Source organism: Patagioenas fasciata, chromosome 6 (genome assembly GCF_037038585.1).
Source record: "Patagioenas fasciata isolate bPatFas1 chromosome 6, bPatFas1.hap1, whole genome shotgun sequence".
NCBI classification, from domain to species: domain Eukaryota; kingdom Metazoa; phylum Chordata; class Aves; order Columbiformes; family Columbidae; genus Patagioenas; species Patagioenas fasciata.
The window spans coordinates 9,798,462-9,916,649 of NC_092525.1; the positions used below are offsets into that span (position 1 = coordinate 9,798,462).

Here is a 118,188-nt window from a genome sequence, read left to right on the forward strand (position 1 = left end):
TCAGGTATAAACTTTACAAAGCTTAAAACTACTCTGTCCCGGCAAGGCTCAGGCTTTACATGACACTTTAATCCTACTCATTTGCTAGATTCACCCTGACTGTAAACAAAGCTTTGAAATGAAAGCTTAAAAGCCTGGTTGGGATACATTAAGTTAACCAAGACGACACTGTTAAGGCATTAGTTTAATGACAATCACAATACAAGTTGCCAGAGGTTTGTGCATGTGAAGACTGATATCTGCAGGAAAAAGAAGAAAAGGGGCCTGTTCCCTGTCCTTTCCAGCTTGTTTGCAGCATAAGGCCCACGGTGAGGGTGGCTTATTGCCCCTTGTAGGGGGCTCTGGGCTGGGGCTGGCTGGCAGATGGGGAGATGCAGGGCCCTGGGAAGATGTGCAACCCAACGCTGCTCACCAGTTTGTCCTGACACCCTTGGGTGGGCTTGTCTGCTCTCTCCGAGCCAGGTTTTTGGGGATCCAGCCCACTGTGGTGACTCTTGCTCCACACCAGAGCCCCCTTGGCTGAAGACACCCCTCTTGCACAGGGCTCTCCTGCAGACCCCCAGATCTGGAATGGGGTGCTGCTCTCCAAAGAGTGCTATGGCAGGAGGGTGCGGGTGACTGGGTATCAGGAGCATGTCACAGCCCAGCCCATCAGGCACCCCTGGCTTCACCAGCACTTGAGTTAACACCCAAAAATGTCAGGAACTTGGAAAGCCCTTTCTGACACCAGCTCCTGCTGCTGCAGGGCTCCCAGGTGTGTGGGGAGGAGTGGGCTCAGCCCGCTCTGAGATGTTCCATCTCAACCACCTCTTCCTGGTGTGTCCCACTCAGGTAGAACCACAGTATCTCCTGCCCGCTCTCTCCACCCAAACCCATTTATCTGTTATGTCAGTACGTGGTTTTCCCTCACCTGGGACACTCTCCTGCTCGCAGTGCAAACCCGGCAGAGTCCCAGCCTGGCACTCGGCGATGCTGGAGGGACGCCAGCAGACCCAGCACTTTGGATGTGTCTGGCTCTGACCCCCTGGATATTTAGGCAAGACTTCAAAAGTGCTTTTGCTTGTGAAACATTGCAGGATGAGGCCCTGGGAATGAATGTGAGCTATGACAAGTGTCCTTGCTACTGGCTGTCCTTGCAAGCAATTATTTCAGCATCCTCCCAGTCCATCTATACAGACAGCATGCTACATATAGGAACGGCACTTTGCAGACTTTCATTAGATAGAAGATCACTGTCTATAGATACCTTCTGTAGAGAGTCAAATTATTTTAAGGGTTTTTTTCACAACACCCTTTCTGAGCAGGGTATTACGCAGGGAAATGCACAGGAGCTGTTGCTAGAAGCAGTATGAACGCACTATGAAAGCTAAAAAGGTGAAGCTGGAGAGACCAGAGAGGAGACCCAGAGGCCAGCGGCTCAGCTGAAGGCAGCAGACCAGGTTTTAGAGACAGATGAAGCCCCAGTGTTAAGGAGGCCAAGAGGAATGAAAAGCATTTTCTTCCCTCACCTCTCATACTGACCACACTCTCAGTTTCTACAGAGCACATGCGATAAAGCAATGGAAAGCTACAAGCTATCAAGCTGTGGGCAAAATCCAGCCCCTTGGGTACCCACCTGTATGCCCCGCATTTGGTCATGACCATCAGCTGTGAAACAAGACGCTCAGTTTTACATTAAAGCTCAACCGACCTCCAGCTCCTCCTTAAGCAGGAGGAAGGTGCAATAGCGACTACGAGAAACCACTCTGCTTCAGAGGACACGCTTGGAAAACAGGAGAGATATCCTGGCTTGTCATTTTTACCCAGAGGACGTTTAAATTTAAAAAAAGCTAAATCTAGGGATGGGGAATTCTGCCTTCAAACCTGGTGAGACTGTTTGGCTGGTTTTGCTGTAAATAAAGAGCAGCAGCCCAGCCAGTGAACAGCTTGGAATTTGAAATGATTTTGTTGCTACAAAGGAAAGCTACAATCTCCTAATTTGATGTGCTAACCAGAATTCCACCTGCAAGGGATTCCTCAGAGGGAAGACGCGTTCCCTGCTACACAAATGGAAACCATTGAGTCCGGCAAGAGCTGTGTGAGCAAACTTTGCAGGTGATGGAAAGCTTATTGCAGGCTTCGTGTGGCTGAGTTACCATTCGCTTAAAAATATATCATAATAAAACAGACAGATTTAGAAAGTGTCACTAAAAATGTAAGATGTGAAAGTGTCACAACAGCAGCACGAGTCTGTCTCCCACAAGTTACAAGACTGGTAATTTCTTCCCACCACGGTCTGGCCAGAGCCAGAGGAACGGTGGCACCGAATATGTTGGAAGGAAAAGTTTTATTTAAAAAAAGCCCTTTCTAACAATAAAGGTTATTTTTAAAAATAGTAAAAAGAAGCAGTTGGGGTGTTTCATTGTTTGTTTGTTTTCCTACATGGGAAGGAAATAATAAACATCATAAATATTCGTTTAAAATCCAGTGAATTGCTTTAGTGGTTTGTTTTCTTCTTTTTTTTAGTAACTTTCATTCCAGTTGCTCAGGAGGCACTCGGGGAAGAGAGGAGAAAGCCCATTTGTGAGCCAGTTCCTGAACATTACACCATGCACCCACCTCCTGGGTGTGCTCCTCCTCACCCCAGGGATGCCCCGGGGTGCCCTTCCACAGACAGCATCCCCAGGGCCGGGCTGTGTGGAAGGGACAGCCCGGGCATGGTGAGCCATGCTGGGCAGATGTAGCCAGACAACACCTTTTCCAGTGGGGGATAGGGCAGAAAAATAGATCACCTTGCCTCCAGTTAAAAATAAGCTGAGAAAGAGAGGAGTTAGGTTCTACCACAGGTGTGTGTCTGCATGCAGCCAGAGGCTGGGGACCCCCAACCCCACCCCAGCCTATCCCCACAGCTGGGGGAAGTCTGTGTGTCCAGAGATGCTTGTAAGAGCTGTGGGATGTCCAGCCAAGCCCCCTCCCGACCCCATCACATGTACCGCTCGAGGCCGGTGGGGAAATTGGGCTGCCTCATGTAGGTGTTGCTGGAGCCGAACTGGCTGAGGGGCGAAGCGGAGAGCCCCAGGAGCTGCTCGCCATGTTCGGCACAGGCTGGGGGCCGCATGGCTGGCAGGGCCAGTCTGTTGGGAGCCCCATAGAGCTGTGGGCTGCCAGGCGAGTAGCTGCCCTGTGCCACAGGCAGGTGGGGGGGTGAGGCAGTGTAGGGGTAAGCCAGGGTGTTGGGGCCAGCACGGCCCAGCAAGCCAGGGCTTACAGGCTGTGGCTGGAAGCAAGGAGGCTCAGAGCTGCTGGTGGAGCAGGCGGGAGCCAGCTCAGCTCCAGGCAAGCCCAGCGATGGATGGCCCAACTCAGCAGGCGGTGAGGGCTGCAGGGCCTGCTGCCCGCTGATGAGGCTGTCGATGCTGAACATCCTGGGGTGCTGCGCCGCTGGTGCTGCCCCGGCTCCATAGGGGTGGAAGACGGTGCTGGAAAGCTGGGGGCCATAGCCGGGCGAGCAGAGCGCGTTGGGGTAGGGTGCTGTTGGTGCTGCAGGGCGGCCGGCGGGTGAAGGCGTGAAGGCACTGGAGTTTTGCATGTAGCCAGGGTAGGTGGTGATGTCGGTACGCTTAAAACGTTTCCTTCGGCGCAGGAAACTCCCGTTGTCGAACATGTCCTCTGCGGCCGGGTCCAGCGTCCAGTAATTGCCCTTGCCAGGATGGCCGGGTTCCCGAGGGATCTTGACAAAGCAGTCGTTGAGGGTGAGGTTGTGGCGGATGCTGTTCTGCCACTTCTTGGGGTTTTCTCGGTAGAAGGGGAAGCGCTCGGTGATGAATTTGTAGATGCCGCCCAAGGTGAGCTTCCTCTCAGCAGCGTTGGCGATGGCCATGGCGATGAGGGCGATGTAGGAGTAGGGGGGTTTGCCCCGCTGCACCGGTCGCTTCCTCCGGCGGCCCCCGGCGGGGGGCGGCGGTTCCTCGGGGGGCGGGGGCGGCGGGGGAGAGCTGCCCACACCGCCCCGCGGCTCCGGCTTCACCGGCGGCGCCTGCCCGGCGGACGGAGACCCCCGGGGCGGCCCGGGGGAGTCGGGGCTGGCCGCGGCGGCGGGGCTGGGCGCCGGCAGCGTGCACATGCCTGGCAGGCAGGGAAATCCGGCAGCGTTCATATACGGCCCTCACCTTCCTCCTCCTCCTCCTCGGATAGGGGGGCGCGGCGGCAGCGGGAGAAAGAGCCCCCCCGACGGGAGGGGAAGGGGGGCGGGCAGGCGCCGCGGCGGCTCCCGGCGATGGGGAGGTCGGTCCTGAGTTGCTTTGCAATATATAGGGCGGCTGCCCCCCCGGAGGGGACTGCGGCGCCCGGCCCGCCCCGGCCGCTCTCCCCCGGCCGGAGGAGGAGGCCCCTGGGGAGGGGTCCTGGCTCCCATGGCTAAATCCCACAGCCTCTCCACAGGGCTGGATTTCGCAGCCATGCCCCTGAGCGATCCCTCCCCCGGGGTCCCGGGTGCCAGCGCGGCGGTCGGTTCCACTCCCGGGCCGTTCTCCGGGACGCTTCTCTTTCTTTTTGACTGAAGTTTCATGCCAGGAGAAAAACTAAACTAAACGAGTCCCGACCACCAAAGCAGGGCGAGTTTGGTGCCGCAGCAGCAGAGCAGGTAACCTCCCGCCGGGAGCGCCCCGCCGCTTGCATTTCGTTCTCTTTTATTTTGCCCTGGGAAAACCGCTCAGAGGCGGACCCGGGACCCAGCGGCGGCAGCAGCCGGGGGTTTCTGCCCGAAGTCAACTCCCTCGGTTTAGTTACTTTGCAAACTAATAAGACCTCTCGGGTAAAGAAATCCTTAGAGAAGGTTTTTTTCTTTTCCCCTGAGAGGAAGTAAAACGACCTGCAGAGCTCGGGGCTGCCTTCAGGTACCTGCTACTGCATGGGCAAGGGATGCGGAACAGGGATGGCATTTGGGGGCAAACGGGGGAAGCAAGAGTCCTATCATTGCAGAGGGGTTGATCACACGGTTGAAGCTATAGGAAGCCACCAGACTCAGAAAGCCCAGCTGAGTTTCAGGGAAAACCTCTCCGGATCTCATCCTGCTCTCCCGATCTGCAGAACCGCATTCTGCTCCAGCCACAGCATATGCAGATACCAGAGGCGAGGGGCTGCTGGCTGTTTTATCAGCACCAAAAAAGCTTGCACACTGTCTTCAGCCGTTGCTGCTGAGCATCACCTCTAAGTCGGATGCTCACCCATAGAGAGCCTGTCCCGGAGCAGGTAAGGGAGTCACTGTGTGAGGGTGGGCTGGACAAGATGGGAGGACTTTTATAGCCAGATCACAGCTTTACACATACCTACGTGTCTGTGTCCTGAGAAAACTGGTGGAAATATCTACACCATTAACACACCAGCAGATCCCTCCATATGTCCTGTATGGAGTAAAAATCGCAGCCTCCAACTTCATCACTTGGTTGAAAGCATTTCCAACAGCAGAGTAGGACGAAAGCCTTTTTTCCACAGAGGCAAGCAGGTGATCTTGACCAGGTCATATAATCCTCCTCGCTTCCTTTTTAGTTTAAAAAGCAATCTAGCCTGTTGGAAAATATTCTTCCACCCTTTCCTTTAAGCATTTCCTAGTGGTTTTAAATCCACCAACCAGATTGTTTCCCACCATTGCTCATTCTCCTGCTTGCATCTATCTGTGTATTTGTTCTTGCTTTATTTTCCCTGCAGGTATCTGTGACCCTTCTTCCACACTCCAGGGCTCAGTCAAGGAATGGTGGGTCTGACAGAGCCATGTCAGGTCCAGATGTGGGATACCACAGGCCAGCTCCTGGGTAAACTGCCTCAGTTTCCCTTCTGCCAAATGAGGATAATGACAGGAGTGTAGGTGTTGGCTGGAGGACAGCAAACAGGTGAGAAAGGGTGAAACACAACCTGTGAGAAAGGCACCTTTCTCCACAGAAAATGTAGATCTTCAGGGAGGAAAGCAAATCAAGGGCACAACAGGGAATATTCATTCACCTTGGGAGAGCCGAGAGAAAAAGGATGGAAGATTCATATTTCTCCCAGAGCATGCATTTAAACTGAGCACGTATCTGAATGCAGCCAGTTAATTTCAGCCAAACAATCTGACTTTTCCAGTCACTGGGCAAACCCCCAAACAAGGGAGTGACTAAAGATCACCCCAGGATGCACAAAGAAAGTTACCCCCCTGGGGAAGATGGAAACAGTCAGCCCTTCAGACACCAGCTGCTGAGATTTTCATGTGGATGGAAGGATTTTCACGTGTTCTGATCTAGCAAGAATAGGCTTGGGAGGGAAAAGGGTTACAGGGTAAAAAGAAGGAAGAGCTTTTCTCATTGAATCATATCAAACAGGCCTTGCTTGTCATTCATCTTATCTTCCTCTTTTTTTAAAAAATAGATTTAAATGTCAGAAAAGGAGTTGGAAATGAAAACCCAGCAGTATGGCTGATTCTGGAGCTGCCTGCACCCAAGATCACACCTAGCAAAGGAAGAGACATCCCATCTGGGCAACAGGATACGAAGACCCAGCAGCATGAAATGATTATAGTCCCAGGTCCTGATCTCATGTCGTTTTACACATGGCGGGAGAAGCCCTGGACCCCTCCAGGGCTGCAACCTCGCTGAGACTCCAACTGGTGAGTAGTTACTTTAAAGCTGGTGGGACCCTTCAAATTGCTCTCAACTTCACTGAGTTAGGACCCAGATGTCGAACTAGTTTTGACAGACAGATAAACCAGCGGTACAGAGATGAGCAGGAGCACACAGGCAGGAACAAACTGTAGTTTGCCGTCAAATAAGGAAAGCCAAACCAGACAGTCTCTAGTTCACACATATGCTTTGTTACTCAGGGTGCTCTTCTCACCCTAGATCTTTTACTAAAACGTGGAAGACTATAATAAAGACAGCTACCAGACAAACATGATCTGGATTCTCTTGTTAAGATGAGGTGATGATGAGGGCATGAAGCACACTTATTAAATAAGTATAAGTTATGTCAGCATCTGCTGCTTTCTGCTTCAGTTCACCCTGAGTACACAGGGTGATTTCAGCAGCTTCTTTACCTCCAGTCTCTGCCTTGTTTTGCACTAGAGCTGCCACCTCCTTTAGAAACGTTACACACAAATCACTTTACAACATGGGTGGAATTTGCTTCACTGCAGAGGAGCAGGGCTGCTGTTGCACCCCAGAGAGCTGCTGTTTCAATGACCCCATGCACCCAGGCAGGTATTGCATCAGTGGTACCCAGGTCGCATTTCTCTTTGCAACCGCACGGATTAAACTAAAGATCTGCACTGGGCAGGTTTGTGTTTGGAGCATCCCTGTTTGCACAGCCCTCCCCTTAGTCATGAAGTAGAGGCACCTGTATCTCAGCCACCTCTGGGATGTGCAAGGGAGAAAAGCAGGTGGGTGCCCTGGGAGTGAGGATTCTCTGGTTCCTCTCCCAAGGATTGCCACAGGGAGCACATCAAAGCATCCTCCAGCCTCAGAGCCAGCGGTTGCCTCTGGAGGATGCTTCAGTGATACACAACCTGCTGATGGTGCTCTCAGCATCACCCTGAAGTACCCCATCACTTCCTAAAAACCAAACATTGGGGACTTCCTTAGCTGAAAGCTGTATGAGCACTGCTCCTTTGAAATAAGAGCAGTCAGCAGTCACCCTCAGCACATCCTTCTCTGAATCCATCTGTGCTCTGAACTCCCAGATGGAGACCCTCAAAAGAAGCTTGAGAGACCCTCCTACTGCAGTTACTCTGTGTGATGGAACAGCCTTGCCAACAAAAGGTGAATCATGTTGCTCACATAAGAGTTCCATACATTAGGATGAGGTGACTACAGGTCAGGGGCTGGAGGGAAATCCTTTCCTCCTGGAAGGGTTCCCTCGTGAGATGCCACCTCTCAGGGGAGGAACAGGTGATGGAGAACAGCAGCAAGAGCAAAACAAGAGACCTGAAGGATCAGCTGTGTGGCTTGTGACCAGAACTAGCGCACGTCCAGGGGTCAAGGCACCACGTTGTTTGGCTACAGGACCAGCAGCCACCCCAAAAACCAGCCCAGTACACCAGGCAATGGCAGCCTGGGGTCAAAGGAGCCATAATTTAACACCCTTTCTGAGCTATTGCATCTCTTCCAGATGCAGGAAGTGCATAACCAAAGCAAATAAATCCTTCCTGAGAACTTAATCTAAGTTCCTAATGTATTCATAGGTAATTGTGCAGCAAGGTCCAGGCAAAGTGATTTCCTCCCAAAGAGTATTGGTAAAGCATTTGTTGAACTGGGGAACACCAAGGAAAAATTCCTGAAGAAAGAAACTTGCAAACCATTCTTCACCATCATACACAAGTTTTTTGTTTGTTTCGGTTGGTTTGGGGTTTTGTTTGGTTGGTTATTGTTGGTTTTCCTCCACTACAACCAATCCAGATTTTCTGCTTCAAATGGATTTTGATATTAAAATGGTGAAGTTTTCTTTTATTCCTATGGAAATAAAGGGGTTGGGAGAAAAACAAACCCCAAACAACAAAAAAACAGTCAAACAAAAAAACCCCCTCAAACACACAAAACCCCCTTTCTTTTACAACAAAATAATATTCTTAATAGAGGCACCTATCTGTTTAAATTTGAAAGAAAACACAAAAGACTCTGAGGGACTTGAGTTATTGAAAACCATGACTCAGGTGCAAAATTTGGTTTGGAGTTTTAGAGTCATAGTTTCTATAAACTTTGGTGGGTTTTTTTGTTCAAGACAAACCTCAATATTTGAGATGAATAAACATTTAATTTTCCCCTTTCCTGGAACAAAATAAACCCAAAATTCTTACCCCATGTCTGTACCCTATGGTCAAAACCCAAGCCTAAGAAAAGGCCAAGCTGAGCTGGTCCCTCAACTGTCCTGCCTGATGGTTTCAACACACTGAGAAGAGCAAAGCGTGGGTCATACATGTGGTTAGTAAGGAACATTTACGCATTTTGTTTTAGAAAACAATATTAAATACTCTAGAAATCCCAAGGGTCTGTTACAATCATTGTAATACAACCACAACACATGTCAGAAAATCTCCTTTTGGTGAACCTACCCTACTGACCGGCTGCTCTGAGCAGGGCACAGCCTCAACTGTTCTCTAACAGCCTTGACTATCCTCTGACCTTCCTTCTGTCCTGGGAGGGTTCAGGATACACAGACCCAGAGGCAATGGAAGAAATCATCACGCACAAATCACTGAGCACAAGTCCCTGCAAGAGCAGAATTTCACAAGAAACTGTGGTCTCCTGCTTCTCGAGTACCTCCAACTCTCCTTAGAAAATTATCCCTTCCCAACAAAACGCTGATGCACACTGACCAGGTTTTGTTCAGAGGATGCCGGGTAGGTAGCTAAAGCTCAGTGCCCTGCAGGGTCATTCTACAAGGCTCATTCATGGCCCCTTCCCAGAAATTTTGATGCTTTCACCATATAAATAGGCAGCCACGTCCACAGGAGAATCTGGCCACTTGGGCCTGCCAAAAGCCTCTGCAAATCCATCCGAGGATCACAAGAACGGGAGAGGAACAGGCAGGAAAACTTAGCCTGGACACGAGCACAGCAGCAGGAGCGTCCCATGCATTCCCACGCTATTTCCCTCTCCCTGATCCCACACATCAGCCTGAGCCCTCCCTGAGCCGGGAAGCTCTCCCTCTATCCCAAGGCTTTCTCACTGCCATACAGAGACATTTCTACTGCACAGACCCTGTCCACACCACAGCTCCAGCAAATCCCCCAAACCTGCCGAGGTTCGGGCTTTTCAATGAAATCAAGGAACTGATGCCCAAGTGCCCCAGATGCTGCACACCAGGGCTCCCAGGCAAGGACTTCACTGCAAAATTTTCCCTCTTCCTTGTCCATTTAATACTTCCTTACAACTACCAGACCAATTAGCCCCAAGCCCAGGCAGACGGTTAAAATCCCACCTTGGTAACTCACTATCCACTCTCTTTTTCCTCTGCTTAATGCTCCTGCCAGCAGTGATTTCATTCACTCCAACCCTAATAGCCTTTTCCCTCCCCTTAGGCCAGGAGCTCACCTCTGTCATGGAAAATTTCCCTCTGTCTTGTACCTTCAGCCGTATCTTCCTGCAGCCAGGCTGGCAGCTTGGGGTTTTTTCTCACCACTTAAAATGCTTTTGAAACAAAGGTTCTTTAATCCCTCTGGCAATCCTCTCCTGGTAGTGAAGGGGAAGCACGAACCTCAGCAGGAGGTAGGGGACACCCCATGAGCTGGTGGGACCAGGTGGATGGAGGCTGGGCAGGATATAGGGTCTTCTGAAGCAGTGGGAATGGAGCAGGGCTGGGGGGTGGAAAAGCATCCCAATCAGGGCATGAAGGTGAAGCTAGGAGATGATGATGATGGTCTGGGGAGAAGAAGAGCAGAGAGCATCCCACCCAGTCCATACGCTCGCTTACTAGCCTGGAGAGCCAGGGGCTGGCAGCCACACACAATGTCTCTGCTGGGCATCCTGAAGCCTGGCAAGAGAAGAGGCAAGTGCAGGAGCAAGACACAAAGCTTCATGTTCCCCAGGCACAGAACATGGGGCCTCACCATTGCCCAGGTCCTTCTACCCCAAGTGGGGCTATCTCACCACATGTCTCTGTTGTTGGAGAAGCTGGCTGTCTAGATGGGAGACAACTTGGCTAAGGTTGTGAAGACCTCACCTACCTTTGAAACCACTCCACAAATGATCAATAACTAACATTTAGTGTAAAGACCTCAAAGTTCATGTGGTGCAGGAAAAGGGTCTTCAGCCACGCCAGGCCAGTGTTCATCATATCATTTCCTCGTGAGAAGGCAAGAGAGATGATTCAGACTCAAATCAGACCGGACAAGTATGAATCACAGTGTTTGTCTCACATTCCTCCCAGCCAAAACCATCCCTGCCTGGTGCTACTTGAGGCTGGGAGAATCAACCCAGACATTTCATTATTTTGGAGTTCCACAGAGATCCAGTTAATTAATTTTCATCTACCACTTCAGGCAGCGGGGTCCTCCAGCTGAGATGGGAATCTCCATACCACAGCAGTGTTTGATGAAGGTAGGAAGCTGGCACCAGCATTCAGATCCTGGATAGTTTCTGTCAGAGCTGCAGAGAGCATTTGTGGTTCATCCATCACCATCCATCCCTCTGGAGTAGCTGTTCTGGAGGACCACACCATGTCACTTCTGTTTCTGCAGTGGTGCTCCAGCTGTGTCCTGGCTACTCAGGATGTGGGCTTCAGTGAATTGCTTCTGTTTGGATCAGAAACAGCTGATGCCAGTCAGCAGCATATTTAAGCCAGCTCTGTGACCTAGGGAAGCTGGTTCCCCCAAAAGCAGCACTCATACCCACCCAGCCCCTCCAAGCAGTGTGAGCTATGGGGACCCTGGTTTCTCTGCTGGGTCTCCAGGCACCTCTAACACCTCTTTCTGTTGGCTTTCTGTCTTCATGTCTGCAGCTGCCAGCACTGTCCTGCAACTCACAGGTCACTGCTTTGTTCATCTTGTGGCAGGAAACCCTGCTGGTCCACACAGGGGTGGACTGATGTCCAAAGCACCATTGGCTCCTGGTCCTACCTCTTCTCTGTTCATGTTACCATCTCAAAGCCACATTGTAGCCTGGACCAGAAGTGTCAATATAGTGCTTAAGAGGAACCACAGTTATTGGTATCAGCAGGCTGAGGAGGTCTCGTGATCCATCTAGTAGGTTGACAAGAAGGCCAACTCCATCTGGTAGTGCCACCTTGAATATAAATAATGAGAGAGATTGATTTGGACTTGAAACATGGCTTAGATCCTGCTTACCCAAGAGGATAGGTGCAAGAAAGGACATTGATCTCAAGGAGGGCCCATGAGCATGGACCAGAGACCGCATGATGTCAACCTCAAACACCTTTCTTTAAAAGCATCTGACACAGTATGTCCTTGGAGAAAGTTTGGAAATTATTTTTCCCATTTCTAAACATGAATAGAAAGTAGGGCAGAAAAGGCTGACTCATCTGGAGTAAAGCAGCAAGCAGTGGCATCAGGGCCGCAGTCCAAATACTCTCTGATGGAACCAAGAATCTTATTCATATTAAATTTGCAGACATCTAATTAGCATCTCTGGAAGCTTTTCCCACATTCTTTGTATTGTTTGAGTTACACTGCATATGTTGCATGCATTTAGTTTTTGTTTGAATTAAATACTTTTTTACCATGACTCTCTAGAATGGAGCTGATGGCTTAACCATACTGGTTATGTTTCCTCTGAACCTTCATAGTTGAGCTTTTCGATAGGAATGGGTGAATAAGCGTACTCAGTGATGGAGTCTCGTGAATGAAAAACGTGGTAAAAAAAACCCTCAAGACCCTTCTTTTTCCACTGCAACCAGAACTTCAGTATTTGTCCCACCTTTTCCCCCACCTGCTCCATCTGGTGTGCTTGAGAGGAGAGGGGTCAGTGGTAAGGAAGCCGGTTGTGAAGCGTGGCAGGGCTGCTGAAATGCCAGGGGAAGGAAGGGATTTATCTCCCAGGGGTGACCAAGAGGATGCTTTGTTCTTGCAGAAGAAATGCTGAGTGAAATACTTCAGTTGAGCTTTGCAATAGAGCCAGGCTGGGAGGGAGGTGGCATCCCTTGGTGCCATGGGAAGAAAACCTCTTCCCAATGGCATTAAATGATTAACTAGAAAACATCAGTTGAAGGTCTCCAGGAGGTAACAGGAGCATCCCTCATGCAGATTCTTGCACAGCCAGGAGACAAAACTGAGCATCAACTGCTTGTTTCCCCTTTCTTAGTTTGCTGTACTATATACCCTACTTTGGAAGATGCTCCAATTATTCATTCTCTTTCCATAAACTCTCCTGCCTTGTGCCTCTCCCAGTAGGGATGCCATATCCCCAAAGATCAAAAATGAACAGCTTGCTCCCACCACACAAGGAGGGAAACTGAGGCAGGGAGGAGACACACAGAAAACTTAGAGCAAGATTGAGATTGAATCAGAAGAGAGAGTCAGGATCTGGTCATCATTTCTCCAGTATAAAGAGACTGGGAGAGGTTTGTAAGAGCAATTTAGGAGCCAAACTCCCATCCACACCAGTGAGAGCTGGGTACAAACATGCTCAGGCAGAGTGGAAGCCAGAACGGTCTCAAATCCCAGATGAACAGCACACTGACACCAAGAAGTTCAAGACTGGTGCTTAACCACAGGGCTGAAAGGGTTAAGAAGAGCCCTGGCAGCAGTGGGCAGGGAGCCAGCACCCACCAGAGAGCTCAGCAGCTTCCACGCAGAATTAGCTGGTTGCAAACAGGTCCTCAGGGCTTTGCCTTGTAGATCCACAAAATCCAGAGGCTGGCAGCTGCCCTGGGTTTGTCCTCCCACTGCTTAGTCACCCCCTAAGGAAAAAGTGGCCAGACACAGCCTCTGGCAGTCAATAAAATCCCAGAAGATAAAAGATGAGGAAAGGAGGATAGAAAACTCTTAACTGTCAGGTGTCCTTGCTGCAAGCATCCTGTGGGACTGAGACTGGACTCCTTCCCAGGGCTGCCAACCCTTGTGTTTTCATCACACGTTTCTCAGAGCGGGAAGGATTTATTCACATTTCATTGTGTTTTTTTCATTACACCACAGCCGAGGAGACCAAATTGCAAAGGACAACGTGAAAACCGTGGCCGTTTCTGCACACCCCCAGAGGACAAAGAAAGATCCAGTATTGCTGTTGGTGGTGAAAGCAGACAGACAGGAAAAAATGCCATTGTTCTTTTTAAGTCAGTCTCAAGAATTTCACTGGCCTAAGCACCGAGCCCAAGGTGCTTTAAGTCCTCCATCATCAGCTTCCAGGAACACATCCCACTGCTGACCAGACCCCACAGAGGGGATGTCAACACCGGCTGGGCAATGGTCCTTGGCCTCTGGAGACAGGTAGTCACTTCACCAAAGCCAAGACCGACTGAGGACCACTCCAGGGAGCAAATCACAGCACATGCCCCCTGTCAGCAGGAGCCATTGCCAGTGGCTCTCATGGGGCCCCACAAGCCAAGAGCTGGGCTTGGGTTAATTGTATCAAAATTCATTAACATAATTACCATTTGTGTTCCTAAGTAGGTGGAGAGGGACTTCAGCAAGCAGAATAAGCGTGCCACGATAGCAGTACCTCTGCAGTGCCAGGACTTGCCAGGAGGCTCTGCCTCTTTCTTCGCTGTTTCCCCTACAAACACTTAAATTACTAACTTGGCAACCTCAGGCTCAGCAAGTGCCTCATTCTGCAAACAGAGACTCGATTCAGGCTGATGCTTGTGAAAAACCCCCCTATTCCTACCCGTCCTAGTAGAAAAACAGTGACAATAGTGGCCCCAGGCTAAGCCTGCCATAGGATGCTTTATGCAGGATCCAGACCAAAACCCTGCACACCACAAATGTCACCGGGACAGAAGCAGAGCAGCCCCGTATAACCTGGTGTCCTTGGCCGCCTTCAGAGCACTGCTGCACAAATGTCCCTGCAAAGGAGGAGCTGACAGCGATTTCTCCCCTCTTGCAGCTGCCTCCATTGAATGTCCAAACAGCAGATGATGTGGTCCTCACAGCCAGAGTGAGTCGCATGGACCTGACGAGAGCAGACTACATCCCACCTTTCACCTGAGCCAGACCAAAATTCCTCCAGATCTTCCACAGAGCAACCAAAAACCTGAGCAGAAAGGCAGGACATGATGGAATAACCCTATACAACAGCATGCCTGTGTATAGTGAGCATGGAACGGGCTAGTTTCATCTTTCTGGTTGGGGTGGAGAAGATTTCAAGTGGATTTAACAGCTCTCAGCAGCAATTTGATCTCTTGACTTGAAGAGGAACAGAAGCACACTGGTGCCAAACATGCCCAACATCCATCTTCCCAGGGTTAGACCCAACCAGCACACAAAGTCATAATTCCCTTTATGTATCTGGGGAGCTCCCCCAGAAATCACTTGGAGAGCAGGACAGAAACGATTCTTGGGATGTAAGAAACCAACAGAGGGTAATTTTTGAGGTGGGACATCTTTGCTCTGCTACAAAGAAGCAGCACGCTACCAGCCCTGGTGCTGTGTTGACAGCTGCTGACCATTGCTCAGCAGAGTCACTTGGAGAGGAAGAATCAGAAACACAAGAGGAGAGTTTGGATTATGCCTGGTGCTCCAGCAGTGTGAAGTGCTTGCCCTCACCACCCTACTGTAGTCTCTCCATATTGAAAATGGAGATAATTGTCATCACCTGCCTCAGAGGTGTGTTGCAAAGGTTAACTCCTTAATCTACCCATCCAAAACATCACAGACTATGAAGAGCTTTGGTGCCTGATGTCAGCACCATTTTCTGAATCACACCCAAACTCCTGGGCCAGGCCTTTGGGAATCAACATCAAAAACACGGCGAGGTACCACTGCCAGCCTACAGCACCAGCAACAGAGCAGAGAGCAGCAGCCACATCACCACTGGCCCGGGCTTCACGTGTCACTGATTGACTCAAGTTTTAATTATGCCCCAATATCTCCCCATCTCCCAAAACAAAGCTTTCAGCCAGGCAGTTCCTGCCAGCCAAAATTTCATAAAGAGCAGCTAGTGACTAAGGCAGCCCAACCTTCAAGTGAGATGTTAACAGCTTTGGACAAGTGTGGGATTTTTACACCCCTATCTGCAGGAAAATCTGATGTTTAGTGCCCTGGCTGTGAGCAGGTCACTCTTAAACCCCTGAACATCCCATGCAAAAAAATAAAAAAGAAAAAAAAAAGGAAAAAAAGCATGCCGGAGGGGAATTGTACTGGCTCTAATCCCTTCTGCCATTCTGCATATTCATGGAACATTGTCATAACACATCAGCGGGACAAAAGGTCTGTCGGCACCTCCTCCTCATTCCTTTGATAAACCACGAGACAAATGCTGAGTAAACACTTGGAATCCATTCACTGCACTATTCTCATCGGGATGAGAAAGGGCTCCTCTTTCTTGCAGGCCCAGAGCTGCTCAGCCTAATAAAGTACGGCCCACGGCCCGTGAAAAGAGAGGCCTATGGATGATGAAAACATGGATTATCTCATTTCACCCTCCTTGTATCAGACCCTGCTCACATTCTGAGTGCACTTGGTCTGACACGCAATTACACACACCAAAAAAAAATTATAATAAAATTTAAAAAAATAAAAAGCCGGGGAAAGGGGTGTTTAGCAAACAGAGGAACTGTCCATAAAATTTCACAGATGACCTTTCCTTAGTGGGAAAGTAATTTGTTTCTGCCCCAGCCATCGTTAGGAGTGTTCTCATTAATATCAGCATTACCCCGAATATTGCAGTTATAGCACTTAATACAAAGCTTTGCAGGGTCACTTTAGTAGCCTCATTCAAGTTGGTGATGAACCCCTGAAAAGTCAATGGGGTGTTACTGAGCACCCCATCAATGTGTCCCCGGCCATGCCGCCGCCTCAGCTCTTTGCTGCCTGCATGGCAGCCAATGTAGGCAAAGCTGCTTCTCCTCATATGGCTCTAAATCAGGAGTCCTGAAGTTGACCAAGTACCCAAAGAAGGACAAGTGACTTCTGTGCCCACAGAGGGATGTGGGCACCTCGGTGGTTTGAGATCTCTGGTTACCGGGGGGAAAGCACAACACAAGCCCAGCAGGTCAGGGCATGAGATTTTTCATGCTGGAGGTCAATGAGCCCCAGTATAGAGATGAAACCATCCAGCCCCATCAATCTGGCTTGGAGCCCATCAGAGCACAGAGTAGGCTGGTGAGGCTGGGAGAAACACAGCTCCTTCAGCCTTTATTCACATCCCCCAGACAGGCAGAGAGACCAGAAACACATTGTCAGGTAACCAATAACCCCCAAAACAATCAGCATAAAAGTTCTCCTTACCATTAGGTGTTCAGTGACTTCACCAGGGTTACACAGGACATCGATCACCAAAGTTATCCCCATGTGTTTCCCAACGCCTACAGCAGCCTCTTCCATTGCCCAGTTTTCTGGAGGCTGAACTAAAAATGCCTGCAATAAAAACAAACAAATCCCAAACTTTAATAAGCCCAAACAGGGCAAAGAACTGTTCTTTTGAAAACAATCATCTGAAAGAAATATTTTCCATTGAAATATTATATTTTTTTTCTGGAACAATATGAGCAATTTTCAAAGTGAAAATTAATTTCAGAGGTAGTACATGGGAATGATCACACTTAATGCAATTGTTCCCATGATAGAAAACAAGACGCATTATGGATTCACAGTATCACAGTATGTTTGGGATTGGAAGGGACCTCAAAAGCTCATCCAGTCCAATCCCCCTGCTGGAGCAGGAACGCCTAGGTGAGGTTGCACAGGAAGGTGTCCAGGCGGGCTTTGAATGTCTCCAGGGAAGGAGACTCCACAACCTCCCTGGGCAGCCTGGGCCAGTGCTCTGTTACCCTCACTGAGAAGAAGTTCTTTCTCAAATTTAAGTGGAACCTCTTGTGTTCCAGCTTGATCCCATTGCCCCTTGTCCTATCATTGTTTGCCACTGAGAAGAGCCTGGCTTCATCCTCGTGGCACTCACCCTTTATATATTTATAAATATTAATAAGGTCACCCCTCAGTCTCCTCCAAACTAAAGAGCCCCAGCTCCCTCAGCCTTTCTTCATAAGGGAGATGCTCCACTCCCTTAATCATCTTTGTTGCCCTACGCTGGACCCTCTCCAGCAGTTCCCTGTCCTTCTTGAACTGAGGGGCCCAGAACTGGACACAATATTCCAGATGGGGTCTCACCAGGGCAGAGTAGAGGGGAAGGAGGACCTCTCTCGTTCTACTGACCACCCCCCTTGTAATACACCCAAGGATGCCATTGGCCTTCCTGGCCACAAGGGAACAGTGCTGGCTCATGGTCATCCTGTTGTCCACCAGGACCCCCAGGTCCCTTTCCCCTACACTGCTGCCAAATGATTAAGAAACAATAAATAGACCGCTGATTAACTAGAGTCTCTTCTCTTTTAAATAAACGGCTCATAAACCTGCCCACTAACTGAGGGATGAGTGTATTGGTTGTAAACAGTGTATTCAGTGCTTTTGTTTCTAGAAAATCTTTAAGCATCCAACAACTGGCCAAAAAAAAGTCAGCAGTTGTTCCTTGGCCTAGCACATTACTTGTGAACATTGCTGTTCAAATATTTGCATTTTACAAGGTGTTTGTTACAAAAGCTCCGCAAGGACTCAGGTCAGGCTCACAGCAGCTCCAGTCACTCACTGAGCTGGAGTAAAACCCACGTGAGCCCCCAGCCAAGCAAGTGATGCTGGATGATTGTTTTCCCCAGGCAGGCGACTCCTCTCCCTAAGAAACCGAGACGCAAAAGCAAGTGTGAAACTCGCAGGGCTTCCAAGAGCCTGTTTGTTTTGCTGCCCAAAAGCAATTTCTAGGCTAGACTGTATTTGCACATGTAACAGCTGCACTTTGGTGCCACAGGACAGGTGACGAGCAGGCTGCTGCCTGCCACCTGCTAACAGCAACGTCTAATTCACACAGCAATGCAGCACAGCACTTCATTAAAATCTTAGACTAGTGTAGTGAATTTCTTGCTTAGATGATGCTTTTTTTAAATAATGCTGCAACTGGGAAATAAAATTAAAATCAGCAATGTTAAGCTCAGATCCTCTAAGAGGACTTAGGCACATAATTCCCATTCATGTCCAAATGTTCCTAACCATCTTTGGGATACAAGCCTCAGAGAGCTCATCGCTCAATATTTCTTGCAGACACAAGTCTCTGTGCAGTTTCTCCATGTGCACAGCAGCACCTCCAGCCTACAAAGCTTTGGGACTCTGAATTCAGCCCCACGGGTGATAAACATTGGTTTTGAGCATGCAAAGATGCAGAGCAATGTCTCTACTGCAGCCACTGGCACTAGATGCCCTAGGACCCATCTGGGAGACTCATCAGTTTTTGAAGGGAAACAGGAATAAATCTCAGCCTGTTCTGGGTGGTTTTCCAAGGTGAGACCACACCTGGAATATTGTGTCCAGTTGTGGCCCCTCAGTTCCAGAAGGACAGGGAACTGCTGGAGAGAGTCCAGCGCAGCCACCAAGATGCTGAAGGGAGTGGAGCATCTCCCGTGTGAGGAAAGGCTGAGGGAGCTGGGGCTCTGGAGCTGGAGAAGAGGAGACTGCGGGGGGACTCATTCATGGGGATCAATATGGAAAGGGGGAGTGTTAGGAGGATGGAGCCAGGCTCTTCTCAGTGACAAGCAATGGTAGGACAAGGGGTAATGGGTACAAACTGGAACACAGGAGGTTCCAGTTAAATACGGGAAAAAAACTTCTTCATGGTGAGGGTGGCAGAGCCTGGCCCAGGCTGCCCAGGGAGGCTGTGGAGTCTCCTTCTGTGCAGACATTCAAACCCGCCTGGACACCTTCCTGTGGAACCTCAGCTGGGTGTTCCTGCTCCATGGGGGGATTGACCTGGATGAGCTTTCCAGGTCCCTTCAACCCCTGACATTCTGGGATTCGGTGACTGCCCCATGCTTTGCTTCAGGTCCCAGTGCTCCTTCAACTTTCCCCAGTGTCAGGATATGGGCAACTGCCCTACAAACACATCACCTGGGCTTTAAGTCCAAAGTAAGGCTGCTCAGTGCTTTGCAGGGTAGGAGGCTCCATATAATTTGCTCCTGTCTATTGCTCTGCAGGACTGACTCTGACACCCTTGAGAGCTGCTGGGTCCTGGAGAAGGGTCAGAATTTGTTCCCAAAGATTGACAGGGAGTTTTTCCATCGATTCCTGCAGAAGAAGATTGGTACCCACTGCATCCTGTCAGCAGCGCTCAGGTTTGCACACCCAGCCTTAAATTGACAGCATTCTTCTCAAAACCCAATAAGGAATTGGAGGATCTGCTAATAGGGCTTGTCAAAATCAATTGGGGTTAAACACCTTTAGCTACAATAACAGTCATCTGACCCCAGGTTCCAGAAACTGCCGGGCTCAGAGGAACCTCGGGGGGTTATTCCTGGCTTCCCACTGCTTTGAGGCAGATAAAAGAGCAGACGATGCAGAGCTGGGTAATCCGTTCAACCCATCCCAACCATGCACTGAAGTGACAGCTCCCAGAGTTTCTACAGAGCTGGCTCCTCCTGGGAATTGTGTGCAGAGGGGCCAATTTGTTCATCAAAACCTGGGCAACCAGAGTTTTCTTAAATTCAATTGCCTGAAGGAGAAGGCAAATAGCATTTAAGCAGAGGAAAGTGCATTAAAACCACATCTTTGATACAATGGCTGATACACCCCACGCTGCCAACGCCTGAAATGATAATATTTTTTTTCTTAAATAAATAGCTCAGCAGCAGGATTCCAGCCCCCTCTACCCCCCCAGCACTGGGACATTTCACGCTACAGCGGCTGCATTTCCAGCCCTCCAGGCCAAATCAGTTCATGCTTCCCCCTCTTTGCTGGGCTCATCACCAAGGGTGGACCAGCTCTGGAGAGACCAGCAGCAGTGCCCACACTGTGCTGAGGATCCACAACATCCAGAGGGCACTTTCAGCTGATGTTTCCCAGCAGCTCTGAGGATGGAGGTGTAGAAACACCAGTTAGCATCACCAACCTTCCTGGGTTGGTGCAAAGGGCTTGTCCAGCCCTTGGGAAATTATTGCCTCTAGAGACCTGCCAGGCCTTGACACAGAGGAAGGCAACGCAGGGTGGCTTGGGAAACAAAACACTCCAGATTTGGGGCACCTGCACAACCCAAAGGGACTCTTGGTGTTCCTCCACCTGTGGGATGCAGCACCACCTCCTCCTCCTCCCCAGCAGCTTTTCCTCGGTGCCTTCCTCCCCCCTCCATCCGGGCAGTGTCTGTGACTGTGGGGGCATTGGGGACCTCAGAAGAGGATCCATGGGTATCTCAGGGAGGCTCCTTGGGGTCCTGAAACCCTAAGCTAGACAGAAATGAGGCAACCTAACAAGGTTACCTCTTCCACACCAGTTGGGCATTTCAATTTCCCACCTTGGCTGGGGCCCAAAAATCCAGTACCAGGGTGAAAATGAACAATACAGAGAATGAACAATCATCCCAGCATTTCCAAATGGGCGCCCGTGAGGGCAGAGGGAGAACAGTGGTGAAACCTGAGCAGAAAAGGAGATGAAGGGAAAGATGCTAAGGAACACTAACAGGAGAAAATGGGAAGGAAGTAACTAAAAATCAGGGAAGGGGTTCTACCTTTGAGGGATGTCACACCATGGACACCTACATTGTCACCAAGAGTCTGCTCCAGATTTCCTCTAAGTCACTCCCCCCCTCTCTCCTGTGAGTCCAGCCCCACCTGGTGAAGACCAGACACCCACAGGTAGGATCTCAGCATGTGAAACCTTCACTCCCAAAAAGTGATTATGGTCCCAGTGGAGGAAAAAGAGCTTTTCAGGGGGATCATCACAAATTCAACACAAAGAGGTGCTGAGGAATACCTGGGGAAGACCAGCAGCAAAGGTGCCTGCCTGACCCTGGGGGACAGCAATACTTGATCCTCCTTGAGGATGGGGTGCAGCCAGGACCAACCATGCAGTTACACACACATGGAGGGCTGTTAGTTATCTTAAATCCCAAAGAAACAATTAAAAAATAAAATTGCAAGGTCTCTCTGCATCCAGAATCATCTCCCCTGGAGGCCAGAGATGCTGGAGGGGGGTCACCTACACCATGTGCATGCTGATGTAAATCAGAGGCACCCAAACAGGAGGTAAAATTGTTCTGCTGTGATTACTTTGTTCCCCAGGTAACATCCGAGGGGATCAGGCTTCAGGCAGCATCCCTTGGATGGTCCTGGCTGTGTAGATATGGACAGACAGGGCGAGTGCTGGATGCTCGTCTTCGTCCATCCTCAGGCATGGGAGGAGGGCAGCTCTCAGGTTTGATCCTCTTGTTCTGGGCTCACACAAGCGATGGGAAGAACCACTGGTCCCCAGACCTCTCCTGAATCGCTGTGGCAGGGGAAGCACATCCCCCTGTGCAGGAAGGAAGGGTTGGGTGGGCATCAGGGAAAGGGGACACCAGCCACACCACTGCTTGGGACATAAGGCAGCTCACATGTGTTGCATTTTATAGAACAAAAGTGGATCCACCTGGTCCAATGCACTTCTGGTGCCGGCAGCAAGACCCCTCTGCTAACCTGCACCTTCACCTGGCCCCCGCTTCACCAAAACCCCAACAATAGTAACTGTGAAGGGAAATTCAAAACAAGTGGAAGGGCTCTGTATGGCCCCACTCAAAGGAGACTCCTATTTCTAAAGAAAGTCTAAATCAACTGTCATCGGCCAAGGGGTGCATTGTCCCTCAGAGCAGCGGCTGGTGCCACATAGGAGGTATTCAGTCTAAATTAACTCTCCCCCTAATACCTGAGCAAACATTTTCAGCTTGAGACTTAATATCCCTGGACATGTCTGCTGTCTCCCAGGTGAATCCCCAGATAAACAAGGTCAGTTCAGCTCTAATGCAGCTGTAAAAAGCTGTCAGTCAGCCCAGGAGGTCTGGCTGCAAGGTCAAACCAGTTCTGAAGGTTGCTGGGGCCAAACCTGGCCTGTCATTCATTCTAAGTGCATGAAGGTTTGTTTTCTTATCACAATGTCAGGTATCCCAAATTTAGGATTAGCTGTCAGCCGTCACAACACTGCTCTTTTTAAAAACAACACAACACCCACACACAACAATCCCTGAAAAAGCCTAAACATACATGCATGCTTCCCCATCCCCAAATAAATCTGTGTGCTGAGCCTGCCTGCAGCTGGAAGGTGAAAAGAAACTTGCCCTTCAAGAAGAGAGAAAAAGGACATTTCCAAACATTGTGTGACAGTTCCTGGCACAAAAGAACCCCCAAAAGCACAGAGTAATATCCTTTAGTTAAAATACACACTTGAATTATATCTCCACCTGAATAATCTGCTTCTGAGAAGCCTCTTTGTCCAGAGGAATGGGAGCAAGGCAGGACAGCCTCCATCTCGAGGGGAACAAGTGGAAGCTGTCCTGAGCCAGCTGTGTGCAGAACAGCTTTGCGTGGGATGAATCCTTGGTGCCACGTGTGAAAGGAATGCACAGTCTCTCCCAGACCCCACCAGCTGTGTAAGCATGGGGACCAGTTTGTCTCTCTGCATCCTTTCTCCCAGCTACACATCACATGTGACCAGATGATGCTTTGGGAACAAGGACCAAACCAAACAACCTTGGCTTGGTCCTCCCACCACCCTTCTAGTAACAGCAGCACAGCACAGAGGTAACATCCACAATCTGAGGGATGAAGGAGAACATGCAGATGTGGTCCTCAGGAAAAAAAGACCTCTGTGATGCTTCTCTAACCACAAGACTGTTTAAGAAGAAACCCTGCCTGGGGTGGTTACTGTGGGAATAAGTCCACAGTGAAGGAGGTTAAAGGGTCTCTTAGGGCAGTTCATCCCTTCCAGAAGTACATCAACATCTATCATAAAACTCACTTGAGCTTTTACCTCTCACCATCTCCTATGTCAACTGGGTTCAACACTTCACCTTCCACTGCTAAAAGCAACACAACTCAACCTGTTTATTCTTTTTTTGGGGTATCCACATTGTTTCTCATCTTCTCCCTTGGTGTTTAGCCACAGCATTGATCCTGCTGATGCTTGGATGTGGTGTTTCTGCTGGTGCAGGGACCATCCAGGGCAGCCCAAGGCATGTACCAGGGACCCTGCCTGCTGCTGAAGAGTAGGAGGATTTTCTCAGGAGGGATGGATGAGGAGCAGGGAGCTGCCCCAGCTCCTCAGAACAAAAATGGCAAAAAAGCTCCTCGGAGGAGGAACTATCAGACTGTGCGCTAAGAGGCGAACCTGAAGAGACTTGTGCCAGGAGTGCTTGGAGTGAGACGGGCTCATGACCAACAGCATCACCCTTCCTCCACAGCAGGTGTTGTTGCAAAGAGCAGGATAAGTGCCTTCACCTTGGCCTCTTGTGTCTTCACACATCAGTGGAGGTTTGGTGTCCCAGTCCTCAGCTTGTGTCGTCGTGCTGCAGCCATCTATGGAGACTAGCAGATCAGGCGGACTTTGCTGCGACACGTCAAAGAGGTATTGACCTCCGCTCCCATCACTAAGCAGATTCAGAGGTGCCCCAAACTCCACCAAGGACCCAGCCAGTGTTCCCAGGACAGGAGAGAGGGCAGGCAACCATTGCCTCTTTGGGGAACAAGTCTTTGCTCTCCAAGGTTGTCAAAAGACTCTCTTCACCCACAGTGCGTCTCTAGGTTTTGCTAGTAAGCAGCTATTTCAGCGTGTACGTGACTAAGGAAAGCATCTCAGCCACCAGGATGATTCATGAGGAGAGATCATCTGAATGGTGGAATATTCATGTGCAGCTATATAAAGCCTTGGCTCCCAAAGAAATAACAAATTAAGAAATTGTCATCCTTGGTGCCCACAGCTCCATGCTACACCTCATTGCCATACCCCCCAAAAAAGGATTAGTTTTTAAGCAGGACCATTTGATTCTCCATCTAACTGAATAGCACAAGAGATGATCCATGGTAGAGCTGGGAGAGCAGTTAGGCCAGGAAAGGCTCCTTTGATTTTTTTTTCAGCCAAAGTAAGTGAATTAATTATCTATGGACTTAAACAAAATTCAGTTGACACCATCTACTGCCCATCCTGGAGCAAACTTCGCAAATTATTACCTCATGGTGAAAGAAAGCTCCGGAAAGCAAATAGACAACAAAACCCTGTAGAATGCCAAGGGCAACCATCATCATCTGCAGTATTTCCCCAGAAAGATTCTCCTCCATGCTGCCCACCACAAGAACATCCCACAGCCAGTTCACAATATATAAAATTGTCATTTTTTTTGTTGTTCTTTCAATTTTCAAGGCATGTTAATAATTCCAAAACAAAGAAGCAAGATCCCATCCTTAAACATCCCAAATATTTCAAACTCAGTTTTGTTTCCCCAGAACTGTGTTTTTTCAACAATTAAATCAGTAATTTTTTTCAGATCCATGCAGGACCTTATCAAGATACAACATTTATCTTCCTGATCTCAAAGCCAACGAGAAAATAGCCATTTTTTAAAAATTTTGCTCCTACAAGACAATGCTGTCACGAGATTCGCCACTGCTTCCAACCCAGGCTATCAATGCATTCGGGTATCGGGTTTTCCTCATATGGCAGCTCAGCTTAAAAGATCTGCTTCTGTTTCACCCCATTACATCACGTTCTCAGCATCCTAAAAAACCAAACAAATCAAGCAACTCCCACACCACAAACAGCCACTTCACCAAAAACCCACTTCTTGCTGAGAGCTGTAGGAAACTCTCCCAGGTTGTTCCAGAGAGGTCTCAGGAGCTGCAGTCACCAGCTCCTTGCTCTGCTGGAGATCGTTGCATCCACTGAAGAAGGGGAATGATCCACCCAGCCACCTACTTCTTAGCTTAACTCATCACCACTTGACCATCAGAGCCCTTACTCACTCCTACAGCAGCTTATGTGTAGGTGCCACTCCATCTTCTCACCTCTCCACTTAACATGAATTTCAGCTGAATACAGATCCACTCTCCAGCAAAGGCACTGGAGCTGCAGTGGTGGAGAAGTCTTGGCCAAAGACCAGTTCTCTTTCCCAAAAGATGTCATTCTCCGTCCTGGAGTGTAGCTTGACGGATGTTTTCACCACCATCAACAAACACAACGCTCAGAGCAACACAAAGGCACTCACGGTTTACAAAGCATGTTCCTCACCTCTCCTCCTGCCTTGCCTGCTTGAATTCAGAGATGGCCAACAACTATTAAACACATTTAAGTAAATGTTAGTAGATTGCTTCTAATGGGAAACAAAAATGTTTTGAGCAAAGCTAATTGCCGGGAAATCAGGTCATTCCAATATTTCAGCAGGGGGTTATAAATCTCTAGGTTCCTGCCTCCTTCCAGCATTAAGGTTTTACAGATGTTGCTGTCAGAAGGAGAAGAATTATTTCAGATGGTTGTTTCCACTTTACATTAAAAAAAGGCAGATACTGCTGAGTTTTCTTTCTACAAGGAAAACACACAAATCTCAACAAACCAAATAAAGAAAATCTGCACTGGGACTCCTAAAATCTTATAAAGGTACAAACTACTCAACACACTGACAACTGGCAAACTTTAAAATGTAATTCCACTTGGCCAATTGCATTGACTGCCAAAATGCTGCTTCCAGTCCTCTGCTTCTTTTTACCCTTCTCTGTCACCAAATGTTCACTGTACGTGGAGAGGGACCCTCCAGCATCACAAGGAGGTCAGGAAACAGCCCAGTCCTTCCAGGGCTGAAAGAGGAGGAGGAGAAGGGGTTAAGCAGCCATGGAGGAAAGCGCTGTTCTCTACAAAACCTAGACCTAGACACAAATACAACCACCAAGAGGTCTGGGAGAGGGAAGGAAGCATCTATTAAGCACAAGAGGAAGCTTAGGCAAGAGAATAAGTCGTGGTGGCTGCCTCTGAGTTGGCTGTACAGGGGAGTTAACTATTTGCATGGGAAATACCCATCAAAGGGGCTGGCTCAGGTCCATTCTCCTCACACAGAATGTGTGACGAGCTCTTGGGAGTCCCCAGACACCTCCAGTATTAGGGTGAAGCTCCCCTCCTGCCCCATGCTGACAGCCCACAGTGCATACTGTACATGGACACAGGGTGTGCTGATCGCTTTGGAAACCATTTCTCAAGCAGGAAAAAATCTTGTTAAAAAAAATAAAAGCAAGGTCTATCAAATTGAAGTGCTCAGCTGCATGAAGAACTCTCCCCCTGGGAAAAACAGGAGAAGCATGGAGAAGACCAAAGGCAGACAGACCTTCCAGGAAGGTGCCCACTGAGTTTCTCATCACTTTGTTAATTGAGGTAAAATAGGCATCAGGAAGGAGGATTACGCTATGGTTCCTGCTTAGCAGCACTACAAGGTCTCCATCACCTCTCCAGCCGAGCTGGTGTCCACACTGCCAGCAGAGTCTGCGCCAGGAACCGGTCACACGAGGACTCAAGCAGGCTTCAGATGCCCATGTCCAAAACTGCCACTACAAAAGGCGAGGTGGCTCGAAGTGTGATGGGGATACATGCACAAAAGCATCCCAGTTTTCTCAGCTTTAACTCAATGAGCTGATTTAAGATTCATGGGTATCAGCGTCGCATATTGCAGCATGTCAATGTGACCTGTTTCTCCAAAAAAAGCATTATCCACTCATTCTCCTTCAGCTTTACTTACTTTTAACTCCTTGACGTGATCTAAAAGGGGGGGACACACACTTTGCTCCCCCCATGCCTATTACCCTCAGTGACCTCCTTGGGGCTCAGTGGCATCTCTCCTAAGGCACCAGCCTTGCTCCAAACACGCCTGATACAAGCCAAGGGGCCAGAACCTCTCACAAGAGGCATTTTGGCTGCCTTATTTTTCCCATCCAGCAGAAGCTGTGCCTCTCCTGCTGAGAAGCCTGGAGCCAGCTCTGAAGACTATGAGTCTGTTCCAGATTTACACTATTTTTCCTTAAGCTCCGAGATCGCCACTGGGCTGTCTCTCATCCTGCTTTTGGCACCTTCTTGCATTTTAAACTGCAATTATACCCGCCTCCAAAAAAACACATCCAGGCAAGGGAGCGTCCAGTTCAGCTCTTCTTACATTCCCAGGACACCAGTATGATTTCTCCAACCACGGTGGGGTTATAACTCTGGATCTGATTTCCACAAGACCCAAGTGGCACCCCTAAAAAATAAGCCACGCCAGAAATAATCCACCAGGACAGAAGAGCTGAAGCCCAATATATCTCTAATTCAAGTAGAGGGACTCATGTCTATCTTGGAAACCAGACAGCCACCAGGTATGAGGAAGGAGGTACGTGTCCGTCTTAAATCTCCTGATACTCACACATGGCTGGACCCCAGCAAGAAGGAGGATGTACAGGGCTGTATTCATGAAACCCACATGGCTGTTCTTCTCATTTCTCACCACATGGGATGCTTTGCAGGACCCATGGGTGGTGATTTTATTTAGGATAGCTGGACCACAGCCCCATACTTGTATTTGGAGAAGATAAAGGTGCTGGGATGGCCCATTCAGCCTGTTCAAGCGCAGAGGCCAGCGTGGCATCCCCAGGCATCCCTGCGTGCCAGGTCAGCACCTCCCAAGCCACGGGCTCAGCAAACCCACCAGCAAGGACAACCCTCACCATCTCCCTGCAGGGGATCGCACCAGCTCCTTGCAGGTGGGGTAGTTTGAGTGCCAGGTGTGCACCCTGGGGTGCCCATTTCAGGAAGGTTCCTCCCCCCAAATATAAATACCAGCCCCAACTGCAGGTTCCTCCGCAGCTCGCCACGTTCTTCCAGCACAAGTGCCAAGACAAGCCCACGTGAGGCTCTGTAATCGGTGGTTTGTTGGTCTCCCAGGGCCAGTGAAAGCCCAGATTAGACTTTACAGCTGACTTGAATGCACAAGCAACCGAGCTCTGTTAGGGCCACAAGCAACTGTGGAATGATTTAGGAGATAGGCTCTTGAAGTTGCCAATTATTTATCTCGTTGATGACTCAGACAAGCAGCTTTACTGTCCAAACCTTGGGGGGAAACATGTGGAACTAATCAGGCTACACTTAAAATGAAAAAAAATTAATATAAAATAAATAGCACGATGCACACAATACCAAACATGATTTTTCCTTCCAAATAGGCACTGTATCTAAGTGAGATGCGTTCTGTTGCTTATTTATTATTCTTTTGCTTTTAAAGGGCAATGAATGGCAGCAGAAGATGTTTCTGCAAGCACGACAAACCAATCTATTCACAAAGAAAGGCAATGGCTGTTTATTCAGCAGGTCCCTTCTATTCATAGCGTTGCCATCTGAAAACCAGAATGTCGCTAGAAATAATAACAAACCAATACATTTTTGTGATTACCCTAGAAATACACCAATTTAGGTGTTAAACCAACCAATATAAACAAGATTTATGCTAATAGGTACCTTGCATTTGTTGCCTGTTAGACTAAAAAGGGAGACAAGGTGCTTTGGTAGTTTAATGTTGGCTGGGAGACTTGGGGTCCTCTATGATTTGTGCCCCAGCACCCTTGGGAGACTCACTTTAGCTCAGCCCATCAGAAGCTGGATGCTTAACTCTCACAGAGATGTGCATTTTGGGATCTTGTGGGATTTGGAACCACTGCACCACACAGCGATGTCCAGAGCCCTCACGCTCGCCCAGCCAGGATCTGTGCCATGGTAATCTTTAGTTTCAAAGGTCTGCATATGGATAAAAACTGAAACTTTCCTTAAAAATTACTAATATTTGCTGGAATTCCATTCTAGAGGAGGGCGACTCAAGTACCAACTACATTAAAACAACGTGTGTAGAAACAGGTTTGGAAACTGTTGCACCCAGCATCAGAGAGGACATAGACTTGAGTCAGCTTAAGTCAGACTCAGCTAAACCAGCACTCAGCTTCACACCAGCTCCGCTCCAAGCTCTCGTATCTCTCCCCAGCACCAGGGCAGCACATCCCCTGTCCCACCAGCCACCACCACCCCTTGGGACCCCAGGGCTTGACTCTGAGCCAGAGGCTCCTGCTTGCCCGCCCGTTCAGCTGCCTCCTCCTTGACGCACAGCCCCTCAGTTAACATCAGGCCAAGGCAACTAAGTCCCCCCAGGCCCAGCAAACCAGATTTTCTGAATGACCTGCCCAGATCACTTCTCATCAGCCTCACACACTGGTTGGTTCCAGGCATCTTCCTCTGCAAAAGTCACCAGGTATTGTCTAGGAGCCAGACAGTTCCTCCTTCCTCATGTTCACCAAAAGACTGACGGTGTCATTTCTGGAGCCATTCATTTCACGCATGCTCCAGCAATTCACATCCCCACACCAGCATCAGGTCACTCAGAGATTCACCCTTCCTGTTTGCCTTCTCTTTAGGATTTACCTTCTTTGACCAGGCGAATACTAAAGAGCGAGAGAAAACACACCTTAAAACAGAGCAACCACCTCATGCAGCATCCAACAGACTTCTTTTTATTGAAGTGGGACAACCAGTATTCAGGTTGACTTAAAAAGTCAGTGGAGAAAGACAGAGGGAGAGGGGATTTGGATTCAAACTAAACCCTCGCAGTGGGTAGCCATCAACACGCACCCCAAGGTCACACAAGGGAGGGAGGTCCTTTCAAAGTAACAGAACAGTTTGGGGCTTTATTTACCTTCAGAAAGGCTTTTTCACTCTGCTGACTGCGGCATCCCCACGGATGCCCACCTGATTAACCCATCCCCAGACAGGCTCCCACCCCTACAACACACAGCCCTGTACTGACACTGCACTGGTGTCCTGTCCCCCGTGTACATGACCTACTAGGGATCAGGCTCACGCAGCCTCTCATCCCTCAGCAGCACAACCCATCCTTTTCACCTCCATGTACCTGTGAACACCCAATTTTAAGCCATATAAACCCATATAGACATCCAATTTGCTTTGTTCACACCATTACGTGTTTCAAAGCATCGCAGATCAAGCCTGGGATGACAAGTTTGCTGCTGGGGAGCAGTGGGTCTGTCCCCATGGCTGGACACAACAGCAGTAGAGCCACCAGGTCCCGCTGCAGCAGCTCAGTGATGCGGCAGAGAGTTCTCACTTCTGTCACCCCTCTAAGAGGTTAAAAAAACCCACCTTTTTGAGGCAGAAAAGCCATAACGGCACCTCTTGTACATGAGACTGAGAGCAGGGCTGGTGCTGCTGTGGGTGGGGACAATATGGGGTCATGGTCTTTCTGTCACAGATCCGCTCTGCATCCCTGAGCCCCGCAGGGGAAGGGACAGGGTTTACTCCTGCAGGTCACTTGCACATTCTTTAGAGCTTGCTCCAACTTAAAACTGAGCTCAAAAAAGACAAAGTAACATGGCTCCTCCTCAGAGCATGCACAGATACACAGACAACGCTGAGCCCCAGCAGACAGAGCTTGCCACCAGCCCCATAAACCAAGGCAGCTCCTCCAGTGAGGTTCACCAGCTTGCTGCAGGCTTGCTGGCAACTCATTTAACCTTCAGCATCTCTCTTCCACCTCTCATCCTTTTCTCATTTTCTTAGTTTAATCACAGAATCCCAGAATGTCAGGGGTTGAAGGGACCTGGAAAGCTCATCCAGTGCAATCCCCCCATGGAGCAGGAACACCCAGCTGAGGTTCCACAGGAAGGTGTCCAGGCGGGTTTGAATGTCTGCAGAGAATGAGACTCCACAAACCCCCTGGGCAGCCTGGGCCAGGCTCTGCCACCCTCACCAGGAAGAGGTTTCTTCTCATATTTAAGTGGAACCTCTTGTGTTCCAGTTTGAACCCATTGCCCCTTGTCCTGTCACTGGTTGTCACTGAGAAGAGCCTGGCTCCATCCTCCTGACACTCACCCTTTATGTATTGATAACCATTAAACAGGTCACCCCTCAGTCTCCTCTCCTCCAGCTCCAGAGCCCCAGCTCCCTCAGCCTTTCCTCACACGGGAGATGCTCCACTCCCTTCAGCATCTTGGTGGCTGCGCTGGACTCTCTGCAGCAGTTCCCTGTCCTTCTGGAACTGAGGGGCCACAACTGGACACAATATTCCAGATGCGAGTCTGAGTCCGCTTCAAAAGACAAAAACAACCTTCCCACTCCTTGTGGTTATGGGACAAAAACAAACCAAAAGAAAAAAAAAAAAAATGGGTGGAGAAACCAGAAAGCAAACTGAAAACTACAAGCTTCAAATGACTTCTAACCAAATTTCATGCTCTCTGAGTGCCTAGCAGGTTTTCCAGTCACACAGGCTTTGTGCCACCTAGGTTCCTTGGGTAAAATCAAACTCCTCAATAACTTGGGAGCTTTGGGGCATTTACTGATAGTGAAGGGGACCAACAGGCAGCACAACAAAGCCACACAACTGATGGGGATCTCTGCCCAAGGGATCTCAAGGTTTTGTGCTCTGCCTCCCGTGACACTCAAAGAAAAACAAGGAAACTACTCAGGCACAGGTCCTCAGCACCACCTAAAAACACCCCCAACACATTCCCCACTCACACAGCCCAAAGCAGCAGCTTTGCCCCAAACAACACAGAAATAACTAAAACCAGAGCGCTCACCTCTGCTCCTTCCTTGGATCCCAAAGCAGGGGCTGCAAGACCAGCTCTTCTCTCCCTGGGTGTGAGTCCCTAAACACCAGTTTGCAGGTCTGCACCAATTTCTAGAGACGCCCAGTTAGCAACTGCCCCTCTGTCCTCACCCAGCTGGGCTGAGTTCCCTGCTGGAACCAATTAGACCAATTAGCAGCACACCAGGATTACCATTCATTTGTACCAAGGACTGTCACCTGGTGGTTTTTGCCATTGCCCTTATCCATTTCTGTGCCCTTCAGCACCTCCTTGCCTGTTTGTAGGGGGTCTTCACTCCCCACTTTTATCCTTTCCCCCCAAAGCTCATGTTTTTATGGGGCTGTGCAGGTGAGAGGGGGAATGGCAGGGTAGATAATGCAGGAATTCATGAATTGCTCATGAGGAAAAATAACAACAAAGCTAAATTAAAGTGCTTCATATGTCTCCTGTCATTAAGTGCTGTGGTGACCCTTTGCCTGCTCAGACAGCAAAAACCTGCTCTCCCAAAGGACTCACAATCTCCCTTCTCCAGAGGAATCCCTATTGTAGCATCAGTTAAGGGATGAGCAATTTTTTCACCCATTTCCAAAATTAAGGTTATCCCCTTTTATTGTTCTTATTATTATCAGAGTCCCTTGGGCCTTCTCATTTTAATTAACTGATGCTCTCATTAACTTCTGAAAACACACATTATTTGAAGCTTAATTTTCTAGTCTTCTATTCTGCAGCAGAGCTGGACATAAGCAGGTTGGACATGACCGCTGAGAGGTGTCACAACCCTCAAGGGCAACTGGACTCCCAGGCTGGTTTTGGTTCTCACACTCTGCCCACATTGTGTTAACTGGTTTGTGAGGCATTTCTCTTCCAGCATGAGCCTTAAAAAATGGCATTGATGAATTTCCCTGGAGAAAAAATGGCTGCTTTAAATACTTTGGAAAACAGAACTTGTTCAACATCCTGACCTAAACACCTGGAAAGACTTTGAGTGTAAATGACTCTCAGCTCATTGAACTGATGCAGTGAAGTTCTCCTAAACCGCAGTAAGCCTGTCCTTGCAAAGCGACTGAATGCATCTGCTGCTCCTCAGAGCCTGTCCAGCAGCCAAAAATACCTGTTTCTTTCTGGGGATTTTTTAAAAGTTATACAAAAAAGAAAACAAAAGGATTTTTTTCTGACAAGTTAGGTCTTTCGATATATGGGAAATACTGTACAGCTTATGAATGACGCTTTCAAGCTGCATCCTCTTCTCCGTGAGACTTGCACCCCTCCTTGTGGTAGATTGAAGCAACTGTGTGAGCAAAACCCTCTCTGCTGGGCTTTGGCTTCCAAAAAGAGCTCAACTAACCACCCGAGGCAGGCGTTCAGCTCTGGCATTGAGCATCGTCTTCTCCATGTTGTTCAGCTCTGGCATTAAGCATCATCTTCTCCGGGTTGTTCAGCTCTGGCATTGAGCATCGTCTTCTCCATGTTGTTCAGCTCTGGCATTGAGCATCGTCTTCTCCATGTTGTTCAGCTCTGGCATTGAGCATCATCTTCTTCGGGTTGTTCAGCTCTGGCATTGAGCATCATCTTCTCCAGGTTGTTCAGCTCTGGTATTGAGCGTCATCTTCTCCGGGTTGTTCAGCTCTGGCATTGAGCGTCATCTTCTCCGGGTTGTTCAGCTCTGGCATTGAGCGTCATCTTCTCCGGGTTGTTCAGCTCTGGCATTGAGCATCGTCTTCTCCAGGTTGTTCAGCTCTGGCATTGAGCATTGTCTTCTCCATGTTGTTCAGCTCTGGCACTGAGCATCATCTTCTCCAGGTTGAGAACATCTCTAAGTTAGAGATACAAACAACTTCTCCTTCTCACTAAAAGTCAACTATAAGCATGCGTTTCAAACATAATTAAACTGGAGGGTGTAGATTTGTGTGACACATTGGAAGAGTTAAAATACCCAATCTTAATGTTTGTTTAAAGGTTACTTCTGGATGAAAGCTGGTTAGAGAATACATAACAGATGCTGAAGGCATCCATTATGTATTTTTGCAATTAGCAGAAAATCTTAGTACTTTCCTTAAAGAACATACATAATTTTGTGGGATGTTTATTGCTGGAAGCAATCTGCTTTCGCTGGCAAGAACAACATCCAAGAGCCCAGAGAAGCTTCACAAGAAGTCACACATGGTGAGCCAAATGCCATCCTTGCTTCAGGAACAGCACTTAAAATCCTCAGCTCCCTGTCACAAGGAAGCGGTCAAATGCACTTTCGTTCCGCAGAAAATTTTAAATTAGAAAGAACATGGTAAAATTATCCCTGTTTCTATTTTCCATTGACATTTTGATTACCCAGCAAAAACGTGGCTGCTGATTATACTTCCATTTGAGAAATGCATTCAGGATGTTCCGTGCCATTGTTGTCTTCTATGCCCAAGGGTTTCTCGCATGGTTTGGCTAACAGCTCCCCTATTGCGGTAGGGAGATACTACCATACCTTGGGAAACCTTGTCCATCCAGGATGGAAAGGAAAGTAAGGAAGCCACTACAGCTCTCAGAGAGCATCCACATCTCATAGAAGTTTGTGTCTTTGGAGTACGAGGTGGGGCAGCAGCTTAACTTGAGACTCTGACAGCCCTGTCCCTGAAATAAAAGCACTGGTGATTTCCACCATATCCAAACAAAACCACAGGAGGTGTTCAGACCAAGACAGAGGTATTTGGATTGGAACACAGCGTGGAGCTCAGGATACTTGGTGTCTGCAGCTGAGCACTTCAGCTGGTTCTAGTTTAATCAGACAAAAGGAATAATACCCCAAACAGCAACCTAAAGAGAGAAATCTGTGCTCAGTCAGGAAAGAGGAGCACTGCAATTGCATCTGCCAAATATCTTGATAGATCACGGAAGTCAGGGGTTGGAAGGGACCTGGAAAGCTCATCCAGCGCAATCCCCCCATGGAGTAGGAACACCCAGCTGAGGTTCCACAGGAAGGTGTCCAGGCGGGTTGGAATGTCTGCAGAGAAGGAGACTCCACAACCTCCCTGGGCAGCCTGGGCCAGGCTCTGACACCCTCACCAGGAAGAAGTTTCTTCTCAAATTTAAGTGGAACCTCTTGTGTTCCAGTTTGAACCCATTGCCCCTTGTCCTGTCACTGGTTGTCACTGAGAAGAGCCTGGCTCCATCCTCCTGACACTCACCCTTTCCATATTGATCCCCATGAATGAGTCCCCCCTCAGTCTCCTCTCCTCCAGCTCCAGAGCCCCAGCTCCCTCAGCCTTTCCTCACACGGGAGATGCTCCACTCCCTTCAGCATCTTGGTGGCTGCGCTGGACTCTCTCCAGCAGTTCCCTGTCCTTCTGGAGCTGAGGGGCCACAACTGGACACTGATAGTCCATGAAGAGCTTCATCATAGATTCAGCTCCACTCCTAAGACTTGATCCCAGTGAGAAGCTACCCTGAAATCTCTTCTCACATCTCATGGCACTAAATACAAGTCCCTGTTGAGCACGAAGTTGAGGTTTGTGCAAGCAGAGCTGCCGAACGAGATTACCGCTTCCACGTACTATCCGCACATCATTACGCTTTGGCAGTCACGCAGCAACCCGTGCCATTTCTTACCATGAAGAAACTGCATTGTGCTAAAAAGCCCTGCAGAATAAAGCAGATACCATCTTTTGGGATGGTGCCTTGTATTTTCCAAGAGCTGTCTCGCTGCAGCAGCTATTACAAACTAAACCAAACCCTCCTGTTTGTAAATCAGAAAGAAAAAGCACAACGCAAACTGGTATTTGGTTTAGGACTGTATGGTTCACACAGCGCTTAAGAAGCATTTCAGACAAAAGCAAGCTTTCTGCCAAAAATTTAAGGGGAAAAAGAACATTTCTGCTCTGCTGTCTGAATGCAGTTAGAAACCAAGATGACAAAATAGCCTGGCATTGCTGCCCACTGTGAAATAAGCCGTGCATCTCGTCCTTTAAAAACACAGCTCAAATTGTCTTCATCCTGCCCAGTTTAGCTTTTGCAGCTTTACCCTAAGGAGAAATTCCTGTCCCCACAACCCCTCCTTTTGCTTTAATTTCTACCCAATATAGAGCAAAACAAGCACTGCTGCTGTGTGGAACAGATCTGTACCTAAAGCTGAAATCTGAGTAGTGACACCAAAATCATTTAACCTCTTTAAGCATCTTTCCTTTGGTTCTCGATCACCTCACTTGCTCCCATCGAAGCCTAACAGGTCATTGCTAGTTTCATGTCTAGTGATCAAGGGGGTTTTTATGCAATTGCTGCTAAGTACTGTGTTGAAGATGGACACATCTGGTCTCACTCGTATAAAAGAGCATGGATACTACACAGAGATTTTCTGTAGTCGGAAAAAAATAGCTTTGTCAGTTTTGGAACAGAAGATGCCCAATGGCAGAAACAGTAGTAGGTTCTGAATGCTCCAGCTGAAGGTACTCAAAGATTTCTGCAAGGAACAGAGATTGGGAAGAGCATCCCCCTCCCCATCCCAAAGAGCATCTGCAATTCAGAAAGGTCAGAAAAAGGCATGAAAATGCAGAAATAAGGAGGACGGAGAACACATGAGCTGAAGTTAGAAGACTCAGTACTGTTACTAACAAAAATACAGACCACAGGCTGAAAATGACTCTCTTAAACTAAGCAATATATGAAAAACAAAGGAGAGCAGCAAGATTAAACACATCTATGCCCCCCGTCTCCATTGTAAGATTTATAAAGGCCTGCAGACCAGAAGAGTGTGAGAACCACTGCTGTAAGAATCTACAAGTCTTAATATTCTTGTTACTGTCCTCTTTTGTTACCCGATGAGCTCAATCCTCTTTGCATCACCTTGCAGTTTTCATTATTAGCTGTTAAGGGCAGGATGCTGGGACTCTGGCACAGCCCCAGTTGCCCAGTCTGCAAGTCCTGCTGTTCTTGAAGAAACAACCTGGTCCTGCCAAGGGGCCAAGTGTTGTCCTCCTGGAGCAGGCGGCCAGCTGAGCAGACACAGATCAGAGCTTCAGAAACATCTGTACCGCAACAGGGACCAAACTGGTACTGAACTTCAGACTAAACAGGAAAGTAACCCCCTAAACTGCAGCTAGAAACTGCCAACCAGGAACAGCAATCGGCAGCTCCAGTGTGAACTGAGGCGTTTTGCTGTTTAACTCTCCCATTCTCCCCAGTCCAGGCATCCCCGCTGCTGGAGGACACGGCACTTTGCACAAGACCTTGGAACTCCCTCATGAACCATCTCTTCTTACTTGGAACATGTGTTGCTAATGGGGAATATCTTATATGAGGCAATTCTGAACAGCACGGCTATGGTCTTCTCCCCAAGTGTCTCCTTCACTTGCCACCACCCCAAAAACTTGGCATCTTTTGGGAAGGGATCTTCAGTTCAAGTGTCCCACTTGTGTGAGTGGGATGTCCCCAAGGAGACTCTACCGCCTCAGGACAAGCTTTGAGAAGTTTTTTTAAGAAAAACATTCAGTCTAACATAGTTTTACCAGCAGATAGAGACCTAAATTGCTGCAACCCCCCTGCTTTTCTCATCCCTTCACAGACCGGTTCTGTTAAGTCTTTCCAGAGGAAGGTTTCAAGTTCAACGTGATGCTTCCCGAAAACCTGCATGTGAATAATGTGAGGATGTATTTTAAGATAAGCCCAGCAACCAAACACATAACTATACAAATAGAGTAATTTGACAAACATATCAAGAAGAGGTACCAGTTCCACAGGCATTGATTGATCTTATCCTGTGCCTAACAGGCTCTTCAGCTCAGTTTTGATATAGAAAGCTGAAGTTTTATACATGTACCTGGTTTATACAGGCTCACAAAATAGATAACACTAATAAATACACACTTTATATATATATATATATATATAAAAAATATCCCTTGTGATAGATAATCATAAGCCAAACACCCATATTAAGCCACAGAACAAAGTTTATTGTATCTTCTCAAATTCTTTGTACAGTTTTGCTGCTAAACAGACACAACACAGCGGGACGTTGCCTTTAATCTTTATTTCAATCCTAAGTCCAACTTGAAAGAATTGGTAACACATTTAATGGCATCTTCAATAAATAAAATGACCAAAAAATATCTAGTCTTCGCACAGACACATTACAATCCACTCCAAATTCAATATTGCCAAAGCATTTTGTTCTAAAAACTTGCTCCGAAGGCGATTTTTTGTTTGTTTCAGCGCTTAAATACACAGAAAAGTATATGATGAGAGAAAACAGATACTCTATTCTGAACAGAACTTGTAAAAAGCAGTAACTTAGAAACAAAAGATAATTAAGTCTCTCTAATTAGATTAAAGAATCCAGTTTGAGGTCTTTTTGGAAAAAATCCTGATTTTAACCTTCATATCAAAACACGTAGTTTTGCCAGCTCCTATCCTATGTCAGCACACTTATACAATAAGAATTCAATGCCATGATTTCATTTTTAAGGGGAAATTCGTACAGCGCAAGCATTGACCTCCCACACTCACTAAAGTAGCCGTGGTCCGTATATTCTGCAGCGGTAAGAGGCGATTTGTGCTCGGTCCATCATTTGAGCTCCTACCATAGCGGAAAAGAGCCTGTAGTTCACCCTTTGTTTCTGCATCTCAGTGCAGGAACCTCAGCGAGCTGAGAATTCCTGCAAACACAAACCTTCCCGCACAGATCACGTTGCAGGATGAGGACCAACGCGTCTGATTCTCATTAGAAGCCAGGCTTTATTTAAAGCTTTTCTCAAAGAAAACCACCACTGAAGAAAAGCTGACCCCCAAAAAAGCTCCAAATTGCAATTCCCTGTGATTTCCGACATCTATTAGTATATCACAAACCAATTACAGTGTCAGTTCATGTAGGAAGAACCATTCTATCACTAAAATTAGTTAAAACACTCATCTTCAAGCCTTCTGGAGCCTTCTTCAGTGAGGGCTTAGGGCATGCAAGGAATGCACGGTTGGGCCCCCCCAGACCTATGCATAGTATATAGGGGACAGAAAAGGTTAATTTAAACAAAAGGCAGAATTGCACCACATCTGTGCAAACATTTAAACCAGTTTGTTTCATCTGGTCGCTTATCCCAACCACTTGTCTTGACCGTACTTGGCTAATTCAAGAGAACGTGATGAAGCACAACCCAATTTATTTAAGGGAATGGAACATTTTCCTGCAGGTGTCTTCCCCTCAGCTGACCCCATCGTCACAAAAGTGCAATAATTTACAATCTTTTCAAACAAACAGCTATTAAAAGAACACAACTTCAGGGAAACAAATTCACTAGTTTAACCATAAAAATATTTGCCCAGGTAACAAACCTTAAAGCATTCGGTAACACAGTATTTCAATAATAACACAGAGAATCCCTTCCACTTGTTAAAAAAGACAGAACTGTTACAAGATTTTGCTTATTTTACACTATTTAAGAGTTTTGCGATCTTGTGAAGACCGTGCTGTAATTAAGAATCTAACTGTCATTTTAAATACGTGAGTATGGAAATACTGGCCTGACTGAAATGATATTCTCAAGCCTTTGCAAATAAAGACGAGGTAAGGCCAGGGCCATGTCAGCCAGGTACTCAAGAACTTACAGGACAGTTTATATCCGGAGTCATCCGAAAGCACCACTTCTCATACTTCGTCTACCTGTTGCTGAACAGCGTATTAAATGGTTTTGTGAGAACTGCTAAACCAGATTCTCATACTAACAGTAGCTTGACTTAGAGAATTCAGGTTTGGGGACAACAGGGAACTTATTGACAAAATCATAGTCTGGAAAATTTCTGCTAAATTTGGTCCAAGCATCCAAAAAACAACCAAGGGCATGCACGTCCCTCATTGCTTAATGATGATCTTTAGTTATCCTTAAAAAAAAGTGTATGGCAATAAGGAATAAGGGCTGCCCATGATAGGCACAGAATAAATAGTCTCTTCAGAGAGATGTTTCAAGTGTGGTTTTGCCATGTGAGAAACTGAGCTTGTACTAATCAAGAACCCTGAAATTTGTACATCGTAGCCACAAGAAATTTCCTATTTAAGAACCAGATCCATTTGTAATTAACTGCTTTCCCAATCCTCATTAGATATGTGAAAACCAATTAAAAAATCTTTTAAAACGATTACAAAGAGTGGACTGCAGCAGCAGCTATTCAAGCGAGATTCAAGCACGAGTTGAAATGAACGTTCAAGCTGGGCGTTAGCCTTCTTTGTCGAAAATTTGTACGACTTTTTCGAAAACCTAAAAAGAGAGAGAACAATGTTAATTTTACGAAGTGTCAATCAACCAGTTACTTCAAACCAGCACACACAATAATTGATAGTATTTTTAAAATATAGTTTTTTCTTAGAACATTCACAATAATTCTTTAACAGTGAAATTGGCAGAAGAGCAATACTAATGTGGAAAGGCAAAAGCTCATGAAAGTCAATAAGACAAGACACTGCTAAACACACAAACACTGAAAATGTGTTTAGCCCAGCTCATGTTCATGCAGAACTAATTGATTTCTGGAAGTTATTCACATCTTAATCAATCCTCCAAGAGTCAAAATGAGAGTTCCACAGGCTCCCCCAGTAACACACATCAGTGCTGAATTAGCACACTAACCACACATCTCAGAAAAATGCCAAAAATACGTACCGCTGTCATCCCCATGGTTTTTTTGGCTGATATACTTACTTCATCAACAGATTTTGAGGCATCCACTTTTCTGACTTTTCCCATTCTCTCATACAAATCTATTATAGGTCTGGTAGACTGCAGATATGTATGAATTCTAGGAGAAAGCATGGGGGGAAAAGCATTACACAGCAGAATATTAACAGAAGGGAACTGAAATGTTTTGGAGATAGTACCTCTTTTCCAGACTCTCCCGGTTATCATCACTCCTACCACTGCTCTTGCCTCTTTCAAGACAGCGGCCAATACATATCTACAAAAAAAACATCAAAAAGATGATCACAACCAAGAACACAAGGTGCTATTTCAAAAGCAGGAACAGAACAAAAATCCAGAAAATCTAAATAGGCTTGACACACAAAATAGTGTCCAGATGTGGTAGGCGTAACCAGAATTCATGTGGCAAGTTAAGATTCTTCCAGAGAAAAAGGATGCTAGCTTTAGATAGCTTTAGTGAGGTGGACTGCAAACTGGCTGAAGTGAAGAAGCCAGAGAGCCGTGGTCAATGAGACAGAGTCCAGTTGAGGCCTGGATCCAGTGCAGTGCCTCAGGGGCCAGTATTATTCAATATATTCATCAATGATTTGGATGAGGGAATAGAGTGACTGTCAGCAAGTTTGCTGGTGACACCAAGCTGGGAGGAGTGGGTGACACTGGAAGCTGTGCTGCCATCCAGAGACCTGGACAGGCTGGAGAGTTGGGCGGGGAAAAATGTAATGAAATAGAACAAGGGCAAGTGTAGAGCCTTGAATCTGGGCAGGAACAACCCCAGGTTCCAGTCTAAGTTGGGGAATGAGCTATTAGAGAGCAGTGTAGGGGAAAGGGACCTGGGGGTCCTGGGGACAGCAGGGTGACCATGAGCCAGCACTGGGCCCTTGTGGCCAGGAAGGCCAATGGTACCTGGGGTGGGTTAGAAGGGGGTGGTCAGTAGGTCAGAGAGGTTCTCCTGCCCCTCTGCTCTGCCCTGGGGAGACCACACCTGGAATATTGTGTCCAGTTGTGGCCCCTCAGCTCCAGAAGGACAGGGAACTGCTGGAGAGAGTCCAGCGCAGCCACCGAGATGCTGAAGGGAGTGGAGCATCTCCCGTGTGAGGAAAGGCTGAGGGAGCTGGGGCTCTGGAGCTGGAGAAGAGGAGACTGAGGGGGGACTTATTCCTGGGGATCAATATGGAAAGGGGGAGTGTCAGGAGGATGGAGCCAGGCTCTTCTCAGTGACAACCAATGATAAGACAAGGGGCAATGGGTTCAAACTGGAACACAAGAGGTTCCACTTAAATTTGAGAAGAAACTTGTTCATGGTGAGGGTGGCAGAGCCTGGCCCAGGCTGCCCAGGGAGGTTGTGGAGTCTCCTTCTCTGCAGACATTCAAACCCGCCTGGACACCTTCCTGTGGAACCTCAGCTGGGTGTTCCTGCTCCATGGGGGGATTGCACTGGATGAGCTTTCGAGGCCCCTTCCAACCCCTGACATTCTGTGACTCCATCAGTTTATTAAAATGGGGGCTCTTAAAATGGCATTGGGGTCAGTGGAAACAAAAGCAACATGAAGTTTCTGGTTCGACTGCGTGTCCAACTTGAGGCATTTAAAGAAAAGAATTATCTGCTTTTCAAGGATGCATTGAGACTTTCTGCAAAGCAGCCCGGCAAATTCAACCACCACTCTGCGCCTGCACTGAAAGTCACGGTGGCCTCTCCCAATCATTTGCTAAGGCTACACACCAAGCTAAAACGTTCTTACTTGACACTGCTATAACGAAGACTTAAAAATCAAATTATTTTTCCTACAAAGTACACCCATAGCAAAACAAAATAACCCAGAGGATCATGAAGGCATTGTTATTTATTTTTAGCTCTAGTAACAAAATTAGAACCCTCAAATTAACACCCTACCAAGTGAAAATCTAAACTTATTTAAGTTTTTAAATAGAAAAAAAATAACCCCTCACTTGTTCTTTGAGATTTTAAAAAAATAATAAATAAAAAATGTAAAAACAAAATTCTCAGGAAATTGGGAAAAAGGGTAAAAGGATGAAAATCAGCTCAAGGTGTTGGGATCCTCAGATCAGTTTTTATGCCTCAATGGCACTGACATATTAAAGAGACAGCGTATCATGGGACTTGTCAAATTAATGTAATGTATCACTGTCAAAATGCCCTTGTGATCTAATGACTGAAAACGTTGATTACTGGCTCTCTTATAGCACAGCTCGTAACTAGAAAATAAAGATGATTGCTGCTACCAGCACTTCAGAATTAAAACAGGCATTGCACTCTAGTACATTTTGGACTAAACAACAGTTAGAAGTAAACCGAGTAATGTTTTTTGAAAATTAACTACATTTTGTATCATCTATTTCAAGTTTTTATCAATTTTGCTTAAGGATGCAATTGCCTGAAGTACTTCTTCAATATAAGGTATTTGTACATGATTATACCAAGCGTCCGTCTGCTGTTTCAAAGACATCCAGGTTTTTATCTGCAAAGACAAATTGCTGAAAAATCCTTGAAACTCACAGACCAAGTTTTCCTTCTGTTCTTACATTAGCACATAGACTACCTGACAGTTTTATTGTTCTTCCTGAAGGATTCTCCCAATACAGCCAGAAAGGAAGTTACAGGATGACACACTTCATTACCTCATTGTCACAATCAAAAAAGAGAACAAAAGAAACATCCGCCTTTCCATCCATGGTCTTATTCCAACCTTGAAGATTATCTTCATTCCTGGGAAAGCCATCAATTAAGAACTTGTTCTTCTGGGAATTGGCAGCCATTGTTTGATCCATAGCCTGATAAAAGAATTCAATTCATGATCTCCTGTACATACAACCATTTATCTACTTACTAAATTACCCCCAAAACGTTGACGTGGTAAATTGAGCAGCTTTTATCTTCAATTTACTGCAGATTTACAAGATGTATTTTTGTTTCACCTTCAACGCATGCTAATTAACCCCCTGATGCATCCATACATTCTTCTTTCAAACTGAATTGGCTATTTCATAAAGCTCAAAATCTTGTAACACACAATCCCAGCTTTAAAAGTTGATTTTCTACAAGATACTGGAAAGCGCTGTTACACAACAAGATGCCAAAACATGACCTAGAATTAATTCTAATAGAAAAACTCCACATAAACTTAGTGCCATGAGCAACAGAAGCCTTTTTTGCCTTAAAGGAAATACTCTGGTTGTTTTCCTGGGCGTCTAATAAGGATAAAGGCTGGAGCTTTTCCTTCCACAGGAACATTAGCAGGTGCTCTTCTCTTTCACCTGGCTATCTATTTTGATAAAACTGACACAAATTTACTACCTCTAAGGCCTCTACCCTCCCGTTCAATACAACTGAGCTGACCAAGAGCTCCAAAAGCTAGTCAAGGGAAATAAGAAATCCAGAGTTGCACTGATTCCCTTAGAGCTACTAAAAAATACAGTAAAATATGTGCACTTACGTGTCCACTGTTTCATACTATTCACACCAGAGGAAAGGCAGCTCTTCCAGAATGAGGCCACTGCCTTTTTGCTTAAGTCTGTAAGAGTGAACCAGCAAGGAAACAGCCCTTTCCTTACCCTCTTCAGCAAGCTGATGGTTATTTCAACCGGTACAATTTCCCCCTCCTTAATGTAGTTCTCGATGAGCTCTCCATACTGTGAGCCTGGCCTTTTGCGTTCATCTCGAAGGAGGTCACCGGCAGAAAGGTGCGTGTAGCCGTATTTCTGAAACGTGCAGAACAAACAGGCATAAATTCTCTTAAATTAATACACTTGCAAAGTTAAATGTGGTTGATACTGTTGACATTATCTTCACACTACAACAGAAAAATACAGGGAACAGCACCTTGCTAGTGACAGATCTATTCCACCATCAGTATGTAATCCATAGCATACTCAGTATGCGCAGAAAGCACAGCGGTACAGAGATTCTTGAATAAAACGCTCAACAGGCTTTCATTCAGACAGTCATGTCCAGTTTTCAAAGGTAATTTTGCCATGTTTGGAAACTAGACTGGCTCAAAGTCCCTCCTGAAATGTTACAATGAGGCTTTTCACAATCACCAGATCTGATACAAGCAGTTCAACTGCTTAAAAATTCGAAGTGGTTATCAGTCACTGGGGCAAGTCTTGATTTACAAAGTGAAAAAGTCAAGACTCTCCTTGCTATATTTATGCAACAGGTTGGCAATTCTAAATAATTACCTACTTAAAAAAAGCACATGAAGTGGTTGCAGGTTCTTTGGATCTGGAAGGAGCAGTGTAGGGGAAAGGGACCTGGGGGTCCTGGGGACAGCAGGGTGACCATGAGCCAGCACTGGGCCCTTGTGACCAGGAAGGCCAATGGTACCTGGGGTGGGTTAGAAGGGGGTGGTCAGTAGGTCAGAGAGGTTCTCCTGCCCCTCTGCTCTGCCCTGGGGAGACCACACCTGGAATATTGTGTCCAGTTGTGGCCCCTCAGTTCCAGAAGGACAGGGAACTGCTGCAGAGAGTCCAGCGCAGCCACCAAGATGCTGAAGGGAGTGGTGCTGTGAGCTACTGGAGAGCAGGCTTGGGCATGCAGGAGGGTGGCAATGGATGTCACCATCCTTGGGGAACTGCTGGAGAGAGTCCAGCGCAGCCACCAAGATGCTGAAGGGAGTGGAGCATCTCCCGTGTGAGGAAAGGCTGAGGGAGCTGGGGCTCTGGAGCTGGAGGAGACTGAGGGGGGGACTCATTCATGGGGATCAATATGGAAAGGGGGACTGTCAGGAGGATGGAGCCAGGCTCTTGTCAGTGACAACCAATGGCAGGACAAGGGGTAATGGGTTCAAACTGGAACACAAGAGGTTCCACTTAAATATGAGAAGAAACCTCTTCCTGGTGAGGGTGGCAGAGCCTGGCCCAGGCTGCCCAGGGAGGTTGTGGAGTCTCCTTCTCTGCAGACATTCAAACCCGCCTGGACACCTTCCTGTGGAACCTCAGCTGGGTGTTCCTGCTCCATGGGGGGATTGCACTGGATGAGCTTTCCAGGTCCCTTCCAATCCCTGACATTCTGTGATATCCCAAGCACAGCGCAAGTCAGAAATCCTTATGTTCCCGTTGTGGTTCCAACACCAACCTCCTCCTCCAGCTGGGTCAAACCACTTACAACTCTGCAGCCACACAACCCATCCTGCACAGGCGCTCCCCAAACCGCACCCCCGTCCCTGCCGCCTCCTCCCCCACGAGGAACAGGACAAACCGGGAGGGCAGCCCTGGTAGACACCGGTACCTTCTGATGATGATGTGGCAGATGAAGGTGAACAATTCCACCGGTACCACCCTGTGCCACGCCACGTACAGTCAACAGAGCGCAGTGAGATCAGGTCCAAGTCTATCCATTTGGTGCCAGCAAACAGCGGTACTCTTTTCTTTCACCTCCTTGATGTTTACCTGAGCTAGGTATACATCCAAAACAGATCACACCCGTACACACTCATCCTAAAGCTTTTACACAAAAAGAGTGGCAGCAAAAAAACCTTCAGGGCTATCAGCTTGGCTGCAGCAACATCCAAAGCAAATTTCAGAAAAGGTGCCTGAGCAGCATAATAACGTGACTACACACACTTTGTAAGGCTGTGAACTTGGGATTTATAAACTTGGCTACTGGACTAAGCACAACAGAACTATTACACAAGCCACTAAATGACTTTCGAAATATTCCAGTTGCTTTCCAATTTCGCCCACAAAAGCGTGGCAAGTTAGTTCTGCCATAGTCATAATTTAAGGAGGGATATAATTACCTAAATCTCCAAAACTCTACACAGCTGGTGGAAAAAGGAAGCAAGATTTTGCTCTAAATAACTGTGAAGGAAAAGCTCCACAGACATCCTCTATAAGCTCACTGTACTTTAATGTGCACCACATTTGGATATGCCTATTTCATTGCAAATCTAAATATTAACTATGAACTACAGAAGCCATAAACCAGAATAAATCTTTCCTTATAAGCAAGAAACCTTACTCTACTGAACCCTAAATTAACATGTAGCTCTTCTTGCTGAAGTTAAAGAATTATATTTTTAACATTACATTTCTACAAAGGAGAAAACGGGAGGAAAATATAATCCTTTTGGTTTTAGAGGATTACCAAACCATTTAATTTTCCTTGGCATTTCCCTTTTCATGCATGAAAATGAAATCAAGTCAGGCAATTTTTGGAATTCTCTGTCCCAAACTAAAATAGGTTTTAATGGCTGAATGGGAAAGTAGAAGATAGAAGTGTGCTAAAGTGCTGTGGCATAAACAGACTTGTTTTAAATAATAGTAAATTGTATTCTAGAGTAACCTTGAGAACGGATTAACCAGGCAACAAGAAAAACAAGCCTCTCCTTTGGGGGCAAAACATCTATTTGTTAACTGTACTGAGTCCAGAGCCAAAGACAACACATTGGTTTAAACAATGCAAACAAGGCCAGAGAATGGCTTGGCTGCTGCTCCGTGCACAGAAGGTTCTGAGATGTGGTGCTCACGCTGCTCTCGCCCATTTAAATCAATTAATACAGGGCACAAAGTTTTCTTTGATCTTCAGAGAGATAAACCCTCAGCAAGCGTCCTGAATCGGACAAAATTGTCACATCCCCAAGAGCTCGCAAAAGAGACCGTGATGTAACTGCACAAAAAATGGGGCGAAACGGCATCTTGCTGAAGTTTGCGTTGTGCCAGCAGAGCCTCCAGCGGTGCCAAGCACATCGATGCAATCCCTAGAACGTGGCTACTGCATAATCCTCCTCCTCCAAAATCACAAAGGGAGCAGGACTGCGGCTGCCAAACTATGGAAGAGCTTTTCCTCCAGTTCTTGAAGGACGCATATATGTTACATTCGTAATGTCAGACTGAAAGGAAGATTCAGAATAGAAACTAGGTTAAAAAAATATGCCAAGCACCTAAAATCTGGATTTTTAGATTACAGAGATTTAAAAAAAGAAAATATAGAATTAACTATTCTATAACTTATTTCGGCGCTAATGTTTTCTGCTATGCTTAGCTCTGGGGGACTACGGTGGGTCTGCGGATTCCCTGATGGAGGGCATGGGAACAGAAATTAGCTTTGAAGATATTAAGGCCTACCCGTGAGAAAGATGGGAGTAAAGGAGTATCTGGAGATGTTAAGGATGTACCTGTGAGAGAGAAGGGAGTAAAAGAGGAACATTGATGACAGCAAAAATAGGCTATGAGATGCTACTGCTGTAACTTGTAACCAATGGTGAAGACACACATGAATTGGTACAACCGTATAAAAATGCACTTGTGGCAATAAACGGCATCTGCTACTTTCATCCTGGAAGAACTTGGTCCATGTCATTTGTCTGTCTCAACCGGGACACTTAGACTGCTGTGCTGTTCTATAAGAAGAAAAAAATATTAAATTGCTGTTACATAAGTTCTTGTTATTTCTAAACCTATTTTTATATTTGGAACACCATAATCCAAATATCTTACAAAAATTAGCTGTGAATGAATGAAAGAGATGAAAATCAGCTGTCTTCAGCACCACTGGAGTCACCTTCTTCCTTTGCTTAAAAAATATCAATCACAGTGCCATGGAAAGGCAAGCTCAATTTTCCATTGATCCCAGCACAGAGGGTTCGTCAGCACACACTTAGTACCGTGTAGAGCAGGGCAAAACACGGCTCGCTTGTTGGAATCACAGTGGCCTGGGAAATCAGTCCCCATGCAGCAGGACAAGCTGGGCCAAGCAAGATGGATGCTCCACGTCTCCAAATCACAACCCGAGACCGCAGCCTCCCTGGGACGCCCTGTTCTCCCCTGGCCTACAGCCACTTGCAGCTTTCTTCTGTCAGTCGGGATTTACAACGTCCACTGCCCAGACAGAGCATTCTTTGCTTTCAGAAAACACACTAAATATACTGATATAACAGAAAATACTTGAGTTGTCTCTGTGCTGTGCTTGACTCAAGGAAGAGATCACCGTAGCAATGTTCTCCGGGCAGTAAGAAAGGATCAGGAGCGTGCAGCTGCTGCTGCTGGGACTCCTCACCCAACCGGCTTTGGGGGGGATCTGGGTTTATTTCTGCTTCAGCCCTGTCTGGTCCAGCAATACATCCCTCCACTAAATGCACAGCTTGAGACTTCCCTAAGTGAGCAGAAGCCAAGAAAAAGCAAGAGAGACACAAATTACTACTTTGACCTTGACTCCTATCTTGGCTTATCATTGTTACTCCAAAAATGAAAGTCACAGGGCTTAAGATCTAAACACATAAAATACAAACATTTATTGCCCTTCTTCTGACCTGTCATATCTTGAGCAACCTTAATAAACAACTGAAGTTTGCTACATGTTCTCCGACAAACCATTCAAGAAGCAGTTAAAATAAAAACAGAGCTGGGTAAAGCCTGCAGCCTTCGTGGGTTTCTTTTCTTTAAGCCTAAAAAGCTTTTGTCTGTCTTATTAGCAATTAACACATGGAATTCTAACTTTGGGGCATAGAGTATAATGCAGTAATAGACCTTCTGTCTGCTTATTCCAAAAGGCGACATTTTCTTAGCTTGAAATACGTTCTTGTCTCTGGGGGAGGAAAAACAAACCCAAAACCACATTAACAAAACTAAACACACAAAGGAGATTCCCACGGACATCGCCCCCAGGGAAGCGGGTGGATAGACCCAGCACCCCAGGGCTTCAGAACACTCAGATCAACCAAGGCAACCAGTGGAATTGGGAAAGCCCCAAATTCAACACCCAGTGAGTGAGTCTGTGTCCTGCAAAACTGAAGCACAGTGATAAATCTTCAGGGGGTGGGTGTGAATTGATATGATCACCCACCACGTTTGTAACAAAGCTCCAAAGTTCAGAAATATAAACTTATATTCCAAAATAAACCCACCACACACTATGAGAACTTCAGGCTAAGTGGACCACTAATACTTGGCACTCTCAGAAGAGATTTCAGAAATTGAGTTTAAAGCAAATAATTTTAATAACATTTTTATTTCAAGGAAGTTAACGCCGTCTTGAACTTCCAAAGGACATTTAACACATGACAGCCAAGCCTAAATCCACTGCTACTTTCAGAGGATTGTTCTGATACAATAAGTTCTTCTTTGCATTGTTTCTTTCACCCTAGGAAATCTCCTTATCATATATCCCAAAGCAACTTAACAGCTTTTTCCACTTGGCTATTAACTTATGCTCTTATAAAACGAGAAGGCTCAGCATCCCACCTTGTGGGATTAATTTTAGATTTAACCACAACCACACAGGATAAGGCTGTGGTGGAGGTGAATGATATTTTGGGTAGGCAGAGAGAGGTGTCTTGCACACCCCACATCCCTACAGAATCACGTTGCCAAAACAAACAAACAAAAATACAACTCAGATCTTGCTTGGAATAAAGACAAATGACTTAGTTATTATTCCTTCTTCCAACCAAAGAGCTTTGCATTTCAGGCAGAGGTTGTAAGGAGTTAAATTTTAAATACATGAAAGCATAGTATGTGCAGATTTAAAGAACGTATTTCTTTCCCTTGACTTTTATAACCATTTGATAAGCAAAGTTCAGAAGTCAGCAATAAAACACATTCAGCTTGCCCTGCATTCAAATTACATCATTCGACTACCTGCTCAAATATTTTGCCTCACACTACAAGCTACACAACAGTAGGAGGTGATGGTAAACTCCACCTCACACGGCTGTGGAAGGTTTTGGGAGTTTATTGGCAGAGCTGGAAGGGAGAGGACAAGAACTTAACAGGGAATTCTGCTTCATCCCTCCCTAAAAAGAACAAACTGATCTAGAGCAGCAGTTCTGCCACATCTGCATTCCAGCGACAATTCTGTGAGTTTGTGCAGTGTACACACGAACCTTCCCTTCATATCAGAGAAAACCAGCCTGGTTCAGCTGTCTCCTCCAACCTTATCTGTGAAGATAAAGAAACCTAATCGCTTACCTGCTGTTCCCTTTCGCACACTGTGTCAATACCCATTTCCGCTTGTTATTATGTCATCTTCCCTCGAATCATTTCTCCATTGGGTCCAAATTTGACATGAATACCTGCCTTTCCAGAATGAAGGACTCCAGCACACACACATTGAGCAGTTGTGATTTAGGCTAGTACTTCAACACATATTTCGCTCAAAACATGTGATAGCCATTTCCCTTTTCTTGGAATGTAAACTACAGTCAGCAAAACAATTACAGTACTTGGAGAAATTGTTCTCAGGTAGTACGTAATCCCCCCCTTTCTCTACAAAACATAGCTACCCTTGGTTTTGTAATAAAATAATGTTAAAATCATACAAGATAGCAGCTTTCCAGTACCTAAAGGGGACCTACAAGAAAGCTGGAGAAGGAATATTACAAGAGCATGTAGTGATAGGACCAGGGGTGATGGCTTTAAACTGAAACAGGGTAGATTTAGATTAGATATAAGGAAGAAACTTTTCACCACAAGGGTGGTGAGGTGCTGGAACAGGCCAGAGAAGTTGTGGATGCCCCATCCTTGGAAATGTTCAAGGCCAGGTTGGTTTGGGCTTCGAACAACCTGGTCTAGTGGAAGGCGTTCCCGCCCATGGCAGGGGTTGGAACTATAAGAGATGATCTTTAAGGTCCCTTCCAACCCAAACCATTCCATGATTCTATCTTACCTCAGCAAAGTCAGACTTCTCCCACATGTGATGTGCTCTGTCTCAGATCTCTAGTATGAAGAGAAACTGAGAAACATTTATAGCTCATACTGGACTTTTTGTTCAGCACAAACTTCAGATTTACAGCAAGATACTGGGTCAGATTCATTCCAAATGTAAACCAGCATTATGCAGTTCATTTACAAGGATGAATAAGGTTTATTATCACGCAGTTACAATCTTTCTTCTCTGTGGCAAGCTGCCAATAGGGTTTAAAATCTGAACAAAAATACACTTTAAAGCTAAAGACAGCACTGACTGCATACAGGCTGTTGAGCAGGGCTCTCTGAGGGGCTGCCAGGGGCCTGGCCAAGGCTGTGTGCTTACAAGACAAGTTGCTCTCCAGTACCTCAGCTGCGTTTCATCCACACTTCCCTGTTCATGTCTCCTTTTTCTAGTTTTCCACCAGACCGCCATCAGTCCAGCTCTCCCTTCAAGCCTCTCTCCCTCTAAGCTCACCCAGTGGCTCCTGTAGAAAGGTCCAAGAGAGTCAGAACACCATCCCTCGCAGTCTGCACATGCCTTCTATTGGCAGCCCGCTGACTTCAATTTACTTCTTTCCATGCAGTGAACAGGATTAGCAGAATTTAAGCAAATGTGCATTTCTTAGTACTTGGACTTCCCTTTCCATGCTTAGAAAAGAAAATAAATACAGTACAAGCAAAGTTAACTTTCTTCTGTCATTTTGAGCTGCAAATACAACTTGAGTAGCAATGACTCATTTGAAGTTCTCCTAATAAAGTGGTCTTTATCCAATTATATTAGCATATCAAGCCAAAGGCAATTAAATTTCTAAACACAGGCCAGCAGCCACACAAGGTACTTTAGCCCTGAGGCTACACAAATGGTTTGGTGAAAGCCATTAACGACAGCCTACAACATTCCCCTACAGTTTAAGCTCATTTGTGCCAGGGGCAAAATCTGACACTACCAAAAAGCTTTTAAGAGCACTAGGAACCTTCCATCCCACAATTTAATTTAATGAGTAAGTTGGTTTGAATGAGAGTCCATAATTTGAGGTTAAAATCCTTCAGAACTAAAGTCATAACGGCATTTTTCAGTCTGGACCAAATTCGCCTAACATAGTTATACAACACTGACGACTGGGATATAATGGCAGCGTGGATAAACTGTAACAGCACTGCATCACCAAAATAGATGACACACAAAATGCGCCTGTACCAGGAGTTGTGGAGTTTTTTCCCAACAAGAGTTTCAGAAACATGGCCATTGCTACAGTTCTTAGTCATTTCTTTCAGTACAAGTATGGATGAGCTTTGATCCTAAATGGTTTTCAATAGGAAAAATATATTAAACTGCTCAGAGGAGAAAAAGTGTTTCAAATCTGGCATACACACACTTGGAAGCATCCAGCATTAACTGCTTCTGTAACTATCCACCTGAACACAGTGCAATTGTCTCATTGGGTTTTCAGTTTTTAAAAGAACAATACTACATGCCATAGCATTTGCTGTTCTTTCTTAAATACTTGTTCTATCTCAAAGGGATGTAAAAATATATTTGGAAAACTGAAAATGTGAAAATTACAGCATAACGTGTTCTCAGCCTGCAATGTCAGTTTTAAGCTCTTTTAAAAGAGAGAACAAGATTAACCATCCCTGGAGTCAGAGCATCCTTTGACTTCTATGATATTCTGTCACAAAATTTTGGTTCTATTTTTTAACATTTTACGTAAGCTGGCACCGGGTCAGAAAGCCAACACCCTACAGTGTCTACTGTACCGGTTTAACATTTATGGGACGGGCTTCAGAAGACACGGACCTTGACCCCATGCATTCGAATTCAACCCATTGCCAACCCCTGTAAACCACCTCGCCTCCCCTGCCACGCCAGCAGCACACGGGTGGCACCCCCGCAGTCACCTACGTGGCCACGCAGACGTGTACAGAGCCACCCACGGGGGCCGGGCTGCGAGACACCCAGCACCGCCCGGCCGGCAGCGGCTCCTCGGGGCCGGGGTTTGCCACCCCCCGGCAAGGCGCAGCAGGACATCGATGCTCCCACCCGAACCACTGCCCGTAACGCCACGCAGGGGAGTCCTCCAAGCCCCAAGCGGGTGTCCCCCTGCCCAGGGTGGGTGTCACTACAGGGAGACCCACCGTGGAGCAGGATGCCGTGGGAAGAAAAGGCAGCAGAAGGGAAAAGGCCAGCCCCTGGCTAAACCACCTGGCAAAGGCTGGAGCGGGGGGCTGCCCCCGCCGCTTTACCGGCTAACGGGCAGACGTGTGGCTGGTGGTTTTATTTTATCGCTTCCAAGTGGCGGGGAGAGCCCAGAGCACAGGGGGGATGCGGAGCCGCCGTCGGGTGAAGGAGAACGCGCTCCCCCAAGGAGCGGAACAGACCCTTGGGGGAAAGGGGGGGCTACAGCTCTCAGCAGAGCCCGCAGACCCCCCACAGCCGGAGCCCCCCGCCCCCACCAGCCGTCCTCACCTCCACGATGCGAGCGCACTGCGTCCCCTTGCCCGCCCCGGGCCCGCCGAGGACGAAAACGACGACGGGCTTCATGAGGAGTTGGAGACGGCGGCGGAGCAGCAGCAGGACAGCGACAACTCGGGGGCGGCCAGGGGGAGGCCGCGGAGCGGGCGAGGAGCGGCGGGCACCGGGGCCCGGGCTGGGGCTGAGGCAGAACCGCCGCCGCGCACCCGCTGCTGAGCTGTCCCCACCGAGGGAAAGTGCTTCCGGGTCCCCGGCGGCGCGCGCCGACCGGGAGGGGCGGGGCGGGCACGTGCGCGCAGGGCCGGCAGCGGCGGCTCCGCCATCCGGTGCGCAACGGGCAATGCGCCGCGCTCCGGTGAACGCCCGCCCTGAGCGCCGTGCGACCGCTAGGATCGGGGCGAGGCGGCCGGGCCCTGGCGCTGCTCCTCACCCCCGACGCGCCACCGGGCCCCGACCGGTTGTCACAAGCGCGCAAGGGTGCAGGCCCTCACTGACCCGCGGTCGCTGTGGGTGGCGCACGGCCCGGGACACCCGGCTGGGAGAGGCCGAGGCCGGAGCGGCGCTCACAGGAGGAGCGGGCAGGCGGGACGGTTGTGTCGGTTTAGCTTGAAAGCGACGTCAGCAGCCACAGTCCCTCCCGGCGGCGCCCCGCGCTGCCATGACAACCGCACTGCGCCTGCGCGCTCCGCGCTCTCCCGTTGACCGTTTATGAGGCCGCCGGCCTTTTTAAATCCCCGGCGCGCGCGCTGGCGGTTGGTTCCCCGGGGTGCGCTTTGATTGGTCGAGCGAACCGTTTCTCTCACAGCGCCTCGATTGGGTGGAAGCGCGCAGTGGGGGCGGGACGCGGCCCATCGTGCCTTCTGATTGGCCTGTGTCTGTTGGCGGCGGGGAACGAGGGGTCGGCCGTGGGCTGAGGAACGCGCCGCAGCGGGGCTGGCCGGGTTGAGTCAGGTCCGGTTCTACCGCAGCGGCGGGAGCCGAGGCGGTTCCTGGTGCCTCTCCGCAGGGAGTGCGGTGCTAGTTAGGCCTTGGGGAGGGGGTGTCACTGGCCGCTCCCCTTTCTCTGGGAACGCTGGCAGGGCCCCTCTGGCGCCCGGCTGAGGGAGGGGCTGCGGCGGGCAGGCCCCGCACCCGAGAGCTGCCCCACACCGGTGCCCCGCGGCGGGGACAAGAGGAGGGGACGAAGCTGCGACCGCCCTACATGGACCCCGTTCTGCCCGGGCCGGACCCGAGGTACCCGCTTCGCGTCGAGGAAGGTGCCCTGGGAGGGTCCGCTCTACCTCCGAGAGCGAGGGGCGGGAGGTGCAGCGGGGCCCCAGCCCCTTGGGGACACGGTGGGCCCCGCGCGGCTCTGGTTATGAAGAGCTATAAAGGGGGTGGGGTGTGTTTGTAATCCGTGCTTGCCAAAAACTAGTGAAAACAATGAGGCTTTAAAAAAGCTTCACCTTTTACAAGCTTAAAGGAGGGACCTTCATAGACATTAGGCTCTTAATGAGAATCAATTAACTTTCGCTGGAAACATGAGAGGTCGGTGAGCTGCTTAGAGGGACGCCTTAAAAACAAAGTTATTTCCTGAGAACTTAAGGAAATGCGAAGAAAGAACCTTGGCAAAGTTTAACGCTTCAGATACCTACAAAGGAAGTTCTTCTTTGTTAGAAAATGTTGAGATATTTGCCAAATGATGTGGACTGTCAGTGGTTTTGTGTTTTACTTAACATGCTTGGTTCAGGCAACGGTTGTAATCCTGTTTGTGTAAGTTTACATGATTACATACTAATTTCATCAGGCCTCTTTGAAGTCTGATTGAAAATTTTGCAGTGTATTATTTGAGTCCAGCCAATGCTTTATCTCAGAAGTCTTCAAAGCGTAGGTGAATTTAATGCTGACTTTAAAAAGTGACTAAACCAGGGCTTTTGGAAGCTGATCTGATGTTAATTTTGCTAAATCAAGATTTTCTGGATGCCACGGGAGTTTCTAATGATTTACAACATTTTTCTTTTCTACAAGGTATTCAGAGCTGTTTTTTCTTGAGCTTTATGTGCAAACTTGTATTTTTGATCTACACATCTTCCAAAGTTACATGAAGGAACTGTCAGGTGGAGAATGAAGTTTGTGTTGACTATGTAGTTCATATCCTTGACAACTCCACAGGACAAAGTGTCTGCTTTATTGGCCTAGGCTTGAAACACAAAAAAGTACCAACAGCTTATGTATGTTATTTGTTGGTTTTGTTACAGTGCTACTCCTTTGTTCTTATAAATGCTGCTTTAAAGTACTAAGCTTAATGCATTTTCCTTCATATCTCTGTGATCTCCATAGATTTTTTGCTGAGAGAATGGTCCCTTTCAGTTTCCCTCTGTCCAAGTGTGCACTTTGGGACCCAGTCCCTATGGGTGATGTCATTGGCTCGCATATTGCCTATTACAGGTAGGAATAACCTTTTTCTAAGCTACTAAAGGTTAACATAAATCATGAATTGTGTGATTCAAAGCCTCATTTTATCTTTTGAGTCTAGTGTATGATAAGGCACAAAGGAAAATAAAACAACTGGTGTGTTCATTATAAGGGTAAAGGGATTTTCATTAGAAAGATTTGAGAGTTTCCCTTTGTGTGCTGTATCCCAGCCAAGCAGATTGGACTTGCCTCAGTCTAGAGTAACTTACAGTTTCTTTCAGTTTCCTTCTCGAGTGGAAAGGTGTAAAAATAACTGTGCACCTGTAATTTTCTTTAACATGTTTTTCCTTGTCTCTAAATATTTACAGAGGGAAAAAATATTTTTGACAAACATAGCGTAATTCAAGTAAAACTTCAAACATTTTGCTTGCTTCAGGAATCTGGATGAAAATGCTGGGAGCTCTGATGTGTTTTTGTTTAGAATGGGTCTGGAGGCAAATCTGAAGCACCTGTGAATTTCTAGGACAATATGGTCCAGAGCTGACTTGTAAAACAAATGGAGATTAAAATGATCCTTATTACTTAACTGGTTAATTTTTATATAGATGTTATGAAAATCTTACTGTAGTTATTAAAGCAAGTATATGAGCAAGTATATGCACATATGTGCATAGAAGGTTGAACAGCCTTTACATGCAGGTCAGAGGAGCCTCTATTTGTTCTTGCCACATAACGCTCTTTAGGTTAAAATTAAAACCTTCAAGTTTTAGTCAAGTTTAAAAGCAATTACTTTTATTTTGATGAGGGCACTTCACTTAGTTAATCTTGAGCAGGTAGGGTATGAGCCATCATCGCAGTATTCACATAAACCACCAGCTTCACTTTTAACTTTGACCTCTTTCCAAATCAGAATCATATAAGCTATCTCAAGCTAAAATAATATTGATGTATTGACTGCCCTAGACTCCAAACGGACTAGCTTTTTTTTACTAAATACTGATTTTATAATTACCTAATCTTTCTCTGTACCTGCCTTCCTGTAGCATTGAGCCCACTCTGCTGCTGCTTTAAGCATCCACATTAAATGAGAGCACTAACTGTGCTAAAATGAGAGAGCAATGTGTCAAAGTTAGTTAAGCTTTTTGGCCTATAATTCTCTTTAAACTTAGGAGCCTTTTTAATGTTCTGCATTTTGGTTTTAGTGTTTCTAACTTTTCCCACCTTCTATTAAAATAATTCACTCATGTTCAACCCTGGCCCTTGTGATGATGTTGACCTTCAGATGGAAAAACTTTTCTCTCCTTTTTACTTACTCTCCATAGAAAAAGGCTCTTTTCTCTCCTTGTTATTTATTCTCCACAGGAAAAACTGTTTTCCCTCTGATGCTGGTTTGTTAGACTAGTCAAGCCAAAATATTCTTGTTGGGATGATAATACAGAGCATTCTGTGAAGCTGTTCTAGTTAAAATACGGCATTCTTGAATACAAATAGTTGGGGCAATGCTCAGAACATGAGCTAAAATTCCAGTGACATTTTATACCATGTTGTTAATTCTTACCTTATTCTTGGTTAGGGCTTTGGGCTGTTTCTGTGTATTTTCTTTTTAAATGACAAAAAAGTATTGTGGAAGCTATTCCAATATTATAAATACTTTAAAAAAAAACATTAAACTTAAACTTGCTTATTGTCTCTTTAGAAACCCGAAGCTATCTATGACAGAGAAGACCTTGCGACTTGCCTATCGCCATGCCAAGCAGAATGAAAAGAAATTCTTTTCCTGTTTTTTGCTTGGGACTCTTGCAGTAGATGAAGGTAACTTTGAACATCAGGTTGACAGACAATGTTGGTTGGTCGAGTAGGCTCTTATCAAGGAGCCTGAGTTATTGCTCTTGGACTCTAACTTCATGTATTTATTTCAAAGATGGGGAAAGTGTAATGCTGGCAATAGACCGCTTTGATCCTGGTCGAGAAGTTGCTGGTGGATCAGGCAAAATTCCGACAGCGTTTCTTCCTGGAGACTTTTTGATTCCATGTACAGTCAATGCCTGGGGACCTGCTGATAATATTGTAGTGCACACTGCTGAAGATATCAGCTTGGCTTTCGAGGTAGGTTCTTGGCAACTTTGGAGTCTCTTAATAAATTGTCTTCTAGGAAGGATGCTGGACTATGCACAGGGCTTGATTTCCAACCGCCATCAATTTCAAACACAGCAAAGTTGTGGCTGTGGCAAAACTATTTAGTTGGTTATATGAAATGTGCCACTCAAGTGTCATTGAAAAGTATCAGAAACTATTATAGTTAGCTTTTGCAAGTGTTTGAGGATCACGTAGTCTTTATTCTTGGACTAAAATCTTGCTGTCTGACCAAAGTTGTTCAGCTGGTCTGACCACCAAAACCAGCAAGACAACAGTGATTGCAGCAAACTTATTTAAATGAGAAAAAGCTTTATCTTTCAAATCTGTCATGAATGAGTTGCAATATTTCCATGGTTGTTGATTAAAAATAAAAGGTATTGTTAGGCAAGTGACTTGCAAGAAAGCGTGTCAAGTCTATATATGTTAGTTGTAGCTGAAATGTGTGCTGAAAATGTGTGCTCTGCTGTAGATACATAATCTAGTAAACACACCTGTTTGCCCATAGATATGTGTATTTGTGTATATATACAAATAATGCTTACTTTGCATTTAAACTTTCTCATAATGGTACCTCCACTTGTTAAAATATAAATTTCCTGAATGCAAGTAAAAAAAAGTTGACAGATCACCTTGAACCTTCTAGTTGCGTGTTGTTTTATTGATTTTTATAGAATTTAAGTAATCTCAGCTTTTTTAATATAAAGCAATGCTAAGATATGCATAGCTTAATTTCAGGTGTGTTTTACATTATTCATTGTATTCAGTATAACCATAAGCTTTAGAGACCTGGGTTCACAGCTTTTTATACAGGGCCTACTGCAGCAGTAGCTGTGATAATGATTTGAGTTTCTAGTGTAATGCAACTCGAATCACGGTAGTCATATGAAGACAATATTGTGTATTTGAACCTTCTCTTTTCCCAACTTCCAGGGTCTGCAGCGCAGTCTGTGCAGTAAAGAATCACTGGATCTTTCTAAGCTGCTCACTGTTAGAGCTCACGTTGTATTCACAGAAAACCTGGATAATCTACATTTCAGTTTTCACTGGGCTTCTATTACTGCAGCAAATATCTTGGAATACACCCCTGTGAAGTCTGTCCCAATTATTCCCACAGCCCTAGCAAGAAATTTGAACAGTCCTATGAATATTGCACAGGTTCAAGGAACTTATAAATGTGGGTGAGTAAGGGTGATGCTAAAACTACAGGAGTTACCGGGCAGTTTGTTGTATTTCCTAAAGCAGGTAGGTGGGCAAGATCTCACCCAGTGCTTTGCTTTTTAGTAAAATAACTGGCATAAAAATAACATAGCTTCTTAGACTTGGAAAAATTTAAAACGTCATAAACAAGAAACATGAAATGGGATGGAGCAAAACTCTGAACTAATTCAGGAGGTGTTCTTGATTTTAACTTGAGCAGAAGGATGTTCCACTGGGATAGGGGGACACACCTCTAGTGAACATAATGACTATAAAGAGCATTTAGCATTTTAAACAATGTCAGCGCTTGCTCTAGAATGAAAATCAGATGAATGCAAGTCAAAGCTTTTTCTGTTAATCGTCCTCATAAGATGCTATTGGGGAATCATCATACTGACTGATAACGAAGTTAATAGGATGAACTAAGGGTAGATCAAAGCAATAATTTGAAGCAACTGAATGTCATGTTATTTGGACCTTGTGAATGCCTCTCAAAGTTACTCTTCAAATTTAACATGACTTGCAATTCTGGATTTGTTGTGACTACCATGATACTAAGCAAATATGGTCCTTGGTAATTCTTTGATACACAGGGAATGGATGAAAAGCTGATTAATTGCTATAACATGAAGGAAGAATGGGTTCAATTTTTTTTTCTGAATTTCTTACAGTATTTTCTAGACTTATATTTGTGTCTTTGTGATTATTCTGAAAGACTAACTTCCAAAATAATAAAAACCAAAAAACTTCTGCTTTGTTTCAGCTACCTTACTATGGACCAGACACGGAAATTGCTTTTGCTGCTCGAGTCTGATCCCAAGGCTTATGCTCTGCCGTTAGTTGGAGTGTAAGTGTTTGTCTCTGTTTGTACAGATTAATACATATTGATCTGGGATGTATTTGGGGGATTATATAGTGGAAACCAAACTGTCTCTAACTGAATGTTTCTTCTTACTTTCAGCTGGCTGAGTGGAGTTACTCATATCTGTAGTCCTCAAGTCTGGGCCTGTTGCTTGCGATATTTATTCAGTTCTTCAATTCAAGAAAGGCAAGTCACGTTTATCTACGAAACATAGAAGCTCTTGGCTGCTTAAAAATGTATTCCACAGAAACGTATAGCAACATGGTCTCCTTTTAAACATATTTGAGGAAATTCTGTGATTCACGTAGGAGATGGGGCTATCTCTTTTAATTGTTCTTTCTGGTTTTAACTTCTGCCTCACCGTTTTTCTATGACTGAAGTGTAGAAAGCTGGGCTGATATCTCAAAGACAGAAGAGGATAAACATTAATATTATTAAGGTCACTGCATTTTAGTTTAAAGAAGGGCAAGCAAGCAGAAAACACTAGTTTAAACAGTGGTGGGGTTTTGAACTTTTCCTATGGGTGTTTTATTTGACATAGGCTTTCTCCCTGATTGTATCTGACCAACATATTGAAGCATATTGATTTGCAGCTAATACTCTCTTGTTGTGACTTCCTGCTACATGTGCTGGTGGTATAGTTTTTTGCGTTCTGATTTAATTGCTGGGTTAGTAGATACTCATTGCTCATTCTCTACATCTTTCCACTTGTAGGATTTGCTAAGTTCTACTTATAGGGAAGGTGGGATGGAGTTTATAGTTTAAAACTGCTCTTCAGGTAGATTAAACTTTAAAATATACTGGAGGCATCTGCTCGACCACACTTGCTTTTAAATTATGAAATAAAACCACATTTGATGATTACAGAATAGACTGTTTTCCCTTAACAAGTTAAATGTGCCCAAATACAGATAAGAGCCCAATTAGATTATTAGATAGGCAAGTTAGATGCTTGACTCTCATTAACTTTTGCTGATTCCATCTTGGAAATGGATTAGACAGATTTGATGAACCGTGCAAACAGAATTAACCTCTGCAGACTGACTGCTTAATCTGCGTATCAAACATTTTTAACTCCTAAGTTGTTAGGATAATTTTGAAGTCGTGTGTGTGTGTGTGTTTTTCAGACACCTTGTTCCTCCTGCTTGCTTTATCGTGTGTGTTACTCAACAAAACCCCAACCAAATACACACAAACCTCCCTTCCCAACAAGTGCTTTACAAGTGCTATCAAATGGAAAATTGTTCTGAAAGCAGTACTACCTTTTCCTGGAATGCACACTATTTTCATTATCCTTGGTCTTTTGTGTTACATGTAGACAGTTTTTTCTTACTGTGCTTTGCCTGTAGGCAAAACTTCAACGTAATTTTTCTTAAAAAATAAAAGTCTTCACTAATGAGCATTTTTGGAATATTTAGTGATAACTGAAACACTGTCTTTAGGATGTGGCTTCAATTTTTACAGCTTTTTTTCCTTCTGAAGCCTTCCTGGAATTCAAAGTACCGAGTGATCCTAAAGGTCTAAACTAGTGAAGAGATGAATTGCTCCCATTTCTTTGTTTTGATGCTTTCATGTGGCATCAGCCCTAAGTCCCATCTGTTGAGCACCACTCAAAATGCACTGATTCACCAATTTGCTAAACCGTGTGACAGTTTGCTCTATATATTGAGAAACTAAGGGCTTTCTTCCTGTTTCTTTGGTTGGTTTTTTGTTTTGTTTTTTTTAAGATGTGTTTTGTTTCTATTTTAGGGTTTTTTCAGAATCTGGGAGTTTTCTTATTGTACTTTATTCATTGACACACAAGGAACCGGAGTTTTATGAGTGTGTCCCATGCAGCGGACAGACTGAACTAGGATTTCAGATCTTAACTTGCAATGCAACAGTACACCTCTACAAAGTAGGTACCTTGGTTTCCTACTGCATCACGGTACTTTAAGATTTGACTTTTAGTCTAAGTACGTAAACGAGACATCACTATAATGTGACCCAAACTGAACTGCAGTGTTTGAAAATGATGTGGTTCTATAAAGCAACCTTTTTGCAGTGATTACTGCAAATTCAGAGTTTGTATCTTGAATTGAGAGATGACTTCCAAAGTCAGCAACTGCTCACTTTTCTAAGAACATTAAGAATCTGTCTCTTAAAATGTAGCGTGCTGTGCTGGACCTGCTTAATGCTCCTTCTTACTACTGACCCTTTGGCTTTATGAGCAGAGATTCTGATTTCCTATAGTGTTTGTTAATCTGGTGTTCTATGTGCGTGCTGGACATGTCAAACAACTGCTATGGGTTATGCATATCGGTGCTTTCTGGAGAGCAAAGCTGGGTAACTTGTGCTTTGCCTGAAGTTAAATGCAATAGGGAATTCAGTGGTTACTAATCTGCAGATCTCTTGCTGCATTACAGTAACAAAGCAGAAACAGTTTTACCTCTGTGCAAAGTAACTCCTTGAAAGAATTCGATGACACAGTGTCTGGAAGATAACTAATAAGGTTTGAGGAAATTCTAGGAAATCTCAGTTCCTTATGTGTTTTCCTAAGTTTGTGCAGAACCTAAAGTTGAACTGTTAATGCATGCTCTGGTAGAGAAGCAGCTAATGTAACTTTTGTCCTGTGCTGTTCTCTTTCCAATTGAATTTCCCTATTCGGGGCAGCCTTCCGCCTTTGGCCTGGACACAGCTTATTTTTCTCAAGATGCCAAGTCTCTTAACACAGGCTCACTCCTGTTGTCTCCAGGACTTGCCCCGCTGTGGTGTGTGAAACACTAGAGGAACAGTTGCTGTTTCCTATGGTGGTGAAGGCTTGTGGAAAAGTATCTAAGCAGTTACAGCAAGGAAGCATCTGCTTGTGGCTATAATTAGCCCAATTACTTTACAGAGTAATAGGGGGAACAGTGTTAAACAGGAAGGGAAGTTGCCTGCCTCCTTGTAGTGGTGAAAGAATTGAGAATTGAAAGTGGAGGACAAGCAGCAAATAGTCAGATACAAATGTCTTTAAAACTGCTTCTTTGTGAGTAGTGCCTCAGTGATTAAAAGTTGGAAGTTTTAATATACAGAAGTTTTAATATACAGAATATTTCATTCCAGAATGTTGAACCTTCAGACAAGAGCCCTATCCAGTTTGAGTTGAATGCAGAAAACCAAAATGCAGAAACGGAGTTCTTCAGCAGAGTTTGCGAGAAGCTTCCTATCAGAAGGTAAAGCTTTCAGATCTCATTCGTGTGCAAAGTGAAATGTTTATTAGATGAGGGGTTTTGGCCTCTGCCGTGCCAGGTGTCAGTTTAACTGTGCATACAGTGATCTTATTGCATTAAAATCTGCATATGTGCTTTTGTTTATTCCTAACATTAATATTCTTCAAATTAGATGGTCAAGCTGACCAAACTCCAAGAGAAACTACTCATAGTTCTACTCTTGATACTGCAAGTTGTAATTTATACAGTTCATCATTCTAAAAAGGCTTCATTGCTGATGGAGCTTGGTTCCCTGTATGAAGCTTTATGTGAGATCTGCCTTTTGAAGCAAATCTCTCACTGAAATCTACTGAAATTGATCGAAATTCCTTTTTCCTTCTGACTTTTCAGAGCTGTGAGACCTGGATAGGTTGAAACTTGGGGATTTTTAAGAACCTGCGTTATCAATCAAATTATCTATGAATGACCTTTGTTTTCTGTTAAACAACATTGCAGTCTTTACTGTAGCATTCCTTATCTTTCGAATATAAATCAGTGCTTGACTGTTAGAATTTCACTTAAAAGGTGTGTATGTTTGAGAGAAGGTTACTGTCTTTTTGCCCAAAAGCAGCATTTGAATTTTCACTGTTTGAACTTAAGAACTGTTTGCTGTATGAGCTCCCTGACTAATAAGGGAGATGTATAGCAACTGCTTCTTGAAAAAATGATGCTCGTATTGCACTGTAGATGGCACAGCGAAAACTATGAAGATTCATGTTACTGTGAACAAATCTGACAAGCAAACATTTTTAGTTTGATTGTTTTGTTGGTTTTAGTCCTTCCCAAGGCTGTTCACCCAGCAAGTTGTCAGCAAGTGATCATGACTCTGGTGTCGAAGATGAGGATTTATCCCCCAGACCAATTCCAAGTCCTCACCCAGTAAGCCAAGAGGTAACTAAGTAAATAATGTGACACTTAGAGCACCAAAACTCATTGTAACGGGAGTAGAGACTATAAAGCTCCTGTCTTAAAATGCTAGCAGGGGAAAACAGGACTGAAGAAATGGACCACGAGTCCTAACTCTTGCTGTAGTTAACCTACCTTTTTTTCCAGGATTGTAGACACTTTAATTCCTGTGTACGGTAGGATTTGGGAACAGAGAGAATAGGTTCTACTTTGGAATCTTGCTGCTATTAAATGGAAGAGTTGTACTGTCTGAGGCAAAAATAGATGCAGCAAACTCTTTATTGTGTATTTGTGTATAAATGAAATAAAGATCTGCTGGTGTGTCCTTTTTTATTGCAGCATATACAAATATAATAAAATAGCAGCCCTCACACAGTACAAGTCTAGAAGAATGTGGCAGTTGTGGATGATAAAATCTGATCTGTTGCACCTACCTTGTGGGTCTAAGGAAAGTAAGAGGGAACATGTGATCCACTTCTTGAGGGGGAAAGATCCATACTGTGAAATGTGCTCCTGGATGACATGGAGCATTCATTTGATAGACATGACTGTTATGCATTATGAAAGCAATTTTGTCTTTTAAGAAGGATACTAGAGATCTTGCTGCTTTCTCTGTATCCCGATTTGCCAGTCTTTAGAAAAGTGGTCAATGTGTAGTTGGTTCAGAACTCACAATGGTCTATATTGATTTTAAATGAAAACATTTTCTTTGATGAAATTCTGCACGTGAAGAGCTGAAGGACAACATTATAAAATTGTCTTAAACTTGTTTGTGTAATTGTCCCTTCAGGTTACCAGGATCTTTCCTTCGGTTCCTGAACTGTCACTTGTTATGGATGGGAGTTTCATAGAATCAGGACAACCATCTAAGCCTATGGGGACTTCAAATGCTAAAAGTCTACCCTCAGTGCTACATCAGCCTGTTCTAAAGAAATGGTGCTTGGGATCGACCTATTACCCCACACAGCACTCTGAAGACAAGCAAAACTTTTCTGCTAATACAGGAGATCCCTCTTTGAGGCAATTACCAAATAATTTAAGCCAGAAAATTCCAACTTCGCGGCCTTCCAGAGGAAAGCAAGCTCTACCACAACAACAGTTGCACTGTAAGAAAGCTTGCCTGCAATCGAGAAAAAGTTCTGGATCTTCTCCTTCAACCCCTTGTAGTGGTTCTTCCCCAGATACCTCTGTACATCACCCCAGGAAGCCATCAGAAAAACTTGTATTAAATCCCAACGGAGTCACACAGCAGGGAGAGCCTCCAATTAGAAGAACATTGATATCCAGTTCCAAGCAGCTTCCTGCTGTTGCTCAACCAGTCCTCCACACCTCTGCTTTTTCACCACAGAGCTGCAGAAGACCCCCAGAACTGCAGGTGCCGGTTCAGGTGCCGCCATGTTGTCCAGCCAGGGCATGCAACTGTCAGTATCCTGCTTCGGTCCAATATAATCCCATAAACTCATGGCAAGGAATTGGTCAAATGAGCCCCAAACATGGAGCGGAAATCCAATCAGAGCTGGCTCAACAGAATCCATGTACGCTGCTCCATCAAAATATCATTTGCCCAAATATTTGCTGCAATCCAGGATATACCACAAGCAGCCCTGTAAGCGTGAGATATCATGGGCAAACAGGGAACTGTTCTCTCGACAATAGCTTATCGCCTACAATAAGACTGCCTTCAAGTGCAAGCCCCTCTAGTCCGCAGTTCTGTGCAGCCCACTCACCGTGCCTGCACGTCCCCGCTTCTAAAGCGGGATCAGATAACGGAATGATGGGATTATCTCCAGATGCGTACCGGGTTCTTACCGAACAAGACAGACAACTCAAATTACTCCAAGCTCAGGTCTGTGGAAATGGCAGCTTTCTCCTCTGCCCTCATAGTGATTATGCTTTGATAGTTCCCCTGCCAAAGGAATTAAATTAACTGTTGTCTGTCCTTGTTAGAACAAGAGCCTGTTGTGCCAGCTGCAGTTTGAGGATAGAGAGAGGTCCTGATTACTTCTGCTAATTGGTGCCTCTTAAATGAAAACTATTTGACTCTTGCCTAATTCAATTTTGCATTTCTTTTTATTGTATTTCCATAACATGAAGGTTTCCCTTTTTGCAGACTGTTTTATAATGCAAGCCAATATAACTTCTGTATAAATACTTTCCCATATGTATTCTTGTCTATGTAAAAAAACTTACTGCATAGGCTACAGACTTTGGAATTACTGTAAGTGTACAGGTGAAGCACAGCATGTCTTGCGTTGCTTTGCCAACCTTCAAGCCTGCAGCTTCCTGACCTGTTGAGGCTGTTGCTTTTTAAGATTCCATTGCCTGCAGCAGACTGGTGGTGTTCATCAGGTGTTTGTTGCTGCACTGGACAATTAGGCTTTGGTGGTCTTGCAAAGATCTGTTTTGATACCAAATTAAGTTTCTTCAAAATATCGGCCTCTTGACTTATCCTGCTGGCCCTGTGTTTTGCAGGGTATGATTTAGGGCTGAAGAGCCAGAGTTTCGATTTTGCTGCTGGGGATGAATAATAGGAATAGGAAAGTTGCTCACAATACATATTTTTCCCACTGAAATATATTTTAGATATAGTTCAAATCAAACTCTCAAAGCGTGGATGGCGCATGAGAGGCAGAAACCTTCCCTTATAGTGTTAATGCTGACTTCACTGTTATGATATTTCTCCAAGGAGCTGTGAACTAATTGGTGAACAAGGTAGATGCAAATACTACAGTGAAGATTGCCTGGGCAACCGTAATGTTATCATTTAAGTGCTTTGGTTTGTAATTAACATAAAGTTGGTTTAGCATGGTGTAGGGACAGTTGGCATATAAATGCTTGGCTGGTAAGTCGGTAATAGGCTTTGTATATGAATGAAAGGAACAGAGAATACTTCCAACAAGTGTACCACAAATAGGCTTTACTCAAGTTGTCTTGGTGTAGTTCTGCCAGCATGCTTAAAAGCTCTTCTTTCCTAGCTCTGCCAACATCAAAATTGATGTTTTGATTTATGCCGCATGCACCGCTGAGAACTGGAAGGTTATCAGACTTCTGTGGCAATGCAACCTTGATTTGAATCCAGATCTCGGAGGAGCCTCATTTAATGATTCACTTCTGCCTGTTATACTTTCTATTTTATTGTACGAATTCTAACTTTTTGATAACCGTTACAGATCCAACGCTTATTGGAAGCTCAGGCTTGTCAGGCGGGTTCCTCTGGCCCAGCTACAAATGCTCTGCAGCCTGGGGAGCAAGGGGACCTTGTTTCTATGGAAACACAGTCCTCACCGGGTTCGCACACAAGGAGAAGCGTGAGCATTGCAGTGAGCACAGGTAACGCTTTATTCTTTAAAAATAGACTGACATCACTTTTTCTGGAGGTTTCTGTGATTTGTTTGGGCACGGAGGGAATATTTTGCGGAAACGCTGAACACACACAAGCGTGCACTCAGATACAATAAACAGCCAGGTTCTCTAGGTGTTATTTGGAAGTTTAGGCTGGAGCTGGTTTTGTCTTTGGGCTGCAATGGCAGTGATTGCCATCACTGGAAGGATTATTTTTCCAGTAGCTTTAGCAAGATCTTCTATTTTAAATCGTGCCTTATTGCAAGAAAAAATCCACATCTTTTCTTGAATGAATGTGTTGTTTTGAAAAGCAATAGCTTCTGTTAAATACGTTATTGATGCTTTTGTAAGTCATGCATTTACATGCATGGAGAGGAGACTGTATTTGCTTTAATTTTAGCAAGTTAGGCAGCTGTGTCTGTAAGGTTACATATTACCGTATTGGTTTCTGTTAAATCCATGGAAATACTGTGGTTAGTCTGGAGGAAATTTTGCAACTGGCTCAAGGTCAATGCATTGAAATGCTTTAATACAACCATTTATTTTCACCAAGTATGCTTTGGCAGAAATTAGGATTTGAGTGGTGTTTTGGCAACTCTTAGCTGTTTGAAATCATCAATAACTTTTAAAATGATGAAAAAATATGAATGTAAGGAAATGACTCCTAGGTTTAAAACGCTAAAGGGTCTCAGAAGATAGTAATGACTTTCCTTAAATGGGTAAATCTCTCATTCTCTTCTAGGTGCTAGCTTATTTTGGAATACAGCCGCAGAAAAACAAGACGACTCCGTATCGCACGGAAAAAAAGAGGATGAAGAGATTTCTAAGGAAGACATAAGCATTTCGATTAACACCGAACAAGATGCAAGTAATACAAGTATCGCTTCTTCCTTAAAGGTGGTTGACATGCCCAGCTTTGTAGACAGTGTTCATCTTGTGGAAGAAGGAACTAACCAGAACACTCTCCAGTAAGTAACCAGAATATCTTGTGTTCACGTGATATGCTGAACTACCTTTCATAAGTCACTACTTTCATACTTCATTTTTTTTTTTCGGGAATTATAAATAGCCACCTGACTTCAGTTATTGTGTTCTTTCCCTTCTTTGTTTTTAATTATGCATCGAACTGTACAGCTCACCAAAACACAGTTGCCTTTAGTCTGCGCTTATCAGTGTTGCACGTTTAGCTAGTCTACCTGTCAGCAGTAGCTGATGGCAAAAGCCTTTTACTTGGAAAAACAAGTGCAGTGTTGGCAACATTCCCTTTCTTACCTTAAATCCAGAGGGGAAAAGGGGATGCTTCTGGAGCCAGTTGTTTTCCTACAGTGGCTTTTCCCTGTGAGCCTTCAGAACCCTTTCAATTCTGAGGGGCTTAGGACAAGGGGTTTATGATTATATGACTGTTCCGTGAATCTGTGTGTTTTACACCTGATTACTTTGTGTGTAGTGAATGCAGGTATCAGTTTCACTGCTGTTAATTATTTTTAAGATCATATTTTTTATAGTGCAACAACAAAACTCAGACCAAGTTTGGGAAGCGATTTTAAAATATTTTTAATTATCTATGTGGATGTTATTTTTACACAGTGATTTCTCTAAGTATAAAAAGCCAAAGGAGGGGGAATACCCTTCCGGTTAAATTAGGTTTCTAAATTGGGAAAGATGATGATAATTGAGCTATAACTTAAATATTCATTGTCCTTGATAAAAGTGTTATCTGCAAACATATTCTGCTACCATAAGTGTTACTGATTCAAATCAGTCATTTGAACATTATGTTTTAGAGAGATGCCATCTTAGGATTCTCCACAACTTAGATTCATAAACCTACAGGATAGCTGTATAAGTATCTTACAGTAAGAATGTAAAGCACCACCCAGATCTCTTGGAGGAGGAAGGGAACATTTTTGGGAATGAAGAATAATTGCTAGTGGAACAGTAACTGATAACCTACATCGTCTATCTGGTGTGTCATGTGATTGAAATCTTATCGCTTTCAACACAGGCGATTGATCAGTCGAGTTCTGAAATTCCTTTATCCTACACTTGTCTCCTGAGCAGGGACAGGAGGGGAGGGCGGCCACTTAGGGATCACCTCGGGCTGGTAGTGCTATCAATAGGTCTGGTCTCAAAAGATTTACACAATGCACACACCAGCTCGCTGAAGGGGACGCAGAGCATTGCGTTGTAACTCATTCTAGAATATGTACCCCCTTTTATCTGGAGACTTCAGGAGAGATTGTTCTTCATTCAGCTATTCATTCTACTATTGAGAAATACTTCACCAAGGTGTTTGTTCTCAGTTCATGATACACAGTGTGCATTGTGTATGCGTGTGCTTGTGACAGTGTCTTTAAGAAGTTTTTAACGAGATTCCTATGGCAGTTTAAAAATGCTTCATCACTTACCTTGGTAGAAATGGCTTTTAGAATAAGTCATGTTTCAAAACATATGGAAGACACTTACTCCTAAAGGCTTTTCAGTGACCATATGAATGCTGGAAACATAAGACAAACTCCGAGTTGTTAATAACTTTAATTTAATCTGCTTTAAGATTAAGTCAGAGTGTCATTGAGTTTTGTCTGGTCCGGAGAAGCCAGCACCACAGTCAAATCATATTTTGAAAACATAGGCTGTTGTAGTTCCATGCTGCAAGTTGTATTTCCTCAGTCCTCAAGTGCCTTTTGAAAGAAAACGACTGCAGAAAGGAGCAAAGTGTCAAGTCGTAGACGAACCAAGAAATATTGGGAACTGTTCCCAGTACTCATTTTTTCTCCTCTCCTAGTGTTCATGAAAAGTTCAGTTACACATAGTGATACTTGTGCTTTTTCTGTTCCGAGGCAGTATCTAACTATCTCAGTGTTCTCTTTCAGAAATGGAAATGTTTCCCAAGCACTTGTTCGTAGTTCATCCTCGGAAGAAAGTCCTAGTGTGTCTTTACAGAAAGACCCAACAGAGGGAGCCAGCAACCGTGTGGTGGTAACAAGTGAGCAAAACTCAGAGCCACCCACCTCATTGCTGCCTCGGCACCCATCAGAGGATCAGAAGCTTTACCAGGACTTACTGGTAATTGGTGTACATTTGATTGTCTTCACTGAATACGACAGTCAAAGCAGCGCACTGCTGAAGCTGTGATGTGGTATTGGCATGAATGAAAGTTGCATGTGGTTTTCAAGTTCATGTTGTGTTCTACAGAAAAGTTCCTAGTTTGTGGTGGTTCTTAAGTGGGTATTCTATTCTTCACTCTTCCGTGCATACACAAACTACTGTCTGCTGTCTAATAAAGAATAATTATTTAGTTCAAAGATAAATGTCAGTTGGTAGCTTCCCAAATTAGTGCCCTTTAAAATAGCACAGCATTTTACCTCCAAATCCCTTAAAGTGCAAGTACTTTAATCTTGAAGAATATCAGTTTGTCATGTGTTTAAATTCAGAACAGACTCTTACAAAAGGCTGGAGATGTAAGATATTCCGGTGTTTGACTACACTGCTGTGAATTTACATGACTGTATCTGAACTGAATCTGACTTCTTTGTAAGAATAAGCTGTTAACCTATCTAGTGATAGATCAATTAAATTGTACAAGAATAAACCAGGATTTTGGGTTTTGTCACCTCTTGCATGTCATGATGGCTTTGTCTATGTGCTCTCTCCCCTGCTCCCTTTTTCTGCAGGGCCAAGTAAACCAACTCTTAAAGTCCTCAGAAGAGCAAGATCACTTGCCTGTAGAATCAAGATTCGCTAATGATGATTGTCCTGAGCATCAGGATATTGATGATACAACAGAAACGGCTTCAGAGACTGACACGGGAGTGGTGGATAAAGAGAGTGTGATTAGTGCCACACTCAAACAGCTGAAGAGTCTTGGAGTGGCGATTGACTCACCTGGCAAAATGAAGAAGGATACACACAAAGTGGAGAATGCCAGGTAAATAGTGGTGGTTTTGAGTGGCGATTTGTAGATCCAACCAAAAATTAAGATTGGCTCAATGAACAAAGAGAAGGAGCTGTGTTCAATGCCACTGGGGATTTGTTTGGCAACTTGACCCACATTTCCTGCAAAGATGAAACACTGGCTCATGCTATGGGTATTTCAGATAGGTTTAAGAGCTCTGCTAGCATAACTCAGATTATTTAAATATAACACAAATAGCTCTAGCTGGTCGAGCATCTGGTGATTCTTAAAGCATTGTGCATGCAGTAGCACAAAATTCCCTAGAATAATAATGAAGCTGCTTGAGTAATTTCAATCCTTTGGGCTACATCAAAGTATTCCAGAGAAACGCTGGACTTGAGGCTGAACATTAAGCAGCTATATATTTTGTCACTGCTTCTTAGCCCTTGTCTTGCGCTTCACCACTTAAAGTGAAATTGTTATCGTGGTTTTGATGCATAATCAAGACTTGGTTCTATTGTAATCGCTTGTTATTGTGAGTGCTTTGGCCTGAAACAGGGAGGCTTCAGTGGTTGGGGAGGGAAGCAGCCTTGATTAAACAGAAGAAGGAGCAGAAGTAATTTCTGAATAAGGTGTTTGAGGCACAGGAATTTACTTATGTAGCTGCTTAGCCATAGCCTGACTGCCTGGTACAACTTCACTGCCATCCTTATTGGCTTCTTGATACTGGTGTATAACTGTTAGATGGTTAATTTATCTATCTCCTAATTTGTCTTCAGCTATTTATCAAAAGCTGTTTCCAGTCATACAGTTCCTAAGCTCTTTTCTCTCCTCTTCATTTGATTTCATTAGGTATTTTTCTGGAATTTCTAGGCTGCCTTCCTGGCTGGAGAGTCTGTCAGTGTTCTTCTAATGTCAATAATAAACTAACAAGTGAACACATAAGACAAAACTGGAATTCTTGGGGTTTTTTCTTCAAACTCGGAGAGCAGGGTGGGATTCTTCCTTCTGCCACCTTCATGACTGATAAACAATTCTGAGAAAAGATCTCCAGCTCAGCAGAGAAGTAAACAACAGTGCAGCTCCACAGCGTAATCAGTGGGGCTTCATCTGAACCGGGAGTTCACTCTCCCTAAGAAAACTTCAGAGTCTGTGCTCACGTTGAAATAGAACAACTCTTTACTCTCAACATGAGGAGTTTGAAGTTTAAACGTGAGGTTTATGAACTAGTATATGACACATATACTAAGTGCACTGGTTTATAACCACTACCAGTGTACCAGAGCTTGTCCTTTCAGTCTTGAAATACCTAATATATACCTAATGTATACAAGAAGTCAGTGTAGTAAGCAACAGAATGAATGACGGATGCCTTCGAAAACTAGAACCTTGCAGGCTTCTGGAAACAAAGTTTCTGTAAAAATCCAGGAATTGGCATGCGTTGGGAAAGAGGAAATGTTCTGGCATTGGGCTTGTATCATCTATCTAGATGTAAATTTGGGGTTGGATGCATCTAGAGTCTTAGGATCCGAGACACATAATGTCACATTTGCTAGTGAGAACAGACCAAGAGCTCAAACCTGCTTAAAATCAAAACCAGCTCCAAAACCTGCTAGAGGTGGGTTCTTCTTCATTGGAGGGTTGTGGTTGGTATTGAACCAGAAGGCAATATCAGCAATTCTCTAACACGGTGTTTGAACACTGTTGGAGTGAGTAACTGGAGAGCTGCTTTTTACTCTGTGCAGAATGTATGTGGCACTGACAGCCTGATTGAGCTGTGGTGTTCGGAAGGAAGGAAAAATGGGACAGCGAGCAAAATGAAATGATCAGATTCTATTGTGAAATGCATACTTTGCCTGTAATGCTAAACTGACTTTTTGATGCTTTCTTTCAGCATCTTAGCCTGCATAAATCCTGAAGCAGTGGTTCCTGGACTAAATTATATGTCATTTGCCAACGTCAGCATGTGTGGCTTAACTCCTAATGTTGTTGATCTGAGCATGGAAGCAAACGCTATAGCACTCAAGTATCTCAGTGAAAATCAGTTATCTCGACTCTCTCTCAGTCACTCAGGCCGAAATCCTCCTGGGGATTTCTCTTTCCAAGACGTTTTGCATACAAATATGGACAAGAGCATGGTGGGTCTTAGCTTAATTTCACCAAACAATATGTCTTTTGCAACCAAGAAGTACATGAAGCGCTATGGGCTGATACAGGGTGACGACAGTAGTGAAGATGAAGAGGAACCACAGGTCCAAGATGGAAATTCTGACGCTATCAAAAATGAAAGCGTGCTGGACAGAAACTGCACCCCTGTGTCAGATGGATTGAACCACCGGACTGAATTAGCCAAAAGAATTGATGGAAGACTTCCCATTCATCTAAAAAATCACAGCAGAGAGCTGACTACTAATGCTTCTCCACCAGAACTGAACAGCCCTGTATTAAAAAACATTACAAATGAAATTTTTCCTCCCAGAGCAGATCAAACAGATGAAAACTCGGTTCAGGTTTTAAAGGATTTAAAATCAAAACTGAAATTGTTACCTGGGAGGGTTGAATTCACTGAACAACCTGGCAGGAAAGATGAAGGAGATATTCAGGTCTTCCCTGGCCATCTGCACACTCCAGCCCTGGAAACATTAAACCAGTCCAACAGCATTAATTCTGTTGGCACCATTCTTGATGTGAAACAGCTCAGGCAGTTGCCAAAGTTGTTCTGAGTGTCCCCTGAGATGGTTGGCAACCACTATTTCACCTCTGAGAGGGACCCGTGAGTAAAGCACTACAGGGAAGCAAGGATTAAGCTGTCTTTGAAGAGGTCACTCTGTTTTAGCAACATAAAACTGAGTTTTCAGCCCAGGTTGGGGACAGGCCCCGCTAAATGCCTGCTTGAGTCGGTGCTGAGTAGCACTGAAGTACGTGTGCACTTTTGTTTACAGTTTGGCGTGATTTTAAAGTATCTAAAAGGTGAATCAACTTGAACCCAAGACTTGCTCTTAATATCCTTTTAACAATGACGCTTATTTAAACGTTTTTCTGTTTCCTTTTTGAAAACACTGACTTTTATGTGTTTGTGCCAGCTGTGAGCCATCGATACTGTGTGCGCCAGAGCAGGGTAACAGAGCTAAAGCACTAATTTCTAGAAATCTGCTGAAATGGTTGAATTACTGTGTGGGGGGTTGTGTCTGATGGGAAGGGAAGTAGAACTGTGGCCTTACTTTGCATAACATTATTTGGAATTCAGCCCAAATGACACATGTAACTTTGTGTATCATGAAATCTTGGAAGGAAATTGGAAGAATTAGCACTTTTAAAACCTTATTTTTTTAATGTTTTCTATTTATTTGAGAAGTACATATTGCTTATAAAGGTCAAAGTTTCCATTAAAAACAAAACCAAACACAATAAACTTCAGTTGCCTGCTGTAGCCTTTATTTAAGACATGCCAGTCATGGTGTAGAATGGTTAACTGGAAGTGTCAAGGTGTTGCTTGCTACTGAACTCTTCAAGAATTCCAATACTGTGTGGTAGGTGCGCAAAAATAATTAGTTTCCTTTGTTCTGTATTAACAAACAAGTATTTGGTGATGAAACGCTATAGTCTATTAGTGAAACGGCCTTTTCCATAACCCTGTGAGGATAGTGTTCCACACGTGGAGGAATTTAGCGATTCCATTTCGAAGACTTCGACTTTTGGTCCGTTTTTGGGTGTTGCGGTGGTTTTTGTGGTTACGATGTGTTGTAGAACCCACTGGTGCCCGTTCTGCTCGCCCACGGCCCGTGGGTGTGAGGCCAGGGCTGGGCGAGCGGGCTGTGCCTAACACACCTCTGTCCTGACCTCTTGCTCTTGGGAATGAGACAGCAGCTCTGGAACTGTCAACTCATCCCCCTTCCCACCGTTCCTGACGGGAGGACAGTGCAGGATGATGGCCGAGCCATCTGTTTTCTCACCAGCTATAGCACTTCAGCGGCTGTTGGAACGAACTTTGCTTTAATGATGGCATTGTCTCAAACAGAAGTTCAGCCTACAGCGCTGACCTTGTCTTTCCTGCTCCATGAGTGTTAAATTGGAGTTTAAAATGCCCCATGCTGAAGTCCTGCACCTTTCCCGTTCAAATCCACTGTCAGCTCATGGTATGTTTGAATAGGGACTAATTGCTTATTATTAAAATGATGCCGGAGTGTTTTCCATCTTGTATCCTTGTGGGCCTTTGTGCATTAAGAATTGGGGGTGAAAGAAGCCATTTGCTGTTTCAGAGCCAGACCGGAGAGAGGAAGGCAGCAGCTCCCTCCAAGCTGTGTCACAATTTCTCTCACAGCCTCTTCCATCAACAAGAATATTTGCTTCCTTTCAGGAAAGGTGCTGCTTTGATGTGCTGAAAAAATAAAGCCTTTCTCAGTCGCCAAATCTCCCCTGGATCAGGCACAAGCTTATTATCTGGCAAGCACGTTTTCTGCTGAATCAGTCAAAAAATAGTTAATGTTTTTGAACATTCCAGTGAGATGAATGAGGCAATTCATACCTCTGAGCTATTGTTGTGGGGTTTTGTTCCTTGTTTCCTATTGTAAAATGTCTGGAAACACAGGAAGATGTCAGTTGTATTGGTTAATATTTTAAAGACTTTCTTCAAATGCACAAGGGCTAGAAACAATTTGGAAACAAAAGCCAAGCTACTTGCACACAGCTCAGGACAAGGGTGTGGTGTTGTATGAAGTTACACAAATCATACACTCCTGGACAGCAACCTCTGAGCAAGTGAAGCATTCATTTACTTGACCAAAACAACCACCCAAAAACCCACCCTTCCCTGAAGCAGCTTTTCCTTTCACAGTGTAGTGCTGAGTAATCTCAAGGTTCCTGGATTTTCTTTCCTGAAACATCTACTGTAGCTTGGAGTCAAAAATACATGGAAAGCTAGGCCTGGCTTAGTTAACCCTGAGCAATAGGAACACAGCTCAAGCGCTGGCTCAATCGCCTGTTCAGGCAATGCTGTGTGTGGAGGGGCAGCATGCTTTAAGGTAGAAACATAAACTGCTATGTATACAATAAATTTAACCACTCCTACATTTATACAGTCCTAAAACTACATTTGGCCCTTTGAAGGCAACTGCAAGGCTGAGGTGGCCCCCGATGAAAATGAGCTTGACGCCCATGGTTTAAGGCTTTGTTGTTGGAATTATTTATTATTTTGCTTCTGTTATTTCTAGCTGTTCTTTATTAAAGGAAATACAGTGCTCACTTAACAGGTTTGGGGCCTTCAGAGCATCACTGATGCTCTTTAGCCTGTAGAATTTTGGTGCTCCCTACCACAGGACTTGCTACCACTTCGCCTTGTGGAAGCGTGGGGAGGGGGTGAACCCCGTGTCGCTCGGTGTGACCACAAAGCCCACCCGTGGCAGGACAGTGGGGGACAAAGGGCCACATCACCTGCCACACTAGGGTCCCTGATAGGCTCGGGGTGGGGGGACCACGGCCACGGCTCCCACCCCACCGCGGGCAGGCGCGGGTGGGAGCGGCCCCGCAGCGGCTCTGGGTGCACAGAAGATGCTCGGCTTCCTAATCTCCCCCGCCCAGCCCCGGCTGTTCTATCTTTAACGCTTCCTGTTGGTTAGAGGAGCCGGCTTGAAAATGGTCGTGTTTCCTGGCGGGAGGCACGGCGGGCTCTCCAGCGCGTCGTGACCGTCCCTTCCCCGCCGCCCCACGCACGCTGCCGGCATCGTGCGGGCTCCTGCCTGCCGGGACCCGACCCCAGGCGTGCCCGGGAGGACGGGGGAAGGGTTTGTGGAAACCTCTCCCACGGCCGCGTCCAGAGCGGGAGGTTGAGGGGAAGGAGTGAAAGGAAGAATAACAGCTCCGGCATTTCCCCTTGCGGGAGGGCGTGCAGGTGGCGGGGAGACAATAGCGACCCCCGCAGCCCCAGCTCCCTCGTCCCCCCGACACGGGCCGCCCGGCAGGTGCGGCCGGTCCCCATCACCCGGCGGCGGCCGCCCCTTCTCCCGCTCACCCGGGCTCCGCGCTCCGCCGGGGGTCACAGCCTCGTCTCAACCCCGCAGCAGGGACCGAGGGGCGTCCCTGGAGGTGCTCAGCCTCGTCCCCCTCCTTCCCGACGGGTTTCAGTAGAGATTTCGTTGATTTTCGGTTGCCCGGGCAGGCCGATCCCCGATCTACCGAAAACCGCTCCCCGCCTCTGTCTTTAGGACCGCTTTACCTGTGGGTTTAGGGGGACACGGACCCAGGACCCTCCAGCGATTCTCGCTTCTCCCCCCGTCCTCTACAGGGACCCTCTGGCAATTTGGCGAGGGTTTCAGAGACCCTTTGCAAGCGCCACGTAGGGCATCCGACCCCCGAACCCGCCCGTCTCCCCGTCCCCCAGCAACCACTCCGTTTGCACGGCAGCTTTGGCGAAGCCCATGGGTGTCCCCGTCCCCCCGCGTCCGGAGGCCGCCGTGGCCGGGCTGAGCTCCAGCCCCGACGGGGCGCGCAGCTGATCCCGAGCGCCGCTGGCTGCCCCGCGCTTCTTCGGGGTGGTCAAGGGCTCTTTCTCCCCTTCCCCAGGCCTTTCTCCTCTAGGCTTGGCCCTACCCTCGGCGCCGAGCTCTCCCATCCGCTCACATCCCGAATTTCCCAAGGGCAAGGGATACCCACTCCGCTCCCCATCCCCCGGGCTCCCTCCGCCCCAACACGGCAGATGAGACAGGGGGTTCGCCCCAATTTAGCCCTTCAGCGACAACACACAGTGCGGGGAGGAAGCCTGGGGATGGGGCCACTTGTCTCCAAAACATCACCTCTCAATGTGCTTTATTTACCTCCTCTTGTCCCAAAGCAACCCACACCCCTTCCCTCTCTCTCAGCATCTCCAACAATTTATTTTGGCTCATTAAATTTAATTAAGAACGGAGTAGGTGTTCCATATTTAATTAAAAAAAAAAAAAAAAAAAAGGCAGAGGGGAAAAAAAAAAACAGGGGCATAATAACCTCCAAGAGGACTAAAATAAAGAATTGCTATTCAGATGCAGGCAGCCACAGTGCAATTTTTTATTACTCTTTCTCTCTCTTTTTTTTTTTTTCAGTGTCTTTTTAAGAGCATCTAAGCACACACACATAAAAAGCTAGAAGGCATGCATTCCGGAGTTATTCCTATGCATATCCCTGCAATAATTTTCCGCTTTCCTTCGATAAAATTGCCAAATAATAATGAATCATTTCATAAATAATGGGTTTAGAAGCTTATCAGGGCAGGCGGGCCACTGCTGGGGTTTTATCTCTCTCGGCCACATTGCAGTAGTGTTCCGCTCTCCATACTAAATAGGAAACTGGACGTGATGTGGAATTAGAGCCTCCCCAGCTGAAGCCACCCAACACTTACTACAAATATACCCGTGATGCGTAGGCCACAAAATGGCTCCACTCACTTTTCCCAATGAAAAGCAAATGGTGAGTAGCGAGGAATCCGGCCCTGCAGCCGCTTGGGGTGGGGGGTGCGGCGGCCCGGGGTTTTGGGGTGCAGCGAGGGGTGCTTGGGGGGTTTCTGCCCCATGTAAGAGACAGGCAAGAGGGGAAACGACCCAAAGTCTTTTCCGCGGTTGGGCTTTTTGTTGTTTTTTCTTTGATGCGGGGTGGGTCGGAAGATTCTTTTCTTTTTAAAACGTGGGGTGCGCTTTTCTCCCGGGAGCCCCGGGGGGCGGCAGCGCGGAGTGGGGTGGGAGCGGCCCTGGAGGAACGGGGGGCGAAGCGTCCGCCGGGCCCGGCTCCCTCAGCCTCTCCCGGGGGGGGACACCAGGACCTGGTCCGGCCGACGACCGGGGCCTGTTTGCTTGTTCCCGGGTGGGGGGGTCCCTCATACACGGCTCCCTCCCACCCCTCCGCTCTGGGGCAATTTCCCTACAAAGGGCAGGCGGGAAAGGTGCGTTTCTGGACTGGAAATTTCCTGCCGATCCGCGGCTGGAAAACAAAAGGATTTTACGGAGCAGAAAACAGCGGGCGGGGATTTAATGCTCCCCCCTATTTTTCTAAACGAAATTACCCCCAATTAAACGCAAAACACTGCGGGGATTTTTGCGGCTTTGTGTATTTCGTTTTTAACGAAAGCGGGAGGCGACGCTATCGGGATTGTTTCTCTTTTTTACGAAGAGGAAAACCTTATTTTTCTTGATTTCATTGGCGGGGGGGGTGGGAGACCGTCCTCGCCTTCCTGTTGATCCGCGGCGAGGAGCGGGCTCACCCTGCCAGCGGCCGGGCCGCGGCACCTCGGGCCGGAGCGCTGCCGGTAACCGGCCCCTTTAGAAATCCAATTTAACCCATTAGGAATTACACTTTCCACCTGGGCGTGGGAGAAACGCCGCCGCCGCTCTTTGCGAGCCGAACGGGAGAAAAACAACTCCATCTCCGGGCCCGTCTGGGATTTCCTCCCGGGGAGACCGGGCTTGCAATGTGTCCAAAAAAACCCTCCCAATTCAGCCCGAACATAGGGCTTGGGGATTTTTTGTGTCTCTTTTTTGTTTGTTTTATTAATTTTTGCTATGCCAGGCCGTGCCCGCAGCGCGTTGCGGCCCCGTGTGCGAGGCGGCGGCTCCCGTTGCGGCGGCGGGGGGAGGACCCAGGGGTGTCCGGCTGTCCCCTATAACAGGGGCCGCCCCGGGGTGCCGTCCCCTCCTTCCTTCTCCCCTGCACCCCTCTCTCCAACGATCTCCGGCAATCCAGGCCCACAAGATCCACCCTCTTGTCTTTTTCTCCCCCCTCTTCTCTTCCTCTCAGGATTTAGCAGTTTTATCCCGATGCGGGTGTCCTTCCTCTCTGTAAAGTCGTAAGTACCTTGAGGTGGGAGGAGTAAATTCATCCTGACACTGAGAGCGCTTTTGTTGAAACAGGAGAGACTTGCGGTGTCCCTACTTAAATATGACACATGTGAGTAATCTCTTCCTATACAATATCGGAATAAGCAATTAGATTTTTCTTTCTAGAGAGATAGTGGGGCTGGAGGGAAGGCAGAGAGCTTGTGCTTTAGGTTGGGTGGTTGTGTTTTGTTTTGTTCCAAGAGAGATGATGAGATATGGCCAAAAAAAAGGGGGGGGGGGTGTTTATCTCGTAACTCTGCCCAGCAGAAACAGGAAAAATATTACCCAAGGCAAAGGAGTGAGAAGGATGGGGAAGGAGGGCCGGTGTGTGGTAGCTCTCTGCTCTGAGAAGCCCTTTATTTATGGCGGGGGGGTGGGGGGGGAACAAACAAAAATTACCACGAACGAGGGGAGCTGTGAGAGAAACAGCACGGCAATAATAGCGATATCGCTGCCTGCCCTCGGTGCGAGGTGCCGTGTCGCGACAGTGTTCGTTCTATGGGAGAAGGGGGACAATGATGGTGTGCGGCCGCGGATGAAGGGCTGCTCGGCGCCGGGCCCCTTCCTCCTTCCTGCGGTACTGAACGCGCGGGGGCATTGGCTCCGTTATAGGCTGCTTTAACCCCCTCTCCCCCAAAAAGTGGCTTCAGGTATAATTCGCTGTTTTAAAAATAATGCTAAAAAAAAAAGAGGGAGGAGAAGTGGTCACCCGTGAGGCTGAGGTTGCTGCCGGCAGGCCGGGCCGCGATGGGCCTGGCTCCGCGGGACGGCAAACACCGCCGGCTCCCCAAAACGGGGAGAAATCCCCCAAACGGAGCTTGGTGGGGGAGAGCTGAGCCTCCTCCCACCAGGCCGTAATTTGGCCGCATAATTTAGCACCCAACACCGCGGTGCGCCGGGTGCTGCCCGAGCCCCTCCCGCTGCGTGAGCCGCCGTGGTCGTGTCAGCCCCCCGCGTGTAGTGGCGGAAATGACCGTGGCTGCGGAGTGGGGTGGCGGGGGTCCGGCCCGGTCGCCCCCTGCGCGATGCGTCGTGCGAAGCCGTGGAGATGCGTGACGTCACGGCGCCGCACCGTTCCGCGGGGGTTCGTGACGTCACGCAGGGCCAGAGCGCTTCATGACGTCACAGGGTGGCCCCGCGAACCCCCGGCCCCTCTCGCAGCGCTGCCGGGCCCCGTCCCGCCGGCAAACTCCAATTGATTCGGGGTGATTGGTGCCTTTCCTGCCCTCCCCCCGCTTTACTCCACTTCTCGCCGGCGAAGCCCGAGTCCCGAAGCGCCCCCCTGCCTTTCGGGCGGTGTCTGGGGCGGGATACCCCCCCGCAGCCTGACCGCCCCTCACCGCTGCCTCTCTCCACAGGACGATGGACAGGCCGCCCGCCCCGCCGCCCCCCAGTGACCCCCGCGATGCCCGCCCTCCCCGGCGGCACGACTCGGAACCGGAGACCACGAGCGAGCCGGAGAGCAGCCGCGGGGGCATGGATGCGCCGGCCGACCCCCAGCTGCTGCTCAACGGGGCGGCCAAGGAGGCGGGCCGGCCCTCCCCCGGGCCCCCCGCCGCCCCCGTGCCCGTCATCGAGCTGGTGCGCCGGGGGGGCTCTCTGGACATAAAAAGCCGGGAGGCGGCGGGGGAAACGATGCAGAGAGCGCCGGGCGCTGATCCGTGCCGCGCCGCCGAGGCCGCCTGCGAGGCCCGCATGGTGCAGCTGAGCCCCCCCGCGCTCCCGCTGCAGCCCCCCGGCAGGGCCATGCTCTACAACCTGGGCCAGCCTCTGGCCACCATCAACAGGTCCGTGTCTCTCCCACCCCTGCGGGGGTCCCTCGGAGGGGTCCCCGCTCGGCTGTGGGACTCGGTGACGGGGAGGGAAAGGGAAGGGGGCGGCAGCAGCATCCTTTCCTCCGGGCTTAGGGCTTAGTCATCGCGGGTTTGCATGCAACTTTGCAAAGGAAGAAAGGGGGGAAAAATAACCCGAAACGAAAAACTGCCGTTCCTAGGAAAAAAAAAAAAAAATACAAGTCAGGGTATAAATGCTTCGGGCAGAACAGATACTGGGGCGGTGATCCCGTACTGAGGGGCAGCAAAGGGTCCGCCAGCAAACGTGCTGCTTGTCCAGAGCTGGGTTAGACCCTCGAAGTTCGCTAGGACTCTCTGTCCTCCGACGAGTCCTGCAAATAAGCGCAAGGGGCAAAAAATGCTTTCGCAGGGAGAGAGCGCAGCCGCTTGTGCGGGGACGGAGCCCCCGCTGCCTGAGGGCAGAAAGCCGTGGGGAGGGGGTGTTTTTTGCCTAGGAACCGCTAGTTTGAGCGCCCCACGCCTTTCGCAGGGCTGGCTCACGCTGCATGTCCCCGAGGCGGCGGCGTGTCCGGTCGCCTCACGACCCTCGTCTCGGCTTCGTGAGTCGTGAGCTCCCTCCGGGGTCACGAAGCTGCTCGGCTCCCCCCCGGAAGTTTCCCCTGCCCCCCGTGGGGGCCGTGCCGTGCAGGGGGGGCTGCCGGTGTGTCCTCACCACCTCTCTGCCTTTCGTTTGCAGCGGGTTTTTCGGCGAACCGGACTCTTTCTCCATGTACGGCAGCAACCGAGTGAAGAGGAGACCCTCTCCCTACGAGATGGAGATCACTGACGGTGAGAGTTTCTATCCTGCGCTGCTTTTTGGGGGGGTTCCCATCTGCTGAAGGGGGCAAGTTACTGCACGGTGCCACATGGTGGGATTAAAAACCCCAAATCGTAAAGGGGAAATAGGATGCCTGCCGTGACAGGGTAGCTCCCCCCGGTAAGGCTCTGTACAGCAGAGCTCTGATCTGTCCCGAATAATGCCCAGCAGCCTGCTCGGCGGATTTGCTTTCTCGCAGCAAAGCAGTCCGGCGTATGGTTAATTATATCCCTGTTCTGCAAATTGCTTAGAGATTAAATTCGAAGGAAGCCATTAAATTTAAGTCCTTGTTGAAGTGCAAAGGCTGGATCATGGCCATCGCAGTGACGTGCTGTGTTTGCAAACCCTTTCAGCCAGGAGACATTTATAACGCAGACCACAGCCTAGGGCAGAAAGATCCAACCCGCCCAGAAGCGAAGAGCTAAACCTGGGATAAGGTCTGCGGGCTCGCAAGGGGATTGTGGCTGAGCCATCTTACCTGCAGCTTGATTCAGTACATATCCACACCGTGCTGCAGTCTGCCGTGGAGAAATACCCCGTGCCCGCCCTTGTGGCAGATCCCGGGAGCAGCCGTGGAGGGTGACAGGCTGGTGTCCGAGCTGAGATCCCTGTCGGACCGGCAGGATGATTTCCAAACCAGGCAGGCAGGGCGGGATCCCGCTCCCCGCAGCCGGCGTGGATTGCGGGAGGATGCCCACGCAAAGGGGTGTTTGCAGGGACCATTCACACGCGGAAGGCTGACACGTTTATCTGCAGAGCTAACAGCCCGTACAAATGAGATCCGTTGAAATGTGTTTTCTCTTTAGCAATAGTAAACAGTGCTTTTCAATCGCCGCACAATTAATTTTTCCTTCTTTCTAGTTGACTGTCCCTTTCCTTCCACTTGGCTGATCTAAAATCGGATCAAATAATAATCCACGCCACTCTAGAATAATACAGTACGAAATGATGGGCTCAGGGCATTATCTGCGTTCATCAGTCCCGCTCGCCCCGGTCGGTTCAGACCGCAGCCCCGTGGGACAGGGGTTGTCTCAGCCCCCCGACTCAATAAGGTCTTTTTGTCTGCGATTCGATTCAGAGGCTTAGCGGCTGTGCTGAAAGTCCATCAAATCACAGTGTCTGGCTAAAGCCTTCGAATTACTGTTAAACCAGATATTAAGGATTACCGAGATATTTGGTTGTAACCAAATTTTTGGATATGTGCTTGTCAGGTAAAGTAGGTGTAGACATTTGACTGAATCCTGCATGTTCTGGCTCATGTGAATTTCCAAGACTAGGCTTTGAATTTTTTTTGAGGGGGGAAAAATAGGTAGTGGATGATAGTGTCTAAACTGGAGCAATTTGTAGGGGTGTGTGTCCTGTGCTGAGGCATCGGTGCTGTCTGCTGTGCTTTGCTTGTTGCTCTGGTGGTCACCTGCTGGGTGGCATCTTTGACACCCTGGACCGTCGTTCCTATGCCTCAGCCCTTGGGAGAAGGGCAGGAGAGTCTTGCTGGGTGTTTGGTGTTTGGTTTCCTTTGCAAGGAAATGAGTGGTGGGTTTTTTGCAACTATTAATTCATTCGTTTTGGGGAAAGTCTGATGCGCTTAATATCTATTAAAATAGATATAAACAGGGATAAAAATGTAAAAAAAAAAATATATGCAATGATATTCTGTAAGTTTGGAAGCTCATCTTTTTACTAGTTTTCCTCAGATCTCTGGTTACAATTAAAAAAGCATGAGTCAATCAATTGCAACAAAATCCTAGCAAAAGAATTCTCAATTGATTGCTCAAATTAATTATAAGGCAAATTTCTTTATGGGAAATAGATCTATTATAACACAGCGATTGGGCATTTTGAATTTCTCCTTTGCTTGACACATTGTGTCCAAATCCCCATCTTTCTAAAATCTAGGTTTAATTTGATTGATGCAAGAATCAAAAATGTAAGCAGTGTCAGAATTTGTGTTATATAGTGGACCTTGATTTGGGTGCCATCAGATGAAAATGAACAGGTTGAGATTTTTTGGAAAACACGTAGCAGCCAAGTTATATTTGTTTGCTTTTTTGTCTCATACCCTTATAGGAGTAAAAAGATTTTAAGCTCCACCTCCTTCTTGATTCAGCGCTGGTTGCTTTGTTTGGGAAGAGCATCTAAGTGTCAAAACCGTGGTTTTATTGTAGCAGGTTGCAGCACGTTCTTCACTGCTCTGTTAAGAGTGCTGGGCAGCCACGTGTTGTTGGGGTTCCCTCAGTTCCCACCACCTTCCCCACAACCCCATGGTGCACATCAGGGAGGAGAAACCTTCCCTTTCCATGAGCTCTTGCACATTTAGTGCATACAAAGGGCATTTATGTGCTGTTTGGAAGTGGAAAATTTTATTCATTAAAGCATCAAATTGGGATCTTAGAGGTCAGGGATGAGTTCCTCCTCATATAGCCCAGTTTAGCCCAGGACCTCTTTGCAGTTTTGGGGGGCTCCCTGCTCCTGAGCACACTGTGAAGAGAAGTGAGGTGCGTGGTTCCTCACATGCTGAAGAATGTGGTGACTTTAATCTGGCTGCTTGGGAGTGCAAACCCTGTGATGGGGGATGTTTCGTGTGATGTGCTGGACCAAAGGGGCTCAGTTTCCCCTGAACAGGGGGATGAGTGATGGTGTTTAATCAACTGGAGCATGGGATTCCTCTTCTTGCACCATCACAGGTGGGACCTGTCAAGGTGCAGCCTGACTAGGATGCCTCCAAAATCACATCTGTTCGGCTGCTCTACCACAGTCAAAGCAGCCAAGAGTTTAGCTGTATATGAATAATGATGTTTAAGTGCCCCTCAGGATGCTGGTTTCACTGGATGATGGGACAACTATGGCTTAAACTGCTCACCATGGCCAGGGGTTTGGTCCCACCAGGAGCGATAGCATGGATGGGGATATCTGCAGCCTGTCCTTTGGGGTACAACTCACCAATGTGTTATCTGCACCTCTTTACTTCACACTTTATGATGATTTTCATTGCATATGGTGCTTTCCAACCTATGGGAGCTCTGCTGTAGTCCTTCTCCTAGAGTTTCATGAGATTGCTATGTCCTTGTACTGTTGGTGTGTCCTGGAGATGAGGATGGCAAGGGCGCGATAATAAAAGCATCTTATGGTAGTATCTCCTTACATGAACTGATTGTCGTGTACCCAAGGACCTGAAGTTCTCATTTGCAACATTGCTATTCCTGTAGCACATTTGGGTAGACATGCTTTTGGGTCTTCTCTAGCAGAGAGACAATGTATTGCTTGTGCCAACAGGAGTTAGTTAGCCTGATAATCTAAAAAGAGAATTAGTGCATTTTGTGCATCCACCCTGCATAACATGCCCTGGCAGAAGTATGGCTGTAAAATCACAGGGGTTTAACTGGAGTTCACATATAACTGGGCCAAATGGACACCTCCAGCAATTCAGAGCGCCTTCTCCAATTAGTGTCAGGTAGGAAGTCTTTGCCTTGTGGCACTAATGTCAGGTCAGCTGTGAAACCGCTTCATCCCCCGCCTGTGATCACCCTTCCAGCCACGACACTGCCTTACTCTGTGGGTCACATTGCTGCTTGGCCCCATTGCTACAGGTGAACCCTGACACCTCATTTCATACAAGCCACCCAGAGGGCTGGTGGTAATCCTGTGGTCACTGTCAGCTCTGGATCCTGCCCATAGCAGGGAAGACCTCTGGATCTTAGACTTGTCAAAGCTTCTGCTCAAGCTAATTTCCTTCTGTCCTAACCGTATGTCCTCAATCTATTTTTTGGGGATAGAAAATAAAGCTATCTAGTTAGACAAACTTTTAATAGGACCTTCATTGCTGATATACTCTTGTTGATGAGCTGAGAAACCCTAAAAATACAGCAGCCTTCTGTGCATGTGTCATGGCATAAGCCTTTCTCCTTGGAGATGTAAATTTAGGCATTTTAGGAGCCATCTAAAAAGCCACAATTCAATTTCTCCTTTTCACTGGATTGAATGGAAAATATGACTATCTTGGATCAGGTTAGCTTCTAGTTAGGTGGAAACTCCTGTTTCATTGCCTTGCTGGCATCACTAAACTAAATCAGTTAATTTGTGAAGCTGTGACCTATTCAGCGAAGCAATAAACAACCTGTTATGCCCTGCTCCTAATGCTGCGTGGTTGCAATTGCAGGTCCTCATACGAAAGTGGTTCGTCGCATTTTTACCAATAGCCGGGAGAGATGGAGACAGCAGAATGTCAACGGAGCCTTCGCGGAGCTTCGCAAGCTCATCCCCACCCACCCGCCCGACAAAAAGCTGAGCAAGAACGAGATTCTACGCCTGGCTATGAAATACATCAACTTCCTGGCCAAGCTGCTCAACGACCAGGAGGAAGAAGGAAACCAAAGGGGTAAAGTGAACAAAGACTCTGGGCTAGTCCAGGAAGACCTGCTGCAGGACATGTTGTCTCCCAACTCTAGCTGTGGAAGCTCTTTAGATGGAGCGGCGAGCCCGGACAGCTTCACAGAGGAGCACGAAACACTAGATTCGAAGCACACACGGAGCCTGCACCACGCGATTCTCCCCGTCGAAGGCAACGCGCAGCGGTGATGACCTCCCGCATCGCTCCCGGAGCACCGAGGTGGGGAGGTGAGACCCAAGCGTGCAGACACTGGAACTTGTGCTCCTGGGATTCGTGACTCTGCCTTTCCCAGGGGCTCGGGCTCCCCGTCCTCCCCAGCTGGGGATGGAGCAGCCTGTGTGTTGGCCGAGGATAAGACCAAACCAGATGGATGTTCAGCATTTAGGTACGTGATCGTACAAAGAAGAAAAGCATTGAAGTCCTCTTCATTGTACATACTGCTCGTGATGGGACTCTGCGGAGGGGCAGGAGACACGGCCAGCACCTCTCCACCATTTAGAGGGTTTTCAGACCATTTGGCGACCGTTGCTTTTTAAACAGTTGCCTGGCCGAGACATGAAACTCCTCTCTCCCTGCCGATGGAGGCCACTGATGCTTTCCAGCTCCATGTGGCGCTGGAAACTGCTGAAACCTGCCAGCACTGTGACATTTCTCCAGCCTGTGGCACACACGACTGGTCTGAGCAGGAGCTGGGGCCATGCGTTCCTGTTGTCCCAGAGCTTTTGACTGTATCTTTTTAAAGAGGTGAAAAAAATACCCTCAGCGAAAGAACAATTAAAAGGATTAAGACTTTTTCTTTCTCTCTTTTTTTTTTTTATTTTTCTTTCTTTCTTCCTTTCCTTTCCACCTAACTTTGGATTGTTTGGGGGTTGTTGTATTTATGACATAGGATTACTTCTGTTTAATGCTGTCATGCAGTATCCACTGAATGCAAAGGTACATAGGTGATTTCTGCCACCCTCCCAGTCCCCGATTCTTCTGCTGGTAACGTTCAGTGGGTGAGCTTCAAGCCTGTTGTGGTCTCCTAGAGTTTACCCAACAGTTTCTGTAGGGCCAGAGCTTCTCTCAAGGAAAATGAGTTTCAGGATCGATAAGGAAAAGCAAAAATTTGGTAGCAAAGCATCCCCTTGGATTGGGGGATTTTTAAATTCCAAAAGCAACAAAAAGGCAAAAGGAGTCAATGATGCATCAACAACGAGTGTGTACATAGGGTTATAAAAGGGTTTTAACGATACACTTTGAATTATTTTGTTTTATTGTGTGAAAATGGTGGTGGCTCAGCTGTGCCAACACCCACAGGCTGGACTACAATGCTGGATTTATTCTGGCGTTAGGAGCATCCTTACCTACCTGATGCTGGTAGGAAGCCACAGCCTCTCCAAATCTTGGGGGAAGTGCTAAAAGCAGTGGTGGGATTAGACTCCATTCCTCACATTGCTGCAAAACTGATGTCTGGTGGCTGAGCTGATCTTCTGATCCCTGCTGCCCCCTCGGGAAGGTGTTTGGCAAACAGAAGGAGTAGGGAGCAAGAGGGTGCTGCTGCAGTGGCTGGGAGCTGAGGACCACATCACGCCATCACCACGGCTTCAAGCCCATCTCTCACCCACCACCTGATGTCTGAGGGAGCAATTGCCCCAAACCCATCCTCTCCCTCTGCTGAGATGTCAAGGCATAGACACCTCTACCAGGTTACAGTAAAAAACAAAACCAAACCACCCACAAACATCCTTTGGAAGGGAAATAGTCCTCTGAGCAGGGACACCTTCCATGGCACTCATTCCTTTTCATGGATGCTGAGGTACAAGGAAATACAGAGGATTTGGTCGGGTGTCTGCAAGCCGGTCCAGGCTTAATTCAGAGCCCTGTCATTTCCATCCCCACTTGGTTTTGATGCCTCTTTGTAAATAATAGTTGGGAGGCTGGCGCATGGGTTGGCATGTTAGGTGGAATTAGCCGCTTAGGAAGGGGTGCCAGCCCAAGCGAGGGTTTCCAGCACAGACCACAAATCCTCTGAAACCACGAACCTCCCCCATCTAAAATCGGGAAAAAGAAGGAAAACTCCTTCCTGGCTCTGGGTGTCCCCGTGCATGGGGTTTTTTACTAACAGGGGTTTCCCACAGGGCTGGAGTGGGGGAGAGGTGCTGGTGGGTGATGGAGCGATGCTGGGGAAGAGGTTTGGGAAGCAGGGGTAGGAGAGGCGGGTGGTGAGGGCTGGCAGGCAGGGGAATGCGGTCACAGCTAAAGCCGCTCTTGGTTTCCAGTGTTTGAAATAACCATGGGGAGGGTGGGGGAGTTACACCCTTTTATTAAACTATTGCAAGAAAAAATCACACTCAGAAATTCCTTATTCCCCACTTTTTGGTTTTTTTTAATCTTTTTGGTAGCTGAACAGTTGGGAAAATGGTACAACCTCGGCGGCACCCCCTCAACACCCCCACACATGCGTGCGCCTGCTCGTAGCCCTTAGCAGAGCGCGCCGTAGGTCTCCTGGGGTATGTACAGTTGTACTTTAATTGTGATTTGAATGGTACATTTCCTCTGTCCACCTCTCCCGCTGCCTGCTTCATCTCTCACTGTGTGGACCATCGCCCCCCGTTTCTGTTGCAAACAGCACTTTGGGGCAATGTTGTACTGTGTGAGTGAATTCCTGCCTTACAATTTTGGGGTTTTTCAGTCCTGTCCCTTTCTCTGCCACCCTCCCCGTGGATTTCTGCATTTTTTCTGCAGAAGCAAAGTAACCAGACCTGGTACCCTGAGTCTCAACCCACTGTGGATGTGCTATTTGGAAAACACATTTGTTGTAATGTGTGTGTATATATAAATATATATATATAATGAATATATCAAGAACATTTCTAAATAAAGTTTTACAAAGCAACCTCCACTTTCTGTCTGCCTCCCACCCACCTCGTCGCTCGGACCCATCACTGCATCAGTATTTCATCCCTAGGCATTACGGGGCAAGGATGCCGGGATGATCCATTCCCAGCCATCGAAAGTTAGAAACAGGCAGCAAAATCTTGCAAAAAGATCTGCTAATTTCGTCCTTGCGTGGCTCACGCCATCCAGCCTGGGCTGGGCTTCTGCAGAGAGAAGGAGCGGGAGGAAGAGCACGCAGGGCCAGCAGGAAGGAAGGCGGGCAGTGAAGCAATCCCCCCGCCGCAGGCCGCTGCTGCTTCACCCCCAGGACGTTGGTTGCAGGTCCCCCAAGGGCTCTGACAGCCTTTTCCCCTCTTGCAGGGAGGGGGACAGTGCAGTGAGGGGGCTGCTGGGGGCAACGTTGCTTCCCTTCAAGCATTTGACCACGATTTCATTGGCAATGACAGTAATTCCTCTTTTTTGTTTTGTTTTTAAAAAAAAAAGTCGTTATCACAGCCATGTGCACAAATACTTCAAAAGCCAATTGAGTTGATGTACATTATGGTTTACAGGCTGTGATCCGCTGAGCATGTGTTTATATCGATATTTATTTATATAACCATAGCACTGTGCTGCCGACCATGGCCAACACCATACCCACAGCACAGAGCAGGTGAACAGGAGTGACACCACAGGTGTTTTCTTTAATTTCTATGATTTTTAAGAGTTATTACCTATGTAAACAGGGTCTTTTAGAGCATCCCTTGCTTTTTTAAAGCATCCCCCCAAAAACTTAGCTGATAAATAACCCCATACCCAGCAGCCTGGTAGCCAACACTTATTTTTAAAGATTTGAGTGGTATATCCCCCTGGGTGAAAGAATGGGTCCCTTTCTCAGGCTCTAACCTGGGGGGTGTATGAGCCTATCCTGGGCACTGGGACAAGGTATGGGGCAGGCTGTGGCTGCTGGGTGTTTATCTGGGGTTGGGTGATCATGGTTGCACAGCTGGTTTAACCCCTGTCCCCTGTCCTGCTGCCATCGTGGCAAGAGCTGATAGCTCACCCATTGCTTATCTCTCTTCGTCACCTCCCAACCCTCTCCCTCTCTTCTTCATCACTGGGACAATTCTCCTTTCACCTCCCCCTTCTGTTTTTTGTTTCCTTTCTTCAGTTAAAACATCTTTCATGGCCATGTGGCCATCCTCAACGTGAAGGTTTCAAACCCCTGCCTACACATATATTTAATATATAACTCTATAGTCTGTAGCAAGGCCTGGGTGAGTGCCAATGCCACCTGTTCTGCAGTGGAATGGCCAACAGACGTCACTCCTGATGGACCCTGGGAGCTGCTGTGCTGGGACAGGCTCCAGGGTCCTGTTCCCACCTGGGTCACTCCATGGAGCTGGTGCATCCTCCTTCCAGCACCTTCCTCTCCCGAGCATCTGGACTTCGCTGCTGTTCGACCACCAAGATGCAAATGTTACAGAAGGTAGCAGATATCATCTGGTTTTGGTTTTGTTTTTGTTTTCTTTTTTGAAGTAATTTTTGAAAGCACTTCCCACCCTTGTCTTCCAATGGAAAATGTTCATTTCCCATCAGATTTTTGTTTCAATCGTGTTGCATTGCAAGTGGCAATGAGCACCACTCCGTGGATTCAAATATATGGGGAAAAAAAAACCCAAACTAACTTGTTTTCTTCTTTATTTATACGAAAAAGAGGAGAAAGTTGGGAAAACCAACCTGGTTTCATTGAACCAAAGTGACCAGCAGAGGGGGAGGGCGATAACCTGTGTGTTGTGGGTGGCGATGACCTCGGCTGGGACAGGGCTTGGCATTCACCTCTCACCACTTTCGGCATCACTGGTGGCACCACGGGGTGATGAGGGTTTTGGTCTCTCTCCTACTGTGGGACATTTTCTGGCGAATGTTTCCTTACGAACTTGAAACAGGTGCATTTAAAGGGATTTTGTTCACCTGTGTTTCTGGTGTGCTCCAGGAGCTTGGTGACAGAAAATCCCATTTAGCATTGCATGGGTGATATTAGGGATTGAGAACAGAAGGGAAGTGTCATTGAGGTAAAACTGAATTGAAAAAAAGAGGAGGTGAAAGGGATGTGTATGTCTGAGGGAAAAAAACCAAGAAACATAAAAACAAAATCACCCCAAATTTGGGCAACTTTTACTTTCAAGTCTCACTACCTGATTCTAATTACTGCCTTTTTGGCGAAGCCGCGTTGAGGGCAACCTGCACTGGCACCCCTGCCTGGGAACACCACCGGAGCCAAGAGCAAGTACCCGCTTCGTTAGGAGCATTCCCACGTTATTGAGTAATTAAATATGTTCATAGAAAAGACAGGACCCAAACATTCCCACCCTGGCAGGCGATGAGAAAGCTTCACCTCTTTGCTTTTACAGACCAGTGACAACAGGAGGGAGTAATTTATGGCTCTTTGGGACCACTCGATAAGCTCCTCGTCCCAGGGCTCATCCCCAGCGTTCCCACCGCCACACAAAGGCTGTAGCCAGCCAGCAGTGCCCAGGGGACACGGCGCTGTCACAGGCGGCGAGGGGATGAGCAGTGAGTGGGATTCCCTTTCTCTTCCCAGCTTTTTTGTTCCTCTCTGCTCCTCCTGCCTTCCCTTTCACCTTATTTCTTGCTCTCTGGTTTTTTTGTTTGTTTGTTTCAGTTTCCACCTGAAAACTGGTGCTGGGAGAGCTCTGTGGTTCAGCGGAGCTGCAGGTGGATGGAAGAAGATGCAGATGCTCTGAGACCCCTGATGGGGATGCAGGAAACCTCCCATGGTGGGGTCTGGTAGGGACTTTCAAACTTGTCCCCCCGGTAGACATTCCTTTTCCCCTGCTCTTGGAGCTATTCTCAGCTGCCCCGGTGACCTTTCCGGGGAACAATTTAACTATTGTGTTTTGGTGAAGCCCAGCCTCTATTTTTACACTCTGTTTTGCTGATGCGGGCACAGGGAGCGAGACGGGAATCCAGCAGGAAAAGGGAGGGAGTGTCTGGAGCGTGGTTAAAACTGCCCCAGCACTTTGATGTGCCGGGGCCGATTCTGACCAGCAGCACACGGTGGGGCTGGGGGCTTTGCTCCCTACCCATCCCTCCAGTAAATCCCACCCCAGCTTAATGCAGCCGTGCCAATGTGAGAATAAGTCCTGCAGCAAAGGGCTTTCGGGAAAGAGACCAGGAAAGACACAGCAGTACTGTGCTTCTCGGTGTGTGCAGACTGCAAAATGAAAGGCAGCTTTCTGCTGGCATCCCCTGGCTTAAGGGATGCTGGAAACAAGGGGAGGAGGTGACTTGCTGACTGGACTGGGAGAGGCTCAGAGACATGCCCAAGGATGTTCTGGAATGCTGCGGCAGAGCATCCTGGGTTGCATCATGTGAAATGAGCAGGTTGACAGCAGAGGTGGGGTGTGTCATCGTGTGAGGTGCCATCAAGCTGTAGTCCTCCCTGATGTGGCACCCTGAGCCAGGTTCGGGGGGCTGAGTGGCTCCAAAATGCCCTGGGCTGCCAAGTGTCACAGCCTGGAGAGTGACTGGGAGAGCACGGCTGCACATGTGCCCTGTTCACCCTGCATCCATTGCAGGGAACACCAGCCTGTCCGACCCCTAAGGTTTGGCAGGGGAGATGGCCAAGCCATGGGGAAGGGAGCAGGGCAAGTCCTGTCCTGCAGCTGTCCTGCTTCCACCACTGTCCCCATCCATGGCACAGCCTCCAGGGCAAGGGTAGCATCCCAAAACCGGAGGCAAGGTCCTCCTGCATGTCCAAAGGGCCCAGCCATCACCTTACCCACTGCTCATCTAAGGCTGCTTGGGAAGGCAGGTGAGCAAGGGGAGGCTTTGCAGCACCTGCCCCATCTCCAGAGCACTTCACTTGCACCCCAGCAGCAACACATCCCTTCACATGCTGCTGGAGCTGAAATAAAACATGTCAACACCACCCTCATCGTGTGTCATGCGACCATCCAGCGACACAGCATCACTGCTCTGAGCACCCGGTCTGCCCTGTCCCTGGGAATGGTGTTGAAAAGGGAGCTGGAGGATGGAGGGGGTGGTTGGGGGACAACCAGAGTTGGTTATCAGCATGCTGCTGTGGGTGCTATGGGTGGGAAGCTGCTGCTTGGTGTTGGAAGGGCTCTGTTTGGGCTTGGAAAGCATTCAGGTGGTGAATGGGTGCTCTGCAGGTGCTGGGCCAGGGAGCAGGTGAGGAACAAGCCTGGCTACGGCTCCAGTGTGGGGCGTCACAGGAGTGGTGTTGGCATCAGCACAGACACTTGTGCGCACAAGGAGTCACAAACACACCCTCCACAAATTCCTGTCCATGCACAAGCTCATGCACACGACAGGGAAGTGAGCACACTGACTTGCTCACAAATGCCCAGCCCATGTGCTCTCTCTTACCTGTGTGATGGTGGACAGACATGTTCACAAACACACACACTCATTTTTGCACGTTCTGCACCTGTGGTCATGTCTGTGGATGCATCTTTGAGGACATACTCCTAAATACACACATCTGGAAGGATGTGAACATGCAATCCTACTTGTCTATTCAAGACACCCAAGCCCATGGTTATGTGTGTGTCCCCTGCCCCTTGCACACTGTCCCATTGATTGTCCCCGCTACATAAAAGCCAGGGTGGTTTGGCTTTTGGTTGCATCAGCAGAAATCACTTGCAAGTTGCTCCCTGCCTTGTCCAAGCAAACTGAGCTGGTTTTTTCCCTTCTTCTAGGTCAGGCAGAACCAAACTGTCCCAAGTAGGTACCAGATGGATTTCTCAGGGTGTTTTCCAGGGTGGCAGGAACGGTTGCGCTTGCCCAGCATGTCAGAGGTGACAGCCGTTACTTCTATCTCAGCAGGCACTGGGCGGGAGGGCTGTTTGCCTGGTCCCCAGGAGCCACCACCCTCCAGCTGGCTCTGTCCCCGTCCCGAGCTGCCCCTCTCTATCTTGCCATGTGAAGACACTGCGGCTGCAGATAAAATCCTCCAGCCACACACACCCACAGCCCTCTGGGCAGGCAGCAGGAAGGATGGTGTGTGCAGGAGCATGGTTTGTCCCCTCCAGTGGTGATGTGATTTGAGGATGGTGACATTCACAGAATCCCAGAATGTCAGGGGTTGGAAGGGACCTGGAAAGCTCATCCAGTGCAATCCCCCCATGGAGCAGGAACACCCAGCTGAGGTTCCACAGGAAGGTGTCCAGGCAGGTTTGAATGTCTGCAGAGAAGGAGACTCCACAACCTCCCTGGGCAGCCTGGGCCAGGCTCTGCCACCCTCACTGAGAAGAAGTTTCTTCTCAAATTTAAGTGGAACCTCTCATGTTCCAGTTTGAACCCACTACCCCTTGCCCTGTCACTGGCTGTCACCAAGAAGAGCCTGGCTCCATCCTCCTGACACTCCCCCTTTCCATATTGATCCCCATGATCCCCATCTCCTCCTCTCCAGCTCCAGAGCCCCAGCTCCCTCAGCCTTTCCTCACACGGGAGATGCTCCACTCCCTTCAGCATCTTGGTGGCTGCGCTGGACTCTCTCCAGCAGCTCCCCAAGGATGGTGACATCCATCGCCACTCTCCTGCATGCCTGAGCCTGCTCTCCAGTAGCTCGCAGCACACGTGTCCGCAGTGCTGTTGCCTGACGGGGGTCCTGGCTGGCGTGTCCCGCACAGGTGACACGGGGGTCCCATCCTCGCCCCGTCCCTGAGCCCACGCGGCCGCCGGCGCTCCAGGCAGCCGCCTCCGGGTGAGCGCCGCCTTTGAACAAGTCTCGGGGAACCTCTTGTCGCAGATAACCGGCAGATCAAAGCCGACCGCAGCACCAGCGCTTCCTGCCAGCGCGGAGCCGCCCGAGCCGGAGCCGGAGCCGGCGGGGCCGCCGCCGCCCCCCCGCCCGCCACCGCGGGCCCGCAGCCCTTCCGTGGCCGCCAGGGGGCGCCGTCCGCGGCCCCTCACACCCCGCCCCACGATCCCCGCGGGAGCGCAGCAGGGGGGTGAGGGAAGGGGGTTTGGTGAGAGGGTTTGGTGTTGGCCACGGGTTTTCCTAATAAAGTAGATTAAAAGCTGTCTTTTCTCCCTTTCCTTTCCTTTCCTTTCCTTTCCTTTCCTTTCCTTTCCTTTCCTTTCCTTTCCTTTCCTTTCCTTTCCTTTCCTTTCCTTTCCTTTCCTTTCCTTTCCTTTCCTTTCCTTTCCTTTCCTTTCCTTTCCTTTCCTTTCCTTTCCTTTCCTTTCCTTTCCTTTCCTTCCCTCTCCCTCTCCCTCTCCCTCTCCCTCTCCCTCTCCCTCTCCCTCTCCCTCTCCCTCTCCCTCTCCCTCTCCCTCTCCCTCTCCCTCTCCCTCTCCCTCTCCCTCTCCCTCTCCCTCTCCCTCTCCCTCTCCCTCTCCCTCTCCCTCTCCCTCTCCCTCCCCCTTCCCCTTCCCCTTTCCCTTCCCCCTTTCCCCTTTCCCCTTTCCCCTTTCCCCTTTCCCCTTTCCCCTTTCCCCTTTCCCCTTTTCCTCTCCTCTCCCCCTGTTCCTCACTTTCTCCCTTCTCTCCTCCCCCCCCACCCCTTCCAGCTCTCCGGATCTGCTCTATTTGAACACCGTACCTACTTTCCTGCAGAGTTCGGTATTTTGGGCTGGCAGGGCAGTTTGGGGCAGCTGGTGTTCCCCCCAGCTCAGCCAGGCTCTGAAGGTCTCAGTGCTGCCCTGCAGGTCCCCACTCCCTGGAACCTGGGGACAACAGGCCACCAGCATGTGGTCACCAGCTTCCCTTTGGCTCTGCCAGGGGAGCACAGGCTACCGAGTCCCCCAGGGTTTGGGCAGGGGTAAAGTGACCCTGCAAAGACTCGCACCTCCCAGTGGGACTGCTGGTGGCTGTGCCAATGCCCTGCTATTTATTGAGATTTAATTAATAGCCCACTCAGTCCTGGAAACTGCCTCTTCTCTTCAATCCCAGGCAAAGGCATCTCTCAGGGGTCTTCACCTTTTGTCCTCTAAACCTATTCAGGGCTGGATTCAAGGGCAGGCTGCTCAGCTGCCGCAGCACCAGGGCATGGCTCAGCATTGTTCAGCCCTCTCCAATCCATCCCATCCCTCTCATGGGACCCCCGGCTCCCTGTCCCCATCTCACAGCACTCAGACAGGGGCTGGCAGGGGCTGGCAGCCTCCAAGACTTCAGGAATGGGTCAAGGGTCCAAAACCACTTCCCCAGAAGCAGTGTGCTCTGAGAAATGCCTCTTTCACCCCTTGGATTCACATGAAATCCCTCCGGCCTTTCCGTGTCCCTGCCACCTCCTTCCCCAGCAACAGAAGCCACTGAAGTGCAGTGCAAAGCAGAAGATGACGTGATTTTTCCCATCTCCTCTGCTACCTGCATCTGTTTGCTTGGGTGGCAGCCAGAAAAGTGACTTCATACATTTGATTTTTTTTTTTTCCCTTTTCTTTATTTCTTGCTTGATTTCTGGACTAGCCAAACGCTCTTGCTTGTTACAGAACTGAGGGCGAAGCATCCAGGCCAAATCCTGCCCCTGTGTTATGGTAATCTCGGTTGCCACCCAGCAGATGCAGGCTGCTCAAATAATAAGGCTGTTTAACAGGCACGGAGGAGGAGAGGGGAGCTTTTGTCTGGCACTTGCTGCGGTTAGAGTACCCTTGTAAAGCAACAACTGGAGCTCGTTGAAAAGAAGTGGAGGTTATTAGATGCATTTCACTTGCTGCTGATGGTCTTGTTATTTTTTTCCCTTCAGATGCCAGGAAAAATCTGTGGTGATGAGAAGGAAGAGGAGAGAGATGCCACCGAAAAACATGCTGCTTTTGCTGATGAGTGTGGAAATAAATAGGGTTGGTTAAAGGATGCTCAGGCCGATCTCCTGCATTAGGGGTGCTTCTCACTCTGTCTACGGCCCTTCCTTTTCCCCAGTGAGGCTGTGGGGTCTGGAGGAAGGAAAGCACCTTCCTCAGATGATGCTGAGCATGGGGATCCTGCTGAAATCAGGCTCTCCTCTACCCCTTGGGGACCCAGAGGGCCATGCAGGGGTGACTTCCTCATGGGACATGGGCTTCCCTGATGCTTCTCTGCTTTCTAGGAGGCTGGGTCCTGCCTGTTGCAAGATAGCAAGGCCAAGCAGGACTTAAGGGAGCACTTAGTTGCACTCAGAGCTGTCAAAACACAGGGCATGTCACCAGCAAAGGTAGCCCAGAATTTGTCAGGGCTTTGAGGACAATGGGTTGCTGATGGGGATGAAAGAAAATCAAGTGACTGCAGGAGCTGGGGTGACATAAAATCTCATCTTTAAGGGTTATAATCACACTTTGAAATGTTGCAGTTTTAGATAGGAAAATGATGGAAGGTAAGTCCGGCTGCCATGGGGTTTTTATCTTTCTCCAAGTGGAGGCAAGAAAATTATTAGATGGGTTGGGAGCCTGTCCATCTATCCCTCTATCTACTTATCTACCCCTCTGTCTCACTGCATCTCTCACCAGCCCTATCTTTGCTCTGAAAAAACCCCAGTGATCCCCTTCAGAAGCCAGGAATAAAATCAATATATTCCCTCTCCAATTCAGGTAGCTCCCTATAAATCTTCCCAGCTTCAGTTTGGTCTCCTAGGACTCCCGAATCAGTTGGGAACCTATTTAATCAGCTGAGATGATCAGCGCTGTTTGTCACCGAAAAACCCTTTGAACTCTTTGTCTCTTGGTTGAATGATGCTCGTGTTCCCCGAGGGTTTAGCCAGCCTGGCCCATTCTACGTGACAAGTCTCAAGTTAATAACGCCGGGTGCTGGCAGCACCCACCAAAGCCCGGCTGCGAGCCCAGGGTGCTGGGGAGAGCCGCAGCCCCTCTGCTAAGCCCTTATCGCTGCATCTTCCCGCGGCCCCTCGCTTGGCTCGCTGCAGAGCTCCATAAAACCACACCACATTGAAGCCCAGCATGAGGAGCATCCAAGCTGGTGCCAGGGGAAGAGAATTATAGCTCCTTTTGGGGAGGCTTGGCAAGGGCTGGAGAGGGAGCGTGAAATCACAGCTCTCCCCCATCCTAGGGGCGCAGGCTTGGTTTTTAGTGTATTTTATTGAATTTTAGGTTTTAGCCGGTCAGGAATCAGCACCACATTGATATCTTTGCTGAGGGATGGTGGTTTCTGGAAGAAGTTTCCCACGCCCTTTGGAGAAGGGGGCTCAGCATCGCTCAGAATCCGACCTCCAGGTAACAAATCCAGAGCTCTCCAAATCAGTGGGGCTCTTTCCACTGGTTCAGACCTGTTTTCAAGTAGGGAAATGCTGAAGTGTGACCTTCTGGTTTCTCTTCTAGGCCATGTTAAAGCTGTTCTGGAGGTGGCTGCCACCTGCTTCCCAACCCGGTGAGAAACAGCCAGATCCTCACCCCATCTCCACCCAGCTTTGGCCCAGGGGGTCAGTGTTTCCCCTTCCAAAGGCGGCTGCTCTCCATAAACCACAACTTAGCATGGACCACCATCAAGAAAGGCAAAGCAGCCTAATCTACAAGCATATTAGGGTGTTGGAAAACAATAATCCAAGAAGGAAACACATTATCTGGCCTTGTTACTTTACAAAGTAATTTAAATTAATTTTTCCCTAGAGTGGTTAGGGAGCACTGCAACTTGCCCTTGTCTATTCTCTCCGGCTAATGAAGCTTTACCAGCGACTGCTCGTGAATTCCTATTAAGACCTCATCTTAGAGGTTACAGGGCAAAGCAATTTCTGCTCCTGGGAAAGATGCCTATGAATTTCTAATTGTAAGTCCATGTTTGATAGGGATTAGCATCTGAAAGGGATAGAGTGGTGGGTAGCAGAGAAAACATCATTTCAATTAGCAGAGAAAAAGCAACTTAACATCTGATTATAGTTTACACTTTTAATTTTCTGCTATTCTGGCATCTGGGGTAATTATTTCCTGAAACTCTCCACCCCGACCAAGCAAACAACCTCTTTCCTTCTCCTCCTCTTGGCCATCTTGGTTGAGATTCAGATGGAAATGGTTGATAGGATGTCTTTTTTTTCTCTTTCTTCTTCTCCCAGGCAATAGCCAGACTCACTGAATTTGGGGATGGAGAGGACAATGCTGTACCAAGCCACACTGAAGTGAGACATGATGTTTCTATTCGCACCGAGGAGGTACAGGATGAGGAGGACGGGGTTTTGCTCCACAGCCAGGCTCGCGGTCGGGCTCATGGCCAGCAGCTCAGCTCAGTGCCAATGCCCAGCTCTCCCAGGCAGAGCCTTGATGCCTGAAGTTTTGCTCTGCGTTTGGAAATCACCTCCAATCACCCCTTTTCTTCTCGCTCCATCAATGCAGGTGCCATTTGCTCTGCAGGGTCTTGTCCCTCGTGCTAACCTGTGCTCCAGCTATTTTTTTCCTGGCTGCTTGGCCTCCTGTTTCCTAATGATGATGCAATCAGCTTTGGATGGGAGATTCCTTGTGAAAAGGCTTGTTGTTATTTAAGGAAGATCATGAAATCTATCCTTAATGAAAGGAGAGAGCCCTTCCACCAAGTTACACTGAAGCCCGAGATTATCATTATTATGGGTTTCCAACCTTTCCTGCCTCATGTCTTATCAGCAAATGCAGCTGGAGGCTTCAAAAACCCTCCCAGCTTGCTGCTGATTTTATGGGATGAAGATTAGAGATGATCGGATAGTAAATTATTCATGCTATTGGATATCGCCAGGCAGGAGGGAATATCCAGAGCGAAGTCAGCTCCCTTCTCCCTTTCTGAGCATCACATACTGGGATCCCGGCTATCTGCCACTCCAGCAAGGCAGCGGCACTTTTCCCTGTTCTCAGAGATGATCAAGGGTGCGATGTGGCCTCTGAACAGACTGCAAAGCCGAGGGGGAGTCACAGAAGCAGCCTTATCCCCCCAGCAATAAGGCAGACTGGAGGCAGGTGGATTTTCTTCTAATTTCAGGGATGTTTAGTTTGATTCCTCCCAGCCCAGGGCAAGGCTGGACAGATCAAGTAGGTGTTTTCTCAGCTTAATTTCTCAAGATTGTGGGACCTAAGGCTGATGTGAACATGCTGGCAGACCCCTGGTAGCTACAGGGAGAGGAACAGCTAGCTCAGAGAGGACAAATCCTGGCAACTGTGTGCGAACAAGCAGCTGGATGGAGCAGAGAGGCTATTGCTGCCCTTGGATGTACAGACCAGCAGCATCATCCATCAGGCTCGAGCACAGACGGCAGTTGGTGAGAACACTGCCCAGAGACCTCTGCTAAAAGCCAACGGGTGTAAAAACACCATCCAGAGGGTCTCATGAAATGTGTGCGGGTCATAGTGATGGTACTGAGCAGATCTCAAGGGAAATGAAGGGAGAAGCATGGCCCTATTTGGTGCCCGATGGTGGTGCCATGTCTGGGCCACATCTCAGGTGGCTGGTGGGTACCAGCTCCCAGCAAGGTCCTGGCTGATGCTGCTGGAGCCTCCAGGTTGCCTGGGAGGAGAAGAGGAAAATCCATAACCCTCCCAAATGAGGGTGCATCAGGGACTGCACCAGCACTATCCAACCCACCTCTCCCTGTTGCTTGCTCCATCCTTGCAATTAGCATCAGCCCTGGGCAACTAGTGAATAAATGTCTAATAAAATGTCCAGAGGTGTTTTTTCCTTGGACCTGTGTGCATGTGCTGGGGGGAACAAACAGCCCAGATGAACCCTGAGCCGGTGGGAGAGGAGAGGGGGCCATGCCCCATAGCCACGCCATTGACATTGGGGTTTTCATCAGCACAAAAATAAGCAAATATATTGCTGTTTAAAGGTTTTTAAAGACTGGAAGTGAAGACTCAGAGCTGTGATGGACGAAAAGCCTTTTTCTGCTGCTGTTTATCCACAGTGACACTTTGGGTCAAGAAAATGCCCTTTTTATAGCAGTTGTAGCTCCTGGCTCTCCCCTGATAGCATCCGACCCACGCTGGATTTAAAAACCAGTGTCAATTGGAAATGAGAGAATTCTGGGGCAAGCAAGGGATATTTAGTTTGGATGGAAAACGTGAAAAGAAACAAGCAATTAAATAGTGGCTTTGTGGGGGTTTTTTTTAGCATTTTGTTTTGCCTTTCCTCTTTTAATTTTGGAGCAGCTATTGAAATGCAACAAATTCATTGTTATTTCTTATTTTTTTCCTAAGAAAAATATAGTATTTTCTTTAGGGGCTGCTCAGGCTTGCGCTCTTCTATTTTCTTTATTTTGATGGATCTTTCTAAGAGGGGGAGGAGATGGAGAGGATGAAGGAGAGAAGGAAGAAGGGAGGAAGGAAGCGAAGGAGAAAGACAAATAACCTCCATAAAAACACAGAGCCCCACAACGTTTTTCGAAGAGGAACTGGCGTCTGTGCTCGGAGCCCTATCACCCAGGAACACATTTTGGGCTCAGGAATGTGCTTTGAACAAATGTTAATTTTGGCTAAAAAAGACGTATTTCTTGGGATGGGGTGGAGTGGAGGGGGGGAAGCCAATTTTTGGATGGTATCAGTGTAAAGCCTGACATTTCAAGACCTGCTTTGTGCAAGAGCTCTTGTGCAGGTAACTGCTGAAATGAGTCCCTGGGAGAGAACTGAGCTGGATTTGGCTGCAGCTCCAGCTGGATTTAATGAACTGGTGATCTACCTCTTCCCTGCCTCAGTTTCCCTCACCCGTAAAATGGACCTGTAGGGCTTTACCTCACCATGACTGGGTGATGCTGAAGGCGTCAATGTGAGGCACAACAAGATTTCCAGCATGTTGCCATTGAAACACGGAGCTTCTCAGCTCTGCAGCTCCCAAGCCATGGTCAGTGTGACAACCGCAGAAGCCGGATTGCAAATTATTTGCCAAAATTTCAGGCTTTGACCTCGCAACAAGGCTGCTGGGGTGACAGTGACTTGCTGTTTCTTGTCCCCCCAGGCTGGACCCAGCGATATGCAACTAGGCAGGTGCCACAGGCGCTTTCAGCCACAATAGTACATACCTTCCTAATAGCTGCCTGGGCTAAAGGACATGCATTGGGGCACAGGGGAGCTTTGAGATAAGCAAATGAGGGATTTCTTGGCCTCATCAGCAAGCCCAGAACAATTAAATTTCCTTAGCTTTCTTATAAATGTGGGAATATGCAATAGTAAAGTGCTATTTGCTCCTCAGGAGGGAGCTGACAGCAAGGCTCTTGTCTGGAAGGCAGAGCAGCCCTGCGTTCATCGTGGGACCTGGCCTCCCCCCACACATTCTAGGATACAGGTGGATCCATGAGGCATCCCTATCCTTGGAAAATCAGCCCTGGAGCTACTCTGGGCAGAGCCCTTGGGTGATAAAACAACCTGGAGTACGTGTGGAGGAGGATGAGGAGGAATCCAGTGAGCAAACTGCCTCAGGCACCACCGGGCAGTGAACAGCAATAGCAGAGATGTCTCAGACCTTGAATTGCCCAAGGGCAGCAGCAGGACGGGCTTCTCTAGGACTCCTGCTCTAAACAGCGTGGGGTTTTTTGATGGGCTTTTGCTAAGAGACACGCAACAAGCAGGCAGCAAAGATCGTGAGCTCTGCGTGTTTTGCCAGACAGTGTGGAATCAAGTCCTGGCGAACTCAAAGTTCACTCTCATTTTTATTTCTTTGTAAGCCATTCTTTTTTTTTTTTTTTTTTTCCTCTGGAACAGGTTTAGATTACTTTTATAGAGCTTTATTATGGGTAAGTCCCTGTTGTGCTGCTTGCTGGGTGCAGTGGGAGAGTCCCCACCACAATGAGTTTGTCAGCAAAAGCTAGCAGGGTTGGGAACGGGATTATCACAGTATCACAGTATCACAGTATCACAGTATGTTTGGGATTGAAAGGGACCTCAAAAGCTCATCCAGTCCAATCCCCCTGTTGGAGCAGGAACGCCTAGGAGAGGTCGCACAGGAAGGTGTCCAGGCGGGTTTGAATGTCTGCAGAGAAGGAGACTCCACAACCTCCCTGGGCAGCCTGGGCCAGGCTCTGCCACCCTCACTGAGAAGAAGTTCTTAAATTTAAGTGGAACCTCTTGTGTTCCAGCTTGATCCCATTACTCCTTGTCCTATCATTGTTTGCCACTGAGAAGAGCCTGGCTTCATCCTCGTGGCACTCACCCTTTATATATTTATAAACATTAATAAGGTCACCCCTCAGTCTCCTCTTCTCCAAACTGAAGAGCCCCAGCTCCCGCAGCCTTTCTTCATAAGGGAGGTGCTCCACTCCCTTAATCATCTTTGTTGCCCTACGCTGGACCCTCTCCAGCAGTTCCCTGTCCTTCTGGAACTGAGGGGCCCAGAACTGGACACAATATTCCAGATGGGCGTTGCAGGTGGGGATTTGGCCATGGAAGAGAATTTGGGAGAGAACCAGGAACTGGCCTTCAGTCTTGTACAGCTCAAGCCAGCTCCAGCTTGTTTTCAGGATAAATGACATTATTTTAGATCCAGGGGAAAGAGGAGGGATGAAGGGGGAGCAGTCCTGCACCTGTGGCTCTGTTTTCTAAAGGATACTGCAGGTTCTTGACCATGGGTCCATTGTGGGTGCCTGTGTGGGGACCCAGCACTCAGGTGAGGTCACTGGGTGGGGGCAACACCACCAGACCCAGAGGCCAGGAGCTCAAATGCTGGCAAGGGGGATGCTCAGCAGCCCTGCGGGTCTGTCCTTACAGGGATGCTGTGACACCGTGAGAAAAGTGACAACAAAACCACTGGCTCACAGTTTTAAAATTTCTTTCTGGAGTAACTGAAGTGGCCCAGTGGTGAATCCAAATAGCTTTTATTCTTGCTGTGGGGTGGGTTTGTCAGCCCTCAATACCTGGCATGGGCTGGGAAGCTGCTTAATTCAGAGCCTACAACCTTTCTCATCCTGCAGCATCCGTGCAGCTGATGGGAAGGGCCTGCCAGCCTTGCCGTCTGCCATGGGGTTGTGGGTGTTTCTACCTCCTTTGGCACTGAAGAAATTTTGGAAACAGCCCTGAAGACTCAATAAAATGAATGTTATGTTTGCTCTTTTTAAGAGCCTGAACAAGGCATGGGAGGTGGGAGGCAGTCTGGTTTGTTAAATGGGTGTTTATAAGCCACTAATGTGTTTTGCTGTGTTTTTAATGACACTTGCTGGGAAAACCAACCAAACAAACAAAAGATAAGAGAAATTATTTGGGGCTGTGCCAGGCAGCTCCCGCTGCCCCAGGACCCAGGTGGGAACGGATGTCAGAGCTGGGGCATCACCAGTCCCCCACTCTCCTGCTGCAGGGAAGGGGACGTGGGGACACCCAGGTCCTGTTCAACCACGTTCCCCAAGTGCTGCAGCCACACTGGCGAAGGGATTTACCTGGGTGTCGCTTCTTCCTCCTGGGCTGATGCAAATATTTAATGGCTGTGTCCCCTTCCACGCCCTAAGGGGACTGTCAGGTTCAAGTCACCATGCCCCAAATTCCCCACCAGCCTCCGTGGGAGAAAGAAAGAGACACCTCCTTCCACCCCTTCCCGCAAGAGGGTTTGAATAACCAGGTATGAGCATCAGCCTCCCTCGTTAACGCGTTTGATAATTGACCAAGCGCTCATTCCTGTGGGAGGGCGGCGTGCCCAGGCGCAGCGCCCGGCTGCTCCTGCGTGTCCCCTGCCTGCCGCCATGCCTGCCCGCTGCCTCCTCTGCCTGCTCCTGGGGCTGCTCCTGGCGCCCGAGCCTGCCTGCTGCCAGCAAGGTGAGCGCGGGCAGCCGCCTGACCTGCCGGGGAAACTGAGGCAAAGGGGAGGGCAGGAAGGTGTGCCGAGCAACGGGTAGGAGGGAGCTGCTCGGTGGGGTGGCTTTGGGGACAAGGGACAACTGCAAAAAAGCTTCTTGGGAAGGGAAAAACCATCCCAGCTCCTGCCTGAGCTTGAGCTCTGGCTTCACATCAGCAGGTGATGGAGGACGGGTGGGTTGGGAGGTCTTGCCGGAGATGGGACATGGGGACTTTCTACCTGTGTTATCGAAGGCTGAAACTGCTGTTTGAGGTTTATTTCTTCTGCTTACACGGAGATAAAGCAGCTCTGATTTATCCCCGACAGGACTCTGCACTAAGATGAGTAATCCCTCCCCTCCCCTCTCCTCTCCTCTCCTCTCCTCTCCTCTCCTCTCCTCTCCTCTCCTCTCCTCTCCTCTCCTCTCCTCTCCTCTCCTCTCCTCTCCTCTCCTCTCCTCTCCTCTCCTCTCCTCTTCTTTCCTTTCTTTCTTTTCTCACTCTCATCCCTGGGCAAGTGTTGTGTTGGGTCACTCCCTGAGCTCGCAAGTTTTCCTGTTAATCTGTAATTTTGATCATTGCTGAGGCGAGCGAGCAAATATTTTCCTCTGCAAATTGCCCTCCCGTTCCCTTCCTGAAGACTTCACAGAGAAACTTCCTATGGCTGGAGTATTATTTTTAGGAAATTCGTGGAAGCACTGGTCTAACACTACAAATAACGAGGAGTAATTAAAACTCATCTGATGCTGCCATAGTCCTGGAAAATTCCCTCCCTCTCTCTCTTTCTGATGCCCTGGCCCTGACCGCTCTTCCTGTATTTGTTTACCAACTTGCTGAGGATTTAACAGTCTGGGGTCTCCACTGTCAGCAGGATTGGAAGTTTTGCTGTTGCTTGGAAAGAGGTTAAAAAAAGGAACTTTTAATGAGAATTCAGAGCCTGGCAAAGCTTCCCTGGAGAGGGGAAGAGACAGGGGCCAGCCGATGCTTTCCAAGCATGCAGGGAAGAGGCATCAAAAAGCAGATCTATGTCTTCAAACCAGCCACTGAGTACAGAACTGGGGTCACAGGACGTGCAAGGACTTACCCTGGCACCAGCACTTGCCTTGGTCTCATTTGTATCTGCAGATGCACAAACACACATCTGTCGGGGTGCAGAGCCCACATAGGTTTGTTTGCCTTAGAAGATCTTGTTTAGGAGGGGAAAACTCATCATTGCTGTGAGGAGAAACCGAGAGGAGGTGGCAGAGTCTGAGGGACTGAGTGCCCTGGGAGGGACATTCCTGGTAAAGCATTTTTCCAGGCTCTTGCCTCTGCCTTGTTCCCATTCCTCCTTTTTTAGCCCCACACAAGTTCCACACACCCACAGGAGTGTTTCAGCCCCATGCAGAGGCATTTGCTGTTCCTCCTGCCATGCTCATCGCCCCTTGCAGTCAGGCTCCACATGGTCTCCCAAAGCCAGAACTGCTTGATTGTGGTTTGGTATTTTTCCTTTTGTCTTTGGATGTTCTGATATCTGGTGGAAACGGCCATCTGAGTGATGTTTTACCTGCAAAAACACGCAGTACCTCCAGAGCACGGCTGCTCAGAGGAGGTTTCCTACCACTTATCTTCTCGCCTCCTTTGCTCGAAGATCCTGAGATGCAAATTTGGCAATTTCAGTCATCTCTGGCTTCATTCCCCAGTTGACCTTGACCTCCCTTAACCCCAGCAGAAACTTCACTGAGGCTGGACCTGAACATCCCCTCCGAGCCTTAGGCTGGAAGCCCTGGCTGCGGCAGGAAAAATGAACCACAACTAATAAATAAATCAGACTGAGATAACAGCCAAGGACAGAGCGAGGGAGGGAGAAAAACGGCCAAAGCTCAGCCTGGAAGCAATAGGTGTGTTTGGGGCTGCCCCCCCAGTGGTGGTGGGCAGCAGGAGCATCCTTGCCCATCAATTGGGGCAGAAGGGAACCAAGCTCTGCTCTTCCTCACTGCCACCCTCCTCCTAGTCCCCCCAGCAGCAGCTTGCTGGTACAATGGGAATTCAGCTGGAACACGCTCATACAAGAGGGAATTTCCGCCTGAATTCCTCCTGCTTGAGTTTTGGCCCCGGGACCTTGCAGTGAACACAGCAAGTGTCTCTGTGGGGAGGCGGGGGGGCTGAAAGCCATTCCTTGGGGCTGCTCTCCCAGCTGCTTACCTGGGAGTGCCACCGGTTTTTGGACTGGCACGGGTGGTGAATCAGCTGGTCAGGCTGATTACACTTGTAAGGTGCAAAAAGAGCTTTTTAATTTGATTTTATTTTAGTTTTTAAAATAAAAGCCTCTTGCAGTAAGGATTCAAGGAGCTGGAGGTCTTGACAAAGGACAGTCCCCCGCCTCAAAACCAGAGGAAGGAGATGAGGGCTGTCAGCAGCGGAGCTGTCTGTGGATAAGTAGTTTGCATACATGGAGCACACAGCCCACCTTTATTGCTGCTAGTAAAGATTATTTGCTCTTTATAGCAGAGATTTGTCTCCTGTGAGACAGATGAAGTGTGCAGGTAGTGTGAAGCTCCTGAGTCAGACTGAAGTACCAATGAACTCGTCCTGGATCGCTCAGCCCAGTGGCAGGGGCTGGGTCCAAGTGGTCCGAGGCCGATGGGTGGGCAGGGAGCATCTTCCACCTGCACCACTTGTCACTCCAGAGTGACTTCATTTATGTGCAAGCGTTGGCGTTTCAATCAGTAGAAAGAAGAAAAGCCGTGCCTGAATATATAGGAATTAAATCTCAGAGGAATGTGTCTGCATCAACAAGATCTCCTTTTGGTGTTGATGCGACAACACTTAAGGATGGATTTGACAATGCCTGAGTGCTCCGTTGTCCAAAAGCCGGTGGGATTCGAGGGGCAGCCCTCCCAGCAAGGACTGGGACAAGGTTTCCTTTTCCCAACCCTCTGCCCCTGAGTTCCTCCTGCATCCAGAAATATCTCTCGCAGCCTCCCCACCTGTGGCCAGGTAACTGCTTAGGTCTGGCTAGAGAAAAATGAAGCTGTGGGTCTGTTCCCTGGGGGACACTGTGACCAGCTCCTGGCCACCCCTGCCCCCCCGCCGCCTGGCCCCCCGCCAGACCCGCCTGGCCTTTGTGCTGGAGGCTGTTGCTCCGAACGCTTCAACCTTCCATTTCCCGTCATAAATCAGTTCGCTGCTCTGGAAACTTGTTGAATGGTGCATTTTACCGAAATCCACGCCGGCAACCGTTTGTTGTGAGAGTGAGAAACAAATTTTACACTGTCCCTGTTGTGAGGTCCTTATTTCACTAGGCAGTATTTGGAAAATAACCTGGGAACGATATTTGTGGCATCTGGGGATGGAGAATAAACAATTTGCTGAAACCCCTCTGCCTTCTTTCTCCTGACACTTTGAGCAAACAACCTCTCACCCTTGCTCCATGTCCCTCAGCCCTTTGTCCCCCTGTCCCAGAGTCATCTGAGCCCCTCTGCCTATATATATGTATATATATATATGAGGTCCCAAAGCACTGCACTCCACATGCAAATACCTGCAAAACTGCTATCATTTGCTGTTTATTTCATTGCAATCACACACGCAAGCCTGCCTGGGTTAGCTGCAACATGCTTTTCTCAGCTTTGCAGGTCTGAGCTCTGGGCTGGACAGGAGAAGCTTGGCCAAGCGAACAAAGCTCAAAAATGTATTTTTAACATGTGTCCTCCTTTTTTCTTTCTGCAGCCCGGGGCAGCCTCCAGCCGTGGTCACAGGGCGTCATCGCAGTGATTGTGTTTCTAGTCCTGGTGGCCATTGCTTTCATGATCAATAAGTTCTGGTGTAAGGAGAAAGTGTAAGTGTGGGAGCCTTGGGAGTTGCTTCAGTTTGGACTCAGCTGCCTCTCACGGGTCACTTCCAACCACCTCTGTCCCCTGCCGGGGCTGGGAAAGCAGGATTGCTGCCAGGCAGGGAGAGCAAAGACTCCCTGTCCTGGTTTGCTTGTCCTCTTCTCGCTGTCCTGCTCTCTGCTCCCTGTTATTTATTGCCAGGTGTGAGTTCACAGAATCCCAGAATGTCAGGGGTTGGAAGGGCCCTGGAAAGCTCATCCAGTGCAATCCCCCCATGGAGCAGGAACACCCAGCTGAGGTTCCACAGGAAGGGGTCCAGGCGGGTTTGAATGTCTGCACAGAAGGAGACTCCACAACCTCCCTGGGCAGCCTGGGCCAGGCTCTGCCACCCTCACCATGAACAAGTTTCTTCTCAAATTTAAGTGGAACCTCTTGTGTTCCAGTTTGAACCCATTGCCCCTTGTCCTACCATTGGTTGTCACTAAGAAGAGCCTGGCTCCATCCTCCTGACACTCCCCCTTTATGTATCTGTAAACATTAATGAGGTCCCCCCTCAGTCTCCTCTTCTCCAGCTCCAGAGCCCCAGCTCCCTCAGCCTTTCCTCACACGGGAGATGCTCCACTCCCTTCAGCATCTTGGTGGCTGCGCTGGACTCTCTCCAGCAGTTCCCTGTCCTTCTGGAACTGAGGGGCCACAACTGGACACAATATTCCAGCTGTGGTCTCCCCAGGGCAGAGCAGAGGGGCAGGAGAACCTCTCTGACCTACTGACCACCCCCTTCTAATACACACCCTTATAATATGTCCCCGCTGCTCCCCATGCAAGGGCACCCCCAAACAGAGCACTCAGGTGCTACTGCAAGAAAGACAGCACAGCCGGAGCATCATGGCTGGTTTAGACAGGTGTATGTTTTGAGTGGCTGACCTGAGCCTGGTTCCTTATAGATTTGGGGGTGCAGTTCTCAGGTGCCTTATATCCATGGGAAAATGTTTTATTTGCAAAGCGGGTGGAACCAAGTCAGCAGAAGACACTGATAGAAGGTGAGAGAAGATGGAACCTGCAGCACAGGCAAACCAGGTGGCCTCACCCAGCAGAGGAAAGTTGTACAGGGCCGGTCACCTCTTGCCAGCTGCTGGCCCAGCAAAGCCACAGGTGGCTGCTCCTGCTCAGCCGACCCAGGCTAACTGGTTAAGTTGCAGTAACTTGATCTTGAATCTGAGCCCAAAGTCAACAGGGGTTGAAGATCAAAAACGCCCTGTAGCCTGGTTCTCAGAGCAGGTGCTTTGGGCTTTGTACCCAAAGGTGCTGGAGTCTTCTTGCATCCGCCCATCCCTATGGCCTCTCCAAGCTGAGGAGGTGGAGGCTTAAGGTGTACCCCAGTGCTCAGCAGGTTGAATTCTGCCCAAGATACATTTCAAGGGGGCCATTTGGGATGCATTCAGGGCTCATACAAATGCAATATGTGTATATATGTATTTATATATTTATACTGTCTGATTTGCAGCTACACTTTTTGTTTCCCAAAGAGGAACCTTTGTCCTCAGACTGGGGGAACCTCCAGCCCACAGAGCAGGTGACAGTGATGGCGTTTCCCACCTCTGCCTGTGTCCAGCTGCCTCTTCCCAGCCCAGAGGCAGAGGATGCTGAGGAGGGCTTGAGGCGGGTTGGCAGCTTGTTTTAATTAATCTGGCCTCCCTTCAGAAGAGCCAGGAGTGAGGCTCAGCAGCCTGGCACGCTGCCAGCTCTGCGCTGTCACTGTGACAGCAGCTATCAGCTTAAGCCGCTGTCTGTTTATGCCATTTTGTTCCTCAAAAAGCCTCCCAAATCCCCCTTGAGCGAGCGCTGGAGGAGGCAGGGATGTGCACACAGGGAGAACCTACACCCACCCACCATGGCTAAACCCTCCCAGTACCATTCAGTTCACAGGTTTCCTCCAGAGCTGAGCTTTTAGGCTCTGACTCAGGTTGAACACCCAGTCCCTGCCCCACGGTTACTTCTGCGAGGGATCCAGACTCACATTTGAGAGGAAGCCCTGGGTTTTGCACACACGGATGTGCATGTGCGTACCACTCCTGCTCCAGGGCTGCGGCTCCTATTTTGCAACAGATTACATAGAAAAGACTGGAAAAACCAGTTAGAGGGAGAAAACAATCCCCCATATTGACAAATGAGTGTTGCTGACTGCCAGCCTGGCACTGGTAGTACCAGCACTTGATGTCCAGCTGCAGTCCCTGCAGCCCTGACATGAAGACGTCCATGTTCTGCTGGGAAAGGGGCTGAGCCGGGTGTCCAAGGCCACGATCAAACACCCAGATCCCTTATTGTCTTTGTGGTGTTGGAGCAGTTCCTTCCTCTGCACTGTCACTGTCATGAGCTGATCCCTGGCACAGCCCCTCTGTTGCTCTGGTTCAACTCCTCTGTTCTTCTTTCTTCTTCAGGGAGAACGTTGAGACAGTGGTGAGCGTTGGGGACAAGCGCGAGGCTGTCATGTCCAATGGCCACGAAGGGAGATACATAACTACGGCAGCCGACTTCAGGTGAAGTACTTGCTCAGAACCCCCTCCTTGTGGCTCCTGGACTCTTCTCCATCCCCCTAGGGATGGCTTGAACATATAGAGCCACAGCCTGTCCCACTCAGGGTCTCCCATGTCCCACATACCTGGTTTTGGGGCTTTTATCCTCTTCAAGGGTGAAGGTGGTGAGGGAGTATCCCCTCCTCCCCAGTCTCTCTCCATCCCTGCAACTGAGTCCTGTGGTCCATCCACCACCTCACAACCTGCTACCCCACGTTTTTCTTATGTTACATCACATTTTTCAAGTAGAGTAAACCACCAAAAGTGGCCATAGGTCACCATACAGATGCTGAATGTCAAAACAGTCCTCACTAGAAATCAGAGCAATTCCCACCCCAGGTTTGGCTGTTCTCCTGGCAGCCGGGCCCTCACCACCCTCCCCACCTTGCCCCTTGCTCAGTGCACAGCTGGCACCAGCAAGTCCAGGGTACTGCCTGTGGCTTTGGGGATGCTGATCTTGCTGGGGGTGAGCTCACCGCTGTGCTTCTCCCTCCCGTCACAGGTCCAAAGAGAGCCAGCACGCCTACGACAACGTCCTGGAGCCCGAGGAAAGGGTGATCACCACCGCCATGTAGTATATGTCCCGGATGGCCACCGTCTTTCCTCCTCTCACCCTGCTTCCTGCCGTTGTGATGAGCATTTTTGCATCAGCATCCCCCATGCACGGCAGCTCCCCAACTTCTCCACGGCTCCACCATCTCCTGACCTTTTACCTTCCCACCTGCAGGACATGCTCTTCTGCCCTGGGGGCTGGTGTTCACGCAGGCATCAGTCCCCAGGAGAGGTCCAGAGGTGCCACTTCTGCCCGGTACTCACCTCAGCTGGTTGGTGAGGCTGACATCCCCAGTCTCAGGGGGTGCTGACCCACTCCAGACATGGAGGGGTCCCCATTGGGTGCGTGAGACCTCCCTGCATCCCCAGCCACCCTCCGGGGATGTGCTGATGGAAAACCTGTCCTCTTCTCCCCATTTCAGCCTCCTTTTTATGACCTACACCACGTGTTTGAATGGCAGAACGAACCTTCTGCCCTGTATATATTTTCCCTGTGAGCAATAAAGAGAATTGTTGCCCATAGGACAGCAAAGAGGGTCATTTTGTTAATCACCCAAAGGACTTTCTGGTATCTCAGGATGCTCCCAGCCTTTGGGCAGTTCAGGAGGGGAAGAATATCAGGGGAAGGCAATGTGGGGGTGGGAAAGGTACTTAGACAGAGGTCAGCACCCCCATCTGCCCTGTAATTCCTCCTGGGTACAATCTGTCTCTTATTTCCTTGCTTAGATGAAGCCAAAACAACTTTTGCACGTGCCTGTGTGTTAACAGGAGAGAAAAGGAAGGGGTTTTTTTGCTTGATGTTTGGACAACCCCAGAGCCATGAAGGTCCATATGGTGAGGTAAACCTCCATTCTCTGCATGGGGAAACTGAGGCACAACACCAACCCAGCACTTCCCAGCACTGCTTGACGGGTGAAAGTCAGTGCTCTCTGAATCCCACCAGCTACAGGGTGCAGAGACAGAGCCAAGTGGGGACCATTCCCAGGGTGGGGAGCTGGGAAAGGCGATCAGCTACTGATGTTGGTGGGGTGTCCTGCTTCTGCCACACTGCTCATTAACTAAGGTCTATTTTTTCTTGCAATGGGGACAGTGCTGGGACCACCATGGCAGCAATGAGTGTTCCCAAGCCGCAGTGTTTGCGAATTGAAATGAGAGACCTGTAACGCCTTGGCCTTCCCTGGGACATCAGTTGCCCAAGCAGCTTGCAGGATCCTGCACCTGAGCAGTGAGGAAAGGGTTAAGGGGCTCTGCAATCAAGGGCAGCACAAGGGCTGCAGGTGGAGCAGGACTGGGAGTTGTGGGGTGGGGTTTATAAGAGGGGCATTTTTAGCAGTACTTGGGTTTGAGGTTCTGCTGTGCAAATGTAAGGGGGAAGATGTGACTGGAGAACAACAGGTCTCTGAGCTACCTCTTGCTTTCTGATGAGTATCGAGGTAAGGGAAAACATCAGACCTGCTGTGAAAAAGCACCTGTGGTAGGTTGGGTCTGTGGGAGCACTGGTCTGTGTTCAGGAGGTGCTTTGGAAACCCATTTTTCAGACAGCGATATCTGAAAGAGGCAGCTGTGCTTTTGCGGCTGGGGATGCTGCTTTGCCTTTTGTTAGCAGAGCTCTTGCTCTGAGAGATTCAACCCTGAATGGGCTTTCCTGCTGCAAGGGCTGTTCCTTGCTCCTCTGTGTTTGCTGGTGTCCTTGGAACCCCTGAGCCAGGAGAGGTGTTGCCTAGCGTGGTGTGGGCAGAGGGTTTGCAAAATGCCCAGTTTTCCTAAACCACCAAAACCTGCTGAGTATTCCTTGAAGTGAAGCTGCAATAGTTTTGATGGGGAGCTCAGCCCAAAACGGGCCACTTTCCACTGCTGGGAGTCCTCTGGGCTGGAGCTGGGGGCTGGAGCTGCTGTGCTTCCCGCAGGTGAAGGTGTTAGCGTCACTAGGGGGAGGTGACATACAAGCGGCAGTAAAACAGGAGCCTTCCAGTAATAGGCCCACCCTGAAAGGCATCTCCCTGAAAAGCTTCACGTAGGCAAGCGTTTCGAAAATGCCCTCAAGTCTCAGCATTGAGAAATCACAGCTTCAGTTGAGAAATTGTATGGGGGTAGAAGAAAACAGGCAGAAGGGTTGGAGGGGTCAAGCCCTCTGGTTCAGAAACATGACGGCTGCTGTCGCCAGCATCACAGCAGAGCTGGTCCCTTCTACCACCTGCCCTTGGGCAACTGGAGGCTGAGCCAGCCCCAGGCTGGATCCTGGACCTCCCCACTCATGCCCCTGATGGATGCTCCTCCCCAGGTTTTTTTGTTGCAGGTGCCAAACATCATGCAGGTTTGGTAACAACAAGCTCCCTGGTGCTGGGTGGTAATGCTTGGCTCAGCAGGGTTTCGGGAGGATTAGTCATTGTGCCTTCCTGCCGTGTCAGCACTCAGGCTGGGAGTGTGGTGAGAGGAGGGGAACCCATTAATTTTCACCTCTTGGTTGCAAAAGGAGTTAGAAATAGCATCCTTATAATGAGTAACAGTGGGAGTTTATTCCCTGCCCTGTCATGTGATGAATATGTGATGAATGCCCAGGTTGTTGCCTGGCAGTGTGGGTTTGGAGGGGAGCTGTGCTGGGGGCTCTGTGGGTCATTTTCCCTATGAATCCCTCCTGTGTTTGTAGATGAGGCTTTAACACTGTGTGTTTTGGGCTAGCCCAAGGACCTTGGTGCTTGGTCTTATCCCAGACAGGGCCCCTTCAAAGTTCACTTTCCTGGGGAAAACATCTTTTGCAAGAGGCAGAGTGCTACCTCCCTGGTGGGATCTCACCTCCACGCAGTCCGTGATGCCATCCTGCCTCAGTGTCCCTTGTCCATCAAGTATGACCCGAGGATGTCTGTGTGTAGTTGGCTGCCTTCTTTTGAGCCACGCAGCCAGCTCGTGGCTGCTTCTTGGTGTGATCCTAAAAAGAACAAAAGGGAGCGAGCATAAATGAAATTTATTGTTGGAAAATCTTAATTAGATTTTAAGCCCCAAAGGGAGAAAAGTGAGGTATTATCTGACACAGCTAATGAGTGTTAAGGGTCCATTGTTATATTTCTTGTTTACCTTTCTGTGCTGGCTGATACAGCCCGGATCCTCGCCTGTGCTGCCATAATTAGGATATCTCATCTCTTGCTGATAGGGTCGGGGATGCTGTTTAAAGCACAACGCTGTCTCATCCCTCCCTGGCAGAATGAGTGTGATCGGGAAGGCAACTTCTGGCATTCCAGTGCTCATGCCTGCTGTGTTGACCCTGTGAAATGGGGGATGTTCTTCAGAGCCAGAGCTGGACCTGAAGACCCCAAGTGATAGGGACCTCCACCAGCCTCAGTGACCTCTCCAAAGGGCCCCAAACCAACTTCCCAAATCCTCCTCATCACCCTTCTCCACACAGCACAGGGTCTATGGCCTTCAGAAGATACCTCATGCCTACTGATGAAGGTGAAGGACACCTGTGGGTGACCCATCCTACCCCATGCTCTGTAACAGTGGTGTCTATGAAGACTGGGCTTCAGGAAGACATTCAGGCTTGGGACCTGCTGTAGACCAGATAATCTCCTTTGGGGCAGAAGATACTCAGGATGGTTTTGCTATGTCACCACCCTGTGTTACAGGATGCATCACAGCTATCCTTTGGCCAAGGAGAGTGCAACTCATCCCTTGGATCCTCAGATAAGGGACATCTTGTTGAAAGCTGTCTTTATCCTGACACTTCCCTGATCTTCCTGAAGTTAGTGAGGCACTTTAGCCATGGAGGCTTAAGATGTTTCTGCTCCAGCTGTGACCACAAGCCTGGAGAAGCCTGGGCAGGTGGGCATATAACCTGTTCTTCGGATGTCCAGGAACAACCCGATGGGCATAACTGCATTAATCCACCAGTAAAGGTGGACAAGCATCGCCTGGCCCTGAAGATATGCAAGTTATTCCAAGGTGGTTTAACTGAAGACTTGCCGCTTGCAGATAAATCGGTGCCAGAAGGACCACCAGATCCAACCCTGGCCCTGAGCAGTGTAGTCTGGGGTTTATGTCTTAGCATTGGGTGCCTTGACACCCAAGCAGTGTGTTTTGGACTTGCAGAAGGAAAAAGGGAGCCTGTCGCATCACCGTGGTCCTTCAGGCCAGGGAAGGAGCCCAGCCACCCAGGTGGGAGCGCGGCGTGTTGGGGTGGCTGTGTGTGGGCAAGGGGGCTGCAAAGTTTTTGGTCTTGATTCAAGCCACCGAAAGCCAGAAGTAAAATACCATCCATTGTTGGTTTATACACCCGTAGTAGCCAAACAAACATCCCTGGAGCCTGTCCTTATCACTTTATTACACCTGCTAGAGTGAATAGATTAAAGAGAATGGGGGAGGGGGAGAAAGCAGAAGAATCCAGCAGAAAAACTGGGTTTTGGGATTGTTAATTATTCTCTGGGGTCTCTAATCTTTAACTGGCAAACAGCATCACTAACTGTCTTAAAGCCCCTCCTGGAACATCCTGATAATAAGCCATCTGCATGAAGGCACCCCGTTATCTGCCCTCCTCCAGCCGCCTGTGACATGGCTGGAATGGGAGATAATGGATGTGTGGTGTGTAATAATGACATGTCATTCATGATTATCGGCCTGATACCCAACCTTTTAGCTCCATTGTTTGTGCTTCAAAAAAGGAGGAGAGAAAAAAAAAAAATGAAAAGGAGAAGGGAAAGAAGAAAAAGGGGAATTTTTGGTGCTACGGGCTGTCCCGCGGTCCCCGAAGTGCCTCCCTGCCAAAGGGGCTGGAGCTCACAGCATCTCCCAGAGGGTTTGCCGGTACCCTGGAAGGACTTGCCAGTGGATTGGTGGCTGCTGTAGTCATGGTGATGGAGGGAGAGAGCCGAGACAGCACAGAAATGTCACTGCTTGGCAAGAGGATGTTTGGGGCAAGTGCTCGGGCGATTAGATCTGTGTCACCGGGTGCTGCGCGGCTCCTCGCGCTGTTTTTTGCTGCTCTCCAAGCCGTTTAGCGGTGGCTTGGCAGAGGAGGTTATCTTGAACACGCTGCTGTCCAGAAACTGCCAGCATCTGAAGGTGAGGG

General features: G+C 47.9%; 5 protein-coding genes across 6 annotated transcripts; 3 read left to right on the forward strand and 2 right to left on the reverse strand.

Moving 5' to 3' along the window:
- Window positions 1–2,962: 2,962 nt before the first annotated feature.
- On the reverse strand, window positions 2,963–4,135 carry FOXE3 (forkhead box E3). The gene has a single exon (XM_065842757.2). It carries the CDS (start codon window positions 4,133–4,135, stop codon window positions 2,963–2,965), a length of 1,173 nt encoding a protein of 390 aa, XP_065698829.2.
- A 33,814-nt stretch (window positions 4,136–37,949) lies between these two features.
- CMPK1 (cytidine/uridine monophosphate kinase 1) lies at window positions 37,950–54,065 on the reverse strand. The gene is made up of 6 exons (XM_065842394.2): window positions 53,812–54,065; window positions 44,271–44,417; window positions 43,338–43,490; window positions 40,880–40,956; window positions 40,704–40,800; window positions 37,950–40,262 (listed from the first exon to the last, which is right to left on the reverse strand). Exons 1-6 carry the CDS (start codon window positions 53,884–53,886, stop codon window positions 40,221–40,223), a joined length of 591 nt encoding a protein of 196 aa, XP_065698466.1. The 5' UTR covers window positions 53,887–54,065; the 3' UTR covers window positions 37,950–40,220.
- A 624-nt stretch (window positions 54,066–54,689) lies between these two features.
- STIL (STIL centriolar assembly protein) lies at window positions 54,690–75,205 on the forward strand. 2 transcript variants are annotated; one of them, XM_071809892.1, is made up of 16 exons: window positions 54,690–55,073; window positions 56,137–56,244; window positions 57,908–58,023; window positions 58,133–58,317; window positions 59,278–59,525; window positions 60,308–60,391; window positions 60,506–60,592; window positions 62,156–62,303; window positions 63,491–63,600; window positions 64,413–64,527; window positions 65,333–66,388; window positions 67,713–67,872; window positions 68,627–68,852; window positions 70,758–70,950; window positions 71,559–71,812; window positions 73,674–75,205. In XM_071809892.1, the coding sequence occupies exons 2-16, from the start codon at window positions 56,153–56,155 to the stop codon at window positions 74,500–74,502; spliced, it is 3,903 nt and encodes a 1,300-aa protein (XP_071665993.1). In that variant the 5' UTR covers window positions 54,690–55,073; window positions 56,137–56,152; the 3' UTR covers window positions 74,503–75,205. The 2 variants fall into 2 exon arrangements, with proteins under 2 accessions (XP_071665993.1, XP_065698789.2); XM_065842717.2 differs by having other exon boundaries at window positions 54,690–55,050.
- Window positions 75,206–79,097: 3,892 nt separating this feature from the next.
- Window positions 79,098–90,536, forward strand: TAL1 (TAL bHLH transcription factor 1, erythroid differentiation factor). Its single transcript, XM_065842621.2, has 5 exons — window positions 79,098–79,216; window positions 80,537–80,686; window positions 81,975–82,403; window positions 83,146–83,237; window positions 87,422–90,536. Coding segments are annotated over exons 2-5 (942 nt in total). The 5' UTR covers window positions 79,098–79,216; window positions 80,537–80,684; the 3' UTR covers window positions 87,841–90,536.
- Window positions 90,537–106,024: 15,488 nt separating this feature from the next.
- Window positions 106,025–113,651, forward strand: PDZK1IP1 (PDZK1 interacting protein 1). Its single transcript, XM_065842643.2, has 4 exons — window positions 106,025–106,171; window positions 109,901–110,009; window positions 112,443–112,541; window positions 113,080–113,651. Exons 1-4 carry the CDS (start codon window positions 106,099–106,101, stop codon window positions 113,150–113,152), a joined length of 354 nt encoding a protein of 117 aa, XP_065698715.1. The 5' UTR covers window positions 106,025–106,098; the 3' UTR covers window positions 113,153–113,651.
- The last annotated feature ends 4,537 nt before the right edge of the window (window positions 113,652–118,188 follow it).

Bases quoted from the DNA above. Each gene is read 5' to 3' on its own strand.
- FOXE3 (XM_065842757.2), bottom strand. From the start codon at position 4,135: ATGAACGCTGCCGGATTTCCCTGCCTGCCAGGCATGTGCACGCTGCCG.
- STIL (XM_065842717.2), top strand. From the start codon at position 55,019: ATGGACCCCGTTCTGCCCGGGCCGGACCCGAG. The intron at 56,245-57,907 runs GTAGGAATAACC...TTGTCTCTTTAG, and splicing joins TCGCATATTGCCTATTACAG to AAACCCGAAGCTATCTATGA. The intron at 60,392-60,505 runs GTAAGTGTTTGT...TCTTACTTTCAG, and splicing joins GCTCTGCCGTTAGTTGGAGT to CTGGCTGAGTGGAGTTACTC.
- CMPK1 (XM_065842394.2), bottom strand. From the start codon at position 53,886: ATGAAGCCCGTCGTCGTTTTCGTCCTCGGCGGGCCCGGGGCGGGCAAG. The intron at 43,491-44,270 runs GTAAGGAAAGGG...TTCTTTTATCAG, and splicing joins CCATCAGCTTGCTGAAGAGG to GCTATGGATCAAACAATGGC. The intron at 40,957-43,337 runs GTAATGAAGTGT...TTTTTTTTGTAG, and splicing joins TTTTTGATTGTGACAATGAG to ATATGTATTGGCCGCTGTCT.
- PDZK1IP1 (XM_065842643.2), top strand. From the start codon at position 106,099: ATGCCTGCCCGCTGCCTCCTCTGCCTGCTCCTGGGGCTGCTCCTGGCG. The intron at 110,010-112,442 runs GTAAGTGTGGGA...TTTCTTCTTCAG, and splicing joins TTCTGGTGTAAGGAGAAAGT to GGAGAACGTTGAGACAGTGG. The intron at 112,542-113,079 runs GTGAAGTACTTG...CTCCCGTCACAG, and splicing joins ACTACGGCAGCCGACTTCAG to GTCCAAAGAGAGCCAGCACG.
- TAL1 (XM_065842621.2), top strand. The intron at 82,404-83,145 runs GTCCGTGTCTCT...TTTCGTTTGCAG, and splicing joins CCTCTGGCCACCATCAACAG to CGGGTTTTTCGGCGAACCGG. The intron at 83,238-87,421 runs GTGAGAGTTTCT...TTGCAATTGCAG, and splicing joins CGAGATGGAGATCACTGACG to GTCCTCATACGAAAGTGGTT.